Source organism: Manihot esculenta, chromosome 1 (assembly GCF_001659605.2).
Source record: "Manihot esculenta cultivar AM560-2 chromosome 1, M.esculenta_v8, whole genome shotgun sequence".
Taxonomy (NCBI): Eukaryota; Viridiplantae; Streptophyta; class Magnoliopsida; order Malpighiales; family Euphorbiaceae; genus Manihot; species Manihot esculenta.
The window spans coordinates 23,960,578-24,104,756 of NC_035161.2; the positions used below are offsets into that span (position 1 = coordinate 23,960,578).

General features: G+C 37.0%; 4 protein-coding genes across 5 annotated transcripts; 2 read left to right on the plus strand and 2 right to left on the minus strand.

Annotated features, from left to right (window-relative positions):
• Nucleotides 1-29,781: 29,781 nt before the first annotated feature.
• On the plus strand, nucleotides 29,782-32,083 carry LOC110617037 (probable xyloglucan galactosyltransferase GT14). Its single transcript, XM_021759658.2, has one exon. The coding sequence runs from the start codon at nucleotides 29,865-29,867 to the stop codon at nucleotides 31,704-31,706; it is 1,842 nt and encodes a 613-aa protein (XP_021615350.2). The 5' UTR covers nucleotides 29,782-29,864; the 3' UTR covers nucleotides 31,707-32,083.
• A 5,874-nt stretch (nucleotides 32,084-37,957) lies between these two features.
• LOC110627115 (probable acyl-activating enzyme 16, chloroplastic) lies at nucleotides 37,958-96,015 on the minus strand. 2 transcript variants are annotated; one of them, XM_021773358.2, is made up of 18 exons: nucleotides 95,484-96,014; nucleotides 95,220-95,417; nucleotides 91,715-91,829; nucleotides 86,482-86,569; nucleotides 84,100-84,317; nucleotides 80,639-80,757; nucleotides 65,531-65,680; nucleotides 65,341-65,408; nucleotides 64,647-64,752; nucleotides 62,765-62,923; nucleotides 62,364-62,417; nucleotides 62,191-62,271; nucleotides 50,082-50,219; nucleotides 42,836-42,995; nucleotides 42,167-42,246; nucleotides 41,901-42,046; nucleotides 38,428-38,485; nucleotides 37,958-38,344 (listed from the first exon to the last, which is right to left on the minus strand). In XM_021773358.2, the coding sequence occupies exons 1-18, from the start codon at nucleotides 95,655-95,657 to the stop codon at nucleotides 38,252-38,254; spliced, it is 2,205 nt and encodes a 734-aa protein (XP_021629050.1). In that variant the 5' UTR covers nucleotides 95,658-96,014; the 3' UTR covers nucleotides 37,958-38,251. The 2 variants fall into 2 exon arrangements, with proteins under 2 accessions (XP_021629050.1, XP_021629058.1); XM_021773366.2 differs by lacking the exon at nucleotides 50,082-50,219 and having other exon boundaries at nucleotides 95,484-96,015.
• A 14,159-nt stretch (nucleotides 96,016-110,174) lies between these two features.
• LOC110627147 (pre-mRNA-splicing factor ISY1 homolog) lies at nucleotides 110,175-111,335 on the plus strand. The gene has a single exon (XM_021773402.2). It carries the CDS (start codon nucleotides 110,302-110,304, stop codon nucleotides 111,208-111,210), a length of 909 nt encoding a protein of 302 aa, XP_021629094.1. The 5' UTR covers nucleotides 110,175-110,301; the 3' UTR covers nucleotides 111,211-111,335.
• Nucleotides 111,336-118,860: 7,525 nt separating this feature from the next.
• On the minus strand, nucleotides 118,861-120,718 carry LOC110627138 (probable glucan endo-1,3-beta-glucosidase A6). The gene is made up of 2 exons (XM_021773389.2): nucleotides 119,361-120,718; nucleotides 118,861-119,086 (listed from the first exon to the last, which is right to left on the minus strand). The coding sequence occupies exons 1-2, from the start codon at nucleotides 120,673-120,675 to the stop codon at nucleotides 119,049-119,051; spliced, it is 1,353 nt and encodes a 450-aa protein (XP_021629081.1). The 5' UTR covers nucleotides 120,676-120,718; the 3' UTR covers nucleotides 118,861-119,048.
• Between the last annotated feature and the right edge of the window lie 23,461 nt (nucleotides 120,719-144,179).

Genomic DNA, 144,179 nt, shown 5'->3' on the forward strand with positions numbered 1-144,179 from the left:
AAGCACAATTTCTAATCCTCAATATCATTACATGACTGAAAATGTACTTTTACATAACATTAATACATTTATCATGTCCACACTATCTATTACATATACCAGACTTCATTACTCTTGTAAACCTCCTGGTCTACCCTGTACCTGCAATCCTGGGGAAATTTGGGAGAGGGGTGAGCTACTAGAGCCCAGTGAGCAGAATAATAAAACATTTAAAACATAAGATAACATGAAATGCATCACATCACAGCTAATCACATCAAGGATGAACTTGTCACCAATAGCCCTCTACATGGTCCAACTGTGCCAGAACGTAGAATGGGTCCTGGTCTTTCCCTTACATATCATAACATAACAGTGTCCAACTGTGCCAGAACGTAGAATGGGTCCTAGTCTTTCCCTTACATAGTGCCAGCGAACGTAGAATGGGTCCCACTGGTCTTACATTCCGTACCGTACATATCACATCGTCATATCATAGATCGAGGGCTATGGATCATTCAACATTCATCCACATCAACATCAAAATGTGCAATGCAACATATTCGTGAATTCTAATGCAAGCAACCTAATTCATCACATGGCATTCATGATGCATGAACATGCTCAAAACTTTGAAATTTATTTACTTTAATCGTAAAAGTTTATTCCACTCACCTCTGGATAGCTCTGACCAGACACTGGGGCAACAGACTCACTGCTGGGGTCCTCGGTTCCTCGGGTCCGAACCTACACAGGTGGACTCAAATGAGGGACCAAACATTCGTGAACATAACTCTAAACTATTCCCCAAAAACCCCCTAAAACATCATAGAATAATCATAGAAAAACATGCAAGAAAGGGCTGGACAGGGCACTTTCGGCGGCAGGTTCGGCGGCCGAAAGTCCCTCCAGAGCCGAAAGTCAGGCAGGTTCGGCGGCCGAAACTCCCAGACAGAGGCGAAACTCATGCATGTTCGGCGGCCGAAAGTCCCAGACAGAGACGAAAGTCTCCTTTCGGGGGCAAGCTTCGGCAGCCGAAGGCTGCCTCCACAAGCATGTTCGGCGGCCGAAAGTTCCTTCGGCTGCCGAACCTGGTTTCTCCCAGAATGGCAGAAACTCAGCTCCCTTATGCATTTATGCCTCCACTCTCATCCAAAAATGCATATACCTATTCTACAACACTCATACACAAGCATACAAGTTCCTAGGGGCATCAACTAACTAAAACCCCATCTAAAACACATCAAACATACATTTGCAAGCCACATTGCTCAAAATCACATCAAAAACCCATAAGCTCAACATAAGCTACACATGCATTTTCTACCCCATGAACTTGGATAAAATTTGCTTAAAACATAAAGTAAGCTAGAGATCGACTCTTACCTCTTGAAGATCGAGGGTAGAGGCGATCTAACATGGAGTTGGAAGAGATTTGAGTTCTTGAACCTCAAAGCTCCAAAACTTGCTCAAAACTCGAAAATCTTCAAAACAAGATGAAAACTAGTGAAAAACTCGAAAGATCTGAAGGAAAAGACTCAAGATCGGTGAGGGGTGGCAGAGAACTCACCTTGGCCGGAAATGGGGAAAAAAGCTCGCCCGTTTTCGGCTAAGGAACCCTTTTATAGTGGCTGGCCAGGCCACGTTCGGGGGCCGAACGTGCCTCTGCATGCATGCCATGTTCGGCGGCCGAACTTGAGGTTCGGTGGCCGAACCTGGACTTTCCTCACTTATGCTTTCGGGGGCCTAAAGGCGCTCCCGAAGGCATGCATGTTCGGCGGCCGAACTTGAGGTTCGGCGGCCGAACCTGAGTTTTCCTTCAAGGTTGTTTTCATGCAAAAACTCATTTCCATTTTACTTAAAACCATGAAATACCTTAAAACATTTTATGAAAATATGATTCTACCCTACTAGAGGCTTCCGACATCCGAGATTCCACCGGACGGTAGGAATTCCGATACCGGAGTCTAGCCGGGTATTACATTCTCCCCCCCTTAAGAACATTCGTCCCCGAATGTTCCTCAACTAGCACATAGCATGGCATAAAACATAACATACATACATACATACATAGCACATAAACACATAGAGATCTAACCTTAAAAGAGATGAGGGTACTGCTGGAGCATAGACTCCCGTGTCTCCCAAGTGCATTCCTCCAAATTGTGGTGGTTCCACAGGACTTTCACCATCGGGATTTCCTTGTTCCTTAACTTTCTGATCTGGGTGTCTATGATCCGTACTGGCTGTTCAACATAGGTGAGATCCTCTTGGACCTCCACATCAGGCTCACTAAGAACCTTGCTCGGATCTGACACAAACTTCCTCAACATTGAAACGTGGAAAACCGGATGGACTCTTTCCATTGAAGCAGGTAAATCCAGCTTGTACGACACATTCCCAATCTTTTGCAAGCTTTCAAAGGGTCCGATGTATCGTGGGGCTAGTTTACCTTTCTTCCCGAAGCGAACCACTCTTTTCATAGGAGACACCTTGAGCAATACCAGATCCCCCTCCTGAAACTCTAACTGCCTTCTACGGATGTCTGCATAACTCTTCTGTCTGCTTGCAGCAGTCTTGATCCTTTCTCTGATTTTGGGTACTACTCTGCTGGTAATCTCTACTAGCTCAGGCCCTGCCAAGGCCTTTTCTCCAACCTCTTCCCAGCAAACAGGTGATCTGCACTTTCTTCCATATAAAGCTTCATATGGAGCCATCCCGATGCTAGCATGATGGCTGTTATTGTAGGCAAACTCCACCAAAGGTAGATGCTGCCTCCAAGAATCGCCAAAGTCCATCACACACATCCTGAGCATGTCCTCTATGGTCTGGATGGTCCTTTCTGATTGTCCGTCCGTCTGTGGGTGGAAGGCAGTACTGAAATCCAACTTGGTACCCATGGCACTCTGCAGACTCCGCCAAAATCTGGAGGTGAACTGGGGCCCTCTATCTGACACTATCGAAACAGGAACCCCATGCAGCCTGACGATCTCATCAACGTACACCTGCGCCAACTTGTCCACAGAATAGCCACTCCTGACAGGGATGAAGTGAGCAGATTTGGTGAGTCTGTCCACAATCACCCATATGGAGTCCAATCTGTTGGACGCCGCCGGTAGCCCCACTACGAAGTCCATAGCTATATTTTCCCATTTCCATTCTGGAATAGGTAGCGGGTTAAGCATTCCAGCCGGCTTCTGATGTTCCAGCTTCACCCTCTGACACACTTCGCAGGCTGACACAAACTGTGCCACTTCTTTCTTCATAGCTGGCCACCAATAAACCTTCTTCAAGTCTTGATACATTTTGGTGGTTCCGGGGTGAATGCTGTATCTTGCATTATGAGCCTCTCTCATAATGTCTCCTTTTAGCCCTATGTCATCTGGTACACATAGTCTGCTCCCATAGCGGAGGATCCCCTTGCTGTCGAATCTGAACTCACTATCATTGCCTGACTGAACAGTCCTGGCAATCTTCACTAACTCCGGGTCCTCATGCTGTTTCTGAGCCACCTGCTCCAGAAACACGGGTGCCACTCTCATCTGGACCACCAAGGCACCTATACCAGACAACTCCATCTGTAGACCTTCCTCAATGAGCTTGTAGAACTCCTTCACCACTGGCCTCCTCTCTGCCGATATGTGGGATAAACTGCCGAGTGATTTCCGGCTTAAGGCGTCTGCCACAACATTCGCCTTACCCGGATGGTACTGAATCTTGCAATCATAGTCACTCAGCAGCTCCACCCATCTCCTCTGTCTCAAATTCAAATCTCTTTGACTCAGGATGTACTGCAGGCTTTTATGATCTGTAAAGATCTCACATTTAACCCCATAGAGGTAGTGCCTCCACATCTTGAGTGCAAAGATTACTGCTGCCATCTCCAGGTCATGAGTGGGGTAATTCAACTCATGCTTCTTCAGCTGCCTAGAAGCATAAGCGATCACCCTCTCATTCTGCATTAGTACACAACCCAGTCCCACACGGGATGCATCACAAAAGACTGTAAAGTCCTCATCACTAGATGGCAGAGCTAAAACTGGCGCTGAAGTCAACCTCTTCTTAAGCTCTTCAAAACTCTCTTCGCACTGGTCGGTCCACACAAACTTCTGATTCTTCCTGGTTAGTCTGGTCAGAGGAGCTGCAATCTTTGAGAAGTCCTGAACGAACCTCCTGTAGTAACCTGCCAAACCCAAGAAACTTCTAATCTCTGTCACTGAAGTGGGTCTAGCCCAGTTAGCCACAGTTTTTGTCTTCTTGGGGTCTACCTCTATACCATTTTCCGACACCACATGCCCCAAGAACGAAATGCTCCTCAGCCAGAACTCACACTTAGAGAACTTGGCATACAAGCCATGTTCCCTCAAAGTCTGCAGAACCAACCGCAGATGATGGGCATGCTCCTCTGCATTCCTGGAATACACCAAGATATCATCTATGAAGACAATAACGAAGTGATCCAGGTACTGACTAAATACTCTGTTCATGAGGTCCATGAATGCTGCAGGGGCGTTAGTTAGCCCGAACGGCATCACAAGGAACTCAAAATGCCCATATCTGGTCCTGAAAGCTGTCTTTGGCACATCTTCATCCCTTATTCTTAGCTGATGGTACCCCGATCTTAGATCTATTTTGGAGAAACAACCCGCTCCTGCTAGCTGGTCGAATAGATCATCGATCCTTGGCAGAGGGTACCTATTTTTGGTAGTGACTTTGTTCAACTGCCTGTAGTCGATACAAAGTCTGAGTGTAACGACCCGGAAATCCGACCCGTTACCGGCGCTAGGATCCAGATCGGCTTAAGGCCGCCGGGACCCGTAGCAAGCCTACATACCTCCTGTAAACCTGTGGAATCCCATACATAACAACATATACATGATCTGTAAAAATTTTTCTTTTCTCTTATCCAAGCAAAACCTGTGCATGCACAAAATCATACATAAACCCCACACTGGAGTCCTCATCAAATACTCCAATGAGGTATCATCATCATACATATCAGCTTGGATAATCATGGTCATTAACATCATTACTCATTAAACACTCTGTACATAATGGGGATTCACACACCTCTAGGTCAAGCACTACTATAATCCTCAATACATCATCAAATCATTCGTTACATTACATAGTCATAAATACTCATTACATCATGTTCATGTCCACTACTATCTATTACAACATACATGACTTAACTTCACTCTAGCCGACTTCCCGATCTATCCTGTACCTGCAACTCTGGGGATAAAGGGAGTGGGGTGAGCTACTAGAGCCCAGTGAGCAGAATAATAAAACATCAATTTAAATCATGCTTTCATGTATGCGCCATAACACAAACATTTCACAACAAGGATGAACTTGTCACCATTTAGCCCCTATCTTTCTTACTTATACATGCCGGGGGCGTAGAGCCGTAGCAGGCACACCCGGACTTCCATAATCTATCATAGTGCCAGGGGCGTAGAGCCGTAGCAGGCACACCTGGACTCACATAGGCTATCATGACATACAAGGGCTAATGGATCATTCAACATTCATCCACATCAACAACAAAGTATGCAATGCAACATATTCGTGAATTCTAATGCAAACAACCTAATATATCTCATGGCATTCATGATGCGTGAATCATGCTAAAACATTTCATTAATTTGCTTTAAAACTTAAAGTTTATTCCACTCACTTCTGGCTAGCTCTGAAGAGACTCTGAAGCAGCTGGCTCACTGCTGGGGGTCTCGGTTCCTCGGGTCCGAACCTACACAGGTGGACTCAAATGAGGGACCAAACATACATGAACATGACTCTAAAATACTCCCCAAAAACCCCCTAAAACATCCTGGAAACATCACATGAAAACATGCATGAAATGGCTGAACAGGGCACTTTCGGCGGCAGGTTCGGCGGTCGAAAGTCCCTTCTGCAGCCGAAAGTCATGCAGGTTCGGCGGCACTTTCGGCGGCCGAACCTCCCAGACAGAGACGAAACTTGAGTTTCGGGGGCAGGCTTCGGCAGCCGAAACTGCCTCCACAAGGGGGTTCGGCGGCCGAAAGTCACTTCGGCGGCCGAACCTGAGTTTCTGCCGAAGGGCAGAAACTTGGCTCCCTTGTGTCCACAGCCTCCAAAACGCCTCAAAACATGCATAAACTTGTTTCTACACATGCATACACATCATACATCACACCTAGGGGTCTCAAACTACCATATACCCCAACTACAACACTTCCAACAACACATTTCCAACATACATTGTTCAAAACACAACATAAACCCATAAACCTAACAACAAGCCTAAACATGCATTCTACCCCATCAACTTGCATAAAACTTTCATAAAACATAAAAGAAGCATAGATCGAAGCTTACCTCTTGAAGATCGAGAGGAAGAACGACCCTAGCTCGGAAAATGGAGGGATTTAGCTCCAAGACTTCCAAGCTCCAAAACTTGTTTCAAAAGCTTAAATCTTCAAAACCAAGGGAAAACAAGTGAAAATCTTGAAAGATTTAGAGGAAGAACATCAAAAATGGGTGAGGGGCGGCGGAAAGCTCACCTTGGCCGAAAATGGGGAAAAACTCGCCCGTTTTCGGCTAAGGGACCCTTTTATAGTGGCTGGCCAGACCACGTTCGGGGGCCGAAAGTGCCTCCGCATGCATGCAAGGTTCGGCGGCCGAACATGAGGTTCGGCGGCCGAACCTGGACTTCCCTCACTCATGCTTTCGGGGGCCTAACGTGCCTCCAAAACACATGCATGTTCGGCGGCCGAACTTGACTTTCGGCGGCCGAACCTGGGTTTTCCTCCAAAGACTTTTCATGTAAAAACTCATTTAATTTCTTACTTAAAAACATGAAATACATGAAAACATTTCATAAATTCATAGTTTTACCCTTCTAGAGGTTTCCGACATCCGAGGTCCCACCGGACGGTAGGGATTCCGATACCGGAGTCTAGCCGGGTATTACATTCTCCCCCCCTTAAGAACATTCGTCCCCGAATGTTCCTCAACTAACATACAAAGCATGGCATCAATCATAACATAGAACATAGCATACAATATATCATACATGCAACACATAGAACAACTAACACTCACCTCAAAACAGATGGGGGTATTGCTGGAGCATGGACTCTCGTGTCTCCCAGGTGCATTCTTCAATATTGTGGTGGTTCCAAAGGACTTTCACCATCGGGATTTCCTTGTTCCTCAGCTTTCTGATCTGAGTGTCTAGGATCCGCACTGGCTGCTCTACATAGGTGAGATCCTCTTGGATCTCTACATCAGGCTCACTAAGAACCTTTCCAGGATCCGACACGTACTTCCGTAATAGAGAAACATGGAAAACCGGATGGATTCTCTCCATCGAAGTAGGCAAGTCTAGCTTGTACGACACATTACCGACCCTCTGAAGCACCTCGAAAGGACCGATGTACCGTGGAGCTAACTTACCCTTCTTCCCGAACCGAACCACTCCTTTCATAGGAGACACCTTGAGCAAAACCAAATCCCCCTCCTGAAACTCTAGCTGTCTTCTGCGGATATCTGCATAACTCTTCTGCCGACTAGCAGCAGTCTTGATCCTTTCTCTGATTATGGGTACCACCCTGCTGGTAAGCTCTACTAACTCCGGACCCGCAAGAGTCCTCTCTCCTACTTCCTCCCAGCAGATAGGTGATCTGCACTTCCTCCCATACAAAGCTTCATATGGAGCCATCCCTATGCTAGCATGATAGCTGTTATTGTAGGCAAACTCCACCAAAGGTAGATGCTGCCTCCAAGAACCGCCAAAATCTAGCACACACATTCTGAGCATATCCTCTATTGTCTGGATGGTCCTCTCTGACTGTCCGTCCGTCTGTGGGTGGAATGCAGTACTGAAGTCTAATCTGGTACCCATAGCGTTTTGCAGACTCCGCCAAAACCTGGAGGTGAACTGGGGCCCTCTATCTGACACTATAGATACCGGGACCCCATGCAGTCTGACAATCTCATCTACATACACCTGCGCCAACTTATCCACAGAGTAGCCACTCCTGACAGGGATGAAGTGAGCAGATTTGGTGAGTCTGTCCACAATCACCCATATGGAGTCTAATCTGTTGGACGTCGCCGGTAACCCCACTATGAAGTCCATAGCTATGTTCTCCCATTTCCATTCTGGAATCGGTAGTGGATTCAACATTCCAGCCGGCTTCTGATGCTCTAGTTTCACCCTCTGACACACATCGCAGGCTGACACGAACAGTGCCACGTCCTTCTTCATAGCTGGCCACCAATACACTCTCTTCAGATCCTGATACATCTTGGTGGCTCCAGGGTGAACACTATACCTGGTATTATGGGCTTCCCCCATAATATCTCCCTTCAGACCAATGTCATCTGGCACACATAATCTGTTCCCGTAGCGGAGGATCCCCTTATCATCAAACTTGAACTCATTACTCCGGCCTGACTGAACTGTTCTGGCTATCCTGACCAACTCTGGGTCCTCATGCTGTTTCTGAGCTACCTGCTCCAGAAACACGGGTGTCACTCTCATCTGAGCCACTAAGGCACCTGTGCCAGACAACTCCAACTGTAATCCCTCACTCATAAGTCTGTGGAACTCCTTCACCACCGGTCTCCTCTCTACTGAAATGTGGGATAGACTGCCGAGTGATTTCCGGCTTAGGGCGTCTGCCACAACATTCGCCTTACCCGGATGGTACTGAATCTTGCAATCATAGTCACTCAACAGCTCTACCCATCTCCTCTGCCTCAAATTCAAATCCCTCTGACTCAAGATGTACTGCAAGCTTTTATGATCTGTGAAGATCTCACATTTTACCCCATAGAGGTAGTGCCTCCACATCTTGAGTGCAAAGATTACTGCTGCCATCTCAAGGTCATGTGTGGGGTAATTTAACTCATGCTTCTTCAGCTGCCTAGAAGCATAAGCGATCACCTTCTCATTTTGCATTAGTACACAACCCAGTCCCACACGGGACGCATCACAATATACTGAGAAGTCATCATCACTTTTTGGCAGAGCTAACACCGGTGCTGAAGTCAACCTCCTCTTAAGCTCCTCAAAGCTTTCCTCACACTGATCGGTCCATATGAACTTCTGATTCTTCTTTGTCAATTTGGTCATAGGAGCAGCAATCTTTGAGAAGTCCTGAACGAACCTCCTGTAGTAACCTGCTAAACCCAGAAAACTCTTGATCTCGGTCACTGTGGTGGGTCTAGGCCAGTTAGCTACAGCCTCTACCTTCTTGGGGTCTACTTCAATACCCTGTTCTGACACAACGTGCCCCAAGAATGAAATGCTCCTAAGCCAAAACTCACACTTGGAGAACTTGGCATACAAGCCATGCTCTCTCAAGGTCTGCAAAACTGTCCTCAAGTGATGGGCATGCTCCTCTGCATTTCTGGAATACACCAAGATATCATCTATGAAGACAATAACGAAGTGATCCAGATACTGACTGAATACTCTGTTCATGAGGTCCATGAATGCTGCAGGGGCGTTGGTCAACCCAAACGGCATCACAAGGAACTCATAGTGCCCATACCTGGTCCTGAAAGCTGTCTTCGGTACATCTTCATTCCTTATCCTCAACTGATGGTACCCTGATCTCAGATCTATTTTGGAGAAACAACCTGCTCCTGCTAGCTGGTCGAATAGATCGTCGATCCTCGGCAAAGGGTACTTGTTCTTGGTAGTGACCTTGTTCAACTGTCTGTAGTCGATACAAAGTCTGAGGGATCCATCCTTCTTCCTCACAAACAAAACCGGAGCACCCCAAGGTGAAGTACTCGGTCGGATGAAACCCTTATCTACCAGCTCTTGCAACTGTTCCTTCAGTTCTTTCAATTCAGCTGGTGCCATCCTGTAGGGAGGGATAGAGATCGGTCTGGTACCAGGCATTAACTCAATCTCGAACTCTATCTCCCTAGCAGGTGGTAACCCTGGCAGCTCGTCTGGGAAAACATCTAAGAACTCACTCACCACAGGCACTGAGGCGGGCTCTCTGACATGACTATCTAACTCCCTCACATGAGCTAGAAACCCCTGACATCCCCTCCTAAGCAACCTACGAGCCTGAAGAGCTGAGATCAGACCTCTAGGTGTACCCCTCTTGTCTCCTCTGAAGACGACCTCTGACCCATCCTGATCTCTGAATCTGACTACCTTGTCTCTACAGTCCAAGGTAGCACCATGGGTCGATAACCAATCCATCCCTAGAATGACGTCAAAATCTGTCAAATCTAGAACCACGAGGTCGGCGGAAAGGCATCTTTCCTCTATGAAAATTGGACTACATTGGCAGACTGCCTCTGCCACTGACGGGTCACACTTGGGTCCACTGACCCATAGGGGACACTCTAACCCAGAGACCATCAATCCTACCCTCTCCATGACTCTCGGAGCAACAAAAGAATGAGATGCACCCGGGTCCATTAAGGCATACACATCAGAACAACCAATGATGAGATTACCTGCCACCACAGTGTTGGATGTGTTGGCCTCCTGCTGAGTCATAGTGAAGATCCGTGCCGGAGCTGATGGACCTTCACCTCTGTATCCTGCTGATGAAGAGGCTGACCCTCTCCCTCTGCCTCTGCCACTGGCCTGCGTTGCGGCTGGAGCTACTGGCTGCACCACACTGCCGGAGGCTGTCTGCTGAGACGGTGCTGCAAAGGCTGCTCTAGGACAATCTCGAGCCAAATGACCCGCCTGTCCGCACCTGAAACATGTGTTTGTCCCTGCCAGACATACTCCCTTGTGTGGTCTCCCACATCTCATACATGCTGTAACCTCTGTGCCAGAGCTTGAGCCACTGCCTAAACCCATACCTGACTTGATCTTGTTCCAGAACTTATTCTTCTTAGATTTTCTGTGGCCTCTGTCCCACTTCTTACTGCCTGCAACTGCTGCACTCAGAGAAGAAGAGTCTAACCTTTCCCCACCTGGGGTCTTGGAACCAGAAGACTGTGCCACTGACTGTTTTACCTTCCCCTCAACGATAGCACTAGCCTCCATTCTCCTAGCCATATCCACTATGGCATGGAAACTCTCCCTCTCTGCTGACTGTATCAAAGAGGAATACCTGGAGTGCAGCCTCATAATATATCTCCCTGACTTCTTTTGATCTGTGTCCAAATTCTGCCCAGCATATGGCAACAACTCCAGGAACCTGTCTGTGTACTCTTCCACACTCATCTGTTCAGTCTGCCTCAACTGTTCGAATTCTATCATCTTATGCTCTCTAGAGCTCTCAGGGAAAGCCCATCCTGCAAACTCATTTGCGAACTCCTCCCAGGACATACTGTCCGCTCTCGGGTTCACATAGTTCTTAAACCAACCACGTGCCTTCTTGCACTCCAGTGTGAACCCAGCCATCTGAATGGCTCTACTGTCATCAGCCCCTATCTCATCTGTAATAGTCTTGACCCTGTTCAGATACTCAAATGGGTCATCGCCTGCTCTGTACTGAGGAGCACCCAACTTCATGTAATCGGTCATCTTGACCTTGCTCCCTCCAGATGAGGTAGGTTTGGGTACTTGTGTTTCCGGGACAGTAGGTACTGGTGGTGGTGGAGGTGCAACATCCCCTGGGGTAGGGTTTGCTGTACTGGTATAGGGAGGTGGAGGTGGGTACATGGGGTACTGAGAGTATGGTGGGTAGTAAGGTGGGTATGGCATATGTGGAGGATAAGGGCTAAAACTGGGGTTATCCGATGTACCTCCCATCGAATACCCTGGATGGTGTGAATAGGGTGGGTAGTGATGTGGCTGGACATAACTCGAGGCCTGAGTGCCTCCTTCTGATTCTCCCATGCCCTCTTCCGGCATGTTCACACCGAGACTGCCATCCCTCCTCTGATCTACTTCCATATCCTCAGACATTCCTCCCTGCACTGTTCCCCTTACTGATCTGCTTCTACCCAGATCCAAAGACCTTCTAGGGTCTCTAGCTACTCTGTCTCTGTTGGACCTACTGGACATTGCCCTAGGCAAAGCTGAAGGACGGGCATCAGCGCCCTCGTCCTGAGGTGGCACTCCAGTCAATCGTGCAGATCGACGAGTTCCTCTCATCCTATCTTCTGAAAGACAGCACATAGCATAAACAATCATTAGCATCATATGGTTCATGTGGAAACACATGAACCCTCATCACATACATAGCATCACATCATAGCATTTATGCACATGCATATCATCATGGCATATCATATCATCATATAGACAGGACTCTACATCCTATCCTAGTGGACATGATTTTCCTAGTGTGCTTGACCTTCTATAACCTCTATGAGCCCGACACTCTAGGTCCGATCATATGAACCTAGGGCTCTGATACCACTCTGTAACGACCCGGAAATCCGACCCGTTACCGGCGCTAGGATCCAGATCGGCTTAAGGCCGCCGGGACCCGTAGCAAGCCTACATACCTCCTGTAAACCTGTGGAATCCCATACATAACAACATATACATGATCTGTAAAAATTTTTCTTTTCTCTTATCCAAGCAAAACCTGTGCATGCACAAAATCATACATAAACCCCACACTGGAGTCCTCATCAAATACTCCAATGAGGTATCATCATCATACATATCAGCTTGGATAATCATGGTCATTAACATCATTACTCATTAAACACTCTGTACATAATGGGGATTCACACACCTCTAGGTCAAGCACTACTATAATCCTCAATACATCATCAAATCATTCGTTACATTACATAGTCATAAATACTCATTACATCATGTTCATGTCCACTACTATCTATTACAACATACATGACTTAACTTCACTCTAGCCGACTTTCCGATCTATCCTGTACCTGCAACTCTGGGGATAAAGGGAGTGGGGTGAGCTACTAGAGCCCAGTGAGCAGAATAATAAAACATCAATTTAAATCATGCTTTCATGTATGCGCCATAACACAAACATTTCACAACAAGGATGAACTTGTCACCATTTAGCCCCTATCTTTCTTACTTATACATGCCGGGGGCGTAGAGCCGTAGCAGGCACACCCGGACTTCCATAATCTATCATAGTGCCAGGGGCGTAGAGCCGTAGCAGGCACACCTGGACTCACATAGGCTATCATGACATACAAGGGCTAATGGATCATTCAACATTCATCCACATCAACAACAAAGTATGCAATGCAACATATTCGTGAATTCTAATGCAAACAACCTAATATATCTCATGGCATTCATGATGCGTGAATCATGCTAAAACATTTCATTAATTTGCTTTAAAACTTAAAGTTTATTCCACTCACTTCTGGCTAGCTCTGAAGAGACTCTGAAGCAGCTGGCTCACTGCTGGGGGTCTCGGTTCCTCGGGTCCGAACCTACACAGGTGGACTCAAATGAGGGACCAAACATACATGAACATGACTCTAAAATACTCCCCAAAAACCCCCTAAAACATCCTGGAAACATCACATGAAAACATGCATGAAATGGCTGAACAGGGCACTTTCGGCGGCAGGTTCGGCGGCCGAAAGTCCCTTCTGCAGCCGAAAGTCATGCAGGTTCGGCGGCACTTTCGGCGGCCGAACCTCCCAGACAGAGATGAAACTTGAGTTTCGGGGGCAGGCTTCGGCAGCCGAAACTGCCTCCACAAGGGGGTTCGGCGGCCGAAAGTCACTTCGGCGGCCGAACCTGAGTTTCTGCCGAAGGGCAGAAACTTGGCTCCCTTGTGTCCACAGCCTCCAAAACGCCTCAAAACATGCATAAACTTGTTTCTACACATGCATACACATCATACATCACACCTAGGGGTCTCAAACTACCATATACCCCAACTACAACACTTCCAACAACACATTTCCAACATACATTGTTCAAAACACAACATAAACCCATAAACCTAACAACAAGCCTAAACATGCATTCTACCCCATCAACTTGCATAAAACTTTCATAAAACATAAAAGAAGCATAGATCGAAGCTTACCTCTTGAAGATCGAGAGGAAGAACGACCCTAGCTCGGAAAATGGAGGGATTTAGCTCCAAGACTTCCAAGCTCCAAAACTTGTTTCAAAAGCTTAAATCTTCAAAACCAAGGGAAAACAAGTGAAAATCTTGAAAGATTTAGAGGAAGAACATCAAAAATGGGTGAGGGGCGGCGGAAAGCTCACCTTGGCCGAAAATGGGGAAAAACTCGCCCGTTTTCGGCTAAGGGACCCTTTTATAGTGGCTGGCCAGACCACGTTCGGGGGCCGAAAGTGCCTCCGCATGCATGCAAGGTTCGGCGGCCGAACATGAGGTTCGGCGGCCGAACCTGGACTTCCCTCACTCATGCTTTCAGGGGCCTAACGTGCCTCCAAAACACATGCATGTTCGGCGGCCGAACTTGACTTTCGGCGGCCGAACCTGGGTTTTCCTCCAAAGACTTTTCATGTAAAAACTCATTTAATTTCTTACTTAAAAACATGAAATACATGAAAACATTTCATAAATTCATAGTTTTACCCTTCTAGAGGTTTCCGACATCCGAGGTCCCACCGGACGGTAGGGATTCCGATACCGGAGTCTAGCCGGGTATTACACTGAGGGACCCATCCTTCTTTCTCACAAACAAGACCGGAGCACCCCAAGGTGAGGTACTCTGTCGGATGAAGCCTTTTTCTACCAGCTCTTGCAACTGCTCTTTCAATTCCTTCAACTCGGCTGGGGCCATCCTGTAGGGAGGGATAGAGATCGGTCTAGTTCCAGGCACCAACTCTATCTCGAACTCTATCTCCCTAGCAGGTGGTAAACCTGGAAGCTTGTCTGGAAAGACATCCTGAAATTCTCTGACAACTGGCACCGAGGCTGGCTCCCTGACCTGACTACTAAGCTCTCTCACATGAGCCAAATACCCTGACATCCCTTCCTAAGCAACCTACGAGCCTGAAGAGCTGATATCAGACCTCTAGGTGTGCCCCTCTTGTCTCCCCTGAAGACGACCTCTGACCCGTTCTGATCTCTGAACCTGAATACCTTGTCCCTGCAGTCCAAGGTAGCACCATGGGTAGATAGCCAATCCATCCATAGAATGAGGTCAAAGTCTGTCAAATCTAGAATCACAAGGTCGGCGGAGAGGCATCTTCCCTCAACAAAAACTGGACTGTACTGGCAGACTGACTCTGCCACTGACGGGTCACACTTGTGTCCACTGACCCATAGGTGACACTCCAACCCAGAGACTATCAGACCCAATCTCTCAACGGCTCTCGGAGCAATAAATGAATGAGATGCACCCGGGTCCATTAATGCATACACATCAGAACACCCAATGACGAGATTACCTGACACCACGGTGTTGGATGTGTTAGCCTCCTGCTGAGTCATGGTGAAGATCCTGGCTGGAGCTGATGGACCTTCACCTCGGGAACCAGAAGAAGAGGCTGCCCCTCTCCCTCTACCTCTGCCACTGCCCTGAGTTGTGGCTGGAGCTGCTGGCTGTGCCACACTACCAGAAGCTGTCTGCTGGGGCTGGCCCATAAAAGGTGCTCTAGGACACTCCCGAGCCATGTGTCCCTCCTGTCCACATCTGAAACATGTATTAGTCCCAGCTCGACACACTCCCCTGTGCGGTCTTCCACATCTCTGGCATTCTGTACCATCTGAGCCTGAGCTCGAGCCACCGCCAAATCCCAGACCGGATTTCAACTTATTCCAAAACTTATTCTTCTTCGGCTTCTTGGTGGTGTTATCCCACCTCTTCTTACTTGAGCTCTGAGAAGAGAGACCTGGCCCTCCTCTGCCTGGGGTCTTAACCCCTAAAGACTGGGTCACTGACTGCTTCACTGACCCCTCAACTATAGCACTCGCCTCCATCCTTCGAGCCATATCCACCACAGTGTGGAAACTTTCCCTCTCAACTGACTGAATCAACAAGGAGTACCTGGAATGCAGCTTCATAACATATCTCTTGGCTTTCTTCGAATCGGTATCTAGAGCCTGCCCTGAAAAAGGCAATAGCTCTAAGAATTTATCCGTGAACTCCTCTACACTCATGTGCTCTGTCTGCCTCAATTGCTCAAACTCAATCATTTTCAGTTCTCTGGAACTGTCTGGAAAATCCCATCCAGCGAACTCATTCGCAAATTCCTCCCATGTCATGCTGTCTAGCCTCGGGTCCACATAACACTTGAACCATTCCCGTGCCTTCTTGCACTTTAAGGTGAACCCTGCCATCTGAATGGCCCTGCTATCATTCGCCCCTAGCTCATCAGTTATTGTCTTCACTACTCTCAGATACTCAAAGGGGTCATCCCCTGACTTGTATTTGGGAGCATCCAGCTTAAGGTAATCTGTCATCTTTACTTTGCTCCCACTGGCTGAGCTAGGTCTGGGAGGTTGAGTAACTGGGGCTGCTGGTTCTGTAGGTGGTGGAGGTGGGGGTGCAGCATTCCCCGAGGTGGGGTTTGCCGGGTTTGGATAGAAGGGTGAGGGTGGATAAGCTGGGTACTGTGTGTAAGGTGGATAGAAAGGTGGATAAGGCATGTAGGTAGGGTAGGGGTTAAAGCTGGAATAATCCGATGTGCCTCCCATCGGATACCCTGAACCCTGTGGGAAGGGTGGATAATGGGGTGGAAAACCATACCCCGAGGCCTGAACGCCTCCCTGAGACTCCCCTGTCCCTTCTTCCTCCATGCTCACATCCAGGTTCCCATCCCTCCTCTGATCCTCTTCCGTAACCTCCCTCACATCTGAAGAACTTCCTCCTCTATCTGTCCCCCTTCTGCTAGCATCAAAAGACCTTCTAGGGTCCCTTGACACTCTTTCTCTGTTGGCTCTACAAGACATTGCCCTAGGCAATGTAGGAGGACGGGCGCTCATGCCCTCATCCTCAGGTGGTACTCCAGTCAATCTTTCAAATCGACGGGTTCCTCTCATCCTATTTTCTGAAAAACAGTACACATCACAAAAGCATTAGCATCATATGGTTCATGTGGGCACACATGAACCCTCATCATATATACATCATTCACATCATAGCATCAATGCACATGTATATAATCATGGCATTTCACATCATTATACAAGACAAGACTCCACATCCTATCCTAGTGGACATGATCTTCCTATTGTGCTTGACCTTCTAGAACATCTATGAGCCCGACACTCTAGGTCCGATCCTATGAACCTAGGGCTCTGATACCATTCTGTAACGACCCGAAAGTCGGACCGCTACCGGTGCTAGGATCCGGGTCGGCTTAAGGCCGCCAAGACCCGTAGCAAGCCTGACATACATCCTGAAAACCTGTTTAATCCCATACATGATCAACAACATACATAAAAATTTAAAACTTTACTTTCATACACCCATAAGCCAAACTCAACCTGTGCATGCACTGAATATACTCATAATCATAATCATGACCCCTCTATGGGATCCCATCAATGCCCCAATGGGCAGTACATCATAAGATGAGTTGGCTTACATGAACATTATAAAACATCTTTGACCATGTATTAAAAGGGATACCTCATACATAAAGTCAAGCACAATTTCTAATCCTCAATATCATTACATGACTGAAACTGTACTTTTACATAACATTAATACATTTATCATGTCCACACTATCTATTACATATACCAGACTTCATTACTCTTGTAAACCTCCTGGTCTACCCTGTACCTGCAATCCTGGGGAAATTTGGGAGAGGGGTGAGCTACTAGAGCCCAGTGAGCAGAATAATAAAACATTTAAAACATAAGATAACATGAAATGCATCACATCACAGCTAATCACATCAAGGATGAACTTGTCACCAATAGCCCTCTACATGGTCCAACTGTGCCAGAACGTAGAATGGGTCCTGGTCTTTCCCTTACATATCATAACATAACAGTGTCCAACTGTGCCAGAACGTAGAATGGGTCCTGGTCTTTCCCTTACATAGTGCCAGCGAACGTAGAATGGGTCCCACTGGTCTTACATTCCGTACCGTACATATCACATCGTCATATCATAGATCGAGGGCTATGGATCATTCAACATTCATCCACATCAACATCAAAATGTGCAATGCAACATATTCGTGAATTCTAATGCAAGCAACCTAATTCATCACATGGCATTCATGATGCATGAACATGCTCAAAACTTTGAAATTTATTTACTTTAATCGTAAAGGTTTATTCCACTCACCTCTGGATAGCTCTGACCAGACACTGGGGCAACAGACTCACTGCTGGGGTCCTCGGTTCCTCGGGTCCGAACCTACACAGGTGGACTCAAATGAGGGACCAAACATTCGTGAACATAACTCTAAACTATTCCCCAAAAACCCCCTAAAACATCATAGAATAATCATAGAAAAACATGCAAGAAAGGGCTGGACAGGGCACTTTCGGCGGCAGGTTCGGCGGCCGAAAGTCCCTCCAGAGCCGAAAGTCAGGCAGGTTCGGCGGCCGAAACTCCCAGACAGAGGCGAAACTCATGCATGTTCGGCGGCACTTTCGGCGGCCGAAAGTCCCAGACAGAGACGAAAGTCTCCTTTCGGGGGCAAGCTTCGGCAGCCGAAGGCTGCCTCCACAAGCATGTTCGGCGGCCGAAAGTTCCTTCGGCTGCCGAACCTGGTTTCTCCCAGAATGGCAGAAACTCAGCTCCCTTATGCATTTATGCCTCCACTCTCATCCAAACATGCATAAACCTATTCTACAACACTCATACACAAGCATACAAGTTCCTAGGGGCATCAACTAACTAAAACCCCATCTAAAACACATCAAACATACATTTGCAAGCCACATTGCTCAAAATCACATCAAAAACCCATAAGCTCAACATAAGCTACACATGCATTTTCTACCCCATGAACTTGCATAAAATTTGCTTAAAACATAAAGTAAGCTAGAGATCGACTCTTACCTCTTGAAGATCGAGGGTAGAGGCGATCTAACTTGGAGTTGGAAGAGATTTGAGTTCTTGAACCTCAAAGCTCCAAAACTTGCTCAAAACTCGGAAATCTTCAAAACAAGATGAAAACTAGTGAAAAACTCGAAAGATCTGAAGGAAAAGACTCAAGATCGGTGAGGGGTGGCGGAGAACTCACCTTGGCCGGAAATGGGGAAAAAAGCTCGCCCATTTTCGGCTAAGGGACCCTTTTATAGTGGCTGGCCAGGCCACGTTCGGGGGCCGAACGTGCCTCCGCATGCATGCCATGTTCGGCGGCCGAACTTGAGGTTCGGCGGCCGAACTTGAGGTTCGGCGGCCGAACCTGGACTTTCCTCACTTATGCTTTCGGGGGCCTAAAGGCGCTCCCGAAGGCATGCATGTTCGGCGGCCGAACTTGAGGTTCGGCGGCCGAACTTGAGTTTTCCTTCAAGGTTGTTTTCATGCAAAAACTCAATTCCATTTTACTTAAAACCATGAAATACCTTAAAACATTTTATGAAAATATGATTCTACCCTACTAGAGGCTTCCGACATCCGAGATTCCACCGGACGGTAGGAATTCCGATACCGGAGTCTAGCCGGGTATTACATTCTCCCCCCCTTAAGAACATTCGTCCCCGAATGTTCCTCAACTAGCACATAGCATGGCATAAAACATAACATACATACATACATACATAGCACATAAACACATAGAGATCTAACCTTAAAAGAGATGAGCGTACTGCTGGAGCATAGACTCCCGTGTCTCCCAAGTGCATTCCTCCAAATTGTGGTGGTTCCACAGGACTTTCACCATCGGGATTTCCTTGTTCCTTAACTTTCTGATCTGGGTGTCTATGATCCGTACTGGCTGTTCAACATAGGTGAGATCCTCTTGGACCTCCACATCAGGCTCACTAAGAACCTTGCTCGGATCTGACACAAACTTCCTCAACATTGAAACGTGGAAAACCGGATGGACTCTTTCCATTGAAGCAGGTAAATCCAGCTTGTACGACACATTCCCAATCTTTTGCAATATTTCAAAGGGTTCGATGTATCGTGGGGCTAGTTTACCTTTCTTCCCGAAGCGAACCACTCTTTTCATAGGAGACACCTTGAGCAATACCAGATCCCCCTCCTGAAACTCTAACTGCCTTCTGTGGATGTCTGCATAACTCTTCTGTCTGCTTGCAGTAGTCTTGATCCTTTCTCTGATTTTGGGTACTACCCTGCTGGTAATCTCTACTAGCTCAGGCCCTGCCAAGGCCTTTTCTCCAACCTCTTCCCAGCAAACAGGTGATCTGCACTTCCTTCCATATAAAGCTTCATATGGAGCCATCCCGATGCTAGCATGATGGCTGTTATTGTAGGCAAACTCCACCAAAGGTAGATGCTGCCTCCAAGAACCGCCAAAGTCCATCACACACATCCTGAGCATGTCCTCTATGGTCTAGATGGTCCTTTCTGATTGTCCGTTCGTCTGTGGGTGAAAGGCAGTACTGAAATCCAACTTGGTACCCATGGCACTCTGCAGACTCCGCCAAAATCTGGAGGTGAACTGGGGCCCTCTATCTGACACTATCGAAACAGGAACCCCATGCAGCCTGACGATCTCATCAACGTACACCTGCGCCAACTTGTCCACAGAATAGCCACTCCTGACAGGGATGAAGTGAGCAGATTTGGTGAGTCTGTCCACAATCATCCATATGGAGTCCAATCTGTTGGACGCCGCCGGTAGCCCCACTACGAAGTCCATAGCTATATTTTCCTATTTCCATTCTGGAATAGGTAGCGGGTTAAGCATTCCAGCCGGCTTCTGATGTTCCAGCTTCACCCTCTGACACACTTCGCAGGCTGACACAAACTGTGCCACTTCTTTCTTCATAGCTGGCCACCAATAAACCTTCTTCAAGTTTTGATACATTTTGGTGGTTCCGGGGTGAATGCTGTATCTTGCATTATGAGCCTCTCTCATAATGTCTCCTTTTAGCCCTATGTCATCTGGTACACATAGTCTGCTCCCATAGCGGAGGATCCCCTTGCTGTCGAATCTGAACTCACTATCATTGCCTGACTGAACAGTCCTGGCAATCTTCACTAACTCCGGGTCCTCATGCTGTTTCTGAGCCACCTGCTCCAGAAACACGGGTGCCACTCTCATCTGGGCCACCAAGGCACCTATACCAGACAACTCCATCTGTAGACCTTCCTCAATGAGCTTGTAGAACTCCTTCACCACTGGCCTCCTCTCTGCCGATATGTGGGATAAACTGCCGAGTGATTTCCGGCTTAAGGCGTCTGCCACAACATTCGCCTTACCCGGATGGTACTGAATCTTGCAATCATAGTCACTCAGCAGCTCCACCCATCTCCTCTGTCTCAAATTCAAATCTCTTTGACTCAGGATGTACTGCAGGCTTTTATGATCTGTAAAGATCTCACATTTAACCCCATAGAGGTAGTGCCTCCACATCTTGAGTGCAAAGATTACTGCTGCCATCTCTAGGTCATGTGTGGGGTAATTCAACTCATGCTTCTTCAGCTGCCTAGAAGCATAAGCGATCACCCTCTCATTCTGCATTAGTACACAACCCAGTCCCACACGGGATGCATCACAAAAGACTGTAAAGTCCTCATCACTAGATGGCAGAGCTAAAACTAGTGCTGAAGTCAACCTCTTCTTAAGCTCTTCAAAACTCTCTTCGCACTGGTCGGTCCACACAAACTTCTGATTCTTCCTGGTTAGTCTGGTCAGAGGAGCTGCAATCTTTGAGAAGTCCTGAACGAACCTCCTGTAGTAACCTGCCAAACCCAAGAAACTTCTAATCTCTGTCACTGAAGTGGGTCTAGCCCAGTTAGCCACAGTTTTTGTCTTCTTGGGTCTACCTCTATACCATTTTCCGACACCACATGCCCCAAGAACGAAATGCTCCTCAGCCAGAACTCACACTTAGAGAACTTGGCATACAAGCCATGTTCCCTCAAAGTCTGCAGAACCAACCGCAGATGATGGGCATGCTCCTCTGCATTCCTGGAATACACCAAGATATCATCTATGAAGACAATAACGAAGTGATCCAGGTACTGACTAAATACTCTGTTCATGAGGTCCATGAATGCTGCAGGGGCGTTAGTTAGCCCGAACGGCATCACAAGGAACTCAAAATGCCCATATCTGGTCCTGAAAGCTGTCTTTGGCACATCTTCATCCCTTATTCTTAGCTGATGGTACCCCGATCTTAGATCTATTTTGGAGAAACAACCCGCTCCTGCTAGCTGGTCGAATAGATCATCGATCCTTGGCAGAGGGTACCTATTTTTGGTAGTGACTTTGTTCAACTGCCTGTAGTCGATACAAAGTCTGAGGGACCCATCCTTCTTTCTCACAAACAAGACCGGAGCACCCCAAGGTGAGGTACTCTGTCGGATGAAGCCCTTTTCTACCAGCTCTTGCAACTGCTCTTTCAATTCCTTCAACTCGGCTGGGGCCATCCTGTAGGGAGGGATAGAGATCGGTCTAGTTCCAGGCACCAACTCTATCTCGAACTCTATCTCCCTAGCAGGTGGTAAACCTGGAAGCTCGTCTGGAAAGACATCCTAAAATTCTCTGACAACTGGCACCGAGGCTGGCTCCCTGACCTGACTACTAAGCTCTCTCACATGAGCCAAATACCCTGACATCCCTTCCTAAGCAACCTACGAGCCTGAAGAGCTGATATCAGACCTCTAGGTGTGCCCCTCTTGTCTCCCCTGAAGACGACCTCTGACCCGTTCTGATCTCTGAACCTGAATACCTTGTCCCTGCAGTCCAAGGTAGCACCATAGGTAGATAGCCAATCCATCCATAGAATGACGTCAAAGTCTGTCAAATCTAGAATCACAAGGTCGGCGGAGAGGCATCTTCCCTCAACAAAAACTGGACTGTACTGGCAGACTGACTCTGCCACTGACGGGTCACACTTGGGTCCACTGACCCATAGGGGACACTCCAACCCAGAGACTATCAGACCCAACCTCTCAACGGCTCTCGGAGCAATAAATGAATGAGATGCACCCGGGTCCATTAATGCATACACATCAGAACACCCAATGACGAGATTACCTGACACCACGGTGTTGGATGTGTTAGCCTCCTGCTGAGTCATGGTGAAGATCCTGGCTGGAGCTGATGGACCTTCACCTCGGGAACCAGAAGAAGAGGCTGCCCCTCTCCCTCTACCTCTGCCACTGCCCTGAGTTGTGGCTGGAGCTGCTGGCTGTGCCACACTACCAGAAGCTGTCTGCTGGGGCTGGCCCATAAAAGGTGCTCTAGGACACTCCCGAGCCATGTGTCCCTCCTGTCCACATCTGAAACATGTATTAGTCCCAGCTCGACACACTCCCCTGTGCGGTCTTCCACATCTCTGGCATTCTGTACCATCTGAGCCTGAGCTCGAGCCACCGCCAAATCCCAGACCGGATTTCAACTTATTCCAAAACTTATTCTTCTTCGGCTTCTTGGTGGTGTTATCCCACCTCTTCTTACTTGAGCTCTGAGAAGAGAGACCTGGCCCTCCTCTGCCTGGGGTCTTAACCCCTAAAGACTGGGTCACTGACTGCTTCACTGACCCCTCAACTATAGCACTCGCCTCCATCCTTCGAGCCATATCCACCATAGTGTGGAAACTTTCCCTCTCAACTGACTGAATCAACAAGGAGTACCTGGAATGTAGCTTCATAACATATCTCTTGGCTTTCTTCGAATCGGTATCTAGAGCCTGCCCTGAAAAAGGCAATAGCTCTAAGAATTTATCCGTGAACTCCTCTACACTCATGTGCTCTGTCTGCCTCAATTGCTCAAACTCAATCATTTTCAGTTCTCTGGAACTGTCTGGAAAATCCCATCCAGCGAACTCATTCGCAAATTCCTCCCATGTCATGCCGTCTAGCCTCGGGTCCACATAACACTTGAACCATTCCCGTGCCTTCTTGCACTTTAAGGTGAACCCTGCCATCTGAATGGCCCTGCTATCATTCGCCCCTAGCTCATCAGTTATTGTCTTCACTACTCTCAGATACTCAAAGGGGTCATCCCCTGACTTGTATTTGGGAGCATCCAGCTTAAGGTAATCTGTCATCTTTACTTTGCTCCCACTAGCTGAGCTAGGTCTGGGAGGTTGAGTAACTGGGGCTGCTGGTTCTGTAGGTGGTGGAGGTGGGGGTGCAGCATTCCCCGAGGTGGGGTTTGCCGGGTTTGGATAGAAGGGTGAGGGTGGATAAGCTGGGTACTGTGTGTAAGGTGGATAGAAAGGTGGATAAGGCATGTAGGTAGGGTAGGGGTTAAAGCTGGAATAATCCGATGTGCCTCCCATCGGATACCCTGAACCCTGTGGGAAGGGTGGATAATGGGGTGGAAAACCATACCCCGAGGCCTGAACGCCTCCCTGAGACTCCCCTGTCCCTTCTTCCTCCATGCTCACATCCAGGTTCCCATCCCTCCTCTGATCCTCTTCCGTAACCTCCCTCACATCTGAAGAACTTCCTCCTCTATCTGTCCCCCTTCTGCTAGCATCAAAAGACCTTCTAGGGTCCCTTGACACTCTTTCTCTGTTGGCTCTACAAGACATTGCCCTAGGCAATGTAGGAGGACGGGCGCTCGTGCCCTCATCCTCAGGTGGTACTCCAGTCAATCTTTCAGATCGACGGGTTCCTCTCATCCTATTTTCTGAAAAACAGTACACATCACAAAAGCATTAGCATCATATGGTTCATGTGGGCACACATGAACCCTCATCATATATACATCATTCACATCATAGCATCAATGCACATGTATATAATCATGGCATTTCACATCATTATACAAGACAAGACTCCACATCCTATCCTAGTGGACATGATCTTCCTATTGTGCTTGACCTTCTAGAACATCTATGAGCCCGACACTCTAGGTCCGATCCTATGAACCTAGGGCTCTGATACCATTCTGTAACGACCCGAAAGTCGGACCGCTACCGGTGCTAGGATCCGGATCGGCTTAAGGCCGCCAAGACCCGTAGCAAGCCTGACATACATCCTGAAAACCTGTTTAATCCCATACATGATCAACAACATACATAAAAATTTAAAACTTTACTTTCATACACCCATAAGCCAAACTCAACCTGTGCATGCACTGAATATACTCATAATCATAATCATGACCCCTCTATGGGATCCCATCAATGCCCCAATGGGCAGTACATCATAAGATGAGTTGGCTTACATGAACATTATAAAACATCTTTGACCATGTATTAAAAGGGATACCTCATACATAAAGTCAAGCACAATTTCTAATCCTCAATATCATTACATGACTGAAACTGTACTTTTACATAACATTAATACATTTATCATGTCCACACTATCTATTACATATACCAGACTTCATTACTCTTGTAAACCTCCTGGTCTACCCTGTACCTGCAATCCTGGGGAAATTTGGGAGAGGGGTGAGCTACTAGAGCCCAGTGAGCAGAATAATAAAACATTTAAAACATAAGATAACATGAAATGCATCACATCACAGCTAATCACATCAAGGATGAACTTGTCACCAATAGCCCTCTACATGGTCCAACTGTGCCAAAACGTAGAATGGGTCCTGGTCTTTCCCTTACATATCATAACATAACAGTGTCCAACTGTGCCAGAACGTAGAATGGGTCCTGGTCTTTCCCTTACATAGTGCCAGCAAACGTAGAATGGGTCCCACTGGTCTTACATTCCGTACCGTACATATCACATCGTCATATCATAGATCGAGGGCTATGGATCATTCAACATTCATCCACATCAACATCAAAATGTGCAATGCAACATATTCGTGAATTCTAATGCAAGCAACCTAATTCATCACATGGCATTCATGATGCATGAACATGCTCAAAACTTTGAAATTTATTTACTTTAATCGTAAAGGTTTATTCCACTCACCTCTGGATAGCTCTGACCAGACACTGGGGCAACAGACTCACTGCTGGGGTCCTCGGTTCCTCGGGTCCGAACCTACACAGGTGGACTCAAATGAGGGACCAAACATTCGTGAACATAACTCTAAACTATTCCCCAAAAACCCCCTAAAACATCATAGAATAATCATAGAAAAACATGCAAGAAAGGGCTGGACAGGGCACTTTCGGCGGCAGGTTCGGCGGCCGAAAGTCCCTCCAGAGCCGAAAGTCAGGCAGGTTCGGCGGCCGAAACTCCCAGACAGAGGCGAAACTCATGCATGTTCGGCGGCACTTTCGGCGGCCGAAAGTCCCAGACAGAGACGAAAGTCTCCTTTCGGGGGCAAGCTTCGGCAGCCGAAGGCTGCCTCCACAAGCATGTTCGGCGGCCGAAAGTTCCTTCGGCTGCCGAACCTGGTTTCTCCCAGAATGGCAGAAACTCAGCTCCCTTATGCATTTATGCCTCCACTCTCATCCAAACATGCATAAACCTATTCTACAATACTCATACACAAGCATACAAGTTCCTAGGGGCATCAACTAACTAAAACCCCATCTAAAACACATCAAACATACATTTGCAAGCCACATTGCTCAAAATCACATCAAAAACCCATAAGCTCAACATAAGCTACACATGCATTTTCTACCCCATGAACTTGCATAAAATTTGCTTAAAACATAAAGTAAGCTAGAGATCGACTCTTACCTCTTGAAGATCGAGGGTAGAGGCGATCTAACTTGGAGTTGGAAGAGATTTGAGTTCTTGAACCTCAAAGCTCCAAAACTTGCTCAAAACTCGGAAATCTTCAAAACAAGATGAAAACTAGTGAAAAACTCGAAAGATCTGAAGGAAAAGACTCAAGATCGGTGAGGAGTGGCGGAGAACTCACCTTGGCCGGAAATGGGAAAAAAAGCTCGCCCGTTTTCGGCTAAGGGACCCTTTTATAGTGGCTGGCCAGGCCACGTTCGGGGGCCGAACGTGCCTCCGCATGCATGCCATGTTCGGCGGCCGAACTTGAGGTTCGGCGGCCGAACCTGGACTTTCCTCACTTATGCTTTCGGGGGCCTAAAGGCGCTCCCGAAAGCATGCATGTTCGGCGGCCGAACTTGAGGTTCGGCGGCCGAACCTGAGTTTTCCTTCAAGGTTGTTTTCATGCAAAAACTCATTTCCATTTTACTTAAAACCATGAAATACCTTAAAACATTTTATGAAAACATAATTCTACCCTACTAGAGGCTTCCGACATCCGAGATTCCACCGGACGGTAGGAATTCCGATACCGGAGTCTAGCCGGGTATTACATTCCTATTGTATTTAAGTAATGTCTCTAAATGTTCTTTATCGATATGTTTATCATGATTGGACAATGACTAGAGTTGTTGAGACTGTACATATTTTGTTTTTTCCTTTTAGAGGAAACAAATGATCTCATAGGTAGAGATATATGAGATATCTATAACTAATATGTAGGTGTTTATTTTATAAATAAGTGCACTAAACTGACCCGCTTGAGAAATCCATATGGAAAATAACATGTATCTATGGATTACTCAAGTGATGGTTATATAAGTGATCCTTTGACTTGAAATCAATAAATAATCTTATATATGAACTTTTATGTTTTGATTCATCTCACACATTGCTTGGTTCATGAGTAATAAAATGAGAATGAATTTGATATATTAAAAACTATATGAAGGTGTTTATGTGATTGAGATATGATTCATCACCTAGGTTAATTTAGGGAATATCCCGTTTGTTCTTTTCTAACATTATCATGAAATCCTTTCGGAAAGTGGAATGAAATTAGCAAATGAGATTTAGAATTTCATTCAATAGGTCAGTGGCTAATAAATGAGAACTAATATAATTTAATATTACAGACACGTTCCATGTATTAAATGTTAAATTGGGACATTTTTTATGAAGGGATATTAATTACACTGAGAAACCATGTACTGAAAGGTTAAGTCAAACTACTTTTGACATTCCGAATATTTGAATAGTTTTGATATATTGTTAGACAATGTTATTGATCTTCAAATTAATTTACTAGTTAATTATATTTGTCGCCAACATATTTGAAATTTAATGGATCACACACATAAAAAATTGCATCATAAAATAAAACGAAAAGTTAAATAAAAAAGTAGTTGATTGCATATAAATTGACATTAGAATAAAATTGTAATATGAAAGAATTACGATTTTGATCTAATTAATTAAGTAGGAACTTAATTAAAATTGTTTAAGATTTATATGGTTTATTTATTAAAATTGTGGACATAGTTGTAATTTATTTATTTAATAATTTAAATATATAAATAAATATTATTATATTGAAACTCTAGAATTTTAGTATAAAAGGCATCTAATTAGAGTCTCCAAAATATATAGAAAAGGCACTTAAAACCTCTTTACTCTTCAAACCCTTAGAACTATTTTGAGTGGACGATTTGTGATTTGTGCTAAAAAAAATAAAAAATATTTATTTTCTCTTTAATATTATTGTTTTTTTGTTTAAACATGATTCACGGTGAAAAATTACGCTGTGTTCAATACCATTGAAACCCAATACTATTTTAGTTTTCCATGAATTCTAATTAGTAAGAAATTCATAGTTTTCTCCTTTAGATTTCAAAGGATGAGATTAGGAATCCTACTGCCTACATTCTGTAGATTTTGCACTATCATATGAATCTTAGAATTTTTCAAAGAAAGAATAGTATCCTTGTTGAGTTGGTTAATTCAGCTATTCCTTATTTGAACGACTATGAAGGTTCTCGAGTGGTTCAAAATCCTACTATAGATGAGCAAGATAGAATATGGCAGTAGCTTAGGGATGGTCGGCTTAAATGCAATCTGTTATGAGCAATTTGGAGAAGACTGCTTTCGGTGCTGTGGTTAGAAATTCTGAAGGTACGTCTATAGCGAGTATGACAAGCTGTTTTGGTCATGGTTATAATCCTTGTGTGGTAGAAATCCTCCCCTTGAGGGAAATTTGAGCTGATCACATAGTCTGGTGTGGACAATTCTTTTGAGTTTGGGAAAGTTGTGTGTAATTATAGACATGTATTTTATAAAGGTGAATCGGAGTAAGTTAATTCGGTAGCGAGTTAACATGGTACTTAGGGGTGAGCATTCGATCGATTCAATTTAAAATCGAACCGAATCAAATAAACTGAAAATCAAAAATTTAATATTTATAAAAATCGAATCAATTTTGATCAGAAAACGAATCGAATAGAACCAGTTTAATTCGGTTTGATCCAGTTCAATTTGATCAATTTTAATTTTTAATAAATTTTTTATTTTTTACACTCTATTTTTAATATTTTAAAATTTAATTGGAATATTTTAATTTTAGTATAATTTAATCCCTATATTATTGAAAATAATATATTATTACCACTAATCGGTTTGGTTCGATTTTTTAAATTTTTTTCTTATCAAAATCGAACTGAAATAATTAAAATTTTTAAAATTAAGAATCAAATCGAATCGAAATAAATAAAAAATTAAACTAAAATTTTAAATTAATTCGATAAGGTGATTTTTTTAATTTAAATCGAATACGATCACCCACGAGTTACCCATAGTTTTATCCTATTTTTTTATGATTTTATTTTGATATTGTTATAAGTTTTTTCACTTTTAACATTGGAGGTCTTAGAAATGGTTGTTTTTGTGTGGCTTATTGGCTGGGATTTAGCTATGGATTGACATGTTAATTTTTTTTAAAAAAATTTTTTAATAAGATATAAATTCAAATAAAAAATAATTTCTGGTATTTTTAATTTCTAAATAAAAAATTGATTACAATTTATTTTTTTCCTTATAATTCAATTCTTTTTTTTTTAACTATTTTTAAATAAAGTTTGGCCAAGAGATTGCTGTTCCAGTTCCTTCTCTTATTAACAAAAACCTGAATTTTGCTATGGGAATTGTCAAGTTGTTTGTTTTCAATCGGCCAAAAAAAGAATGTGTCGGAACGTTTGCCCCTGTAATCATAGAAAGGCATGAATCCAAACAAAACCAGGTTTAGCTTTAATTCTTTTTCATCTTCTCTTCCCAATTACCACCCAAAATTGTGTATTTTGATCCAAGAAAACTATTTTTTCTGCTTTTTTTTTTGGGAAGATTATCAAGACAAGATGGAGAACCCAATCACCAGAAATTGCTGCAACCATCAACTATGGCTGGTCATTCTTATCTCCTTTGTTTTATGTTTTGTATTGTTTGGCTTTGATTATTCAGCCCTAATTGGAATCCAAGAAAGAGTCACTGTTCCATTCGCTAATTATGAAAATTCAATCTCTACCCACAAATCAAAATCCCCTCAGCTCCCTGAAATTCTCAACCAAACCTCCATTGCACCCATCAAAGCTGATGATCTTAGAGAGGACAATGTGCAACAAAAACTCAAAGCCGATGATCCTAGAGAGGACAATGTGCAACAAAAACTCAAAGCTGATGATCTTAGAGAGGAGAATGTGCAAAAAAAACCTGTTAAAGCTGATGATCTTAGAGAGGACAATGTTCAACAAAAACCTGTTAAAGATTTTTGTTTGGGTCGATATGTTTATATTCATCATATCCCTAGCCGATTCAACCAAGATTTGCTTGAAAATTGTGGGTCTATCACCGCAGGGACTGAGCATAACATGTGTCCTTATTTGGTTAACTCTGCTCTGGGTCATGAAGTAGAAAATTCTCAAGCAATTTTATCAAACAAGAGTTGGCATTCTACTAATCAATTCTTGTTGGAAGTCATTTTCCACTTCAGGATGAAGAAATACAAGTGCTTAACCAATGATTCTTCGCTTGCCTCAGCTATTTATGTGCCATTTTATGCTGGTATTGATATTAGCAGATATCTTTGGCATTTTAATATATCAGTGAGAGATCAATCTGCTTTTGAGCTTGTAAGGTGGCTTGTTGAAAAACCTGAGTGGAAGAAAATGTTCGGTAGAGACCATTTCTTTGTTGCAGGGAGAATTGCTTGGGATTTTAGAAGGCAAACTGATAATGAGTCTGATTGGGGTAGCAAGCTTATGTTTTTGCCAGAATCTAATAACATGTCAATGTTAGCAATTGAGTCAAGTTCATGGAAAAATGATTATGCTATACCATACCCAACTTGTTTTCATCCCTCAAAAGAAAGTGAAGTGTTTCAATGGCAAGATAAAATGAGAAGACAAACAAGGCCGTTCTTATTTTCTTTTGCTGGTGCTCCAAGGCCTGATCTTCAAGATTCTATCAGAAGCAAGATTATTGAAGAATGCCTAGCTTCAAAAGATTTGTGCAAGTTGTTAGTGTGTGATTATGGTGTTAATGGTGCTATTAATTGTGATAATCCAGTGAATGTGATGAAATTATTTCAGAATTCAGTATTTTGCTTGCAGCCTCCAGGGGATTCATACACAAGGAGATCCATATTTGATTCTATCCTGGCAGGGTGCATTCCTGTTTTCTTTAATCCAGGTACAGCCTATGCCCAATATAAGTGGCATTTACCAAAGAATTATAGTAAATATTCTGTGTATATACCTGTAGAAGATGTTGAAGATTGGAGAGCTGGCATAAACCAGACATTACTTAGAATACCAGAGAATAGAGTATTGGCTATGAGAGAGGAGGTTATAAAAATCATTCCAAGAATTATATATGCAGATCCCAGGTCTAGAATGGAAACCATTGAAGATGCATTTGATTTAGCAGTCAAGGGTATTCTTGAGAGAATAGAGAGAGTTAGGAAGGTGCTGAGGGAGGGAAAGGATCCTAGTATTGGTTTTGCAGAAGAAGATCATTACAGGTTTACTTATTCTGGGTATGTTGGAGAAACTTTGAACAGAATTTAATATTGCGTAGGATTTTATTAGAATATTATTCCAGAAGATTTTAGAAAACAACTGATAATCACATATGCATACAAGGAAAATATCTGTATCAGCTCTTTCCTCTTACCTGTAATTAATTTGTTGTGCTGCTGTTGCTTTTGCTTTTTTTCTTTTTTTCTTTTTTTGTAATTTATAGGAATTATTTTGGGGTAAAGATGTGAGATTTTGGTGTAAGTTTATTATACATAGGTATGATAAATATGCATAGAACATTAAGAATTAATGATAATAAAATATATTGGAAGTTGTAAAAGAAAACGCTGGCTATTCATTTTATGTAAATAGCTTTCTGAGTAACAAATTGCCCAAATAATTCTTCAAATTTGATATTGATTTAGGAAAAATTACTATTTAGTCCAATATTATGGAAAAATCTTTTGATTCGTCTTTCAATTTTAAAAAATACATTAAAACGTGTCTGATATTATAAAAAGTTTATTAATTAGTCTTTCTATTAGTTTTGGTAATTAAATATTTTATTATTTAGTTTTGCGGTATAGAAAAATTTATTAGTTAATTTATTAAATTTATAAAAAGTCTATTATTAAATTTTTATATGATGGGTTTTCAAATAAAAAAATTTTAATATATTTTTTAAAATCGAGAGATAAATTAATGAGTTGATATATAATATAAGAATCACATAGTAATTTTTTCTTTGATTTATTACATATATTTATTTTATTTATCTATTAAACACAAATTTGCTTGATTAATATGCACATAAAAATAAAAATAAAAATAAAAATAAAAAATTGAGATAGACTCTAACAATATTAATATAAATAAAAAATTATTATTCTGAGACGAATGGGAAAAAAACACAATAAAAAGTTAGAAATAAATTCAAATCCACCTTTATACATTTCAATGGCTCTAAATAAGTGCATTTTAATTTATTTTAACTAAATAGCCCCATAACTCCAAATACGTCCTAAAATATTTTTTTTTTTACTTTTATATTTTATTTTATTTTATTAAAAATAGTACATGAGCTTTAATATTCAACTATTAAATGCGTATAATCTATAGAAAGAGAAGGAATATTGGGATTTTCTAAAATATCTTTAGGATGTTTTGCTAATTATAAATTTATTGTTATTTAAAATTTTTTAATTTAATTATTTAATTATATTAATATTTTATTTAAATTCAAATTAAGCGATAAAATCTCTTAACATTTAAATTATAGTCATTTAAATTTTATCAAAAAATAATTCTTTTAATATTTAAATTACTTATATTCAAATTTTATCTTAAATTAAATTATAATTTTTTTTAAAAAAATCATTATAGTCTGTTATTATTCAAAAAAATTTAATTTAATTGTTTAATTATATTATGTTAAATTAAAAATGAAAAGTTCTATTTTTTTTAACTTCACAAATTAAAATATTTAAATTAATACAAACTTAATTCATTTTTTTTAAAATAATATTGAATGTTATTATAAGTCGAGTAATATTTATAATATTTAAAAATTAAAATTTTATATTTTACTTGATAAAGGGTTCAAATTGAGAAGGCTACTATGAAAAAAATTAAGTCTAAATTGGGCACCATTAATTCTGTCTGAAGATTCAAGCACACCTTCAATTTTTTATATTCTAATTGCATTGTTAGGTTTTTCAATTTCTAGATATATCATTTGTACCACTCTTTTAATCTCCAACAATTTGTGTATTCTTATTTAATTTAAATTTATATTGGGTTTGATTTTTATATATGTATTAGGTTTCTCTTATTTTAATTTAGTATTTTTGTAATATTTGAATTTGTTAAAGTTTAATCAATTTTCTCAATGATTTAAAAAAGGGTTACTGGTTAAAAAAATCAGTATTTATAATTTTATTGTAATTACATGGTATATATTTTTTTAATTAAAATTTAATCTTTAAAATTGTTCTAATCATACTCCACTTGCACCGTTAATGCTATATCAACAAATTTCATAGTAAAATTGATAATTATTTAAAAGTTTAGAATACAAAATTAAAAGTATAGAATTTTTTTATAATTATTTATTTTATTATTTTTTTTAAAATTTATTCTAAATATTAGTATAATTTAAAAAAAAGTGGTGGATTAATATTATACATAAGAGTTAAAAGGATTAATTAAAAAAATATCTTAAAAAGTTATTTTATTATTTTTAATATTTTTCAATTGAATCATGATAAATATTATTTTAAATTATTTTTTAATATTTTATAACGAATACATTTAATAAAGTTATTTTTTTAATGATATTTTTAAAAGTAATGCTAAATAGTAAACATATTATATAGATTCAAGAAAAATCAAGTGATAATGATTTTAGCCAATCAATTTAAAAAAAAATGATTTTAGTCAAAATAAAATTAAGATAAATTATTATTATTATTATGACATTATTGATAAAAATTAAAATAAAATTGAATAATAATAATAGTAATTTTTAAATACATTTAATAGTAAAAAAAGAAATTTGGTAATTTTATAAATCTCTAACTATATATTAGTGTATTTGGTCAGACATTAAAATAATATAATTTAATTAAAAAAAATAAAAATATATTATAAAATTATAATAAAAATAAAATAAATTTTTTTTTAACAGTTAATTCTAAACTTTGGGTGGCATAATAATATGACTGATATAGCAATTTTATTAATTTTTTAATGGTATAAATGAAAACATATTACAATTGAAATAACGGTAAAAAATTAAATTTTAATTAGCAAATAAAAATATAATTATAATAAAATTAAAATTACAAACTTTTTATCATTAACTCTTTAAAATAATTATATATTTCAAATTAAAAAATTAAGCAATTTTCTCTTTAATTTTATAATTTTTTTACTATTAAATTAATTTTATTTATATTTATATTTAATTTAATTTTTCAGATATTTTATACAATATTGATACAAAATACATATAATTTTTTAATTTAAAATATATATATATATATTTTCATATAAGCATCTCATTAAATAAAAAAGTAATCAAAGAAAAAAAAGACAGTTTTTTTCTTTAATTTTAAAAATGAAAACCTTTTAAATACTGAAAGTGAAAATTTTATTTTTTGACCATATATATTATTTAATATAATATTAGATAAATTATTTTAAATATTTATTTGAAATAATATTTTTATTTTAAATTTAAATTATTTTATTTAATAAAATATAATTAATAAAAAATGAAATAGAATGACTTTATAAAAGTGGAAGGACAAAGAACATTAAAATTTCTAATAATAAATGTAGTTAAATTTGATAATTGTAATTAGATCTTTAATTTAATTGGTTAAAGTATTTTCTTTTTAAATATAAATTTTATTTTATAAAATAGTATAATTTTAATTAATAATATATAATTTTATTATTAAAAAGAATATTTTTTAATTAAAATTTTAAATAAAATATTTTCTCAAAGAGCCTGAAAATTCAACTCCAAGTTTATGAATTTCTAAAATTTTTTGAGGTCAAAAAATTATAAAATTAATATACACACGAGGCCTCAACGAGAGGAGTTGGAGAAGTAGTTTTGGATCATCCGAGTGACGACCGGATTAGCCGAAAAGTGACAGTTTCTCCCTCACTTGTGCTGAAAACGTGGACCCAATTCAGCGAGATTAATTTCATCAGCTCTCTTCACTAAGAGCCCATATCTACTAGAATCACTGTGATTGGATGTTTGGATTACTAAGATAGGAGATTTTAAACTTTACTCATTCCGAAAACACGGTTGTCGTTTTTCATATCTCCGGTTGTTCTGGGTTGTTGGTGTTTTCCGGAGCTGCTCTTAGTCAAGGCAGTTGAGTCGCTGCTGGTAAAAAGGGTGGTGCCCGGTGGACATTCGAGAAAAACAAAGAGTGTGAAGTGAAGGGCCTGTACACATATTTAATTTTTTTTTTATTTTTACAAAATAAAAATTACATATTAAAAATAATTCAAATTAATACAAATTCATTTAAACAACCAAACTATTTGTGTCCCAAATATTTAGTTGACCCTCTTAATTTATTTATATATTTAATTATTAATTAATCATTTAAAATAAAAATATTAGTTATTTTATAGTTCAAATAATTTAATATTAAAATATATTCAATTAATGAATTTATTGATTCAATTTGTTATAATGATATATGTAAATAATTTTTTTAAAGACATCATAATTTAAGATTAAAAATTAAAAATATGAAAACACCTATGAAAAATAAAATTACACGATTAATGAAATTAATATTATTAATAAATCTATGACTGATTCTTTAAAATTCAAAATTTTCAAAAAACATAATATTAATAAAATAATATTTAAAATAAAATATTTTAATTATAATAAAATTTGAGGTTGATACTTTAACATTTTAAAAATTTATTTATGAAAAATTATTTTATTCTATCCTAAGATTTTTTTTTTTTTTTTTATTTTGTCTCTAAATCCATATTCTAATGAATATTTCATTGAAATTCTGACACCAAAATCTAAGTAGAACATTTGTCAAAACTGCGTGCGCACTCAAAAAGTGTTTTTTGAGCTATGATACCTCATCGATACCTAGGACTAAATTATTTTCTCATGCAAAGATTGAATAGATAGTTTAATATATATCCTACATCTCAGGATTGCACTAGTTTTTTAGACAATTATATAAATTGTGCTTACAATCAATACCTAACTCACATATTCAAATATTTTTTTCCTATTCAAAATTTCTGCTTGGAATTGTAGTAGAAATATTTTCTTTCAAAATCGATACCATATTTTTTCTTCACATAATATTACATTGTTAAAAATTATTTTTTATTTATTTATTTTAATTATTATAAAACTTTTTCATGATTGTACTTTTTGTTAATTAATAATCGCAAAAGCTATCGAATTAAGCTAAGCCCCGGTAATGTTATTTCTAATTTTATTTCATTACTTATGTTGAGTTAGAATTGAATCTAATAATTTTTCGTTTGACAATATAAATTTTGAAATATTTATTACGAAAAAATAAAAGGATATTTTTAAATAAAATTGAATATGATAAGAAATATATAAAGCATCATCCTAATAATTGTATAGAGTAAAATTATTATATTATTGTATCAAAACATATATAAAACTAATTTAAGTGCTTAAAGTTTGTCTAGTAGTTAAAAAAAACCCATATAATTTTTTGAGTCTGACCCTACAAGAAGCTAAAATAAATTATTCAAATTTTAAAAATAAATTAAATAAGATATTCCTAAATAAAATATCCTTCATTGTTAAGTAATCCCTTACTTTAATGATGCATATGAGCTTACATCGCATATATTACTCAAAAGGCCAAAACTTTTATTTTCTGCGTTTTACCTTTTTCTTCTACTCAAATAAGAAATTCAAAACTTAATTTCTGAATATCCAAGTTCATCATAAAATAAACTTACGAGAGATGAATCATAATTCAAAGGTTATATTTTTAAATATATAATTTGATAAGAAAAGAGTAAAATACAAAATAAAATAAAATAAAATAAAAGAAAATAAAAGAAAGAAGAAGTAAAGTTGAAGCCGCAAATGAGTAAGCAATTTAAACTTATATAGCCAAGGAAATTAGTTATATAAACAATATTGGGAAAAACTATAAGGTCCAAGATAAGCACTTTTGCTATAATAAATAATAAAAAAAACGAAAAATCAAGTTCAATTTAATCCAAAGAACAATCATCTAAAATTTTATCAACCACTACTAAAGTGGAGAGCTTGACATAGTTAAGGAAGATTCTGTCTTCTTTCTTCCAACCCAATTCTTTTGTTGCATGTGCTTCGCCTTTCATTAGCTCTATTTTCGTGCGTTCTAAAAGACTTTTGCTTGATTGTGTTTCTTTTTCTCTCTTACTCTTCAGTGCGTTTACATGTCCTTTAAAACTCGTGAAGCAAGAGAAAATCTTCTCGTTTACCTCTACCAGCATCGCCGGCTGGTTTCTCCGGAAACAAAGGAAGACGCCGATTAAGTTGTACAACCAGATTTAGAGTCTCTATGATTTTGTTTTCTTTGGGCTTTCTCTAGAGACTTTTTAGAAGATGTTGGACCTTTAGATGGGTTTACTTTCTTATTTAACTTCCAGAGACCTGGTTTATTTGTATGGATTACATAGGACCTAGACATGATGTTGTGTTTCACCTGCCTATCGATGAAATCAAATTAGAGCTTATAGTCTAATTCATCACAACGCCACATGTCAAAAAGTCACCTCTTATTAGGGCCAAAACCGAGCCACCTAGCAGGCCAAAATTATTCACTTGCATATAATGACACCACGAGCATAGAAGAGTATACTTGGAACTCTTGACATTAAAAACAAAATGCTACTTTAGCAGACAAACCGCAGCAATTGACGCGCAGGGATAATACATCAAAATGCAAGACTAATACGGGAACTTAATTGGGTTGAGACCATTTTCTTCTGGCAATATTTCAGGGCCCTTGATTTATTTCTTCTTAAAGTTTCCTGTATATATTTGCTTTCATGAACTATTTGTAGAGATTGGCTATCTGCTCCCTGTAGCGTTCCAAGACTCGGTCCCGTCGGATTTTCATGGTTGGGGTCATCAAGCCATCTTCAATCTGCAATAAGAGATCGTAATCGAGTCAAATGGTACTCATTGCTCAAATATAAATGTTAATGAGGTGAAAGGGAGGGCAATTACTGTAAAAGGCTCATCCACAAGAAGGATTGGTCCAATTTGAAATGAACAGCCTGATGTCCTGCTCATTGGAGTATTGAATTAGACAAATAATAATAATAATAGAAGACGGGAAATCTGCTATTATTGTTTATAAAAGTATTTCCTTTTCTTTTTCCAAGTGGTTGTTTGGGAAAGAGGTCAGAGAGAGGCAGCTAAGTAGCTTTCACCTAACTGCTCCAAAATACTTGTTTTAGTAAAAATATCAGACCACCATTATTCAGCTGATAGGTCCATTGAACTACTACAGTTCAAAAAGTTGGAAAATTAAAGTTGCTTATGATCAACTACTAATATTTCAAGATTTAAAAAAAAAAAAAAAAAACATTTATCCTTCTTTCAATCTTTATATATAATATAAGCCGATATTTTTTTTGCATTATTGGATTTTTATTTATCTATTGTAATTACATATTTATTATCTAAATAAATGATATGCTATAATAATTAATATTTATATATTTATTTCAATAATAAAATGTGCTATGATATACTAAATTAATAATTATATTCTTATTTTGATAGTAAAATAAATTATTTGATATATTTTATTAGTCATTTTATTTATTATACTGTATAACCAAAGACATAACATAAATAAGTTACCATCAGCTATCAGTTAATAGTAACAACCATTAGTTACTTGTTGCATCCGACTCTTATATTAAATAGTCCTAAAATTTTAATTATTTTTCCTGAAAAAAAGAATGCATTGTATCAATTCCTTTCTTGCAACTACGTCAAGCAAAAGCACACATGGATACTTGAGTACAAAGAAAGAAGCAATTCTCAGTCCCCAACGGCCAAGGCAAGCAAAATCAAAAAGAGAGAAAAAGAGTAAAGGGCGGCATTCCATCATGTTTCTTCTTTCAATGAAAGAGCACAATAATGCAAAAGGAAACTGAAAGAAAAAGATTTTCTCCATAGAATTATGAAAAGTTATGGTAGAGATGCAGAATCTTTTAGTTGTTTATATGGTCAAACAAAATGAACCACAAGTACTACACATCATATTCCTTCTATTTGGAATCAAGAATTTTGTAAAAATTCAATTCAATTGAATTTTTTTTATAAAATTCTTGTTTAAAATTGAAGAATTTAAAATTTTTTATGTATAGAAATAAAATTATGAATAATTTTATAAGAATTCATTTAAATTTTTTTCTTATAAAATCATTTATACAAAACGAGGATAATATATTTGCAATCATGAGATAGTTAAGTTTATTTCACATGCAAATCGTGAGACTACTAAAAAATGCAAGAGGATGGAACATAATAAATAATGTAAAAATCTAGCGTTAATGACTTGAAATATCCATATTAGTTCAATATTCAGTGATAACTAATGCTTTTATATATGGACTAACATTTATTATTGGTATCAATTATTGCTAAACTTGGACAAGTATGTGTAACATACATATAAATAAATAAAAAGAAAAAAGAAAAAAATCACAAATTTTAAACTTATTTACATCATTAATATAAATTAAAACATTAACCATAATAGAAAATCAGATCAAGGCGTCATAAGAATCAGTAATTTTTGGGTTTATTTTGTAGTATTTCCAATCCTTCTAACTTTTGCAAATTTTTCCTTATTTTTTAACTTGGTTGTAATTATATCCAATCAGTCAAAATAACCAAGTTTGGAAAAAGTAAAATTTTGTCAGCAATTAAAGAAAAATCAATTATAGCATGAGGAAAAACATGTAACTAAGTTTTCCTTTGTTTATTTTAAGTGGTAAAAATATTAATAGTGACCTCTTTGTTTTAATTTTGACCTGCTCGACAGACTTGCTGCTACCTTTACTAAAATTAAGAAGCTCTATAAAATTGCAAACTTACGACCAAAAATCTGAACATATAAATTTTGTTTATCCTAGAAATAACAGTCAAGGTCTTTTTACTTTCTTCTTTAAACAAATACTTTTACCACCTTCAGATTTATCAAACCTAGATTTTGTATTGCCATATGTGCAACCAACTTGTATTTATGCTGGTGAATGTTTGATGTCAAATAACCAAATGTTGCTCTTACATTGTATCACATTCATTTCACTTCTTCCTTTTCTTTCTAAGGCAAAAGCGTATTTTGACCCTTAAAATATTAGTCAATATTCATATGAGCTCTTAAAACTTTTTTTTTAGTCTAATTAAGCCCTTCAAGTAGTCAAATGAGTCTTTTAAATATTTAAAATAAACGAAATATGTTGACATATATGCCCTTCAAATTTAAAAATGGGATAAATGAATCTTTCAACTTTTAAAATAGATTAAAAAAAGAAAAAGAAAAAGAAAAAAAAGAAAAGAAAATAGGTTATAATTTATTTCAATTCAAATCCAACCAAAGCCATACATGAAAGCGTTCTAGTGCAAGAGGTTCTTTTAAGCTATATTATATATTCAATTTGTAACATTATGATGATCATTTAGTGTATTCTATAGCCAATTGATAAATTGTTTTTTATTAAATAGTTTAAAAATCTTTTATAAAAATTTATTGTCTTCTTCGTAATCACGATTATTATTTTAATTATGATCTAATAAAATCATCTTGTTGAAAGATGAATAGATAATATAAGCTCATAAATATCATTGATGAACATTAGTCATGGAGCAATGTGATAAAATATGAAAAATAAAATGAATTAAAAATAAAAGTTTATTTAATATATTTGAAAAATTTGAAAATTTGAGTTAATTTTTTTTTTTTAGAATTTGAAGGACTCATGTGTCCTTCAATGTTATATTCGATTTATTTTTAAAATTTACATATTTTATTTAATCTATTTCCATAGTTGAAAGGATTTTCTGGATCTTAAAAAAAATGTCTATTGTCCTATTTTAAAGAGCTTATATGTCCATTGTCCTATTTTAAAGGTCAAAATAGGCCTTGTGCTTTTATTATTATTATTTTAATTAGAGGTGCTTGCAATACTGAAAATGAGTAGAACCATACTGAGGATGGCTAACTCAAACTTGCTATTCGACAGAATAAGCTTTAGATTTAGGCTCACAGGATTGAGTCATTGACCGAGTCGAACATAGACCTAATTATACGGAACAGCTTTGTCCTTAGATAAGCTGAAGTAATAATTTACCCTCTTTTGAAGTTCCCATATGAGCCTTGCATGAAAATAAAATGGCCTAATTCATGGTAGTAAACTAGAATTAAACATTCAAAAAGGTAAATCTTTCATTCCCGTGCTCGACATCACCTATCTCGGAAAGAACTTCCACATCTTTCCTTGCACCCACCAAACTCTTCTAATCTACTTAAATTTACAAAAAGAACCATAACTAGACGTCTAAGAAGATCTTATTTATTTAGAAGTTCCTATTTACTAAAGAAACCCCTAGAATTAGAAAACAACACCATGCACAATTGTTAATTACTGCATTAAGAAATAATTCAAGTTCAAGACTGTTACCACTTCCTGAGTTCTTCATCTACCAGGCTGGTCATCTTTTCCTTACTCAGGTCAGAAGCATTGGCATCTATAATGGACAACTGTTTAGCAGCTAGTAAAACCTCTTCTTTATTTGGAACAACTATAGCTCCAAGACGACGTTGATCCTGAATACATATATGTTGATGAATTTAGAAAAAAAAAAAAAAACGTAACAATATAACGAGAATTGCTCAAACATGTGCAAAGGCTGCTAACTAGTTGGAAAATAGATCATTGGAAAATACCTGGCCAACAACAACAATCTGTTGAATAAGAGCACTTCTCAAAGCAGCTTCCTCAAGCTCCGAGGGCTCAACATTTTCACCTATTTTCCCAAAAGAAAGTTGGCTAGTTAAATGCAACTTGCTTTGATATGCATAGTCACATCAGAGAAAAAACACAATGAGAATAAGTTCGACCACAAATAGAGTTGAACCAAAGAATCCTATTCCAACATTAGAGTCTCCTTTCGCATTCGATGAAAACATAAGTTCTGAAAATAAATAAAGTAGCCAAAAACTTTGAACAATTTCGAATCGAAAGAGAATACCAAGAGCATAATTTATAATTATATATGGCATAATCATGCAGCTATTATAGATACTCTTTATATTACAAAAAATGTACCACCGAAGCAAAGTTACAAAATGAAGATTGACAAAATACACGTTGAGAAATTGATTATTAATGCTAACCACAAATTTCATTCTACGAAAAGTCCAACAATTATATGCATCAAGCAGTAGTACATAAATGGAGAAAGCGGCTGATGACTATGCATTAACCAAGGGTTCATAAAATGCTTTCCAACTGATTCTGAGTGCATATCGCTTAAAACGAGGTGGCATCTCTGGAGAGAGAAGATTCAAAAACTGCAATGTTGTACAAAGAAAACAAATATACTTCAAGCATACCTGTTGAAAGAACTATGGTATCCTTAGCTCGCCCTTCAAGGACAATAACACCTCCACAATGACGGCTTCTCCCTACTGAATGATGAGGAGCAATCCAACCTATATCACCAGTATTTAGCCAACCATCCTCATCTAACACTTGCTTTGTGGCCATTGGATTCTAATGGAACATTAATACAAACATGTTGCATAATTAACAATTTGGGGCAATTATTGTGACTAAAATTTGTTATGCTAATTAATAGAAAAAAAAACAAAAAAATAAAACAGTTGGAAGAAAAGAGAAAAAAAAAAAAGAACTCCTGAATAAATACTAGAAGAGTTCATGGACATGATTGTAAATTTTCAGTTGCTCAAATAAAAGTAAATATAAGTTATTTCACAAGTACCATTGTTGGCATGAGGTAATAAATGGGATACATATCGTAAAAATATGGAATAAGTACAACAGGATGAATCATTCCATTTCTTGTTTGGTTAGAAGACTAAAAGATTCATTCCATTTCTTTGTTCTGTTCCAACAATAAAAGATTAATGTAATTGGAAATATTCATACTTGATAAGGCTAATTGAAAAGGGAAACGCAATTTGAATTTTACTTGTAATACTATAGACTGCGATTTGCACTAAATTCACATATACGACTCAAAATATGTTGCATATCTTTAATAATAGAACAGAATACCATGGGTCGTAATTCTAACTTTTTATTGCAAAAAGTACAACAAATGTGACCAAGACCCATCAACTATTTCTAATCATGGTTTCCCAATATTTTATCGCATATCTTTGTAACAACAATATTGTCGCTTAACTAATAAATTTGTAATCACAAACTATTCTTTATTTGGATTTTTAGAAACTAATGCATTTTTTAGGGTAAATTACACTTTAATCCCTAAATTTTAGCATAATTAACGGATCGACCTGTATTTTTAAAACCGAACACTTAAATTCCTCTATAATCAGTCCGTCCAAATTAGAGGTCTCTCCCTCCATTTTTGCCGTTAAAAGTGTAGAAATGTCTTTATTATCCTTTTTAAATGGACAAACTATACTTGAGTCATTGAGTTTTAGCATAATTAATGGATCGGTCCCTTTTTTTTAAAAGTGTACAGGTAAAACCTTCTATAATCAGTCCATCCTCATTTATTATTGTTGAATCCCACATCGGTTGTAAAAAGAGGTAATGTGCCCCTTATATGAGCCATAGGCACTCCTCCCCCTTGAGCTAGCTTTTGGAGTGAGTTGGGTCTGATCCAAATTTAACATGGTATCAGAGCCTCCCCATCCGATGTTGGATCTCCCATATATATGTTACGCATCAATAAAATTCTGGGCGTGAGGGAGTGTACTTGAATCCCACATCGGTTGTGGAAAGGGGTAATATGCCCTTTATATGAGCCATAGACACTCCTCTCCCTTGAGCTAGCTTTTGGGGTGAGTTAGGTCTGACCTAAATTTAACAGTTATAATTCAAATATTTTGATCCTTTATTTTCTATTTGAAAGAAGACTTTGTCTGTAATATCTCATTTAACTAATTTTTTAACACTTTTTGTTCTTCAATTTCCATTTATTCTTCAATACTTATAACTTCAAAACTTTTAGAAAATATTTACGATTTCAGCTATTTTTAAGTAGTACTAAGTAACCTTTAAATAGATTGTAAATTTTTGTAAAGAGTATTTTAGGAAGAAATTATACTTTGAGAAGAAATTTAATCATTCGCTAGCAATGCACTAATGTCTATAATGGATGGAACAACTGTAATTTCAAATGGATTAGAGGGATTTAAGGATTTAGTTTTAAAAAATACAAGGACTGATCCATCAATTATGCTAAAACTTGAAAACAAAATGTAGTTTAGACAATATAAAATTATTCGCCTATATTTGAAAGGATTTAAGTGTTTATGAGGGTATTTTAGGTATTTAAAATGTTTATTCTCTTTTACTAGTTAACTAACGGAATTATGGATGGAAGGACTTCCAATTTGAATGGATTGGTTTTATAAAGATTTAAGTGTTTGATTTTAGAAATATAGGGACCGATCTGTTAATTACGTTAAAATTTAGGGACTAATGTGTAATTTACCTTTTTTTAAAAAGTTTTAGCAGTCCAATATATGTTAAACTTTGTATACCTTCTCAATTATACCCTACACTTCAAAATTTATCCATTTGATTCACAAGTTATTGATTTGTCTCATCTGCATTCAACCAAATAAGGTCGTGTGCACATGTTTACCAATATAAAAAGTTCCTAATTAGGAGAATTCATATTTTTGAGATCCTAATTATGCTTGATCATAGTTATCAAATTGAGATTCGAATCGAAAATCAAAATCTTCATTTTATGAATCAAGAATTAAATCGAATCGAATCGTAAGATTTGCTAAGACTTCCAAAAATTAATTAAAAATAATATATATTCTAAAAATAAGTAAAAAAATCTCATAATAACATATTTTGATAAATATAGAATTAATATTTATTTAATTAGAAATATTCTTCACAATAGAATAATATGTATAGATTATTTTATATAGTTTTTTGTTATCAATTATAAACTTTGGAATTAAAGATAATAGTTATCATCACACATATACCGGAATTTTCATTTAAATTTGATCAACTAATTAAATAGTAAAAAAGATGATATATTAGAATATTAAAAATAAAAATGGTCATAATTTAACAACTATAATTAGTTAAGTAAATTAGCCGAAAGGAAAAAAGAAAAAAAAAAAAAGAAACAGACAAGAAGAAAGAGAGGAAAAAGAATGGTTGGTGGAAGAGACATAGCTAAGGGAATATTTTATATACATTTTTTTATAGCAAAACTGAAAAAGATCTTTAAGGCTCTGTTTGTTTACAAAAAATAACTTGTATTTGGAAACTATTTTCCGTAAAAAATGTTTTATGTAAAAAATGTTTTTCGTGGAAAATATTTTCCAACAAGATAACTTATTTTCTATTACTTAATTTTAATTTAAAATATAAAATTTATTGACAAATTTATATATAGAGGTCTTAATAAAGATCTTAAAATGTGGAAAATGACTTACTTTTTTGTTTGACCAAAAAAATATTTTTCATTAACTAAGTTTTCTACGTGCCCAAACGCCAAAAACTATGAAAATTATTTTCCGTGAAACCAATGGAGCCTAAATGTTGAAAATATAAGAACTAACAAACTCTTTTAAATGATTAATTGCACGGATGAAAAATTCTTTAATTCACCTTGCTCATTATTAGTATTTTTATTTAATCATAATTCATGTACCCTATAGATTTGAATAGCTAGGATGTAGAATCGAATCGAGAATCGTAAGATTCAAGTACATTTAAGATTCACCCTATAAATTCGAATCGATTTATTGGAAAATAGATTTGAATCGTGAGATTCAAATTGAGAATCGTAAGCTTCTGACAATAGGGATTTTATTTTTCTACCTTTATTATAGATATTTCTAATTAGGTGTGTTGTAAATATTCCTAAATTAGGTTGATTCTTTGTATATAAATATTCAAATCTTGTAAAGATCAATTCAATTAAAATAGAATAAAAATTCCTTTCAAAACTCTCCATGGTATCAGAGCCCTAAACCTGATTGTAGGGTTTCAGTTTGAATCAATTTCAATTTTAGGGCTTTTGGAACCCTAACTCCTTGAATTGGTACTGCGACACCTAGGAGCCTCCCTTTGCCTCACCGCCACCACCAGCAAGATTGCTAGAGTGTCGCCGGCCTGTTCCTAGATTCCGCTGCCAGATCTCTGAGCGCGTGAGCGTCAGGAGCTGTTGTGCCGGTAAGTGAGCTTCTGGTTCTGTCAAATTTTTCTTACCAGGCTTTGTCGGTGATTTTTTCCAGGCTATTTCCGGCCACTTTCCACTGCTTCTTAGTCCTCTTGGTGTTGGTTAAGTCTTTTTAGTGTTCGCAACTTCTATTGGGTTATTTTTCCGGTTCTATTGGATTAGATCTGTTATTTCATTGTTGTTTCCTAACCTGAGCATAGCAGACATAAAAGCAACCGGTGAGGGTAATGTAAGTGCTTCTCATAATGCTTCGTCTCTTACTAATGCTCTATGGATTATTGATTTTGATGCAAATAGACACATGACAGGCTCCTCTAAATGCTTCCTTAATTATCTTTCATATCTACAAAAGGACACTATCAAAATAGCATATGGTTCTTTCACTCTTATCTCTAGAATTGGTTCTATTGTTTGTACTCCAAATATCAAGTTATCCTCTGTTCTTCATGTTATTTCTTTGTTAATCTTTTATCTGTTAATGCTCTCACCAAAGCACTTAACTGTAAAATTAAAATTTTTTTTCCTAACCATTATGTTATTCAGGACCTTCAAACTCAAAAGAAGATTGGCAATGATAGACTGCATAATAGCTTATATATGTTGGAAAGAAACCTGAGTTTGAATCTCTTTTTGGAAGAAATAAAAATGTCAACCAAGATATAGCGGCAATGCTGATCACGCTTTGTTTATTAAATATCACAAGGTAAGATCACCCTTCTTATTATGTATGTTGATGATATATTGGTGATAGGTGATGACAAAGAGGAAATGGCTCAACTAAAAAGGTTGTTGGCTCAAGAATTTGAATCAAATATCTAGAAAAACTGCAATATTTCCTAGGTATTGAAGTGACTAGATCAGAAAAAGAAATCCTCATCTCCCAAAAAAAGTACATTTTGGATATTTTGAAAGAAACTGGTATGTTGGGGTGTAAACCAGCAGAATCTCCCATTGAAAATAATCACAAGATGTAAGCAGGATTTGGTGAGTCCGTGGATATTGAAAGATACCAGAGATTGATAGGAAGGTTAATTTATCTCACACATTCGATCGGATATGACCTATGTTGTTAGCTTAGTCAGCCAATTCATGCATGACCCTCGCGAGACTCATATGCAGACTGTACTTCGCTTCTTGAAATACCTAAAGTCTGCGCCACAGAAAAGGCTTTTCTACTCCAAATATGGTCACATCCGAGTTGAAACTTTTATAGATGCATATTAGACAGGATTTCTTGATGATAGAAAATCCGCCGCTAGCTACTGCACAGTTGTGGGAAGAAACCTTATCACCTCGAAAAGCAAAAAACAAAATGTTGTTGCTCGGTCAAGTGTCGAAGCAAAATACATAGCAATGGCCCGAGGTGTGTGTGAACTTTTATAGTTGTAGAAGTTATTGGAGGAGCTGAGGTTGTCCGAGGGAGACAAAATAACTTTATATTGTGACAATAAAACTGCCATCAGTATAGCACAAAATCCAGTTCAACATGATCGAACAAAGCATTGAGATTGATCGACACTTCATTAAAGAAAAATTAACAAACGGTGTCTTGAGCTTAGTTCATGTGACTTCTACTGGACAACTGCGGATGTATTTACTAAAGGGCTCAACAATAAGATCTATCATAATCTGATTTGCAAGTTAGACATGTGCGACATCTATATACCAACTTGAAGGAGAGTATTGATTTATTTGCCGATTCTTGAGATATGATTTGATTTGATTAGGATCCTTAATTATCTTTGTAATTATTATTTGATTATTTGCTTCCTGTTTAGTTATAATTCTTTATGTATAAATAGTCATGTAAACCAATTCTAAAAATCAAGAATGAAATACAAGAATACTCTAAAATTCTACAAAATTCTTTTTTTAGAGTATAGCTCTAAAATACAAGAGTGCTCTTGTACTGTGACAACAAAACTGCCATCAATATAGCTCACAACCTAGTTCAACATGACCGAACAAAACACATAGAGATTGATCGTCACTTCACTAAAGAAAAGTTAATAAATGATGTCTTGAGATGAAATCATGTGACTTCCGATGAACAGCTAGCTGATGTGTTTACCAAAGAGCTCAGTAATAAGACTTGTCACATCTTGGTTTGCAAGTTGGGCATGTGTGCTATCTATGCACCAACTTGAGGAGAGTGTTACCAGCATAGAAAGTTCTTAATTAGTTTCTAATTAGGAGGATTCAGATTTTTGGGATCCTAATTATACTCGATCACAGGGATTTTATTTTTCCTACCTTTATTGTAATATTCCTAATTAGATGTGTTGTAAATATTTGTAAATTAGATTAATTGTTCGTGTATAAATACTCAAACCTTGTAAAGATCAATTTAATCGGAATAGAATAAAAAATTCCTCCCAAAATTCTTCAACATGCTAAAGTTTTGTTGAACATTAAGGCCCTCCTGATCCTTAAGAGTGATTAAACAATAGTGTTTTGCAAAATATGGATCACAAATGCGATTTAAGCAACAGTTTTGATAATTCCGGGTGCTAAGGCATGGGCGTATTTTTTGCTAATTAAAAAGCTCCATATTGGTACTAAGGTCGTTTCTAGAGTTAAGAGGTCTCAAGTTCGATCCTAGTAGGAGTCCATTTTACCAGAAAGAAAAAAGAAAAAAAAACGCTTCATATTTGAATTCATTCAGCAGAACTTTAACCTGTGTATACATCCTAGGCACATTGTATACAGCTAAAAAGGTATAGTTAAAGAAGTAAAAGCATAGAATACAATTGAAAAAGCATCCAGAACTGCAGATATATCAATCAGTTATAACTTTCAAAACTATGAACAAAAACATAGTGACAATCTTGGAGGAAACAAAGAGGTTGACCGGGGTTAATTTTGGTGATATGATGATAGTGGAGATATTCACAATGAGAATCATGGCTAGAATTGGAAAATGTTAACCACTATTTGAAAAACTGCAGCTTTTATTTTTTATTTTTTGCTTTACTCTTAGTTAAACAGAACAAATGAAAACAAATTGGATCACGATAAATCGACAAGCTAAAAAAAAAAACCTTCCTTTTTTCCCTCTTGAAAAGAATGGGCAAAAAAAAAAAAGGTTAAATTGTGGTAAATCTGACCTTGACAAGCACATATTACTTGCATTTAAGATATTCTTGTTTCTGTTATCTGTACACCCAGTTGCTACTAATTCCCACTATTATTCATATTAGTCGGAAACTCTCACTGCATTAACTAAAAACACGGCTTCAATCCCTCCTCCCTTTCCTCCAAAAATCAAGAATTTCAGCCAACACCCTAGCAAATATGCTACTACCTTGAGTCATCTTTAGTTTTAATGTTCACCAGAAAGGAAAAAATCGTCAATTCAAACTATTTGCATGACACAATATCATTTCTTGCAGATGAAAAAATATGAGAATCTTTCAGGAAGATATCACCTTGTAGTATCCTAGCATCACTTGTGACCCCTTAACTTTCACAATCCCTTTTGATCCATCTGGAAGAGTTTCACCGCTTTCAGCATCTATGACTTTAAATTCTGTATACTGAATTGGATGTCCAATTGAACCAAGAACCTTCAAAATTTAATTCTGTAACAGTGTTACATAGTATACCACCTCCATCTAAAGGCAGAAAATAGAAAAAAGAAAAAAAACAGTATAAATAGCTGGAACTGGACAAATGTGTGAAAATTTAAGAAAGATAATCACAAGGGTAGAAGGAAGGAAGAGAGAAGAGAAGGGCAGAAGACAAAAGACTGTATTTCTGTTAACTTATGTTATGTTTCATGGTACATAGATCTCCATATTTATAATGGAAGATGCATCATCCATATGGAATGCTATCAGTATCCCATGAGTTTGAGATTTTGCTAATCATGAGATTCTTCAATGAGAAATATCCCATTCATTAAGGAAAATCCCATTAATTCCAACAAAATGGAAAAAAGAATGCAAAAAAATTAATCATGGTTGGAAAATTTAACACGAGAGAAAAATCAGTGCACAATACAATAACAGGCTTCTTCATTTATTATATAACATCTTTACACTTGAGCTAATAGATAATTTTCCATGAGTCCTGCAGAATAGTTAGCTCAATAAGTACCTCCAACTGACATGGAATACAGAGCAAGAATGTCGTAGTGTTCTAAAGATGGTGGACTTGAGCTCCGTGGATTAGACAGACACGTGGGTGATGAGTGGATGACATGTGTAAAGGTTAAACTTGGATAACCATTGAAAATTTAAACCAATGCTATTCTTTAACTTCCAAAGCACAGTGAACAGTACCACGAACAATTCTATTATGTTTCATGTGTAATTTTTTTGACTATTTTACATGGTATGATTTCATAAGTGACAAGTGAAGGCCCACTCTTTTATCTTATACCTAACGACTCAATTTTGAATTGCAACCTAGATGCTCAGCAAATAAATAAATAAATAGAGGGCGGGGGGAGAAAATGTTAATGCAATTTGTTTTGAGGTTTTCGTTTATAGACATTGACATAGTGTAGACACATCCTGTAAATGATTAGCTTACCTTGTATAGATAGCACATTAATTAATAGATGATGTGTAGGTGATTGATTGGTTTCCATATCTAGATCTTGTAATCTATACACATACACCTTCATTCTGATAGTATAATATACAACATACTTTCAATCCCTAATCTAGTACACGGTATCAGAGCCTTTAGGCTTATTTAAGGTCTATTTTTTCTAAGTTTCTCTACTTACAAATTGTGCCTATTGGGTCACCAAGTTTGGTGTTATGGGCCCTTAAATAGGATCTTGTGACAGGTCGATTAACTGGAAAATCCTTCTCTCGTTAGACTAATTTTCCCTTGTTAATACTTTTACTTTTCTTTAAGGAACCTATTGTAAAATAAATTGAGAACTCGCTTGAGAGAATTCTCGAATCTCATAAACTAATGAATAATATTTTCAGAATGTCTTATTCAATGATCTCAAATGTCTTTTTACAGTGAACATCCAGATTGCATCAACATTTGAATTCGAAATATTTCCTATCTTCTATTTAAATTTAAAATTTAAAAATTAAATTAAAGATAACAACTAAAAAATCAAATTAGAGATAATAAATTAAGATACTGATCTTATTTGTTGCAACCACTTTTAGAAGGATAATGCATATCCATAACATTCTGATGACTATTTTGTCTCACTGCTGTCCTAGAGAGAGGCACAACAGTGTTTCTGGCCATTCCCCAGAGAACGGTGACAGGACCTGCCGCAAGTGTGGCTCGCACCCATCCATGTTTTGTCATTAGATTCACCCGCCGGCACGTGGGACATCTATTGAACCTCAGATTGCATCTCCGAAGGTTGCCTCGTTTTCGGCCATCTTCCAATGATTCTCCGACCATCAGGCCTTGTTGCAATGGGTTTCTCCCTTTATCTCTAGATTTTGGTACTCTTGCAGGTTTTGTTTCTCACCTCTAATTTTTATTTTCCTGTGGTCTAATTGAGTTTAGAACTCTTGGGTAAAGTGTTTCTTATGGGGTGATTGCATTGGCTTGTTGTTTGAACTACTAGTGTTCCTTAGGATATTAATGAGGCCAGCAATAGTAAATCTTATGTTGCTGAAATCATTCTCACACCCATCAAAATTATTGAGCATAAGTTCAGAGCATCTAATTATTTAGAATAGAGTAGAAAAATTACAAATTCAATTAATGGCAAGGTAATTGGTTTAGTTGATCACTGTCAACTTGTGAAAGAATTGATAGATCATCCGGAAATTTTGTATTCTGGCAAATGAAATGTTTTTCAGATCTTTGAATGTGTCAAGTTATTTACCGTGAAGATAAGGGAGCAAGTCACTTATAACTCAGTTTATGGAGTTCAAGAAACTGTACGATGCTAAATGTATTATTGCCATTGCTGAATCCCACATCGTTTTGAAACACGGTAAGGGTTTTAGGCACTTCTCCCTTTAGGTTTATTTAAGGTCTCTTATTTTATACCATGTTATCTTTCTCCTCCTTTTCTTTCCTTTTCTTCTCATCTTCCATAAATCCATTATTTTATTCTTTACCCACAACAGCTTTTTTTTTTCTTTTTTCTATAATTTTACATAATTACTTTATATATTTATATTATTTATTGCTTATAATTAAATACATTATTAATTTATTTCTCTTATATTGCAAATAATATATTTTCCTCCTTTCAATATGGGTGTTCATTGACGTATTTGTATGAATATATATGTATATTAAATTTTTTTTTTTGCTTTCATGCCTTTTTCAAAAAGGCATCCTCTCGCCTCTCGCCTTTAGTCTAAAACGATAGGGAACCTATCGCCTTAACAATATTGCAGTCCACTTCGGTCACTACTATTGTTGAGTCAAGTAAAACCCACCTTGTATTCTCCTCAAACAAATGGGTCATGATTTTGAAAGTTTTATTGCTGTAAAAGTCATGTTTACAAGCTATGTGCATTCTAATTTATACATGAAGAATCAAAGCTAATAAGAAAATTATAAGAAATAAAATCTCTACAGTTATGTCCTATAATTTAGCCTAAAATATAGTATGAGATCAGCCTTTAATCTTGCAATTATGTCCTAAAGATCTCTTCATTAGTCAACATCCTCTCTCAAGTTGGTACACATATATCACACATGCCAAACTTGACAACGAAGTTATAATAGGTCCTATTATTAAGTTTTTTAGTAAACATATCAGCTAGTTGCTTATCAAAAGTCACATGAACTAAGTTCAAGGTACCACCTATTATTTTCTTTTAATGAAATACCGATTAATCTCTATGTGTTTCGTTCGATTATATTGAACTAGGTTTAGGTTTTGGGCGATATTGATAGTAACTTTGTTGTCACAATGCATGAATAATTTGTCCTTTTCTAATAATTTCAATTCCTCCAAAAATCTTTGCAACCAGGAAAGCTCACATACTCCTTATACCATTGCTCTATGTAGAAAGGCATTTGTTATCTATTACAATAGATATTACAACATATTTATACATGAGAGACCGTATTTAGAAAGCAAAGGAAATCAAGCCTATGATCCTGCAATACTTAAAATTAAACAACTAACACATCTATCAATATTTACTTTCTATATTGACATATTTACTTCCTATCACCTATAACACTCCACCTCAAGTTGGAGCATAGTTATTAATCATGTCCAACTTGTTACATATTTATTTCCTATCATCTATAACACTCCACCTCAAGTTGGAGCATAGTTATTAATCATGCCCAACTTGTTACATATATAATAAATTTGAATCCCATTTAGTGCTTTAGTGAAGATATCTCCCCGTTATTCTCCAGTTCAGATATGTCCTGGGCTTCTCATAAACAAAATGATAATCAATCTTGATATGTTTTAGTCCTCTCATAAAATACTAGATTGAAGGCAATATGGATAGTTGCTTGATTATCACACTACAACTTAGCAGGCACCGAATTTGTGAATCCAATCTTTTCCAACAGTTGACGCACCCACGCACCCACAAAACTTTACATACGGCTTGTGCCATGGCTCGATATTCAGATTCAGCACTAGAATGAGAGACCACATTTTGCTTCTTACTTTTCCATGAAACCAGGTTACCTTCCACAAAAACACAATATCCAGTGATTGCCTCCTATAAATCTTCGAGCTTGCCCAATTAGCATCAGAAAAGTATTCAATATTTGAGTGACTATAGTTACCATAGAAGAGAGCTCGTTTTGGGACCCCTTTCAAGTAGCAAAGAATCTGTTCCAGAGCATCCTACTCAACAGTAGGAGAAGACATAAACTGACTTACCACACTCATTGAATACGCAATGTCAAGACGAGTCACCATCAAATAATTCAGTTTGCCAACTAATCTTCTATACATTTTAGGATCTGCAAATGGTTCACTATCTTCTTTGGTAAGATAAAGCTCAGGGGTCATTGGTGCACTACAAGGCTTAAAACCTAATTTTTCTGTTTCTGCCAACAAATTAAGAATATATTTTCTTTGAGATAATAACATGCCTTTCTTATACCGTATAACTTTGATGCATAAAAAATATTTCTAGGAGCTCAAATACTTTGTATGAAACTTTGCTTTGAGAAATTCTTTTAGGGATGTAATGCCAGCACCATCACTTCCTGTGATAACAATATCATCCACATATACTACAAGCATAATTACTCTATTATCATAATTTTTATAAAACACTGAGTGATCACACTTACTCATCTTCATTTCAAATTGTTGGACCACCTCACTAAACCCGCCAAATCATGTCTGAGGACTCTGTTTCAAGCCATAGAGGGATTTTTGAAACCTACAAACCTTGCCTAACTTTCCTTGAGCAATAAAACCAGATGGTTGCTCAATATGAACCTCCTCCTGAAGGTCACCATGGAGAAAAATATTTTTAATACCCGGTTGATGCAAAAGCCAATCATGTGTAGCCGCCAAAGAAATAAACAATCGAACAGATGCGAACTTGGTAACTGGAGAGAATGTATCAAAATAGTCAACTCCATAAGTTTGAGCATAACCTTTGGCCACTAAATGAGTTTTGAGGTGAGCAATAGATCCATCAGAGTTTACTTTCACTGCAAATACCCATTTACATCCAATAGCCCGCTAGCAAGGACATCAACTCTCAATTACCATTAGTGTCTAAGACCATCATTTCTTCTTCCATTGTAGCACGCCAACTAAGATGGAATAAAGTCTCAATAACAGGTTTGGGGACTGAAATAGAATCTAAAGCAGTGGCAAAACAACAAGAAGAAGAGGATAATTGACCATAAGAGACAAAAGACGAAATAGGATAATTCAAGTACGTTTACTTTTGTGAAGAGAAATGGACAAATGATTCCACCGGAGTCAGAAGTAGGAACTGCTTCCCCAGGACACTGAGATCCTCTACCACCATTAAAACCTTCCTTATGCCCACCTCTGTTATTCTGTCTACCACTGTCATTGCAACTAACAAGAGCACTAGTGGTGTGTGAAGGAATTGGAGACTCTGTACACAACACCCTAGTGAAAACATCATGTAACGATGATATATCAAAGTCAAAAAGAATCTAAGATTTAGCTGTCTCAAACTCTAGAGGGAGATCTGCAAGGAAGCTCATAACAACCATTTGCTCTCATTAAACTTGTTGAGTTTTCATATCTGTACTAAAAGGCATCAACACATTAAGTTCCTCATACACTCATTTAAAATCCATAAAATAGGAGGTCAAAGTTCTATAATTTTTCTTAGCTCGATAAAACGCCTTACACACATCATAAATACAAGAAATATTCCCTTTGCTAGAATATAAAAACTCCAAATAATCCATTAATTCTTTAACAAATTCATAATGATTAATAAAATTGATTACCTCACTATGAACAGAATTTTGAATCTGCAAAAATAATCGGCATCATCCCTCATCTAATCTCTCCTAGTTTCATTAATTGGAGGATCCTTGGTAAGATGATCATTCATTTCGATACTTCGTAAATAAATACGGATAGTCTTACTCCAATCCAGAAAATTAGATCCATTTAATTTATATTACGTGATTTTAGTAATCACAAGAATCACCTTAGCTACGGTGTTTTTAACTTCAGCCATGAGAACAACCGACCCAAAACAATAGCAACAAAAGAAACACAGAATCAAAAAATAGGACATGAATAGTACCCGAATGTGAACAGTACCAAAAATGCCTCCACCCAACACCCAAACGGCAAACGAACCACAGATCTGACGATGGGGCTGCGAGGCGATTCTGGCGAGGGTGACCGGAGCAATGACGGACAGGCGACGCGCCTCCACGCGCCGACGAGTGGGACAGTGTCAGAACCTTGTCGCAATGTGTGAAGCTCATTTGCCGATCGGACACCCATCGATTCTTCAGGGCAGCTTCGCCGGCATCCTTTCCAAGTGGGCGGTGAGAGACAAATGTTACCCTATATGGGTAACCCAAAAGAACAGGAGCCCTAAGTCTCCAAAAAAAAAATTTTAATGTCTACAAGAGAGGCTCTGATACCATGTAAAAAGGTAATATTTGTTATCTATTATAATAGAGATTACAACATATTTATAGATCGTATCTGTTAAATTTGGACCAGGCCTAACTCACCCCAAAAGCTAGCTCAAGGGGGAGGAGTGCCTATAGCCCATATAAGGGGCACATTAACCCTTTCCACAACCGATGTGGGATTCAACACACCCCCTCACGCCCAGAATTTTTTATTGGTGCGTGGCACATTTATGGAGCGCCCAACATCGGATGGGGAGGCTTTGATACCATGTTAAATTTGGACTAGGCCTAACTCACCCCAAAAGCTAGCTCAAAGGGGATGAGTGCCTATAGCTCATATAAGGGGCACATTACCCCTTTCCACAACCGATGTGGGATTCAACAGTATCTAGAAAGGAAAGGAAATCAAGCCTATAATCATGCAATCCCTAAGATTAAGCAACTAACACATCTATCAATATTTACTTCCTATATTAACTTATTTACTTCCTATAACCTATAACACTCTTATACTCGGCTTCAGCACTTAACCAAGCAGCAACACTTTGCTTCTCACTTCTCCAAGTAAAAGGTTTTCTCCCACCAGTATGCAGTAATTAGAGGTTGATCTCCTATCATTAAGTGATCCAGCTCAATCTGTATTTGTAAAGGCTTTTACTTGAAGGCAACCATGTTTGGAGAAAATGAAACCTTTTCCAAGAACGGATTTAAGATATCGTAAAGCTTACATATGTGAGTTGCGTGGATCATGCATAGACTAACTTACTAAGCTGACAGCATATGAAATATCTAGTCGAGTGTGTAAGAGATAGATCAATTTCTCAACCAATCTCTAGTACCTACCGATATCCACGGACTTCTCAATCTCTGCTTGTAGCTTGTAATTGCTCTTGATAGGAAACTCTACTAGTTTGCAGCCTAACATACCAATCTCTTCAAAAAGATCCGAAATATACTTACTCTAAGAAATAAAGATTCCCTTCTTTGATCTGGCAACCTCTAAATCAAGGAAATAATAAAGCTTTCCTCAACCTTTGATCTCAAATTTCTGAGCGAAAAGCTTCTTCAATCGAGTCATTTCTTCATTGTCATATCCTTCATAACTATGTCATCAACATAAACTATAAGAAGAGTGATTTTACCCACATGATGTCTGACAAAGAAGGTATTATCAGCATTGCTCTGTTGATGGCTAAAAAAAAATCATGACTCTGCAAAATCTGTCAAACTGCTCTAGGCGATTATTTTAGTTCATACAAGGCCTTCTTCAATCTATACATGTTGTCATTAGCAAATCCAGAAGAAATCTCCACATACACCTTATCTTCTAAATCTCCATGGAGAAATATAATTTTCATGTCAAATTGCTATAAGCCCCATTCAAAATCAGCAGTGCAATGTAGCAAAGGCTCTAGATTGAATCATTTTATCAATAGGAGCAAATGTTTCCTAGTAACGCTCCATGGAGCAAATCCCTTGGCAACTAGTCTGGCCTTGAACCTTTCAATTGAACCATCAGCTTTATTTTTCACAGTAAACACCCATTTGCAACTAACTGATTTTTTTTTTAGAGACAACAACTCCCATATCTCATTTTTAGTCAAAGCTTTCATTTCGTCAACCGCTGCTCCCTTCCACTTAGAATCTTTGAAAATTTCCTTCCAATCCTATGGGATGGATAGAGAGGAAATAGACAAGGCAAAAGATTTATAGGATGGAGATAAGGAACCATAAGAGAGAGTTAGAAATAGAGCGTTTAGTATACGACCTAACTCCTTTTTTTTTTAGCAACTAGTTTATTTAGATCATCAATGGGCTCAAGGGTTAGAGATAACTCACCAGATGGAGAAGAGGAAGATTCTTGACACTAAGTAGGCTGGACATTAGCTTTTTCTACTTCTGTTGTCTCTTCTTAAGTATCTCCTTAAATCTGGTTTATCTAGTCGTCCAATTATCTCTCCCTAATCAACAATAGTCTCCCCTTGTACAGTAGTGTCCTCCTAAGTAAAATGCTCTAGAGTTATAGGACTAGAAATCATCTCTTCTCTCATTACCCTCCCCTTAAAGAGGCAATGGATGGTACTGAAATAAGGTTCAGTCTCTCTAAACATTACATCCATGTTGACAAAGTATATTTTAGATAGAGAATGGTGACATTTGTAACCCTTATGCGTGGGAGAGTATCCAACAAACACACATTTAAGAGCTACTAGATCTAGTTTCCAAGCTGTTCTAGTATGAATAAAACATGTACACCCAAACACCTCTGGTGGAGCAGTATAAGCATTTTTCCTTTGTAGCACCCCTAAAGGACTTTTAAAGGGAAAGAGTTTTGAGACGAATTCTATTAATGAGATAAGTTGCGACTAAGACTGCATCTCCGCAATAGGTTTTTAGAAGATTAACGGTGAAAAGAAGAGATCTAGCTACTTTTAACAGGTGCCTATTTTTCCTTTCAGCAACACTATTTTGGGCTTATACTCTATTTTGGGCACTAGTATAAGGACAACTAGTTTGATATAGTATCCCATTAGACTCCAAACAGAAAAATGCTATCCATGTACTTCGTGCCATTATCAATTCTCAAAACTTTTAACTTAGCATCAAATTGAGTATAAATATAGATCATCTTATGAAAAAATTGAAAACAACAAAACACATGAATTTTTGTCTTTATCAAATAAACCCAAGTCATTCGAGTGTAGCAATCAATAAAAACAACAATCTAGCAACTCCTAGATGGAAACAGTCTATGTAGGTTTCCAAACATTAGAATGGATAGTTATAAAAGATATTGTACTCCTATTATTACTCATAAGATAAGAATTTCTTGCATGCTTAGTATACTTACAAGCATCACAAAATAAAAAACCAAACTGAGTCTTGGAGAATAGCCAAGATAAAGCTTTTCTAAAACATAAAAGGATGGATGTCCTAACCGTCTATGCCATTGTATCTTTTCTTAGTTGTCATCCTTATTTTCTCCAAAAAGAAACAAGCAAAGGAGTTAGATTAAAGAAGATATTTTATGGACTTAAACAGTCTCCTAAAGTTTGGTTTGAAAGGTTTAACAAAACCATGATTTCTTGTAGATACCAACAGAGCAATGCTAATGATACCCTATTTTTCAAACATCATGAAGGTAAAGTTGCTCTTCTTATAGTGTATGTCAATGATATAGTAATGACAAGAGATGACAAAGAAGAGATGGCTCAATTCAAAATCAAAGGTCTGGGAAAGCTTCAGTATTTCATAGGAATTGAAGTTACCAAATCAGAAAACAAAATTTTTATTTCTCAGATAAAGTACATTATGGATATGTTGGAAGAGACTAGTATGCTAGGTTGCATACCTGCAAAATCTCTTATTAGGAGCAATCACAAGATACAAGCAGAAATTGTTAAGTCAATGGATATTGGCAGATACCAAAGGTTGGTTAGAAGATTGATTTATCTCTCACACGCTCGACCAGATATAGCATATGCAGTTACCTTAGCATTTAGTTTATGCATGATTCCGTGAGGCTCACATGCAAATTGTCTTTTGCATCTTGTGATATTTGAAGTCTACACCACATAAAGATCTCATTTTCTTTAAACATGGTCACTTTCAAGTAGAAGTCTTTGTAGATATAGATAGGAGCTGGATCCCTAATGACTGGAAGTCAACCTTTAGATACTACAAAGTTGCGATAGGAAACCTTGTTATTTAGAGAAACAAGAAACAAATTTGTGTTGCTTGATCAAGTACTAAAGCTGAATAAAGAGTGATAGCTTCGAATATGAGTGAACTTTTATGGTTATAAGGGTTATTGAAGGAACTGAAATTGATCAAGATGGACAAGATACTTTGTATTGTGATAATAGAGCTACTATTAATATAGCACAAAAATCAATTCAACATGACCGAATGAAACACATTGAAATTGATAGGCACTTCATTAAAGAAAAACTGACAGATAGTGTCTTGAGTTTAGTCCATGTACCTGAGATGTAGATAGTCGATGTGTTTACTACCTATCACAACTTAATTTGCAAATTGGGTATGTGTGATATCTATGCAAACTTGAGAGGGAGTGTTGACTTATTTAGTTTGATTGACCGAATTATATGCTAATTCTGGCAAAAATCAAGGGTCCTTAATTGTGCGAGATTATTTGTAATTATTTGTTTTCTTTTTTGTTAGATTATTTGTAATTATTTGTTTTCTTTTTTCTTTAGAATTCTTTGTGTTTAAATTAGCATGTAAAATATTTGTAAAATCAACTGAGAAATACAAATACGTTTTCTCCCAAAATCTTCAGATCAACATTAAGGTAGTTAATAAAATCATAGATTATCTCTGCTCTAACGCAAGATCATGATTTCCATGTTATTTTCGAATAGCCTTCAAACATCATATCTTGGTTGGCTTATGAAATTTTCTTGATTTTTATTCATTTTATCCACCATGGTGAAGGAAAAATCAAATCAAATTTGAAGCATGAAAAGGCAACTATATCATCGATATAACGACTAGAAAGGGATGGCTACGGTCACCGTATTGGGAATATATGCCCCAAAGAGAAAAAGAATGGAAAATATGAAAAATTAATAGCAAAAACCAAAGAGACAAAATAAAATCATAAGCATGACATTGGACATCCAAAATTTTTTAGTCATCACATCCAAGGCCACAATAGCATTGAATGGTGAGAGCAATATAAGGCCCAAAAGCAAATCAATGGCATTACAGAAGGAACAAGAAAAAGAGGAATGAGCTGGAAGAAAGACAAAGGGAAGATTCGGAAGATATACAATTGGAGAAGGATAGCAAAGAAATTAATCTGTTAGAGAGATATGCGGGGGTCTTGCCATGTGGAGATACCAACAAAAAGGGATTCAAATCGATCAATATACAGGCTATTACCAGCAGCTGGGGTGAGGAGATTTTATTGTTGATTTTCTATTAACTAGGACTAGCACTCTGCTGGTACGAGAGATTCTTCTCTTGGTTATTTGTTTATATTTTCCTTTATGCTTTGAATCTGGTCTTTTCAAATTGGTAGAAGATTTTTTTTATGTATTTTGCAGAAGTGCTAGATCTTGCATTTCAAATTCCCTGTTTCTTATTTCTTATAATATCGATGAATCATGTTCTTAACTCAATCAAATGGTTTCAAAAATCATATAGCAGAAGCCCGAAAAGAAATATATAGAAAATATTCTGTTCGACTCATTGTAGGCCTACTTGTTTTCTTGTTGCCTAGTATTTAATTTCTATGATTCCATTATTCATGGGTGAGTTTCCCATAAGTGTTGTGTATTAACTACAAATCATGCAATTTTCAAATTTAATATAAGGTTATGCCATGTGCTAGTTCAAGTTTTTTACTTCAATGCACACAAACTAAGCTTTTAATTAATAAAATTAATTCCAAATTTGAAATTTTTCAATATTGCTGAAAATATAGTCAAGTTTCAACTTGAGAACAAGTAAGAACAACATCACAAATATAATGGATGCATTTCTTACATTACAGGTGGGTCGTCGAGCAGCAGTAACTGGAGATGACTCTGTCATACCATACCCATTCTGCACTTTCACGCCAATCGCCTACATGTATTATAGATATTACTATAAGATATCATACTTAAAAAAAAAAAAAAAATCTATTATTCAGCCAGCCAAGAATGAGAACCACTGACCTCAAAAAATTCATCAACATATGATGGTAAACTACCACCTCCACTTATGCCAGCCTGCATAGTACCATATGCATCAACAATAAATTACTAGAAGACAAATAAATTTATGCTAAAATAAAAAATGGAAAGTCAAAGAGAAAAAAGAGAACATTCTTAGAAATGCCAGAATTTTTCCCTTTTCCTCCGCAGATTCTCATTTTGGCTAAATGACTTTTCTTAAGAGCTGATGACAACAAAAAGCTTTGAAATGGAGGATAGAGGAAGACAACACATAAATTCTTGTAATTTCATTTCAATCCAAAAAGGATTGCCAACTTCAATTAGAATAAATAGTTGAGACAGTAAGGGGGGCACGGATAACAAAAAGTTCATTAGAAAAGCAACTAAACTACAAACAAGACCTTGCTCATTCCAATAGCAGAGCGAATTTTGCTGTAAACAAGCTTGTCAGCCAATATATGCATTGGCAGCAAGATTGCAGCTACAATTCTTGCCCATAGACAGTCCAACACCAAAACGAGATATGGTGGTTCCTTCCGACTCCTCGTCAAATAAGTTCCCTACAATGGAAGTGAAACAATTAAGTAGCAAATTGTGATCGAATGTAAGATCTCCGTTACGTTGTTAAAGTTGAGGAATCTCTTGAGCATGAGGTCATCTTCATGCAACAAAAGAAAATATTTAATTCCGAAGATATAAACATATCCAGTAGAATTGTCCACATCATTACAGTAGTATATTGGTGGGTCTCACTTTTATTTATTTATTTTTCACAAGAATGGTTGATTTCTGTTGGATTAATAAGGAAAGCAAAACAAATCTCCACCTCCCAAAATTTGAATACATATGATTATGTTCAAAATAAACATGAAATGTGAACAGCAGAAACCCAAACTCACAGGTGTGATGAGATTATACAATAATTTCAAGGAAACATTATAATACACCATGTATACTGTGCAACTAAAAAGCTATTATAAGGAGAAAAGTGTTGTATAAAACACCATGTGAATGGTGCATTAAGAAGCTATCATAAGGTTTGAATCTGACTTCATTTTGCCATGTCGTACCCATGTAAACATGAAAAACACGTAGATAAGGAGAAAAACAAATACAAGACGTCGTGTGCATGACGCACTGAGAAGCTATGATAAGCTCTAATACTTCCTCATTTTCCCATGTTGTACCCATGTCAACATGAAAAGCCACGACATTATTCATTCAGTCAGACACCCGAGTGACTGAGATATCCAAAGATTAAAAACACAATTTGTGGTGCACTATTTTCTCCCAAGACGAAGAGTATGGTTACTAGAGAAATGTTTTTTTTTTAGATAAAAAATAGTTATTAGTTGTATTTTGAATGATGCATTTGGTTATATTTGATGATCAACTTAGATTATAGCTATTATATAATTTATATTTTTTAATTTTATTTCAATAATGTAGCCAAGTATCCATGTCTAATTTCAAATACATCTCTCCATACTTTCTATGTAAAAGGTTGAACAGTCTGACACACGTGTGTGCCCAATTCCAATACCCATATCCAAGTCTAAGCAACATAGATGATAAGGAATGAAGCAGTTGCAATTCTACGCTCTAAGAATCATAACATTCATAAAAGCCAACACAACCAAAAAAACCAAATGTTTGCCCCAACTTGCAATTTCATTCCAACGTTTCAATTTTGAAAAAATTTTGGTGAAAATTGAAAAATTAATCAACTGACACAACGTACCTGAACCATGTGTTTATCAATACTTAATATCCTTATATCTTGTTACAAAAATACTCAGGAGCAAAATCAAATTCTCCACAAACAAAATTAATTTAGCTAGAAGTTCTCTAAAATTGAAAGGTTTGGTTGGTGGATCCAAAATTGAATCATTTTGAAGAATTTTGGGAATGTTTAAAATATTCTTGTATTTCACCCTTGATTTTTACAATTGGTTTATATTATTATTTATACACAAAGAATTATAACTAAACAGGAAGCAAATAATCAAATAATAATTACACAGATAATTAAGGATCCTAATCAAATCAAATCATATCCGTAGAATCAGCAAATAAGTCAACACATTTAAATGAAATTGCAAATTGGCACAAACATTTGTTTTTGGGTCCAGAAAGACCCATTGATAATACAAAAGAAGCGAACTGCAAAAGTGAGGACGTGAGTGGAAGATTGCTAAACGCATCATAAAAATAGAGCTTAACAATTTCTAATTTCAAATTGATAGAGATAACAAAGATAAGGTAAAACATTAAATTTCAAACCTCGTAAATTCTCTTCAACTTCGTGTATGCCAAGCTGACCTTTATGAACGCAAATGCAACAAGCTTACGAATAGTGGAGCTTGTAGATATCTGCTTGTGTACCCCACTATATAGACAATAAAAAGATAGTGCTTAATTCATGTAGAATCAAGTTAATAAATTCATAAATCCTTAACTCTTAAAAAAGTATGGAAAAAGATAAACAAAGAACTAGAATCATTAGAGCATGCTATTCAGCACAAACTAAACTTCAATACTAAATATAGGTAAAACGGTCTATTTTCTCAACAACATCAAATCAACTTAAACTTCAATACTAAATATAAGGCTTGGGCAATCCTCACTCCTTGATCTAGCTTTTAGAGAAGAGTTAGACCTGGTCCATTTTCTCAGCGCATTAAGTCAGCTTAAACTTAAAAACTAAGAATTTCCATTGAACAAATGTGTAGAATACTAATTCATATTACATCTAGGAATTTACACCACTGCCAACTAAAATTTCACATCCGATCTAGGCCAGTCTTTCAATATTGATAATCCCTCTTTCAATATTCAAAATCCCTTTGCTAATATTAAATTTCTAGCTTTTCTTTGTTTTTTTTTCTTGAAGTTAATAAATATGATAGAATCATCAAAATCATACAAACTTCTACTCATAGGCAATGCATATGGAGAGGATTAGAGAAGGACAGACCTGTACAGTGTCTCATATACCAAAGGAACAGAGATCATGTAATGCGGTTGATAATGCTTGAGATCTTCCTATCAACAAAAAATAATTGCAATTAAGCCATATTAAATAATGCCAATGCAGTAATGGAAAGCAGTAGTTAAGATGCTTATCAATTCACTAGGGATAATTTCAATTGACAATTAGATTGTACCCTTAAGTTTCTCACGGTTGTGTATACTTGCTCAACTCCACAGGTCATTATAAAATACTCACAAGCGCGCTCATATGCATGCCAAGGAGGTAACATGCTTAGAAATCTATCCCCAGGTAGAGCAGGAACAATTTCCCATAGATTATTTATCTGAAAAACAAATGCCAATGACATAGCTTTATAAATTAACCAAGTATTTTCAACTTTAATTATGATTTAAAAAAAAAGCATAAATATAGAGAACCCAAAAATTCGTATATAATCTGTTACATACTATAGGAAGAGATATACGAATAAGAATAAAGCTGCTGCTAGTAAATAATGTTAGTTCTAGAAGGAATGTTTTGGAGGGAAAGCCTCGGATGGTTAGAAAACAGTTACTTGGTTAAAGGAAGTTGTGGTAGCTGCTATGAAATGTAAAGAAGGCTATAGTCAGTTAGTCACTCATTCCAAGAACTCAAGAAATAATTTCTCTTCCCCCCTCCTAATTCTCTCTTTTCTCTCTCTCTATTCTCCTATCCCTATCTCTCTTTTCCTCCCTAATTCTTCCTATTCTTCTTCTACTCTCTTCTAAAACTGTGTTAGGGCATTAAAATCCTAACTTTTAGTATCATAGCTGGTTTCGTGTGGGATTAAGGTGAATTTCAAATCTTGGAGCTCAGAATTATGACTAGATCAGTAATTGCGAGTCAAAAAGTGGTTAGGTTGCACAGCTAGAAGAACAATTAAGGATTCTTCGAGAGGACTTTCAAAAAATGCTGCAGCAGTGAGGAGGAGTTAGCTCGGGGAAGTCGGCTGAGTTGCTAGTATAGTCTATTGCAATAGTATAGGTGTGGACATGTATTGTTTTATGGTTTTAATACTGTGCTTTGCCCTAGTGTTTGTCCTTGTAATCCCTGTTTTCATGATCCTTATGTAAAAGTTTTAAGTAAGAGTTTATGTTTGAACTGAGCTTGAGGCATGTTTTGTTGACTATACTGGAGCATTTGATAAGGATTCTAGTATGGGTTTTATGATTTCAGTTTTGATACATGCACAGGTCGAGTCTTGGTTCATGAAGTGTTTAGATTTTTGTTAAATCATGTGATCATGTATGGGATTTTATCAGGTGTAACAGGATGTATAGTAGGCTTGCTACAGGCTCCGGCGACTTTAAGACAATCTGAACCCTAGCGCCGGTAGCGGTCCAGTTCCCGGATTGTTACAGAGTGGTATCAGAGCCCTAGGTTCATATGGTCGGACCTAGAGTGTTGGGCTCATAGATGTTATAGAGGGCAAGCACATTAGGAAAAATCATGTCCACTAGGATAGGATGTAGAGTCCTGTCTTGATGAAAGTATGATGATGTGTAATGCCATGACTGTATGCATGTGCATTGTTGATATGTTATGTATGATGAGGGTTCATGTGGAGATGCTAATGTCTATGTGTTAAATGTTGCTTTTTCAGAAGACAGTATGCGAGGCTCACCGTCGATCTGCACGGTTGACCGGAGTTCCACCTAAAAATGAGGGTATGGATGCCCTTCCCCCTACTACTCCGTCAAGTGCAGTCGAGTAGGACTAACAGGGTTGAAACGTCAAGGGACCCTAGAAAGTCTTTTGATGTAAACAGAAGAACAGATTCGGGTATCATCAGTTGAGAGTCAGAGAAGAAAACGTGCCTAAGACAGCTTTCAGGACTAGATATGGGCATTATGAGTTTCTAGTGATGCCGTTCGGGCTAACCAATGCCCCTGCAGCATTCATGGATCTCATGAATAGAGCTTTCAGACAGTTTCTGGATCACTTTGTTATTGTTTTCATTGATGATATCTTGGTGTATTTCAGAAATGTAGAGGAGCATGCCCACCATCTGAGGAGAGTGTTGAACACCTTGAGAGAACACGGCTTATATGCCAAGTTCTCTAAATGTGAGTTCTGGTTGAGGAGTATCTCTTTCTTGGAGCATGTAGTGTCGGAAAAGGGAATCGAGGTGGACCCTAAGAAAGTAGAAGGTGTAGCTAACTGGTCCAAACCCACCACAATGACAAAAATAAAAGCTTTTTGGGTTTGGCGGGTTACTACAGGATATTCGTTCAGGATTTCTCCAAAATAGCTGCTCCTATGACCAGGTTGACCAAGAAGAATCAGAAGTTTGTTTGGTCAAATCAGTGAGGAAAGTTTCGAAGAGCTAAAGAGAAGACTGACGTCAGCACCAGTGTTAGCTCTATCTACAAGTAATGAGGATTTCAAGATTGTGTGTTGATGCAGAATGAGAGGATAATTGCTTATGCTTCTAGACAGTTGAAGAAGCACGAGTTAAATTATCCTACACACGATCTAGAGATGGCAGCCGTGATCTTTGCACTCAAGATGCGGAGGCATTACCTGTATGGGGTAAAATGTGAGATCTTTACAGATCATAGGAGTTTACAATACATCTCGAGTCAGAAAGAGTTAAACTTGAGGCAGAGGAGATGGATAGAACTGCTTAACGATTATGATTGCAAAATCCAGTATCATCCGAGTAAAGCAAATGTGGTGGCAAATGCTCTTAGCCGAAAGTCACTTGGCAGTTTATCCCACATCACAGTAGAGAGAAGACCAGTGGTGAAAGAATTTTACAGGCTTGTTAACGAAGGCTTACAACTAGAGTTGTCTGGTACAGGTGCATTAGTAGCTCAAATGAAGGTGTCGCCCGTCTTTCTGGATCAAGTAGCACAGAAACAGCACGAGGACTCCGAGTTAGTAAAAATAGCAAGAGCTATTCAGAAATGTAAGAATGGTGATTTTATGTTTGACAACAGAGGGATTCTCCGTTACGGGAACAGATTATGTGTACCAGATGACATAAGCTTGAAAGGAGACATTATTAGAGAGGCTCATAATGCCAGGTACAGTGTTCACCTTGGAGCCACCAAGATGTATCAGGATCTGAAGAAAGTGTATTGGTGGCTATCTATGAAGAGGGAAGTGGCTCAGTTTGTGTCCGCTTGTGAGGTATGTCAGGGGGTGAAGTTAGAACTTCAGAAGCCAGCTGGGATGCTCAACCCACTACTGATTCCAGAATGGAAATGGGAACACGTGGCGATGGATTTTGTGGTGGGGTTACCCGCAACGTCCAACAGACATGATTCTATATGGGTAGTAGTGGACAGATTGACCAAATCTGCTCACTTTATTATTGTCAGGAGCAGTTACTCAGTGGACAAGTTGGCGCAGATCTACGTGGAAGAAATCATCAGGCTGCATGGGACTCCAGTTTCTATAGTGTCAGATAGGGGACCCCAATTTACCTCCAAGTTTTGGCGGAGTCTGCAAAATGCTATGGGAACGAAGCTGGCCTTTAGCACTGCCTTCAATCCACAGACTGATGGACAGTCGGAGAGGACCATCCAAACTATAGAAGACATGCTAAGGATGTGTGTGCTAGACTTTGGTGGTTCTTGGAGACAACATTTACTATTGGTAGAGTTTGCCTACAATAACAGTTACCATGCTAGCATTGGGATGACCCCTTATGAAGTTTTATATGGAAGAAAGTGCAGGTCACCTGCTTACTGGGAAGAAGTAGGAGAAAGGGCTTTAGCAGGACTGGAATTAGTAGAGATCACCAGCCGGGTAGTGCCTATCATCAGAGAGAGAATCAGAACAGCTGTGAGTAGGCAGAAGAGCTATGCAAACATCCGCAGAAAGCAAGTGGTTTTCCAGGAGGGAGATATGGTATTGCTTAAAGTGTCTCTTATAAAGGGGGTGATTCGTTTTGGAAAGAAAGGTAAACTAGCTCTAAGGTACATCGGACCCTTCGAAATCCTACAAAAAGTTGGGAATATATCTTACAAGTTAGATTTATCTGCTTCTATGAAGAGAATCCATCCGGTTTTCTATGTTTCTATGTTATGGAAATTCGTGTCAAATCCGGACAAGGTTCTTAGTGAATATGATATGGAGATCCTAGGAGATCTCACCTATGTTGAGCAACCAATACGGATTGTAGACACGCAGATTAGGAAACTCAGGAACAAGGAAATCGCGAGGGTGAAAGTTCCATGGAATCACCACAATATAAAAGAGTGCACCTGGGAGACCCGAGAGTCGATGCTTAAGCAGTACCCCCATCTCTTTTAAAGTAAGTTGTCGAATGGTTTTATATGTCTTTTGATGTGTATGTTTTGCCTGCTCGTTTTGTTGAACATTCGAGGGCGAATGTTCTTAAGGGGGGAAGAATGTAATACCCGGCTAAACTCCGGCATCAGAATTTCCACTTTCCGATGGAATCTTGAAGCTGGAATCTTTAGAAGGGTAAAATAAGGTTTTCATAAAATGAATTTGAAATTTTTGAAATCGTATTAAAAGAAAGAAAGAGAAAAATTTTTTTTGAGGAATTCCAAGGTTCAGCCAACCCTTCAAGTTCGGCCGCCGAACGTGGTTTCTTCAGCCACCTATAAATAGCCATCAGTCCGAAAATATGATATTTCTTTCTCCATTTTCAGGCAGAGGTGAGTTCATACACCACCTTTGGCATTTTTGCTGAATTTCTCAAATCCCTCAAAGAATTCATGTTTTTTCTACTGTTGTTTTGAAGTTTAAGCTGCATTGCGGAACCCTAGCTCTTGGAACCCTCAAAACTCATCTCTCCATCTCCAAAACCCTCCCATAGCTTGCTGCCACCTTGCTGTTCGCCAAAAGGTAAGTTTGATCTTCACCTTTCTTTTGCTTTCTAAAGGGCTCAGCAAGTTTTTAAGTGTTTTAGAGGGTTTGTTGAGGCATGCATGTTAACTATTCCTAAGTTGAAGGGTTGTGTTAGTTTTATTGAAGGATGAGTTTCTCTTGGATTTTCTGTTTATGCATGATGAGGATTAGGCTAGATCTCGATGTCCTTTATGTGTTTTAAGTATGTATGGTAGTTGTTAGACTTTTGCATGTGCGTTTAAATGTGTTTTGGACGCTGCATGCTTAGGGCAAAATCGGGTTCTGCTGCCTTGCTGGATAACTCAGGTTCGGCCGCCGAAGCAAGGTTCGGCTGCCGAACCTGCTTGTGGAGGCAGCCATTTGGCCGCATAACCTACCCCCAAAGGTTTCAACTTTTGGATCTGTGATGGGCATTAGGCCGCCGAACTTGCCCCCGAAGGTTTTGACCTTCGGATCTGTGAAGAGCTTTAGGCCGCCGAACCTGTCCCCAAAAGTTTTGACTTTCAGATCTGTGAAGGACCTTCGGCCGCTGAACCTACCGCCAAAAGTCCCCCGCCTAGCTTTTTTCTGCTTGATTTCTATGTATGTTCTGGTATGTTTTTAAGGGTTTCTTGCAGAGTTGTTTAGAGTATTGTAAAAGTTATGTTTGGTCCCTCATTTGAGTCCATCTGTGTAGGATCGGACTGGGGAGACCGTAGAGGCCTAGAGTGAGATAATTGCTTCAGTTTTAGGCGAGCGCCAGCCAGAGGTGAGTAGAACTGAACTGATCTATTATTTTAAAGAAATCAAACTTTTTAAGTATGCTCATGCATCACGAATGCCATGTATATTTAATTAGGTTGTTTGCATTAGAATTCACGAATATGATGCATTGCATAATTTATTTGTTGTTGTGGATGGATGTTGGATGGCCCACTAGCCCTCAAGTATGATATGATATGCTATGACGGATATGGAAATACCAAGGCTGCTCATTCTACGTCTCTGGCACTATGTAAGGGAAAGACCAAGGCTGCCCATTTTACGCCCCTAGCACTATGTAAAGGAAAGACCAGGGCTGCCCATTCTACGCTCCTGACATTATGGATATGATATGACATGTTTAAGAGGAAGTCCTGAGGAGCACCCATCGTGAGCCGGGCACTATTGGAATTTATGGAGGGTTACTGGTGACAAATCCATCTTGATGTGAACTGTTTGTGTTGTGACGCATTCATACGATCATATGTTTATTGAACTGTTTTTTATGTTCTGCTCACTAGGCTCTTGTAGCTTATCCCTTTCCCCTAACCATAGGTTTGCAGGATCAGAGTTAGCTCGGGGAAGTCGACTGAGTTGCTGGTATAGTCTATTGCAATAGTATAGGTGTGGACATGTATTGTTTTATGGTTTTAGGAGTGTGTTTTGCCCTAGTGTTTGTCCTTGTAATCCCTGTTTTCATGATCCTTACGTAAAAGTTTTAAGTAAGAGTTTATGTTTGAACTGAGCTTGAGGCATGTTTTGTTGACCATACTGGAGCATTTGATGAGGGCTCTAGTATGGGTTTTATGATTTCAGTTTTGATACATGCATAGGTCAAGCCTTGGTTCATGAAATGTTTAGATTTTTGTTAAATCGTGTGATCATGTATGGGATTTTATCAGGTGTAACAGGATATATAGTAGGCTTGCTACGGGCTTCGGCAACCTTAAGTCGATCTGAACCCTAGCACCGGTAGCGGTCCGATTCCCAGGTCATTACAGATACAGTCCTAAGTAGTGATTCAAGTGATATTGTTTGCTACTACCATAAGGAACCTGGCGATGCAGAGAGAAATTATAAGAAGTTCCAAAACAAGAATCACAAGACTACTAATATTGCTGCAACCAACTCTTCTTCTGAGAATATTGCTCCCATCTTAGTTGAGGAATATTCTCAGTATCAGACTGTTGAAAGGGTCCACTTCAGTAACTGCTAGTACTAGTCGAGTAACACTTGCCTTGTCTCCTCATAAAAATGGATCATTGATTGTGATGCCATAGATCACATGATAGGCAGCCCTAATACTTTTGCTAGTTTTCAATCACAAAAAGCACCTTCTCCTATTACCATAGCTAATGAGGCAGCATATAATGTTGAGGGTTCAAGGACTGTTAAGCCAACTTCTTTAATTACCCTATCCTCTGTGTTAAGTTTACTCAATCTTGCCTTTAAGTTAATCTCTACGAGTAAACTTACCAAAAACCTAAATTATTGTGTCTCATTTTTTCCTGATCACTATCATTTTCAGGATCCTATGACGAAGCAGATTATTGGTAAAAGACATGTATCTAGTGGCCTCTACATTTTGAATGCATGAGTGCCTCGTTCAATTGCCTATTCCAATCTCATCTCTCCGCTAAAAGCACATTATCGATTGGAATATCTTTCTTTACCAATTTTGAAGAAGCTATGCCCTCAATTTCATGATGCATCTTCTGTAGAGTTCAGTAGAGTGTGAATCGTGTCATTTTGCCAAATATCATCAAGCTCTTTAAGTCCTAGAGTTAATAAACAAGCTAAGTCTGCTTTTGAATTAGTTCATTCAGATGTTTGGAGTACTTGTCTTGTTGGGTCTAAGACTGAGTCCAGATATTTTATCACCTTTGTAAATGATTTTTCTAGAATGACTTAGATCTATTTTATAAAGCATCATCCTGAAATTTTTTTTCATTTTTCTGCCTTTTGTGCTAAAATTAAAACTCAATTTAATATTCTTGTACACATTTTATAAAGTGAGAATGTTAGAGTATACAGACTTATATGACTCAACATGATATTCTTCTACTCCCTACTCAAAATGGGATTACTGAAAAAAAAGAATAGGCATCTTCTTGAGACTACTTGAGCCCTGTTATTCCAAATGCAAGTTCCTAAGTATTTCCGAACTAACGTTGTCTCTATCACATGCTTTCTCATTAATCGCATGCCTTCCTCGAATCTTGTTGACCAACGTAGAAGGTTCCTAATTAGGAGAATTTAAATCTTTGGGATCCTAATTAGGCTTGATTATAGGAATTATATTCTTATTGTAAATATTCCTATTTTAGGTTGATTCTTTGTGTATAAATACCCAAATCTTATAAAGATCAATTCAATTGGAATAGAATAAAAAATTTCTTCTAAAAATTCTTTATGGTATCAAAGCTTTTTCCTAATTTTAGGGTTTAAATTCAATTTTTGTTTTTTAGAGTTTCTAAAACCCCAAATCTACCTTTTTGGTACTACACTATTTAGAAGCCTTTTTCATCTCACTGTCGCCACCAGCAGGGTCGTCAGACTATCGCCGGCCAACCGTCCAGCTCCGACGCCAAAAAGCCATGCGCAAGATTCTGCGTCTTTCTCGCGCGCCGACGCGTGTGACGTTTTCCGGTGGTCTTTTCCAACGATGATCCTTTCAGGCCGACTCATTTTTAAGTCGCGCCTCTTAACTTGTGTGGATCTGTGACCTGGTTCACCTTTTTCCAGCGTGGGAGACGTATTCCGGTGGTTTTTTCTAGTAGTGATTCTTTCCAGCAGACTCGCCTTCAAGTCACACCTCTGATTTGTTAGACTCGTGCCTTTTCGTCGGTGAACAATAATTCTTTCTTCAGTAATAGTAATTTTCCATTGGTGTTGACAGAAGAAGGGTGGATTTTTTTCTTGAAATGGTAGTGACTTGTGTGGGTAATGTAAGGACTTCTAATAATGCTTTTGTTTCATCTTTTGGTTCTGTTCTATGGATTATTGATTCTGGTGCAAATAGACATATGACGGACTCCTCTAGAGACTTCCTTAATTATCTTCCATGTCTATAGAAAGACACTATCAGAATCGCAGATGATTCTTCCACTCCTTTCTCTTGAACCAGTTCTATTGTTTGTACTGCAAATATCACGCTATCCTCTGTTCTTCAGGTTCCTTGTTTCCCTGTTAATTTTTTATCTGTTAGTGCTCACACCAAAATATTTAACTGTGAAATTGAATTTTTTCCTAACCATTGTGTTATTCGGGACCTTCAAACTGGGAAGAGGATTGGCAATGGTACACTGCACGATGGTTTATATATGTTGGAAGAAAATCTGAGTTTGAATTCACCTCGAGCTCTTTTTGGAAAAAATCAAGATGTCAACCAGGAAATTATACAGTGGCATCGACGGTTAAGACACACATCCTTCTTTATTTTAAAGAAATTTTATCCTGATTTATTTTCCAAGGCTCAATGTGGTTCTTTAGTTTGTGATACTTGTGAGTATGCTAAACATACAAAAACCTCTTATTTCTCCAGTAACAATAGGAGTACGATCCCTTTTGTGGTCATCCATTATGACATTTGGAGACCTACTCAAATAATCTCACTATTTGGTAATCATTGGTCTGTTACTTTTATTGATTGTTGCACTTGTATGACTTGGGTTTAATTGATAAAGGCAAAGAGTGATGTTTTTCTTTGCTTTCAATCTTTTCACAAGATGGTTTGTACTTAATTTGATGCTAGGATAAAAGTTTTGAGAACTGATAATGGCACAGAATACATGGATGGACGTTTTTCTGCTTATTTGGAGTCTAACGGGATACTAAATCAAACTAGTTGTCCTTATACTAGTGCCTAAAATGGTGTTGCTGAAAGGAAAATAGGCACCTGTTAGAAGTAGCTAGATCTCTCCTTTTCACCATGGACCTTCCAAAAATCTATTGGGGAGATGCAGTCTTAATTGCAGCTAATCTCATTAATAGAATACCTCTCAAAACTCTTGCCTTTAAAAACCCTTTTGGAGGTGTTGCAAGAGAAAAATGTTTATACTGTTCCACCAAAGGTGTTTGGATGCACATGTTCTGTTCATATTAGGACAAGTGGGAAGCTTGATCCAAAGGCTCTTAAATGTGTGTTTGTTAGGTAATCTCCCATACAGAAGGGTTACAAATGTTATCACCCTCCATCTAGAAAATATTTTATCAGTATGGAGTTTAGAGAGACTAAACCTTACTTCAGTACTACCCCATCACCTCTTCAGGGGGAGTATAATGAGAGAGAAGAGATGATTCCTAGTCCTATAACTCTAGACCGTTTTACTCTAGATGAGACTACTATACTGGAAAGACTATTGGTGATCAGGAGACTACTATACTGGGAAGACTACTATACAGGAGAAACTATCGGTGACTAAATTGGGCGTTTGGATAAACTAGATTTAAGGATATACTCAAGAAAAGACAAACAGAAACAGAAAAAGCCATTGTGCAGCATACTCAGTGTCATGAATCTTCCTCTTCTCCATCTGGTGAGTCATTTCTAAACCTTGAGCCCATTGATTATCTAAATAAACCAATTGCTTAAAGAAAAAGAGTTAGGCTTTGCACAAACCTATAAAGCCTTTGCCTTACCTATTTTTTCTGTGTCTATCCCATAGGATTGGAAAGAAGCTTTCAAAGATTCTAATTGGAAGGGAGCAATGATTGAAGAAATGAAAGCATTGGCTAAAGATGAGACATGGGAGTTGATGTCTCTTCCACCTGAAAAAAAAAAAACAGTTGGTTGCAAATGGGTGTTCACTGTGAAACACAAAGCAGATGGATCAATTGAAAGATTCAAAGCCAGACTAATTGCTAAGGGATACACTCAAACCTATGAAATAGATTACCAGGAGACATTTGCCCCATGTTGCGAAAATGAACTCAATCAGAGTATTGCTATCTTGCACTGCCAATCTTGACAGGGACCTACAGCAATTTGATGTGAAAAATGCATTCTTTTATGGAGACTTGGAGGAGGAAGTGTATATAGAAATCCCTCATGGATTTGCTGATGAAATAACACAAGGAAAGGTGTGCAGGGTAAAAAAGGCTTTATATGGGTTGAAACACTCACTCAGAGCTTGGTTTGATCGATTCAGCAGAGCTATGATTTCCTTTGACTATCAACAGAGAAATGCTGACCATACTTTATTTAACAGACATCACAAAGGTAAAATTACTCTTCTCATAGTCTATGTTGATGACATAGTAATGATAGGGGATGACACTGATGAGACGACTCCGCTGAAAAAACTTTTGGCTCAGGAATTCGAAATTAAAGATTTAGAAAAACTACAGTATTTCCAGGGAATCAAGGTTGCCAGGTCAAAAATAGGCACTTGTTAGAAGTAGCCAGATCTCTCCTTTTCACTATGAATCTTCCAAAAACCTATTGGGGAGATGCAGTCTTAATCGCAGCTTATCCCATTAATAGAATGCCTCTCAAAACTCTTACCTTTAAAAACCCTTTAGAGGTGTTGCAAGAGAAAAATGTTTATACTGTTCCACCAAAGGTGTTTGGATGCACGTGTTTTGTTCATACTAGGATAGGTGGGAAGCTTGATCCAAAGGCTCTTAAATGTGTGTTTGTTAGGTAATCTCCCATACAGAAGGGTTACAAATTTTATCACCCTCCATCTAGAAAATATTTTATAAGTATGGATGTTACATTTAGAGAGACTAAACCTTACTTCAATACTACCCCATCACCTCTTCATGGGGAGGATAATGAGAGAGAAGAGATGATTCCTAGTCCTATAACTCTAGAACGTTTTGCTCTAGATGAGATTACTATATTGAGAAGACTATTGATGATCATGAAACTACTATACAGGAGAAACTATCGGTGACTAAATTGGGCGTTTGGATAAACCAGATTTAAGGAGATACTCAAGAAGAGACAAACCAGAAACAGAAAAAGCCATTGTGCAGCATACTCAATGTCATGAATCTTCCTCTTCTCCATCTGGTGAGTCATTTCTAAACCTTGAGCCCATTGATGATCTAAATAAACCAATTGCTTAAAGAAATAGAGTTAGGCCTTGCACAAACCTATAAAGCCTCTGCCTTATCTATTTTTTCTGTGTCTATCCCATAGGATTGGAAAGAAGCTCTCAAAGATTTTAATTGGAAGGGAGCAATTATTAAAGAAATGAAAGCATTGGCTAAAGATGAGACATGGGAGTTCATGTCTCTTCCACCTGAAAAAAAAAACAGTTGGTTTCAAATGGGTGTTCACTGTGAAACACAAAGCAGATGGAGCAATTGAAAGATTCAAAGCCAGACTATTTGCCAAGGGATACACTCAAACCTATGAAATGGATTATCAGGAGACATTTGCCCCTGTTATCAAAATGAACTCAATCAGAGTATTGTTATCTTGGACTGCCAATCTTGACTGGGACCTACAGCAATTTGATGTGAAAATGCATTCTTTTATGGAGACTTGGAGGAAGAAGTATATATGGAAATCCCTCCTGGATTTGCTGATGAAATAACACAAGTAAAGGTGTGCAGGCTAAAAAAGGCTTTATATGGGTTGAAACACTCACTCAGAGCTTGGTTTGATCGATTCAGCAGAGCTATGATTTCCTTTGACTATCAACAGATAAATGCTGACCATACTTTATTTATCAGACATCACAAAGGTAAAATTACTCTTCTCATAGTCTATGTTGATGACATAGTAATGACAGGGGATACACTAGAGAGACGACTCCGCTGAAAAAGCTTTTGGCTCAGGAATTCGAAATTAAAGATCTAGAAAAACTACAGTATTTCCAGGGAATCAAGGTTGCCAAGTCAAAGAAGGGAATCTTTATTTCTCAGAGAAAATATATTCTAGATCTTTTGGAAGAAACTAGTATGTTAGGTTATAAACCAGCAGATACTCCCATTGAAAGCAATTACAAGCTACAAGCAGGGATTGATGAATCAATGAACATTAGCAGATATCAGAGGTTGGTAGGCAGACTGATTTATCTTTTGCATACTCGAACAAACATAGCATATGCAGTCAGCTTAGTCAGTTAATTTATGCATGACCCTCGTGAGTCTCACATATTGAAGTCTGCTCTTAGAAAAGGTTTCTTATTCTCTAAACACGGTCATCTCCGCATACACACATTCACAGATTCAGATTGGGCTAGATCCCTTGATGATAGGAGTCGACTAGTGGTTATTGCACACTTATGCGAGGAAACCTTGTCACTTGGAGAAGCAAAAAAGCAAAGTGTTATTATTCGATCAAGTGCCGAGGCAGAATATAGAGCAAGGGCACAAGGTGTTTGTGAACTCCTGTGGTTGCAGAGATTGTTGGAGGAATTGAAACTATTGGTAAGGGACAAACTCCTCTTGTACTGTGACAACAAAGCTGCCATCAGTATAGCTCACAATCCGGTTCAACATGACCGAACAAAACACATAGAGATTGATCGACACTTCATTAAAGAGAAGTTAATAAATGGTGTCTTGAGATTAGATCATGTGACTTCCAATGAACAGCTAGCTGACATATTTATCAAAGGGCTCAACATCAAGACCTACCACACCTTGATTTGCAAGTTGGGCATGTGTGATATCTATGCACCAACTTGAGGGGGAGTGCTAACCAATATAGAAGGTTCCTAATTAGGAGAATTCAAATCTTTGGGATCCAAATTAGGCTTGATTATAGGGATTTTATTCTTATTGTAAATATTTCTATTTTAGGTTGATTCTTTATATAGAAATACTCAAATCTTGTAAAGATCAATTCAATTGGAATAGAATTAAAAATTTCTCCCAAAAATTCTTCAAATCTTAGTAGTGATACTCCATATAGTGTACTCTTTCTAAAAAAGTCATTGTTTCCATTAGAACCATGTATTTCTAGAAGTACTTGCTATGTTCAGAATGTTCGATCTCATGTGACTAAGCTTGACCCTAAAGCATTGAAGTGCATCTTCTTGGAATATTCGCGTCTTTAGAGAAGGTATCTGTATTATTCTCCAGACCTCGATAAATATTCGGTCTCAACTAATGTAGTCTTTTCCGAGACAATTCATATTCTCGTCTTTAGAGAAGGTATCTGTATTATTCTCCAGACCTCGATAAATACTCGGTCTCAACTGATGTAGTCTTTTCCGAGACAATTCCATTCTTTTCTGCAGCACCGCCATCTACCGATCAGGAGAAGGAAGATAAGTGGCTCATCTATAGGGTCATATCCGATAATGGGATCTCCACTAGTTTGTCTTCTTCTCCACAACCCACTGAAGAGGTTCCTTCCAGAACTCAACCTTCTGCCAAACCGCCTATGATTCAAGTTTACTCTAAAAGATCAATACCCAATGATACGTGTTCTGCACCAGAATCTTCTTTGCCATCGGATCCACCACCGAGTGACCTAAACCTCCAAATTAATCTTCGTAAAGGTAAACGACAATGTGAGTCCATCTATTCTATTACTTTCTATTTTATGATCACGAGTCTCCTTCTATCTCCTTCATTGCCTCTCTAGATTCCATTTTCTTACCTAAGACAGTTAAAGAGGCCCTAATCCATTCTGCATGGCATGATGCAACACTTGAGGAGATCAAGGCTCTAGATGATAATCATACTTGGGACCTCATGGATTTACCCTAAGGCAAGAAGGTCGTGGACTATAAATGCGTATTTGCCATCAAAGTCAATCTAGATGATTCCGTAGTGAGACTTAAGAGACGTCTTGTCACTAAAGGATATGCACAAACCTATGGTATTGACTATTCTGACACTTTCATGATTCCGTAGTGAGACTTAAGAGACGTCTTGTCACTAAAGGATATGCACAAACCTATGGTATTGACTATTCTGACACTTTCATGATTCCATAGTGAGACTTAAGAGACATCTTGTCACTAAAGGATATGCACAAACCTATGGTATTGACTATTCTGACACTTTCTCCCTTGTGGCCAAAATTACCTTAATTCGCTTGTTCATTTCTTTAACTGCTTCCCAGCATTGGCCTTTACACCAGCTTGATATCAAGAATGTCTTTCTACATGGCGACCTCAAATAGGGGGTGTATATGGAGCAACCATTATAGTTTGTTGCTCAGAAGGAGTATGGAAAAGTATGTCGTTTAAAGAAATCTTTGTATTGTTTGAAGCCAAGTCTCCGTACTTGGTTAGGCAAGTTCAGTAAAGTTATTCAAGTTTAGGTGTTTAAAAGTAATTTTTTTTAAAGTTTAGAGGTTTATTAGATAACGATTAAAGTTGATATATCTAATAGGCAAAATATTAAAGTATAAGCGTGCAAGTATGCATTTGGCTATTCTTAGATTCTTGTCTTTCAAAGAGATTAAGCACAATCAAGTTGCATAACTTAGCAAGGTCAATTCTATCATACTTAAGTTGTTCAGAATCTCGAGATCACAAACATAGATAGTCTAGAACCCAAACCATCAATTACGGAACAAGTAATTCTTTAGGCTTTAACTAATTGCAATGGCTACTCAATAAATACAGGTCATCAATGACAAAAAAATTGTTTTGCAATTTATGTTGCTTGATTCAATAATTTATGAATAGATTTAAGTGAACATGATAAAAGGAGACGCTAATAGTATAGTTTCATTGTTTGAACGAGTTAAAAGAAAAGAGAGCAACAATAAACAAACCTGATGCAACAAATTCTTGTGCGTAAGCATAACACCTTTAGGATTTCCAGTGGTTCCACTAGTATAAACAATTGTAGCAATATCATCTGAGTTGATTGTTTCATACATATAGTGTTGGCCTGCAATAACATTATTAGCTGAAAAGTTGCATTTCCTATTTTTTTTAATCATCAAAGAGAACCCATTTTCAATATTGATAATCAGATTGATACTATAAGAAAACACATTGATACTACAATAAAAAAACATTGATACTACATTAAAACAAAGCATTTTCCATCTATTCCTTCTATATTTAAGTTCAAAAATAATCAGTTCAGCTAGACACAAACAGCTGGTCTTTCCAAAGTACAAAGAACCCCAATTTTTTATTATTTACTTTCTCTAATAATCAAAATATGCACCAATAACAAATTCCATATGATTATTACCACATATAGACTGCTGCATGTCAAAATAGATCTTCTCATATTATCATTCAGACCAGAGTTCCAAATTTTTTATGGTAGATAACATCCTCAGTTCACAAAAAGTTCAAAATATACATGAGACAAGCAGATTAAAATATAAGCATGCTTAATTCTTTCATAACAATTTTGTGATTAGAACGAGTTCAAAGAAAATAATAACCATGTTAAATACTAAAAGTCTGATGATTGAAACATGTAAAGGAGCAAGACAAATATATCAAAGATCAAAATGATATGGTGTGTCTGAACTTAATTACAGTTCGAAACAGAGTGGAAACAGATAGGTAGATACAGTTCTCCTATCAGATATAATAAAGCAATACAAATTATCAAATAGACAATCCCCAAAAAAATCCTACACTTTTAAATTTGTTGCAAATTGCAATTACGCCATATATTATTTTTTTGCCTAACTAAACCCTAATTTTTAAAAGTTGTTCTAAATACATCCTAACATTACTTGTGCCATTAGAGAATTCTGACTTAACAGAATTGTTAAGTCACTCAACACGTCATCGCTATGTCATCATACCACGTCAGCAATTTTCAAGGTAGATGGATAATAATTTAAAAACTTAGAGTATAATTATTAATTTTTCTAAAAGAACATAGTTTAATTGGCAATAAAAAAAAAAAAAGAATAGAGTGAAATTATAACAAAACTAAAAAGACATTTTGTTTTAGCAATTATCTATCATATCAATCAAATCCTAACTTAATTTATCTCTTATTAATTTTTTTGAAATCCACACTAATTATTAGCATAATTTAGAAAAAATGTCTGCTATTGGCATTATAATTAAGAGTTAAAAAGAACAGCTTAGAAAACCATCCTGAAAAAAGTTTAGAAAAAAATTTTTGTTTTATTATTTTAACATTCTTAAAACTAAATCTTGTTAAATATTATTTTAAATTGATTTTAGTATTTCATAAATAATATATTTAATAAAGTTTTTTTTCTTAACAATAGTTTTAGAAGTAATATTAAATAGTAAGCATATCAGACGAATTCAAAAAATTTTGATTGAGAATGATTTTAGTCGAAATAACATTAAGACAAATTGTTATTCTAAAATTTGATAAAAATTTCAAGAAAATGAATAATATAAAAAATCATTTTAAATGCAATCAATAGTGAAAAGGGTGATCTCGCAATTTTATTCGTCTCCAATGATACAAGCGACGGTAGGGTGCATCTGATCAAATATCAAAAGGATTCGTTGGCAAAAAAAATATATGGGATTGAATTGCAATAAAAGTAAAGGGTAGGGTTTTTTTTTTTTTTGCGATTAACTTTAAACTTTACTGATATGGCAAGCTGATGTGGCGGGTGATATGTCGAGTAATATGACAATTCCGTTAATTTCTAACGGCATAAATAATAAATAATAGTAGAATGCATTTGAACCAACTTTAAAAAATTAAAATTTAATTGACAAAAAAAAAATACTTTTGAGTGTAATTGCAACAAACTTAAGAAGGTTTTTTTCTGGCGATTGTCTCATTATCAAATGTAATACACTATCCTTATTAGTTCTTACCTATTTGAATGGACAACGTATTATCGAATGGCTAATGCAACAAGATTCCTGAGGTCATGCTTATTCAGTTGTGGATATAACAACTAGCAAGGAGAATTCTGGAATCGAGATAATAACAAGATAGATATAACTATCATATCCTCCCTGACAGTCCTTTCTTAGATGACCACCAACCATCTCATAGAAGTTTTAAGTATCCTAAATCAACAAATACTTTTTGTTTCTGAACTATTGATATCTTGCATTTCCCAGTCAAATCTTAATATACTATCAATTTTAGTTATTTTGCTAGTTTCTTTAAAAAAGGCCAAAATGTATCATTTTTTCCTTGACCGAATTAAAAAAACAAATTTCTATTACATCTATGACCTTCAATTTCAAGCCATTACACCCTTACATTTTTATTTCATCTTTTGCATTCTTCAGGCTATACTTTTGCAACCAATACGCAGTGATTTTATTTGCTTATCAATAAATAATGGATAAATACAAGACTTTATATATCTTTGTCTCAACCTAAATGTGATCATTTATGCTTACTATTCATTAATGAGTTAGCATATCGTGCAATGATTATAAAACCTAAAAGTTAGATTGCAACAAGTCAAATTTATGTGCTAAGCATTTAATGAGATAAATAATACAACAGCTCAAGAACATTGCAGTTTGCGCACAATATGCCAACATTGCAGTACTGAAAGCACAATTTCAAACCTTGCCATGTACGCATATTTGAAAGCTATAATTACACTGAAAGAAGAGCATCGTGCTCTAATCTAATTTTTCCATTACATAAATATTCACAGTTTAACGCCTACAAAGAGAAGTTTATTGCTTTATCTACAAGTGTACTAGTAGTTGCTCCAAAGTAATTAGAATATAATTGACTACATAGAATAATCTACAAATAAATAAAGGTTTTTTTGTGTGTGAACTGTGAAGCCCATTCAAGACTTGAAGAAGACTATTTACCTAAATTGGGAAAACAAAAACTACAATTATTAGAAGTTCAAAAAAGCTAACAGGAAGCAAGCCACCAAACTCGAGTGATACAGCTAGTGAACAAACCTTATGAGGTACTTCTTTTCCAATTCCAGCCAATGACCCAAAAGCACCAATGCTTAGAACTATGACAAAATAACATTATCAATTGTTGTGCCTGTTATGTTTTAGCCACTGAGTTTTCTCAAATACTAATTATTTCCAAATTTAGTTACATCAATACTAATTATTTCCAAAACTATGCAACTAATAACATTATTAAAAGAACATTTTTCACAAAGCTTCATACAAGTAATTTATGATTTGATTTACATATTAACAAATTAAGACAAACTTTTTGTAGAGTGATTGGGTGTAAATGATAGATTTAACAAAAGGGAAGAAAAGGTGTCCTAGAGGGAGATTCAAAAAATATAAAATGAATATTTGACACATCAAACCAACTTACTAGCATTATCAGAGTCAAATAAAGATCTCCGGCTCTCGCGTCCCAAGTCTATAATTTCTTTGTAATTAAAAACAGATGTGCCATCCACTGCATTGATAGCTAGGTCTAGGCATGATTTGTCTCCCCAAAGTAGAATAATAAATCTGATAACTGCCTGGGAAGAAAATGTTTTTTCAATCCGATTGAACAATTCAGGATTGTCCACAACAATTGCAACACTGTAGGGACAAGAATGGAAAAAATCAGTAATGTTACGAATGCTATTACACATTGAAGGCAAAAGAACTCCAAGAAAGTCTATTACTACAGAAGCAATCCACAAACATCCCCTTCTATCTTATATCGGACATGTAAAGATTTAGTTAATGCTCTATCATAGGTCAATGAGAATATGAGATCAAACAAATAACCTATTATGATAATAAAATTATTGCACTCAGAGATAAGAGTATAGCCTAAATACAAAGACCTCCCCAACAACTAAAACATAATAAAAACTTTATAAATCAATTCTATATATTTTTAAATTTCATTTTCCTATTTTATAGTTTACTTGTCTAATTAAAATTGTCAAATTGTGACATTTTATATTAATATATTTTGACCTTTTAATTTAACTCGCTATCATTTTTTATTATTAATTATTTGATCAAATTTAAAAGGGAGTTTCATATCTAAGATCTACCCATTATCTCTAAATAAAAATAAATTGTTCTATTAAAAAGCATATCTCCAATTAGCTCAATGATAATTCTGTATCTTATCAAAATATTGCCCTTGTGATAATAAATATTTTTAGTTCATTATAAAAATTATAATTTTCTAGTTCAAGTAAATAATTGCTACTCTAAACTCAAATCTTAAAACAACAATCTGTTATGGTCCAGGTCACGGATTGCATCACGGGATGATTGATAGAAAAGAAGCTCATTAGAGAGAACTCTTAACACCTCAAACTCATTATTAAGAGAGTTCTAAATCTCAATTGTGTTTGTAATTTTTCTACTCATTTTATTAAATAAAAATAAATTTCTTATATGGTGGAGGGAGGTTCATACAATCACAGGACTTCTAATAAAAATAGAAGACTAATACAAATAATTATATAGATAATAAATTATTAAAATAAAATAATCAAAATCTAATAACAAACTAATAAAATAAGATAATAGAGATAAGAAAATAATAGATAAACATAAATCTATTTATTATGGATTTAGTCTATCCATTATCCATAACACATCTTTTTAGTATTGCAATAATACTTTGACTATTAAGCTTAATTATAAATTAAAAAAATTTTAAAACTAAAAAAATTATAATTTTCAAGTTCTAGTCAAAATTAGTATTCTAGACCCTTAGGACAATAATTTTCTTAGTGTTATAAAAACATTTAAAATTATTTATTAAGCTTAAATTATAAATTTAAAAAATTCAATAACCAAAAAACTATTGTCCACTTATTTGGTACAAACATAACATTTACACAAATGACTATAGCCACTAATTCATAAATAGACTAGCAATGACAAACCAAATAAAACACTAAAAGAAAAGCTTATTAGATACTAAGTGACACAATCAAGAAAAACAAAATGTATTATGATGATTTAATTTTTCATAATCAAATTAGGAATTTTAGGCAGTTTATATTTATTTAAGATTTCAATAATAATAATATATACATTTGTAAATATATCTCCTGCTAATTTTATGAAAAGAAATTTAAAATTTCATTGCAAATTATGTACTTATATAAATAATTTAATATGATAATTTAAAATATTAATTTAATATGAAAAATTAATTACCTAGAATACCCATATTTCAATTTAATTTTAACTAGGTAACCTCTATGTTGATTGGCTAAGAAACAATAATAACTTATTATTATTTAAAAATTTAAAATTTAATTGTTTAAAATTGGTTTTCTATTTAAATTCAAATTCTTTTTTCTCTATAATTTATATTTAATTATATAATTGTGGGATTTATATAAATTTAAATTCTTAGTTGTGCTTGTATTTGAATTCTACTTAAGAAAATTTTATTATAATATAATTTGAAATAGAACTTTATAAAACAATAACTAAATCATAAAATCTTTTTTTTTTAAAAAATCATTACTTCATGCTTCTTTAAAAAAGTTGATCAATTTTTTAATAAAATTAACTAAATAAAAAGAAGTCCCTTAGCTAACATAAGATTGGGATTACCATATACATAAAGCTAAAAATCAAAAGGCTTTCATCAGAAATATTGTCAACTACCAATAATTTATTTGAAATAGTAAAACAAACTCCTTAATTATCTATTTTAGATATCACAAATACGAGTAAATATGAAAAATGAATAAAACGAAAAGGAAACCACTATCCTAACCTTTCAGAGTGATTATATATTTGTAATAGCTCTTCTACTGAAGATCTTGATCCCCTTACTGTATTAATTGCTCCTATAGCCATCAGACCTAAGAGAAATAGGCATTTAATGCTTTCAAACTCCAACAACTTAAATACAAATATGATGAATAACAAATGAGAAGTATGACAAAATAACATATAAGGATATTATTTTTATTTGAAAGTATGAGGCAAAATAACAAAGAATGTTAGTTTAAATGTACATCATGGATATAGTAAAACTTAGCAAATTCAGCACATACTTAACTACTTGATATTTTGGTTTTGTTTTATGAAATGAAAATCATTAATTGCCACATGGAACATGGAAAGCTAGCCCATGGTTGTTGTTGACAAATGACAAGTCTAATTGGTGATTTACTAGTTCTAAAAGATACATACAAAGATTAAATATTTCCTAAATTCTTTGGGTTCAAGAAAATTGAAGTGAATCAACGCTCTCTTGGCAAAAAGTATGGCTAAAGTTTCACTTCCTGCTAAAGTTTTGCTTGCTCTTTTCATTGAAAAAAAAAAAAAGAAACAAAACAAAAAGAGTTACACTTATTAAAAGGCAGTACAAGAGCCTTTTCATCGTGAGCTTAACATAAAATTAGATAAGAATATAGATTATAAACTCATTAACCTTCTTACTTGACCTTCTAACAACTCAACGGAATTGATAGAAAATCATGAATCTAGGAGTATGGAGCATTAAAGAGGCAAACCTCCATGCTAAATTGGGCTTGAATGGGTTCCTCAACGCCAAAATAGCCTAAGACATTTTTGTTTGGTTTACCAACTCTTCTATGCCCTTTATAATTCTCATGGCCTGTTGATATGGGATTTTGTTCCCAAATAATCACCTCTAGTGCAACTAGGTTAGTCTCAAGCTTCACGAGTCCAATAGTCATTTGCCATTAGAGGGGCTGGCCCATCTGACTTGGATGTGGCTTATTTTGGTTCTACCCTCACGATTTAGCTTCTTGACTAGATGATCAATCCACCTGAGTCTAGCTAATAATGGCTTAGCTCGTAGGTCTAGCTTCTTAAGGCTTAACCTGTCATGCTTTCAAGTCTCGAATCTATGACTATTGGGCTTCACCACTATAATACCATGATGCGATCATAGGAATCACTGGCTTAAGAGTGTGAATTAATAAACAAGCGAACCTTCATGTTAAATTGAGCTTGAAACTGGGATCTCCATCACCAAAATGGCCTAAGCCTTCTAGGTTTGTTTTCTAAACACTCATATGCCCTTTATAATCCTCATGCATTGCCAATGTGGGATTTTCTTGATTCTTAACATCTTCAACGTTCCAAAAATTCTGGGGTAAAAAATACTAAACGTTTGGTCCCCGGTTTTTATTACTTATTACTATTTAGTTCCTGAATTTTGAAAATTGAACAATTCAATTCCTAAATTTTACTTGCATCAAAATTTATAAGTCCTCTTCCATCCAAAGAAATTCAAATTTTGCATTAGTCAAATAATTTACCGTTGGTTTAAAAAGAAAGAATATTTTTAATGACTAAAATATCTTCCCCCCATTGTCTCCCTCCCCCTCTGCATTTTTCTTTTCTTTTCTCCCTTGTTTCTTTTCCCTATATCTCCCTTTCCCTTTCACAAGATAACTTTTACAAAAATCAAATCAACAAATTAAATCTAAGGAGATAACAAATTTAAATCAACATCTTATAGGCCCAATCAACCATCCACACATGCCAGAAAACACCAAACACATTCAATGATTTCATCTAGGTTAATCCTTCTTCCTCCATCCTATTCTACCATAGAACAACCTTCCCTTCATGCTTCTAAACACATTCATATATCTATTTATTTTCTTGTATTTGAGTACATACTCGAGTGCCAAAGCAAAGAAGCTTGACTTACAAGATCATGCTTCATCCTCTCAAGTCCACAAAAACCTAAGATCCATATTTCCACACCATCCACACCTATGAGAAGGAAACCACCACCCAACATCAATGCTAGGAAAGGGAAGTTGACAACGGTTGGGTTTTTGCAAGTACCCGGTCCAACCGAACCCTATTGTCATAAGAAAGTAATTGTGCGTAGATATTATGAATATTAACTTGATCACAATGCATAAATGATCCCGAATCTCCAACTTACCGCAAAGGACAGTAAGCCAATTGTAGATCCTGAAATGTATAGGAGATCGGCTAGTAAGCTAAATTATTTGACAATGACTCATCCAAATATTACATATTCAATTAGTATAGTCAGTCAGTTTATGTCCTCTCTTATTGTTGCTCACTGGGAAGTTTTGGAACAGATGTTATGTTATTTGAAAGGAGCTCCAAGGTATGGCCTTTTCTATGATAATCATGAACATTCCAATATTGAATACTTTTCTAATGCAGATTGGCTAGAATCAAAAGCTGATGGGAGATCAACAATAAGATATTGTGCCTTTGTGAGAAGCAACTTGGTGTCATAGAGAAGTAATAAGCAAAATGTGGTCTCCCATTTTATGCTAAATGAAAACATTAAGCAATGGCACAAGTTGTATGTGAAGTAATGTGGGTACAACAACTATTGGAAGAGGTTGGTTTTAATATGTCATTGCCTGCTAAATTGTGGTGTCAAGCAGCTATCCATATTGCTTATAATCCGGTCTTTCATAAGAGGATGAAACATATAGAAATATCATTTTATTTGTAAAGAGGATCCAATAAAAAATAATCTCAATGGGACATGTTTTGGAGAACAATTAGGAGATATCTTTACTAAAACTTTAAACAAGACTCGGGTTGCTATATTTGAAACAAGTTGAGCATGATTAATATCTATGCTCCAACTTGATGAAAAGTGTCATAGAAAGTAAATGTGTGAAGATATGTATATCAGCTTGATCATAGTACTTGATTATTGGAATAAATTTTTCTTTTCTAATTAGAGCTCTTGTATATAAATATGTAATATTTTCTATAATAAAATACATAACTACAATATTCTACACCTATTATGACAAACTTGGGTATATAATCGGGTTTAAATAGGCTAAGATTTAGATAATAATACCCGTGTTGGGATTGGTTCAGGTTCAAGTTTTATGTGCTAATTATCCATTGCTTGAACCCGTTTGTATAAATAACTCAATAAATATAGTTATGTTTCTACAATATTATTATAGTTTCCAACACATATTATATATTAAATAAGTAGAATTTGAATATCTTATTTAATGATTAAATTTTTAAAAAAATTAATTTTTTAAAATACATTTTATATAAATAACTTAAGTTTTATAAAATTAAATATTTTTCGGATAAATAATAGAGTTTGGGATAGGTTCAAGTAATCTAAGGTAAATTTTTTAATTGGATTTGGGACAGGTTTAGGTATTCAATATATTAAACGGGCTAGGGTTAGGGTTTGGGTTAGGGTTTGGGTTCAAATAGGGTACTTTCATGGGTGCAGTATCTGCTACCATCCCAAATGTCAAAGCATGCTATTTGAGAGAGTCCAACACTGTTATGACACATAGCAGGAGAAGAGCCATACCATCATCAATGAAAAGGAGCCCAATGCTACCGCTGTTCACAATCTGAAAGAAGCCATATCCAGAGACTCTTTAATAGGCAATCTATAAGGGTCAACCATGAGTTACCTCCCTTCTACCCCAACAAGAGGATTGGGATGTTGCTTGAATTACTGAATATTGTTTTATTCTTGTTCATTTCTTTCATGATCCATGTCTGGATTTGTTGATTAGTTACTGAAATTGTAGATAAAGTGACAAAGAGGAAGAACAAGGAAAACATTGCTCCTTTTCTTAATTTTTTGCTATACTTGTTGAAAGAACTTGTTTCTATAATTAAAGAAAGAGAAATTTGTTGCTAGAGAATTATTCATTAATTTTTTACTATAATTGTTGATTTGTTAGGTAATTGCTAAAATTGTTGGAAACTTCTTATTATTTTATTGCAATCATATAATTTTTTGATTTTGTTCACATTAGAATTGTTCTTGAACTATTTTTCAGAATAGAAAGTGACTAAGAGAGAGGAGAGAGGGAGGAAGTAGTGAAGGAGAAGAGAAGACAAATTGGAGCTATAATCTCTAATTTGGATCAAATATTTTAATAGCTAATTTTAATTGAACAAAGGGTATATTGATCTTTTTGTCTAAACTAACAACAAAATATATAAAGGACTCTAATTTTGATGGAAGCAAATATCAAAGAATAAAATGTTCAATTTTCAAAATACATAAACCAAATAATAACAATTTACAAAACCTAGGAACAAAATGGTGAATTTCAACAAAAAAAAAAAAACCATGCCTTCAAAAATGCATTTTCGAATGTTAGATGCAATAACAGATGAAGTTATTGGATTCATGTTCCTTTTGTAAAGAGGTCAAGTGTAAACGTATACAAGAAATATAAAAAGAAGAGGCCATGATTAGTGTATTTTCTTTGCTCCAATATCATCAACACAGGAGACTATTGACCAAAAACAATTCCAATATGAGACCCTCCACCATCCATGAAACAATCCGGCCCAAACTGACCCAAATAACTTTTAAACCCACTTTTCACTTGGCCCAAAATGGTTAATCCAAGTTATTTAATAGTTTTGTGCTAGCTATTATATACAATTCTGATTTGCTGTAAACCGCCGATATTGGACACGGTACAAGCAAGCAGCTGAACCTTACACTCTCCCCTGCTAATTTTGCAATGTCCTCGTCGCAACTGAATCGGATACAATTGCTAAGTCAGGATCGGACCCTCGGGTATTGTGGTTTGCTAGTAACTCAGGCGGCTCCACCTCGTCTCACACGGGTAGCCCTTTCCTTGCAGATCCACTAGCTCTGCACAATTTGTCTGACCCAGAGCGGCTCTGACACTAATTGAAACAGCCTGGTCCAAGCTTACCCAAATAACTTTTGGACCTACTTTTCATTTGGCCCAAAATAGTTAACCCAAGTTATTTAATAGTTTCTGCTAGCTATTATATACAATTCCGATTTGCTGTAAACCGCCAATGTTGGACACGGTACAAGCAAGCAACTGAATCTTACAATCCATACTTAAGTAAGGAACTAACATAGGCTCAAATAATTTTGCTTACTAACTCAAACAAATGCACATACACAAGAGAGGAAGAATATTACAAGGCAAGAGAAAGGCTTAACAAGTATTTAAGAATCGATTATGATTGAAACTTCAGTGTACCTTGATCTGCTACAAGCCACCGACAAGAATTATCAGCAAAAAGAGCAAGTTTCTCATTGGGCTTTACTCCAATAACTCTTAAACCTTCAGAAAAATGTAAAATTTCTTGCTCCAACTGCAATTTTCAAGGGAAAAGATCTTATGAGTCAATAAAACTACAACATAACTTGCTTTCTTCAAAATGAAACACAAAAGCTTCGAAGGATGAAACCACACCCAATGAAAAAAAGGGTAGATTTCATTGGTGGTTCTTGAATTTAGAGTGCTGTAACAGTATTGTCCCTAAACTTTGATTTGTAACATAAAACTCTATGAACTTTAACTTAGTTAATATAAAACTCCTTGTAACTTGTAATAGCCAGTTTTCAAGTTATAATATGATAAAATTACTTAAATACCCTTTGCCTACTTTCTTCTTCACCTTCTCAAATACTCTCCCTCAATCTCCTTCTCCTCCATTATCAATCAATCTTGCAGAAGGCAAGTAGCTAAAAATAAAGACAATCAAAAGCTCATAAATTAAGAGTACATAAAGAATTTTGAGAGGAATTTTTAATTCTATTCCAATTGAATTGATCTTTACAAGGTTTGAGTATTTACACACAAAAAATCAACCTAAATTAAGAATATTTACAGTAAAAATAAAATTCCTATAATCAAACCTAATTAGGATCCCTATAATCAAACCTAATTGGGATTCCAAATATTTGAATCCTCCTAATTAAAAACTTTCTATGTTGGTCAACAGTACAAATAATAGGAAAAAAATATTCACTTTCTTTAGGATCTGGTTATCATTCATGCTCTTGAGTGACCCTCCATTCCCATCAAGTGATTACCCAACTATGAGAAGCAACCTGGGCATATCCATTCCAAAGCAAAATGATAAAAAGGGTAGATTATAAATTTTAGTAGATCAATCATGATCTCCAAATCTAATTCCTTGGATTATGTCTCCACTTAACAATAATTTTTTAAATGTATTTCTTTGCTTTGAAAAAATGGGTTACAACATAAGCAAATGAATCTTGGAAATTTTTACCCACTATCACCAATGCAAATGCATATGAAGAAGCCTATTCAAATTTCCTCTCACCATTGCATACATTACCTAAAGCAAATATAGGCTACTGGGTTGATTGGGTCCGAGTTGAGACAAGTGAGTCTCCTATCTATCATGGCTTAATATTGGGAGAATGTCTATAAGAGAAGTATTAGAAAGGAAACACCACCATTACCATATGTGTGGTGAGAATAGAGAATAGAGGTCTGTAATGGGAGATTAAGCTTAGTCGTGATGCTTGCAAAATGGCAATGGAGTTCTGACAACAAAGAGATGGGTGAGGCTCTGCTTCAACCATGGGGATAGGAAAGAGATAGATGAAGGGTATATAAGTCTTTATATTTTTTTTATTAATATAAAATATACTAAATTCAATTTTTAACTAATAAACTAGTTGTAACAGGTCACAAGGACTTTTACATTAGCTAAATTAAAGTTCAGAGAGTTTTATGTTACAAATTAAAGTTTAAGGACGATGTTGTTACAATAACACCCCAAATTCAGGGATAGTCAATGAAATTTACCCTGAAAAAAAAAGTCTAGCTAATAAAAATGAACCAAATGAATAGCCAAACACATTAAAATTACTTCAAAATTAGTTTGTTATTTATGCATTAGGAAAATAGACTAAACAACGTACTTTACAAAAGAATCAACTTATTATCAATCAAAACTAAAATTCAATGGAAAGAACATGCTATTTGTTTACCTCCTTTGTAAACATAGAAAAAGAATTGGCCACCTGGTGAAGATTGAACATAGAGAAAGATTTAGGGCGCTTACAACATTGATATTGTTTCTCGGTTTTTTGTCTTCTTTAAAGCATAAAACAGTCTAGTATTAGTTTTTAACTAAATGCGCTTTTTTTTTTTTTCTCCTTTATTTTTCCCCTTTCCTTCACCAATTCTTCTCGCATGTAATTAAACACCAACTATTTTTCTTATATTCACCAGCAAAATCAATCCAATATTGGGTATCTTTTTCTTTGTTGAAAATAGCTGATGAGTGAAAATGACTCTTGTCTATTAGGACGAGAGAGCGAGAGAGAGAGAGAGAGAGAGAGAGGATAACAACAGCAGGTGAGAGATATCAGTTGGAAGATGCCAACCATGCAGCTTACAAAGAGCAACAGATGCAACGGTAGGAATCTGGGAGGGAAAGTGAATGGTGTTTAGAAAGAAAAAAAATTAAGATAGTAAGAAATGCAAAGAAGGAAACCATTTTTTCAGGTTTCTTCTTTTCCTGTTTTTGTTTCTAAAAATTAAAATGCTTTTGAGAAAAGAGTAAAGGTTTTTTTCATATAGAAAAATAAATAAAAAAAATGAAAGGTTACAGAACGCGCACTTTAGTAACTCATTTTCATAACAGTATGATTGCTGAAAAGATCATATAAGGTCACTTATTTCTCGCCTCCAATCATTAAATTAAAATAATCCTGTTACTTCATTTTCATTTTCTAAGTCTTAATGGTAAAAAGTGAACACAAAGCAACTTCAATAGCCATATTAATGAGCATAGCTTCCTAGACTGTGAAGCATAAACTTTAGTTTAGTGTTAACTGATACTGTTCACAGTTCCTTAAATGCTGCCAACTGCACCTATAATATGTTTTCTTATGCTATTTTTCTGCCTAGTTATTCTTGGTTACAAAGTATGGTTATCTGGATTCATGCTCTCAAACAAACCCAAAACTTTTTTAACACTCAGCTCTGCAGGCTGTCCTACATCAAAGTGATAGCCAAATGCTTCTATTTTCTTCATTTCCACGTTCATTTGTATTTGTTTCGGATAACAAGTTGGCAACAAATAATTCATGTTCCAGATGTTGGTATTTTTTATTTTTCTTCTCTTCAGCTGCTTCTACAACGGGATTGGGAAAAAACACACTACTGCCATTAAATGGTAAATTTTGTTAATGACTCCCAGAAAGTTATTTTGTTTCTTACACACAATTTTTCAAAACAAAATCACAATTTTCACATGCCCAGATACATCATACAATACAATGACAGAAAAGCAGACAATTGGGCCACATTAATTATTGCCAAGTAAGAGATACTGTATCCATATCAAAGCGCCCATCCATAATTGTGCCTGCATAATCCCTTTTCTTTTCTTTCTTTTGTAGGGGACAAGTATTCATGCCCATTAAGCCATTAAAAAACTATGTAGCAATAGCATCTCCAAATGCATAAAAATGTTCCCAAAAAGAATCATATAATTACCTGGCAAATTCTATCACCAACTCATGTACAGTAAGAATTTAATCTACTTGAAGGCACAATCAATCCCTCATGTGAAAAAGGAAAAAGGAATAAAGTATTTCAGTCTGAAATAATCTACTTCCTACACATGTTCCTCAATCAAAATTTAAATATAAAAGAAAATCCAGCCAAAAAGCAAGTAAACAAGCAAGTCAGAAACATATAGAACAGAACTAACCTCTTTGTAAGTCATTTTTGTAGGCGGATCATGATAAGGATCCACCAGTGCAACCCGATCACCATATTTCTCGGCAGAAGTTCTCCAAATGTCAGGAACTGCCCTCCACTCATCAGAGGCCAAGGCAACATTGCTTTGGCTTGTAAGCAATGTCTTTTCTAAGCAAGGCGAACACCTTCTTACCTTATTTTCCTCTGTCTACCAAATCAATCCCAATTATTTCAATTCCCAACGAAAGAAAGCATTAAAAATTCTAATATTCACCTTAGATTCGCCACAAACTCGAAATCGACCAATCGAAGAGGGCCTGTCGCATTTTCTAAGCAAAAACCTATTGTAATTCTTGAAATTATACAAGACACATGGAACGTGAGCGTGTCGACGATCACAAGAGATGGAATAGATAAGATTGGCAGTTGCCGCCGAACCGATCGCCATTCTATTTGCGGAACAAGAAGAAGAAGGTGGAGAAATTGTAGTTAACGGATTAAGCAACGCACCAACTCACATACTTGAAACATGTGCACACAGTGATGCTTTTATGAGCAGAGAGCAGGAGAGAAAGCGAGAGGGACGACGTTAACAAGAAAGGAAGGACGATGACCTTTGGCTTTTTTTTTTCAAATTAAAAAGTCCGTGATTTCATTTGTATCACCGATGCTCCAGTCGGCAAATCAATCAATGATACGTTTGAAATTCCTGAAGAGAGAAAATAGCTGCCAACTGCCAAGTCCCCACTCATTACTTTATGAAAGATTCCCCGTTTGACAGGTACTGGCAGGGCAGGTGGGGGGCGAGCTGGCCTCTCAAAAGAGAGACATATTAATATTAATAATGGCTGAATTTAGCCGCTAAGAGTGAGGGCTAAATGTATTAATTTTTCATTTTCAATGTAAATTTATTTTTTAATCATTCGTCATTATTTATTATGATTTTAAAATGTAAAATATGTTGTGATTAGTTTTTTTTTATTTATATTTATTTAATCTTTTAATTATAATTTAAAAATAAATTTTAATATTTTTATTTTTAGTACATAAAAATGTGATGGAATGTCGGTTATTTCTCATTAAGAAATTTAATTAAAAATATTTTAATTTCAATTTTAAATGTATTAGTGAAATTCAAATTCACTGGGTAGTAGTTGACCCTGTTGACCTATGACCTTTATTTTCTCCTACGCCTCAACTTTAGCATGGGAAATCCAAATGGATAGAAGTCCAAATAGCTCTCAAAGTTTAGATAAACTCATTTTGACCTTTTCTATCAAATTAAATTTTCAACTTTCCATTAAATTCATAAGACGTAATTTAATAAATTATTATTTGAAATCACAAAATATTAATATTTAATACTTTAAAATTATTAGATTAAGACTTATTTGGATTTAAATGTAAAATTTAGGATTTTATTTGAAAAATAAATAAATTTAACTTATTAAAATTTTTCAAAAAAAATCCAAGAGTTGATTTAAACTTTTTGTTAAATTTAGGCTCTGAATTCATTTCTTTATTAAAGAAATTAGAAGGGTAAATTATATTTTAATTTTTAAATTTTAACATAATTAACAGATCGGTTCTTATATTTTAAAATTAAATACTTAAATATTTCTATTAACATTTCATCCGAATGCTCAGTCCTTCCATTCATTTTGCTGTTAGTTCAAAGAATTATGACTTGTCAAACTTGTCAAAATAAATTTTTCATCAAAAACAATACCCTTATTATTATTTATAATATATTTAAAGAAAATTTTACATCTCAAAACATAACTTCTCCTTCTTTCTTTCTTATTATCCTCTTAATCATTTCATTTTATTTTGATGAATATTTCAATTTTCCTATAATAATATAATCAGTCAAAAAAACTTTCTTTTATATCCTTCTTAGCAATAATACTATTAAAATAAAAAGCTAAAAATAAATAGATATCAACGAATTGAAATAGAAATCTACTACTATCCAATATACAAACTTTTTTTTGCTATGAGATTATGAAGAAAAAAAAATACTACAGGGAATGGATTTTATTGAACTTAATATAAGTATAGCAAAGTATGAGTATAGTTCAATTATGCAACAAAGAGGGAGAAATTATTTAGTTCACTTCATTGTAATAAAAGAGAAACACCTAATTCGTTACTACAAAGACCAAGCAAGTTAAATATTCTATTTTTCCATTCTCTTCCATAGCAAACCAAAATCACAAATAATCGGTAAGAAGAAAAAATAAAAATCCAAAATCTCACCGACTAGGCTCACTTAGAGACAAAATAAAATTCAATAAAATGAATTTACAATTCCAATCCCGGAACGTAACAAGCAAGAGCCCCTAGTCACTCACTATCGGTCCCTAAACAATCAAACAACATATAATTACCTCCTCTTCCTTCAATCCTCGGCGTACTATGACAATGGCACGACTTCTGCTGAGAGTGTAGAAAGTGGAGTCAGAAGCGATAAATTTCGACAAACCGAATATGATCCATTAAGCAAGAAGGAAGAGTTTTTCAGATGCAAAATTTTCTTTAAATATGTTATAGGGTATAATAAGGGTATTATGGGAAGAAAATTTTCTTTTGATAGGTTTGACCAACTACAATCCTTTGAACTAGAGAATAGATAGAAGGACGGAATACTTAGACGAAATAATAACAGAAGAGTTTAAGTATTCGATTTTAAAAATAGAGAGACAAATCCGTTAATTATGACTAAAATATAATTTACTCTAATTAAAATTATATTTAGATAATTTTTCAAGCATAAAGAAAATAAAGGATAAAAATTTAAAAAAAAATTGAATGAAAAATATTTTTCTCTTTATTTGGATGTTTGGAATGAAAACAAAAAATAAAAGTAGTTTTTTAATAGTAAAATATCTTTTTACTCTTTCTATTTGTTATTAAAATAAATTATTATAAGGATAAAAATCTAATTTCATTAAGTTACTACTGATCATGGTTCAACATAATATTTTTTTTAATTTATTTTTCTCTCTCCTTTATTTTATGTTTTTTTTTTGAAACAAGTGAATATTGAGAACCTTTATTTTCTACTCTTATTTTCTTTTCTCCCTTATTTTTCACTAATGCAAATAAGCCATAAGAGTTGTTACCATGGAATATATTATTGATGGTGACATTGTAACAGCCCGAAAATCGATACCCCTCTGTAACGGTCTGAACCGCTACCGGCGCTAGGATCCAGATCGGCTTAAGGCCGCCGGGACCCGTAGCAAGCCAAACATACCTTCTATCACCTGGTCAAATCCCATACATGATCAAAACTTTAACATAAAAACTGTAACATATGATGTATAAACCGAGCTTGACCTGTATGCGACATAACTGGGAACATAAAGAACCCCCTACTAGAGCCCTCATCAAAACTCTAGCTGGGTCAACATAACATACATCAAGCTGGGATTACATCCGAAGAACTAGAACCTAAGATGTGCATGCATCAAACCACAAACATAAGACCTCCACTAGAGTTCTCATCAAATACTCTAGCGTGGTAAACAACACATGCCACTAGTTTGGTTCAACTCAACTCAACATCAAACCATAACATACATCATGTACTAAACAGGGACTAACCAAGTCTTAGGGCCAAGCACAGTACTAATACATAAACATAACTTTACTTTACGTTACATTACATTACTTTATCTTACAATACATTATATTAATTTATAATACATGTCCACACTAAAAGTACTAATCTATTATATTAACAAGACTTTTACCCTTGACGTCTTCCTGGGCTATCCCTGACCTGCAAAACTGGGGTTAGGGGAGAGGGGTGAGCTAAAAAGCCCAGTGAGTAGAAACAAAGAAAACAGTTCATTAATTACATGCTCTTATGAAATGCGTCACAGCACAAACATTTCACATAACGGATGGACATGACCACCAAAACTTCCTCTGACTGTAACATAACATGGTGCCCGGCCCTTCGGGCTCCTCAGGACTTCATTATGCCCGGCCCTTCGGGCTCCTCAGGACTTCATTAACATAACATATCTAGGGCTATTGGGGTCGCCTTGGTCCATCCACATCAACAGTAAATAATGCAATGCGTCATATTCGTATAACTAATGCAATCAACCTATTACATATAAATATGATGCATGAACATGCTTTAGGCATTTGAATTTCGTAAAATAAAAGATTAAGTTTAGTTCTACTCACATCTGGCAGACGCTACACTGACTCGGCAACTGCTAACACTGATGGCCTCCTCGGTCCCTCGGGTCCGATCCTACACAGGTGGACTCGAATGAGGTGTCAAACACACTCTAAACAACTCATAAACAACTACCCAAAAACCCCTCTAAACATCCTCCAAAACATGCATAGAAAACAACCATGAAAGGGCTGGACAGGGCACTTTCGGCGGCACTTTCGGCGGCCGAAGGTCCCTTCCAGAGCTGAAAGCCATGCAGGTTCGGCGGCCGAAGCCTCTCTCCAGATCCGAAAGTCAGGCACCTTCGGCGGCCGAACATCACCTTCGGCGGCCGAAGTCTGCTCCAGATCCGAAACACAGCTTTCGGAGGCAAGGTTAGGCGGCCAAACCATGCATCCACAGGCAGGTTCGGCGGCCGAAACTACCTTCGGCGGCCGAATCTGAGTTCATCCAGAACTCAGCCTCTTATGCATACAAGCCTCCCAAGCCTTCCAAACACCCAAACAAGCACCCAACCTTTTAAAAACATGCATAAACCCTTAACCATACACAAAGGAGCTTAAACAAGCTTAAACTCCAACAAAGAACATCATAAAGCATACATAAATAGCTTATGACCCCCATAAGCCAAAACCATCAAAACTACTCAAAACCTCACTTGCTCTCTCCCAATCATGCATACACTCTCCCACATGCATAAAGGAGCATAAACTAACAAAAACTCCTCAACACAAACATCACATAACATACATTGGGCATAAAACCCACATCAACCCTAACATGCAAATCTACCCATACTCAACCATCAAAACATCTTTAAACTTACTTAAAACTTCATTAAAACACTAGGAAAGCATGGATCTACACTTACCTCTTGAAAATCGAGGGGTGGTGCGATCCCTAACTCGGAGGTGTGGAGGATCCAAGCTCCAAAAGCCTCCAAGCTCCCAAAACTCTTATTTAAGCTTCAAAACTTCAAAACAAGGGTAGAAATCATGAAAAACTTGAGGGATGGGTAGAGAAAGCATGAAAACGACTAAAGGAGTACAAAAACTCACCTGAGCTCGAGAATGGGGAGAAAACTCGCCCATTTCCGATCTGAGAGCTCTTTATAGGTGGCCTGGTCAAAGACCTTCGGCAGCCTAACGTGCCCCCTAAACTCATGCATATTCAGCGGCCGAACTTGAGGTTCGGCGGCCGAACCTTGGTTCCTTCAAACAAAGCTTTCGGAGGCCAAAAGCGCTCCAGAAACCTTCCCATGTTCGGCGGCCGAACTTCACTTTCGGCGGCCGAACCTGGCAAATGTCTCCTTGGTCTTTTCTTTTCAAAATTCATTTCTTTTCCATTTAAAACCATGAAATCAGTAAAAACATTTTAGAAACACATTTTACCCCTCGAGAAGACTCTGACATCTTCAAAATTTCAGATTCCAACGGAGATTCCGCCGGAAGGTAGGGATTCTGATGCCAGAATCTAGCCGGGTATTACAAACATTGTCACAATATTAATGAAAAATGTCATTATCTAATCTTGTAGACTAGATCAACACTAGGATTTGAACTAGCATAAGGGCTTCAAAGCTCATAGTAAATCTCAAATTACATCAAACTCAAAATTTAACCCAAAAAAAAAATCTAAAAATTAAGAAATTAAATAGATAAAGTTTCGATATAAACTGAACATACCAACAGGGAGAAAAATCACATGACCAACATGTGAATAGAACTCAACAACTTGGGGAGCTGAACTCAACTTCACAATCCACAGCATTCTCAAATAATCAAAACAATAATAGTAACAATATCGGGAGCTTAGCTCTGCAAAATAAGTTTAATATCACAAGAATATATTAGTTGAAATAAATATTCCTACAACCTAGATGATACTTTCAATAGTCACTGTAGAGTTCTAAAGTTAAAATTTTAAATATCAAAATATAAAAAAAATGTAAATAGTCTTGCGAAAAAGAATTTGTAGGTCGACTTTCAAAGAAATACATTTGTCATCTAAAAAAAATATATATTTGAACACGGGTGAGTGTTCTACTCAATGAGTATGGACATTAGTTATAATCATAAATTCTATAATTGTATAATACTAATGTAGTCCTATTGATAAAAATGCATCAATTATTTAATCATACAATCTTCGCATAAGAGAATAAATTGGAGTTACTCACGCACTCATCCAAAATAAATAACTATTGGGAGTCATATGGGTCTCCCAATTCAATAGGTTTACTTAAACTATTCTGCAAGAGTACGCACCTACCCCGCCTATCCGTATCCTCGGGAGTCAGCGGGATAATGGGCCGTATCTACTCCAGGAATCTGCATCAATCCATCTATGCATACATATGTAAAAGCTCCAAATTATCCCCAATGCAGCACAACAGAAAATAAATAATGTAAAGAGTAGATGATACTTCTAACATATTAACTAAGTACATATTATAAGTAATGTACGAGATTTATAAAGATAATTAATACCCAACTTGATTCAGATTACCTTTCCAAAAACAATCACTGGAAGCATTCAGAGCATCTAAAATTGGTGGAAACGACTGTAAACGCGATCATCTTTTAAAATGCTCCCCCGAATAATCGATTTTCCTAAAAATCTGATCTCAGGCATCGGTGAGCTATTGATACTCCGAATACACTTTTGAAAGTGCTCAAGATTCACCGAGCTTAAGACTCCCTTCTCATCTTCCAAAATCGGCCAAATTAATTTCATCCATCCATTTATCGCCTTCATCATACATTGTCTGATCGAGGGTAGAGTCAAATTGAAGCTTGTAGAACGTATATCACGATTACCAGACTTATCACTCGATTTTCTCTCTCCTCAATCTCACAGCAAACTTTATGAAATCCAGCAAGGCTGGTCCCAAATGAAAGCCCATACTACTAGGAGTCCAACGTCGTTGGAAAAGCCTTAATCCCACGTCAAAATCGCCGGAAATGACATTGGAAAGTTTTGATTGCTTATTTTCTCTCTCCTCACGCTGAAAACAAGAACTAAATTAAAGTTTAGAAATCTATTTTCTCTCTCTTCACGATTTTCTCTTTCTTACCGGAATCTGACGTTCATTTGGTCATGGGAGAGTCGCTGACTGCCGCTTGTCTTCCAATGAAGCTCGATATCATCGACGGTGGGGTGGTCCATAGCCACTGTAATCACTTCGATGGGATGTCTAGATTGCAAGATATAAGATTTTAAAGTTTAAAAATCTATTTTCTCTCTTTTCACGATTTTCTCTTTTTCGCCATAATTTGACGTCATTTGATCATGGGAGAGTCGCTGACTGCCACTTGTCTTCCGATGAAGCTCAATATCATCGACGGTGGGGTGGTGTCCAGTGAAAATGAGAGGAAGAAGGAGAGAAAGAAATAGAGGAAAAGAAAAAGAGAAAGGGAGAGAGAGAGAACTCGAGAGAGAGGGGAGCCGTATTGTGATGTTTTTTTTTGTTTTTTTTTTTCTTTTATTTTAAATAAAAACTATAAGTTAATTCTTAATTTTTTAAAATAACTCCAATATGTATAAATCTTTTTAAACAAGTCCATTTGAGTTTCCAAAAATTAAATTAACTCCTCTAATATATTTACATATCTATTTATAGAATAATTACTTAAAATAATATTTTATAATTTAAATAATTTAATACTGAATATAAAATTAAATTAACTCCTCTAATATATTTACATATCTATTTATAGAATAATTACTTAAAATAATATTTTATAATTTAAATAATTTAATACTGAATATATTCAATTGAATAGATTTAATAATTCGATTTATTAATTTCCTTAAAACACCATAATTCAATATATTAAATTAAAAATTAAAAACCACGAAAAAATCTATACATGATAAAATACTATGATAGAATAAAATAATAAATATATAAACCAATTAAATATTAATAAATTTTAAAATAATATTGTTATTATGTTTACATTATAATATTTACTAAAAAAATATTAAATAACAAAATAAATATTTTTTTATGTCATTCTCTTTTAAAATATTAGAAATTAATAAAATTAATAGTTTGAACATAAAAAAAATTATATGCATAAATAAATAATATAAAAAAATCATCAAATTTATAACTAATTTAATATTTTCAAAATTTAAAAATTCTCTGAATTATAATATTAATAAAATATATTATTTCAAAATTCAGGTTGTTACATTCTTTCTCCTATAAGAAAATTCATCCTAAAATTTTATTTTATTTAATTTATTAATTCATTATTATTATTATTATTATTATTATTTTAATATTTATATATTTTTTAAATAAAGTATAAAAAAATAAAATAAAATGAGTGTGAATATTATATTCTTTCGCAATGAAAACACATGTTAATTTATGTCGACACTTATTATAATATTTAATATTTATTGCTCTTTATTGTATACTCGAACATGATTTCTTATAATCCCAACTTTTATATTATTTATTTTCTACTACATACCAAAATACGCCTCTCATTAAATCCTTTTTCAAAAATCAACTCCAAATTGTAATTATAGTCTTTAGTCTCATCTTGTACCATCTACTAACTTATGACCACTATAAATACTTAACACTCTTTTATGTTATCCCAACCTAAATCTATAACCTCTATCATATTAAGCATTAAAATTTTATGTTATCCCAACCTAAATCTATAATACTCTTTTATGTTATCGATAAATTTTTTCTCAGATTACAAATATTCAGGAGTAGGGAATGACTCGACCGTCTAACTTGACAGTTTGTAAGACCCTAGACGAATAACCTTCGATACTCTAAATGGGCTTTTCCAGTTTCCCCATCTTTCCAAACTCAACATTACTTCCGATTACATTTTTTGTTTTAAAGACTGAGTCTCCCATATTAAAGAGATGTGACTTGTTCTCTACTGTTGAACATTCAGGATATCTTTTGCGACTCGTTTATTTCATCACTGGGTCCTTTTGTAATTACATGTATAATCCCTATAGGTTTCCAGTTAGGGATAATTTTAGGAGTTGTCACCTAGAGTTCATACCTACTCTCTTCTCTACTTTTTCAGGTAAACTTTCAAAGTGTGTTGTCCCATATTAACCTCTCAATCTCGTTTTTCAGCTGCCGGCACTCCTCCTTTGTATGTTTGTGATTTTTGTGAGAATGACAGTACTTGGTCCTATCTCGCCTTTTGGCTTTCTCAGAGTTGAGCTTGGGAGGCTATCTGACCTCCATGTCATTTTTTTTAATCCACATTTATGTGTTCGTGAGTCACTCAATAAAGTATAATTTTTATACTTACTTTGGCCATCCCTTCCTCAGGAGATTGGATAACTTTTGTGGTCTCCTTCATATTCTCGCCTATATGGCTTTTAATTTGTCATTTTGTTCTCCCTCAATTCTTGGACCTCGTCATCCGTCCTGATGTACTTCTGGACTTTATCCATTAGCTGTTGGTACGTAGTAGCTGGGTTCTTGATTAGGGAATCCATGAACTTGATGTTGCATATTCCTTTCTTCAATACTTTATATGCTATCTCATGATTTAATTCCTTCACCTGTATTGCCTCTGCATTAAACCGTGAGATAAAACTCCTTAAATACTAGTCCTCTCCTTGGCGGATCTTTCGCAGGTCAGAGAATAGCTTTTTAGGAGGTATACAAGTAATAAATCTTAATTTAAATAAAGTACCAAATTGTGTAAAGTTCTGAATTAAACTTGGGTTCAAATGTTGGTACCATTTCTGAGCCAAACCTGTAAGTATTGACGGAAACATTCGACACAATACAAAGTTATTGACATCCTAAAGCGGCATGATCATCCTAAAGATTGCCAGGTGGCTTATGGGGTCTTCTGTTTCTTCATACTTACCCAAGCTTCGCAGCTTGAACTTGGTTGGAAAAGTTTCTATCAAGATCTCTTCTAATAGGGGCGAGGCATCTTCTAAGTTATAGTCCTCCTCCTGCTCATTTTGGTACCTCTGAATAGCCTGTACTAGCTTCTAATCGACATCTTTTAGAGCATTGTTTGGTGACTCTTCTTCTTCGAACTTGGCCTTCCCTTTGGTTTGCGTCTGAACTGGCTTTGCCCGGATTTTTGGGGTATCTATGAAGGCTTCCTTCCTTTCTCTAGGAGCCATGAATGATGGCTTCTCCTGAGCTTTATATCGCTCGAGAGTAACCTGTAGCCTTTTGATGTATTGGACCATTTGCTCATTGTTCAGATTGTTGAGATCTGCCTCATTTACTATAAGGGGTGTGTTTTGTCCATTGTATGGAGTGGAAGAAATGATAGCGCTCTCATTGGTAGCAACCTTAGTAGCAGCTCGTGAATTGCCGGTCATTTAGAGAAAGAAAAGAGAGAGTTAGTTTTAGAAAAAAAGAGGATAAAAGACCGGTTTTAATCCAAATTAATAAAGAGAATTCAATGCATTCTCCCGGTAGCGAAACCAAATGATATAGCCAAAATAGAGCTGTCTATGATTAGTTAATCCTGCAAGAAAGAGAACGTGAGGTGGTTGGTGCCTACGGTAACCACTGGAACTCTCAAATTAGTAAACTGAAGAAGATGGAGAGTGTAAAGAATTGCTTAGAACTCAAGAGTAGTTGTGTAAGAATTGCGTATTTTTATCTCTATAGTCTTTAGCTTTTATACTATAAGAGAACGAAGTTAATTGTATCATTTTTTAGAAATCCGACGATGTTGTGTACAGCTAATTGATAGGGATCCCTCCAGCTAATCAGTTGGGATCCGGTGATTATAGGCGTAATAGTATCTACTGGATGGTACCTATTAACAATAACTTTATACAAAAACTCAACTTTTTTAAGAGATGACGAGTCTTAATGAAGAATCGGGTATTACAGTGCCTTCCTATGAATGAAACTGCATATTATCTTATTGAATTCTTACCACATGACCTTATCTTATCGTGACAGCTTATAACTCATTTTGAGTGATTGTTGTGTTATATCAAATAATAATAAAAATTTTTAAATTTTGAATCTATTATATAATATCTCAACATTATTCCAATAATCTAATTTTTTAATATCGAAATTAAAAATAATAAATTTATTGATAATAATTATTTTAATTATTTAATATTTAAAAATATTTGTTAATAATTTATTTCATATTTAATTATTACTATTACTATTAATAAAATTACTGGATATTTTATTATATATTTTAATAAATAAGATCATATTGTCAATTATTTTTGTTAAGTTCAATTAATAAATTTAAAATATTATTAAATTGGATAATTAATAAATTTAATTTATTATTATTTATTAGCAATAGTAATATTTTATGTGAAAAATAGAGAGATTAATTTTTAAACTATTAATACTTTTAATAATAAATATTAAATATAAAGTTAAGTGTAACGACCCGAAAACCAGACCTCTATCGGCGCTAGGATTCAAATCGACTTAAGGTCGCCGGAACCCGTAGCAAGTCTAACATACATCCTGTACATCTGATAAAATCTCATACATAATCATACATTTTCATAAAAACTTTAAACTTTTCATATACCAAGCTTGATTTGTGCATGTATCATAACTGTATATATAAAACTCCTTACTGGAACCCTCATCAAATGCTCCAGTTGGGTCAACATCTTATATGTCAAGCCTGGTTCAATATATCTCATCATTAAAACATTTACATAAAGATCATGCACAACAGGGATTTACAATAAACATTAGAGTCAAGCACAATACTAATCCTCTTTACATTACTTTACATTATATGTCCACTACAACTCTATCACATGACATAGCCATTGCCCTTGCTGACTTCCTGCTATCTCTGACCCTGCAAACCTGGGGATTAGGGGAAAGGGGTGAGCTACAAAAGCCCAGTGAGCAGAACAGTAAAAACGGTTCATTAAACATATGCTTTCATGAAATGCATCACATCACAAACAATTCACATCAAGGATGGACTTGTCACCAATGGCCCTCTACATAATCCAATGTGCCCGGCCCACAACGGGAGCTCCTCAAGACTTTCGCTTAACATATCATAACATAACATATCCATCTGTGCCAGGGGCGTAGAATGGGTCTCGACCTGGACTTTCTCTTACTCTGTGCCAGGGGCGTAGAATGGGCCTCGACCTAGACTTCCATACCATATCATATCATATCATATCATATCAAGGGCCAATGGGTCATCCAACATCTATCCACATCAACATCATATGAAGCATGTTCATGCATCATGAATGCTATGTATGTAATAGGTTGTATTGCATTAGAATTCATGAATATGACGCATTGCATAATATGATGTTGATGTGGATGGATGTTGGATGACCCATTGGCCTTTGATATGATATGATATGATATGGTATGGAAGTCCAAGTCGAGACCCATTCTACGCCCCTAGCACAGAGTAAGAGAAAGTCTAGGTCGAGGCCCATTCTACGCCCCTGGCACAGATGGATATGTTATGTTATGATATGTTAAGCGAAAGTCCTGAGGAGCTCCCGTTATGGGCCGGGCACATTGAATTATGTAGAGGGCTATTGGTGACAAGTCCATCCTTGATGTGAATTGTTTGGAGAAAGTCTAGGTCGAGGCCCATTCTACGCCCCTGGCACAGATGGATATGTTATGTTATGATATGTTAAGCGAAAGTCCTCAAGAGCTCCCGTTGTGGGCCGGACACATTGGATTATGTAGAGGGCCATTGGTGACAAGTCCATCCTTGATGTGAATTATTTGTGATGTGATGCATGTCATGAAAGCATATGTTTAATGAACCGTTTTTATAATTTTTATTTAAAATTTAATTTAAATAAAATAATATCTTATATGAAGAATGTAGAAAATTTCATAAATTAAGAGACAAAATGAATCACTTATCCTTCTAATACAATAAAGATTCTAAAATTAATAATTTAATATTTTTAATTTACATAAAAGTATTTATTTTTACTTTAATTATTTATAAATTGAAATTGTGAATAATTTTTTGGCATATAATAATTTTTATTATTATTCTCTTTATTTATAAGTATTTTCTTTGTTAAGATAATAAAAAATTGTTGTCCATAAAATTTTAATTTTATTAAAAAATTTTTAACGATTGTTTATTTTAATATTTTATTTGAATACTATTAGAATTTTAATTATTATAAATAAAAAATAATATGTTAAAATTAGTTGATATGAATTTAATTATTAAATAAAATATAAGTACTAAAAATTAACAGCTAATTTTGTTGCTAAAAGTTTTTTGAGTGATAAATAAAAGTTTATCAAATACATAATTAATGTTAGTTAGACGGAGGTGTCTCCTAGTAATTTATGGTTGTTAAATTTATCTATATATATATATATTTAATATTATTTTCCCTTCTCTATATATTTAAATTAAAATTTATTATTAATAATACTAATTGTCATATTTGCTCCAATATTAATTATTTTTAATAAAGTTTTTATAATTTTTTTTAAGATTTGCTTTAATGTTATTAATATATATTATCTATATTCCTATAATAAATAATGAAGTGAAAAAAAAAAGTAAAAGGAAAAAATATATAATATATAAAATTATTCTTTAATTATATTGTAATATACTTTAAATAATTCTTTCAAAATTTATCTATCTAAGAAATTTTTATTATTTTTATTATATCTTTTGTAAAATATCACTTAATTTTGTAATAAAATATTTAATTTTAAATTATTAAGAACACTGATAAATTTATATTTGAAGATATGTTACGAGTGAATAGAATTTCATTAGAACTTCAAACTAAAATTAGGTTAAGTAATAAATTCAACTCAAATTTTATATTGATAACATTATATCAGTAAAAATTTTTTAAAATAAATAAAACTTCTGAAAAAAAATCTTCATTATAATTTGAAAATAAAATTACATTTAGAAAAAGTTAAATTAAAATTTTATATTATCACTTAAGAAATTAAAAATTAATTTTAATAATTTAAAAGTTTTTACTAATTTTATTATTTATTTTCTTCTCTTACTTTTTTATATATATGTATTACAATAAAATATAATATCATGATTTATTGAAGTAATAACATATTATTAAAAGTTAAATTATGTGATTTGGTTTTAATTTTATAAATAATAAATAGAATAATATTATTTTACTTATTAATATATATCATCTATATTTTTATATTAAAATGATATTTAAAAAAATAGGCTTTGAAAAATGTCATATAATTTAAAATAAAAATTTTTTTAGTTGGATTAAATATTTTTTATTTTGAAATTAACGTGCAAATTAAAAAAAAGTAAAATTTTAATTTTTTCAATTTTTTCTATAATTATTCATTGTTCAATATTATATTCATTAAATTATAGAAAGATGATTTTTAATTAAAATTTTCAAAGTTTTTATTTTGAAATAATTTTTATAAAAAATTATTTAAAATCTTTAAAAATTAGAATCTAACATTTTAATTTAAACGGTTTTAATTTTTTTAATAAAATTTTGCTTTTTAAATATAATAACAATTTTTTTTAACTCATAATAAATAAAACTCAAAATTTTAAAATATACTAATAAATTATAATTTTTTAAATAAATAATTATCAGTAGAATAGAATTTAATTTAAATAAATAAATAATTTAACTAAATTATTCTTTTAATTTTTTATGAATAATAATTTTTAACCAATTAAAATAAAAAAAAATTATAATTAGAGAATTTAACTAATAGGTTTTTAAGCATTCTCATTATCCTCCACCCCCTCCCTATATATACATTGGGAGTGAATAATTCGCCTGGGAGCTCTGGCGCCAAGGGAACCTACTCTTTCTCGCTATTTGCTGCTGTACGTTTCTCATTTCTTTTCAACTCCTTGTCTAACCAGAAACCCCAGCAAAAGCAGACATGGCTCGCAACGAAGAGAAGGCTCAATCGATGCTCAATCGATTCATAGCCCTAAAAGAACAGGAAAAGAAAAAACCCAAAGAACGTCGCCCTTACCTCGCCTCCGAGTGCCGCGACCTCGCCGAGGCCGATAAATGGCGTCAGCAGATTATGAGAGAGATCGGTCGCAAAGTCGCTGAAATCCAGAACGAAGGCCTTGGTGAACACCGTCTTCGTGACTTAAACGATGAGATTAACAAGCTAATTCGAGAAAAATCTCATTGGGAACGCCGCATCGTTGAGCTCGGCGGCCCTAACTACGCGAAACACGCCCCTAAAATGACGGATTTAGAGGGCAACATAGTTGACGTACCTAACCCTAGCGGGCGTGGCCCTGGGTACCGGTACTTTGGTGCCGCTAAGAAGTTACCAGGAGTTCGAGAACTATTCGAAAAGCCACCGGAATTGAGGAAAAGGAGGACTAGATATGATATTTATAAAAGAATTGATGCGAGTTATTATGGGTATAGGGATGAAGAGGATGGGGTTTTGGAGAAAGTAGAAGTGCCTGCGGAAGAGAGGATGAGGGCCGCTGCCGTGGAGGAGTGGATGAGGATGGACGAAATAAGGAGGGAAGCCAGGAAAGGAGCAAAGGAGGTGGTGAGCGTTGGGGCTGTGGCAACAGAGGTGTTGTTTGAGGAGGAAGAGGATGTGGTGGAGGAGGAGAGGAAGAGGGAGAGGGAAAAGGAAGGAAGGGAAAAGGAAGAAAAGGAGAGAGAGTTTGTGGTCCATGTGCCATTGCCAGATGAGAAGGAGATTGAGAGGATGGTGCTGGAGAAGAAGAAGATGGAGTTGTTGAGTAAGTATACCAGTAATACTTTGCTGGAGGAGCAGAGTGAGGCCAAGGCCATGCTTAACATTCAGCGGTAGCTATAATGGTATGTGTAAACTGTGGAGGCTTGACTTTTGCTATTTGCACTTGTGAATCTGCTTTGGCAGTCGAATGTGACCATAATGCTATCAATGCAACCTAGACGGTGTGGTTTGATTTTCTAGTGTTAGCTTGATTTTTCATATTCGCTCAATATTACAATTACTTTTGTGTGTGTGCATTTCAGTAGTATGTGGATATCCATTTTACACTGTTGCTATTAGTTTGATCTGGATATTATTCTGTGTTTTCTGGGAAATTATTCTTTTGTTAATGATGTGTATTTTGCCTGTTTGCTACCTGATGCAAAAATATGATAGGATGCTGTCAACGTGAAAGTGCTTTTCACCCTGGTTTGAATATTTATTTTTGGATGTTTGATTGTCTTATATTCTTATCATGTTTATCAAGTGCAAGATACAAGGACAACAAAGTGCATTTTGAAGTTAAGAATAAGCTGAAAATTGCTCCATATCTTTTCAAACCTACATGTATCAGTTTTCTAGCTTTATCCTTCTCCAAATATGAAGTAGTTTGTGTCAGCTCTCTGGGATTGTGCTGTGTATAAATTGATCTAGCAGCCAGAGGGGTGTATCTAAATGTGGAAGAGAAAAATTAAGCATAATCTGTAATGGCTGTTGTGATGCTTCAGAAGCTATTCCCTGCAGTCAGTCAGAGGAGGATCCTATAAAGGTTGAAAATTTAAGTTCGCTGTAGAGGTTGGATATTGTGAGGATTGATGTCTTATGTGGGATTTCTAATAGGTTACAGTGCATTGACAAGTCAAGATCTGCTTCTATGATAATTTTTCTTAGCGCTCTTCTGAAAACCCTTATAAGGACCAATAGATTTCCTAATACTACACAGCATATTCATTGTTGAGAGTTGACCTTGTGAATCACTTGGCTGATTTGTCTAAGATAATTTATTTTTATGCATTCTGCATTATGTTAACTAAAGCTAGAATGCAGAGGATTTGCAGATGAATTTTCTCTTTGTTGGTTGGTAATAACCTTATTGTTAGGGTCCCGAACCTGAGATCGAGTTAGGGGTCTCTCGTAGATGGAAGTGGAAGGTGTTTGTAAGGGTGAGGACGTGGTGTTCTTTTTGCAATCTATCTTGAAGAATTAGAAGACTCAATTAGAGGGAATCTCAAACCTCTGAGTTAAAGTATTCAAAACTGTAATGATTTCCAAGCTGATTTCTTCATTGATAATTATTGAATATTTATACAGGATGTAAACCACCTTTTGCTACATCAATGGAATCATGACTTGATCATGGAGTCACAACCTCCTAAGATAATGGAAATAACTGAAAGTGGAGGTAACAAATGCTTAAAGAAAAATTCAACAACTAAAAATAGAAACTAAACTGGTCAACCTTCAATTCTTACTGCTTCCCCATCTTCAGTAGGTTGTACACGTGGCTGTTTCTTCTGACTGTCGGTGTAACGTGTGCATATCTTGAACCTTTTCCCAAGAGGCATCAGCTGGGGAAGATTGGCTCCAGTGCACCAAAACTTTCATTTTTCCTGTACGGAAACGATGACCCAAAATAACAAGAGGAGCCGGAGGTTCTGAACCAGCAACAGGTGGAAGCACCGTCTCAAAATCATCATTACCAGCATGATATGTTTTGAGTGTAGAGACATGAAAAACTGGGTGTAATTTTGACTCAACTGAAGCTTCAATTTATAGGCTATAGAATCGACCCGTTCCAAAACTTCAAAAGGGCCAAAATATTTTGCAGCAAGTTTCTAGTTTTTTCTTAAAGCTAAGGTAGATTGGTGGTACGGATGGAGACGGAGTAGAACCATGTCCCCAACTTTAAACTCCAATGGTCGGTGTGAGCGGTCATAATGAAGTTTCATTTTGTTCTGAGCCGCTTGAAGGTTGGTGTGGAGAAGTTGTAACATCGAGTCCCGTTGCTGAAGAATAACATCTACAGCCTCAACCGTAGAACTTCCAGGAAAATAAGAGAGAAGCCTGGGTGGTGGTCTCCCATATATAGCTTCAAATGGCGTAGACTTGAGGGAGGTATGATAGTTTGTGTTGTAACAAAATTCTGCCCAAGAAAGCCAATCACACCATTTGTTGGGTTGAGAGCTAGTGAAGCACCGTTACACGAAATGGAGAGTATCTCCACTTTCAGTTATTTCCATCCGATTGTGGGTGATAAGCCATTACAGCCCAAGAATTAGTCACTTCTGTTTGACCATCTGATTGTGGATGATAAGCCGAGCTAAAACATAATTTAGTACCACACAATCTAAATAATTCCTTCCAAAAGGAGTTTGTGAATGTGACATCTCTATTATTGACCGTGGTTTCTAGCAGTCCATGGAGTTTGAAAATTTTATCAAAGAAAATGCGAGCGATACTTACGGTGGTATATGGATGGGAGATTGCAACAAAGTGCCCATATTTAGAGAACCGGTCAATGACGACCAAAATAACATTCTTGCCTCTGGAATTGGGAAGCCCTTCAATAAAATCAAGAGACTTATCTGCCCAAATTTGTTGTGGAATGGGCAAGGGCTGTAATAACCCTGCAGGTTGCAAAGATTCTGTTTTGTGGCGTTGACACACATCACAAGCACGGATGAAATCTTGCACCATTTTTTTCATTGCCCGCCAAAAGAAATCACAAGTAATCTGATGTAGTGTCTTTTGGTAGCCTTCATGGCCTTGAGTGTGAATGGCAGTAATCACCAAAGGTATTGATGGAGACCCAGTGGGAATGTAAACCCGGTCTTTAAAGAAAAGAAGACCTTGTTTAAAACTCCAATTGATTGCAGCAGTGTCATTATTTACTGCCGAAATGAGCTGCTGAACTTCAAGAGATTGTTGTTGCTCCTGTTGAATTTCATCAAACAAATCCAGATGAAGCATGGAAAGGGCAAAGAGACGACGGTTCTAGTCTGCATTACGGCGTGAGAGAGCATTTGCCACTGTATTGGATATACCTGCCTTGTACTCCACAATGAGATCGAAGGGCATCAATTTACTCACCCAGTGTTGTTAAGGGGAGGAAAGTGAGCGTTGCTCTAGTAAAAATTTCAAAGTGTAGTGGTCAGTTCGCACCAGAAACTTTTTGCCCCAAAGATATGATTGCCAGTGTTTAATTGCTTTGACCAAGCCAATCAGCTCCCTTTCATATGCTGGAAGACTGACATGTTGGGCCGCCATTGCTCGGCTAAAGAAGGCCACTGGTTTATTTTCTCGTAGTAGCACAGCTCCAATACTTGTGTTAGATGCATCACACTCAAGAACAAACAGTAGCTCAAAAATTCGGAAGAACTAATATGGGTGTGGTAGTCAGGGCCGTCTTCAGAGTTTCAAATGCCAATTGCTTCTTCAGTCCATTGAAAAGAGTTTTTCCGCAACATGGCAGTGAGAGGAGCAGCTATAGTACCATAGTTGAATACAAACTTCCGATAATAGCCGGTAAGTCCAAGGAAACCCCGCAACCCCCGGAGAGTAACAGGTCTAGGCCATTCTGTGATAGCTGTGATTTTGGAATTGTCCACCTACACCCCTTTTGTGAGGTTACATGACCCAAAGTATGAAACCTGAGTTTGGGCAAAGGTGCACTTGGAGCGGAACAATTTATTTTTTGCCAAGATGTGGAATACTTGACGCAGGTGCAACATATGTTCTTCCTAAGATTTACTGAAAACAAGAATGTCGTAAAAAAACGAATACGAATTAACGTAGGTGTTCCTGGAATACCTCATTCATTAAAGCCTGAAAAGTGGATGGTGCATTGCTCAACGTTTTCATGGCGGGCCTGATTAACTTGCTGTTCAGAAAGGAAAAGGTTGAAAAGTTTTGTAAGTTGATCTTGAACGGATTCCCCCATAACACTTGGCTCTGATACCAAAATGTTAGGGTCCCGAACCTAAGATCGAGTTAGGGGTCTTTCGTAAATGGAAGTGAAAGGTGTTTGTGAGGGTGAGGATGTGGTATTCTTTTTGCGACCTATCTTGAAGAATTAGAAGACTCAATTAGAGGGAATCTCAAACCTTTGAGTTAAAGTACTCAAAACTGTAATGATTTCCAAGCTGATTTCTTCATTGATAATTATTAAATATTTATACAGGATGTAAACCACCCTTTGCTACATCAATGAAATCATGACTTGATCATGGAATCACAACCTCCTAAGATAATGGAAATAATTGAAAGTGGAGATACCCTCCTTACATTGCGAAAATACTAACAAATGCTTAAAGAAAAATTCAACAACTAAAAATAGAAACTAAATTGGTTAACCTTCGATCCTTACTGTTTCCCCATCTTCAGTAGGCTATACGCGTGGCTGTTTCTTCTGACTGTGGGTGTAATGTGTATACGCTTGTAATGGCTTTGTATCACTTATGTTTTGCTTTCTTGTTGAAATTGGGAAGAGGTGTTGTAGTTTGCATAAAATGATGCTCTCTAGATCTTTGTGGACACCATGGAGTGAAGCTTTAATTTGATATGTGGTTTTCATAAAATGGTTAATTCAACAACTAAAAATAGAAACTAAATTGGTTAACCTTCAATCCTTACTGTTTCCCATCTTCAGTAGGCTGTACGCGTGGCTGTTTCTTCTGACTGTGGGTGTAATGTGTATACACTTGTAATGGCTTTGTATCACTTATGTTTTGCTTTCTTGTTGAAATAGGGAAGAGGTGCTGTAGTTTGCATAAAAAGATGCTCTCTAGATCTTTGTGGACACCATGGAGTGAAACTTTAATTTGATATGTGTTTTTCATAAAATGGTTGTAGTATCATACTATTTTATAAATACAATTATACATGTAGAAGTTTGTTAAGGATTGAACCCGTAGCAATTTAGAAAGAAGAGGGGTTAGGGGAAAGAAAGAAGAATAGCTGAAAAAGAAATGGGAGAGTTTCAAATTATACAGAATTAGAGTGAGCGAGAGATGGGATAAAAGAAAGATTAGTATTGGTACTTATTGGAATGTAATTACAAGATAGACTCTTCTGGGATTTATATAGATATACTAAGAGGGTGGTTTCGCTTATGAACATTGACGTATAAGCACCAGATGCTTATAAGCTATTTGATTCTTATAACCCTTAAAATTTTAAGCAATTATGCATTTGGTTAAAATATTTATAAGTGGTTGATAAGCAGTTGACATTTGTGATAATAAGGAGCTTATAAGCATATTTATTATTAAAATTACTAAAAAGGATATCAACTAAGATACATGGAGAGATTTTAAAATAAAACTAGGGCAGTGTAATAACTTATTTGATCAAACCAGTTTATAAGTACCAAATAAACAGCTGGTCACCCTTAGCTTATTTTTTGTAGCTTATAAGCTGAACTTTTAAGCCCATAAAATATTATAAACAAACATGCTTATAAGCTAGTTTGACCACTTTATAATACAAATACGCCCAACTCATAGAACAACCATAGCAGGTACATTGAACCAGCTGCTCCTTTAACTAACTACATTTCCCAATATAACTCCATTGTTAACAACTATTAGACTCTTGTATGTAACTCTACCGCCTCTCTGTGTGCATTAAAGTTTGAAACTGAGCCTACAAAGGTTCTGTTGTCATCATATCTGATCTCCTTGCTGGCAAGAAATGTAATGTTACCTGAAAAGCCTGGCTGAAAGTGTCATATACCTTCCATTTCCAGCTGAAAATATGAATTCTTGTGACTAACTAACTGCTTTCGCAATACAACTTCTTTCTTAACTTACTAGACTCTTATCAAAGTTCTAAAAAGGAATCCCTCTTTGAGACCTCAAACATCTTGTGTTTATTTATGGAGTCTTGAAACTTCTTTGTGTGATTTAAACCCTCAGTCCTTTGATTAAATCACATTTAGGATGCATTTAATGTTTCCTTAAATGTGTTAATATTTGGGAGATACTGGCAAGTCGTCTGACTATGAGGGAGAAAATTAATTATTAATTATGGTTAATTGTCATAATACTGCTAAAGAAACGCAACTTGCCAAGTAATATAGAAATGAAACAGATGACCAAAAACAGTGTAATACAGAGTGACAGAAAAAATTTAGAAAATCTGCAGAGCAGGTGTTCTTGTTGCTTTGAAGTCCCTGTGCTCAGCCAAAATTGTCGGTTTAAGGTGCTTTGAAGTCCTGATAAAGTGTAAATTCACCAGCTTTAAAGTAAGGGACTTAAATTTAACTACAACAAGAAAATAGTTATTAAAGATTGAAGGTGCATTAAGGTGCCAAGGCATCCTTGAGCAAGGCACAGGGTGCAGGCGTGTGACTGTGATACAAAGCCATTACAAGTTTATACACATTACACCAACAGTCAGAAGAAACAACCACGTGTACAGCCTACTGAAGATGGGGAAGCAGTAAGGATTGAAGGTTGACCAGTTTAGTTTCTATTTTTAGTTGTTGAATTTTTTTTTAAACATTTGTTAGTATTTTCGCAATGTACGGAGGGTATCTCCACTTTCAGTTATTTCCATTATCTTAATAGGTTGTGACTCCATGATCAAGTCATGATTCTATTGACGTAGCAAAGGGTGGTTTACATCCTGTATAAATATTCAACAATTATCAATGAAGAAATCAGCTTGGAAATCATTACAGTTTTGAGTACTTTAACTCAGAGTTTTGAGATTCCCTCTAATTGAGCCTTCTAATTTTTCAAGGTAGGTCGCAAAAAGAATATCACGTCCTCACCCTCACAAACACACCTTCCACTTTCATCTACGAAAGACTCCTAACTCGATCTCAGATTCGGGACCCTAACAGACTGGTTGTGATGGCTAGTGACTTGTTGGACGCTAACTACTGGAATAGTCTTTTGCAGTTTTAGAACAAGCAGACATGTACCTATGTAGTTCTGTAAACTTGTTCCTTGTCTATGAGTGTATGGGAGTTTAGAAGATGATTCTCTGTATAAGATTGAGTTTCATGCTTTTAAATATATATTTGAATTTTTCCCCCTTTGTTTGGGAGTTGGAGAATCTAGAATGTGACCACAAAATGCATGTTGATGGTGCCCCATCTAACCTGCTAGCTTCGCTAGCTGTCTCTGTCCTAGAAAGTATATGTTTTTAGAGCATTTTCTCATCCTTTCCGGTAGTTCTTAAGTAGGGTGGTTGTGCAGGAAAGAGATTATGGAAAGTTGAAACTGAAGAATTATATCACTCTGATCGGTGAATCCTATTAACATGAAATCAGGTTTTTGATCTCATTGTCAGTGAAACTCTTTGAAATTAATTGATCTTCTTTGCCCTCTTCTTTCTTTCTTTCGGTGAATTTGTTCTCTTCTTCTTCCTCTTCTTCTTTTACTTTCCTTCGGTGGACGGTTGTATGATGTGGGAGTTTTCAGTTTAATCTCAGCAATGCTTAAAATCAATAAATTTAGGATTCCTTCTAGTTCTAATGAATGATTGGGATTTATGGACTAGTACAGGTTTCTGCATTGGGCGTTTGGGTTATTTGTCTATATATATTTTTCTGATTGGTTGAGGTATATTGGAATCATTTGATTTCAGGAGATTGAGCAAACTGCTGCTTATGGTAAATCATTAGTTATTGTTCTTGTTTCAGTTCAAATAGAGAATATGCATCTTCTAACATGATGGCATTTTTATGCTTGGGATGACAATCATGAGAAGAAAAATGGAAAATTAAGTAGTAATCATTATTTGTTATAATTGTTATTATGAACCATTATTTGTAATTAATTTGAGCAATAAAAACAATAATTATAGCTGAAAAAAAAAATAAAAGCGCAAAAAACAATAAAAAAGTATGATTTAGATGGACCGTCTCCTGTCGTTTATATCGTTTCCGGGAGCTTAAATCATCTTCAGATAGTCACACTAGGGAACGTGCATGATCCATGACCTGCCCAAAAAATCATCCAATTGAACAGATAATTTAGAAGGAAAACTTGCAGAATAACCATTAACACTTGGAAGAGATAAAGCGATGTGTTTTAGAGTTGGAACCTCAGATTAATAATTTTGGTTCTACCCAATTTTCAAATTTGGAATAATCTCTATATCAATTAGTGGAGCATCGATCATATTGGTTGATTTCTTCTGCCTCTACTAGCTAAAGTTGTTAGGTTCATCAACTCACTTAGAAAAAAACTTAAAAATAATTGCTTAAAACTCACTAGGATTGGTGGTGGTCTGCTCTGCAAGTCCATTGAAGTAGCAATCAGCACCTTGGCTCCTAAACTGTGCCCAATACGAGCTAAAGGCATAACTGGCGTGCCAAAGAACTGATACTGGCTCATAACATTCCTTCCCAATACCCAAAGCGTCACATGTCCCATTTCCTTGACTGCAAGCATACCTTAATGCCCTTGCCAAATCCATCAAATCAGCCCCTCTTGCTGCTACGCACCACAGCTTCCCCTTGTAAGGCTTGTTATTATTTGGATTTGGCAATGGCCCATACTCAGTTTCTAGGCGATTACCAGTCAAGTCAATATCATATATAGGTGCTCCATTTCCATTCAGTAACCCCCAATGCCTCTCTGTTCCAGGACCACCCTTCTGGTTCTCATCATATAATGAGAAGATAAATGTTGGTATTACCTCACCTGGTCTTGCTGGTGTCCCTATTGCTGGCTTAGCAGTCATCCTTTTTACGACATTTCTATTGTAAGTTGCTGCATTGTAAATGTTAGCTCCAGGTTGATCTATGTCCCCTGCATTAGGCCAACCAGTTTCTGATATCGACAACCTGACGTCAGGGAAACCCAGTTTGGTCATGGCAAATATGACAGAGTCAAGCATTTGGTCCAGTAGGTTGGTGTAGACAAATCCAGTATAAGGGTCAGTGTAGTTCTGGTTTGGTTTGAACAAAGCCATGTCAAGGCTTGTAATGCTAGGGTTAGCAGACCATGGGAAGTAAGGGTAAACATCAATAAAAAAGAAAGATTTTGTTCCATTCAAGAACTTGAGCAACGGTACAATCACGGTACTTGAAATATCACACCTGAAACTCCCTTTCGATGGCGGCAAGGTTATTTCAAGTATGTCCATGGCTAGTGGGGCACCAATTTTAATGTTCTGAATCTTCTTGGCTTTAAGAGAATTCTTAATTCTACGCATTGCAGGGACAAGATTATGCCAAATAATCTTTTCCTGCTCTGAAACATAACTCAGAACTTCATTGCCGACCAGAATGAATCGAATCTTAGTATCAGGGAGGTATTGTAGGACATTGTCTTGTACCCATTTGTTGGCTATGGATTGGTTAGAAGCAATGCTGATGATTGCATGATTTGGGACCATGATAGCTACATGGATTTTGGTTCCTGATAAGAGTTTCAAGATTTCTGGATTAGCATCATAGAGCTTTACACGACTTACGTTCATGGATTGGATAATCTGGATGGATTGAAATGCAGATGGCAAGTTGCTCCCTAGCCTGCCGTAGTTTATCCCAATCTCGCTTGAAATTATTAGTGCATCTGCCATTTCTGAGAGGTTAGTCAAGAAACAATCTGATAGAAAGATGGTTTAGCTATTAATATTGTTTTAGATTTTAATTATTTTTTAGAAAAACATTTCCATGATTTTCTCTCTATTAAGCAATAATACGTTGAAACAATGATCATATGCCAACATATGATATGGTATGTTAAGCTAATAAGTGCCATGTATATCTAAATATTATTATCTAGAAAAGAGAACTACTATAAGATTTATGGATTTTTTAAAAAATTATTTGTTCATTTCTATTTCAAAATAGTTCAATTAAAATTTCTTTATATTTTATAAAATTAAATTATTTAGTCTTCTTATTAAAAAAATCATTAATCAACTTGTTTCAATCTTAATTAAACAAATTAAATAGTATACATATTTAAAATTAGAGAAACTAAATAATATATATAAGGATTAGATACTATAAAATATTTAAGATAATTAATGGTACAAAGAATTTAATTTTATAAAATATATAAATATTTTAATAAAATAATTTTGATATAAAAATAAAAATGAATTTTTAAAAAATATAGAGATATGATAGTATTCTCAAAAAAAATAAAAAATATTAGTTACTAAATATTTTAGGGCCCACCATATAAACATGTCAATCTATTATTGGTTTTTTATTCCGTATAGACTGTGTTACATGGAATAACCCATGTATTATATTATTTTTCCATGTTAAGGCTGCAGAAAGCGTCATAAACATTTGGTTTCAAAGGAAAACAACTTACTTGAGAAAGCAAGATAAAAAGAGAAGAAGTAGAAAAGAAGAAGAACAGGACCACCACCGCCACCTGCCATGTTTCCTGAACCTGAAATATCTTTTCTGACAATGGAGTTCTTGCTCTAATGAAAGAGACCCTTGAGTGTTTTTAAAGGTTTTTTCAGGAGTAGGTAGGTAAGCTTGTTCCAAGAAAATATTTTTATATAGCCCAGCAATCTTTGTGAAGGTTGCAGGAGCAAATTGAGGTTCCATTGTTTAAAGCTATAATGGACTGACAGCTCTGTGATTTAAAAACAGAAAAAGGCAAAGGGTATGAAGTGAGAGAATGGAGGAGTTTAAATAAAGGATGGCAGGTTATAAAGGCCATTAGGTGAAGAAAATATAAAATTTTCCGTGTTAATTTTTAAAATATATATGATGAATCCTTGAGTGCATTTTTTTAAAGAACTTATTGAATTAATATAATTATGTTTTTTAAAAATTAATTAAATTAAAATCATGAAATTCATATATAACAAAAGATTGTGAAAATAACATCCCAATTTTCACAGACATACATGTACCTTAATATGTTTTTTTTTTTTTAAAAATGTTTTAGTCAAATTCACCTTTGGTGCATTGCGGATGCCATGTAAGCAATTCAATATCATTATTTATTGATAATCGTTTAAAAAATTTTATAATTTTAATTTGTTACAATTATATCTTATATTTTCTTTCTAATTAATTTTAACTTTTTAAAGTTACTTGGAATGTATTTTATCGTTCTGTTTTAATAGGAAACTTAACAGAATTGTCATGCTATTCGATACATCATTGCTATGCCATTGCTATGCCATCATGTTATGTCAGCAATTTTCACAATAAAATTAGCAATAATTTAAAGAGTAGCAAAAAAAACTATCCTTTATAAATGTTTGCAATGTAGCATGTACTAATTTAGTTATCAATTAAATCTTAAACTTTATATTTGTTCTACATGCACCCTATTATTACTTCTGTTGTTAGGGATTAATGGAATTGTCATGTCATGTGACATGTTATCACTATATTATTTTGCCATGTCAATAAAATTTAAGATACAATTAATTGGTGAATTTTTAAAGCTCAGGGTCTTTTTTAGTCATTTTGCTTAAAATTAAAATTTATAATATTAAAAATAATTTATATTATCATTATATTTTTTAGTTTTATTAATAATTTAGGTATATTAATTTATCTTAATTTAATTTTAAATTAATAAAAGGAGATAAGCAACCGTGGTTTGACAATCATAATAAATTTTTACCTCCTAGCCATTTTTTTAGAAGAAATAAAATAGTTTTTAGGAAGAATATATGTATTATTAAGCAAGCTAAATCACTGATATATGGAGAAGAAGTACTGAAATATATTAATGAATTGGGGTTTAAGAGGATTATAGATAATGATGCATTTGAAATAAATTCCCGCATATAAAAATAATGTGGTTGGTGAAAAAGAAGCAGTATCTTTTGGGATTTAACATATTAAAAGAGCAATTTGATTCGACACAATCTTGATGTAATGTACAAAGACAAAAATTTCTTTAGAAATATATTCAACACTATAATGAGTGTTGAGGGAAAGACAAACCTAAATGTGATATGTGTTTGGCTAGAGTTGCAAATAGATCAAGTTACTGAAAAATATCCCCAAACTTGTTATATTCTAGAAAAGTAAAGTAAGTGTTGTATGACTCGCTAAAAAATCTCAAATTCTCTAATAGAAATGTTTTGAATATGGAACGATATATTAATATAAACAAGCTTAAGATGTTTGGAATGAAGAGTTATAATTGTCATATTTTCATTCAGTGGATTATGCCTATCGCATTTTGTGAGTTGTTTCCTTCAAATGTTTGGCAGCCCTTAACAAAATTAAGCAATTTTTTTGAGTTAACATCTACTTCTATTTGTGAAAGTAATATGTTACAGTTGAATGGTGTAATTTCTTTGATCATATATAAGCTTGAACGTATTTTTTCTCCAAACTTCTTTGACTATATGGAATATTTCCTTGCGTACCTAGCATATAAAGCATGGATAGTAGGTCCAATGCAATATCAGTTGATGTATCTTTTTGAATAGTAGGTCCTCTTATACAAAATCATTTTATTTAATTTATTCAATGATGTTTACAAATCTATGTATTAAAGTTTATAGTTATCTTTGACGGCTTAAGAATAATGTCAAGATGCTAAGGATCAATATGTAATGCGTACCTAGTTGAAGAAGCAAATTCATTTTATATGCACTAACTTGAGCGTATGTCCAAACTAGACATCAAAAGGTGCCAAGAAATGTTCACATTTCAGAAAGTCCTGAAAATTATAAAGACAATCTATCTATTTTCATGCAGCCAAGTTGATCCATAAGAAAAAGGGACAACTAAGTATCTTATAGATGATGAGTAGAAAGTAGCACAAGTATTTATATTATTAAATTATCTAGAAGTGAAACTCCATTTTGAGTAAGTTATTGCAAATAATTATTTTAAAAATACATTTTTTAAGTTATTATGTATTGATTTTCTATTCAATTAATTTTTTCAATATTTACATTGGCCAATTGCACTCAGATGATCCGTTAATCAATGATTCTCATATTGACATCAAAGTTGTATTGATCAATTGCACTTAGATGATCTATTAATCAATGGTTCTCATATTGACATCAAATTAGAGAGTGAATTCTCTATATGGTTCAATAAATTTGCTCATAATTCATGCAACATATCCAACAACTTTATGATATTTCTTGCAAAGGGTCCACTACATAGTATGATGCCATATAATGGATATATGATAAATGGATATAAGTTCCAAACATAGTTATATAGTGCAAGTAGAACAACTATGAATAGTGGAGTGTGTATTAACAGATCAAATTATATAAATAGTTGTTTAAAGTTACACTTTGGAGTATCCAAGGCTACTAATTAAGCGAATTGTACTTTTCAAATACAATTAGTTCGACCCAACTCCAAATGTAGGTATAAAGATCTATACCAAATATAAATTCGTTGATGTGTTGACCCCATAAGTCTTGGTAGAGCTTGATTTTAATGATATCAAAACTTAATGACTATGTTTATCTAGCTATCTTTAGTAGTAAAAGTAGAGTATCTGAAAGGCAGTAAAGAAATAAGGAAATTATCTACATCAGAAAGAATGAAGACTCATATGGCAAAACAAGATAAATCAAAGAAAGAAGATGTAACGACCCGAAAATCGGACCGCTACCGGCGCTAGGATCCAGATCGACATAAGGTCGCTGGGACCCATAGCAAGCCTGCTATACACTCTGTGTACCTGTAACATCCCATACATGATCAAACATTTTCTGACAAAAACATAAAACTTTGCTCTGTACCATGGCTCAACCTGAGCATGCACTATCTCTGTACAACAGAACCCTTTACTAGAGCCCTCATCGCTGCTCTAGACGGGTTACGACTCATACAATGTTAAGCCTGGTGATCATACTCATAAAACATTTCAATAACATATTTACATAAACAGACCATGTATATAAAAGGGATTTACAACACAACTGGGTCAAGCACAATACTAATACATCTCTTCACAATAGTACATGTCCACATTAAGCTATTACACATCTCTTTACTCTTCCTGTACCCTGCTGACTCCCCTCTGAACTCTGATCCTGCAAGACTGGGGTTAAAGGAGAGGGATGAGCTACTATAGCCCAGTGAGTAGAACAGATAAAACATGTTAATAAAACATGCTCACATGGAATGCATCACATCACAAGTAAATCACCCATCTCAGACGGACTGATTCAAAATTCCCTCTATTCTGTACCCGGCCCGCGAAGGAGCTCCTCAGGACTTTATTACGCACCCTATGGTGCTCCGTGCCCAGCCCTCTCAGGGCTCCTCAGGACTTTACTACGAGGGCTAATGAATCCACTATGTCCGATCCGTACAAGCATAGAATAATGCAATGCGTCACATTAGTGTAGTCTAGTGCACTCAACCTATTACATATCATGATGCATGGAACATGCTACAAGCATTTTAGTTCTCAATTTAAAACATTAAGTTTAGTTCCACTCACCTCTGGCTGACTCTAAATACTCTGAAGCAGTGCTCACTGCTGCTCTCTTCGGTTCCTCTGGTCTGTTCCTACACAGGTGGACTCAAATGAGGGACCAAACTAGCTCAAGAACAACTCTATAAAACTCCCCAAAAACCCCCTAAAACATCCTAAAACAATCAAGTAAAACATGCAAAAGAAAGCTGGACAGGGCACTTTTGGCGGCAGGTTCGGCGGCCAAAGTCCCTTCCAGAGACGAAACTCAAGCACTTTCGGCGGTACTTCGGCTGCCGAAAGTCCTCTCCAGAGATGAAAGTCCCTAACCTTCGGCGGCCGAAACCCCCCTCCAGAGCCGAAAGTCCAAACTTTCGGGGGCAAGCTTAGGCAGCCGAAACCACCTCCTTAGCATGTTCGGCGGCCGAACCCTCCTTCGACGGCCGAAACTGGATTCTCCAGTAAGGCAGAAACTTGTTCTGCTTCATGCAAAACAGACCCAACTCCCTCAAATATGCAACCAACAACTCACAACCTGCATATACTCAAGTATAGGGATAACTCCAGTAAGGCAGAAACTTGTTCTGCTTCATGCAAAACAGACCCAACTCCCTCAAATATGCAACCAACAACTCACAACCTGCATATACTCAAGTATAGGCATAAAGGGGTCCAACACTAACTTAAAACCCCCACAAACAACACAACTCAACACATAAGCATGCTTTGACTACAAATCAACCAAAACCTCAACTTACCCTAAACATGCATCTCTACCCATAAACTCCATAAAACCTTCATCAATCATGAAAAGAAGTTCATGATCTTCACTTACCTCTTGAAAACGAGAGGATAAACGATCCCAACGTGGAGATATGGAGAAAAACTCTCTCAAAGTCTCCAAGCTTCAAAACTTTGATTTTTTGCTCAAAACCTTCAAAACAACATAAAACCTTGTCAAACCTTTGAAAGATTTGAAGAAAACATGAAGATCACCCAAGGAAGATCATGGTCTCACCTCTGCCTGTGGTTGGAAAGAAAATCTTATCCATTCACCGACCTAGAGCCTTTTATAGGTGGCTGGCCAGACCACCTTCGGCGGCCTAACGTGATTCCAAACTCATGCATGTTCGGCGGCCGAACTTCACCTTCGGCGGCCGAACCTGGCATTTCTTCCTTGGTTCTTTTCTTTCAAAAACTCATTTTCTTTATACTTAACACATTAAAACATACTAAAATAGTCTAGAAAAATATATCTCGTACCCTCTAGAGAGTGCCGACATCCGAGATTCCACCGGACTGTAGGATTCCGATGCCGGACTCTAGCCGGGTATTACAATCTCTCCCCCTTAAGAACATTCGTCCCCGAATGTTCCTCAAACAATCAAACACAGAAAAAGGAGGAAAAACTAACCTCAAAACAGATATGGATATTGCTGGAGCATAGACTCCCGTGTCTCCTAGGTGCACTCTTCTAGATTGTGGTGGTTCTAAAGGACTTTCACCATCGGAATTTCCTTGTTCCTTAGCTTTCTGATCTGCGTGTCTAGGATCCGCACTGGCTGCTCTACATAGGTGAGATCTCCAAGGATCTCCACTTCAGGCTCACTAAGAACCTTACTCGGATCTGACACGAACTTTCGTAGCATAGAAACATGGAACACCGGGTGAATTCTCTCCATAGAAGCAGGTAAATCCAGCTTATACGACACATTCCCGATCTTCTGCAAGATCTCAAAGGGTCCAATGTATCGTGGCGCTAGCTTACCTTTCTTTCCAAACCGAACCACTCCTTTCATTGGAGACACCTTCAGCAAAACCATATCACCCTCCTGAAATTCTATCTGCTTCCTGCGAACATCTGTATAGCTTTTCTGTCTGCTTTGAGCAGTTCTGATTCTCTCTCTGATCATGGGCACTACCCTGCTGGTGATTTCTACTATCTCTGGCCCTGCAAGAGCCGCCTCTCCTACTTCTTCCCAGAAAACAGGTGAACTGCACTTCCTCCCATACAAAGCTTCATAAGGAGCCATCCCTATGCTAGCATGATGGCTGTTATTGTAGGCAAACTCCACCAAAGGTAGATGTTGCCTCCAAGAACCGCCAAAGTCTAACACACACATTCTGAGCATATCCTCTATGGTCTGGATGGTCCTCTCTGATTGTCCGTCCGTCTGTGGATGGAAAGCAGTGCTAAAATTCAATCTTGTGCCCATAGCACTCTGCAGACTCCGCCAAAACCTGGAGGTGAACTGAGGTCCTCTGTCTGACATGATAGACACTGGAACTCCATGCAACCTTACGATCTCTTCCACATAAACCTGTGCTAACTTGTCCACAGAGTAATTACTCCTAACAGGGATGAAGTGAGCAGATTTAGTCAGTCTGTCCATGATCACCCATATGGAGTCTAACCTGTTGGACGCTGCTAGTAAGCCCACTACAAAATCCATAGCTATATTCTCCCATTTCCACTCTGGAATTGGCAGTGGGTTAAGCATTCCAGCCGGCTTCTGATGTTCCAGTTTCACCCTCTGACAAACCTCACAGGAGGACACAAACTGTGCCACTTCTTTCTTCATCGCTGGCCACCAATACACCCTTTTCAGATCCTGATACATCTTGGTGGCTCCAGGGTGAACACTGTATCTTGCATTATGAGCTTCCCTCATAATGTCTCCTTTCAGACTGATGTCAGCTGGTACACATAGTCGATTCCCATAGCGAAGGATCCCTTTGCTGTCAAATCTGAACTCTGCACTGCTACCTGACTGAACAGTCCTGGCAATTTTAACTAACTCAGGGTCCTCGTGCTGTTTCTATGCCACCTGCTCCAGAAACACTGGTGTCACTCTCATCTGTGCTATCAACGCACCTGTACCAGACAACTCTAGCTGTAGCCCTTCATCGATGAGCTTATAAAATTCCATCACCACTGGTCTTCTCTCTGCTGCTATATGGGACAAACTGCCAAGTGATTTCTGGCTTAGGGCGTCTGCTACAACATTCGCCTTACTCGGATGGTACTAAATTCTACAATCATAGTCACTGAGCAGTTCTACCCATCTTTTCTACCTCAAATTTAGCTCTTTCTGACTCAAGATGTACTGTAAACTCTTGTGATCTGTGAAGATCTCGCATTTAACCCCATAAAAGTAATGTCTCCACATATTGAGTGCAAAGATAACTGCCGCCATCTCTAGGTCATGGGTGGGGTAATTCAACTCGTGCTTCTTCAGCTGTCTAGAAGCATAAGCAATCTCCCTGTCATTCTGCATCAAAACACAACCCAATCCCACTCGGGACGCATCACAGAACACCGTGAAGTTTGCATTACTGACGGGCAGAGCTAACATCGTGCTGATATTAATCTTCTCTTTAACTCTTCAAAGCTCTCTTCACATTGGTCCGACCACATGAACCTCTGGTTTTTCTTTGTCAGTTTGGTCATAGGAGCAGTTATCTTTGAGAAGTTCTGAACGAACCTGCCGTAGTAACCTGCCAAACTCAAAAAGCTTTTAATCTTGGTCACTGAGGTGGGTCTGGGTCAGTTAGCTACAGCCTCTATCTTCTTGGGGTCTACCTCAATCCCTTCTGCTGACACCACATGCCCCAAGAATGAAATGCTCCTCAACCAAAACTCACTCTTAGAGAACTTGGCATACAAGCCATGCTCTCTCAGAGTCTGCAGAACTGTCCTCAGATGCTGGGCATGCTCCTCTGCATCTCTGGAATACACTAAGATATCATCGATGAAGACAATAACAAAGTGATCCAGATACTCTCAGAAAAATCTGTTCATGAGATCCATGAATGCTGCAGGGGCATTAGTCAACCCGAACGACATTACTAAGAACTCATAATGCCCATATCTGGTCCTGAAAGCTGTCTTTGGCACATCTGCTTCTCTAACTTTCAGCTGATGATACCCGGATCTCAGATCTATTTTTGAGAAACAACCTGCTCCAGCTAACTGGTCAAATAGATCGTCGATCCTAGGTAGGGGATACTTATTCTTGGTAGTGACCTTGTTCAACTGCCTGTAGTCGATACAAAGTCTGAGGGATCCATCCTTCTTTCTGACAAACAGCACTGGAGCACACCAAGGTGAGGTACTTGGGCGGATGAAACCTTTATCTACCAACTCTTGCAGCTGCTCTTTCAACTCTTTTAACTCTGCTGGCGCCATCCTGTAGGGAGGAATAGAGATAGGTCTGGTACCAGGCAGCAATTCTATTTCAAACTCTATCTTCCTATCAGGTGGTAGTCCTGGAAGCTCGTCTGGAAAGACGTCTAGAAATTCTCTGACTACTGGCACTGAAGCTGGTTCCCTAACCTGACTATCTAGCTCTCTCACATGAGCTAGAAACCCCTGACAACCCCTCCTAAGCAACCTACGAGCCTGAAGGGCTGAGATCAAACCTCTAGGTGTCCCCCTCCTGTCTCCTCTAAAGACACACTCTGACCCATCCTGGTCTCTGAGACTGACTACCTTGTCTCTACAGTCCAAGGTAGCTCCATAAATAGATAGCCAATCCATCCCTAGAATGACATCAAAATCTGTCAAATCTAGAACCACCAGGTCAGCTGGAAGGCATCTACCCTCTATGAACACTAGACTGAAACGACAGACTGACTCTGCCACTGATGGGTCACACTTGGGTCCACTGACCCAAAGAGGACACTCTAACCCGGAGACTATTAGACCCAATCTCTCCACGGCTCACGAAGCAATAAAAGAGTGAGAAGCACCGGGGTCCATCAAAGCATACACCTCGGAACACCCAATGATGAGGTTACCTGACACCACTGTGTTCGACATGTTTGCCTCCTCTTGTGTCACAGTGAAGATCCGTGCTGGGGCTACTGGACCTTCACCTCGGGAACCTGCTGCGGAAGAAGAGGCTGACCCTCTCCCTCTACCTCTGCCACTACTCTGAGGCATGGCTGGAGCTACTGGCTGTGCCACACTGCCTGAGCTCATCTGCTGGAATGGTGCCATAAAGGTCATCTGAGGACATTCCCGAGCAAAATGTCCCTCCTGCCCACACTTAAAGCAGGCTGTGGATCCCAATCGACAAACTCCTTTGTGCGGTCTCCCACATCTCATACACACTGTACTGCCTATGCTAGAGCTTAAGCCACTACCCATTCCCAGACTAGACTTGATCTTGTTCCATAACTTGCCTTTCTTGGCCTTAAACTTTTCTCCCTTCTTGCTGCCAGAAGCTGCTGCACTGGGGGTCTTGGAACCCGAATACTGTACCACTTGCTGTTTTACTATTCCCTGAATAATGGCACTCGCCTCCATCTTCTTGGCGGCATCCACTATAGAGTGGAAACTCTCTTTCTCTGCTGGAAGAATCAAGGAGGAATACCTGGGATGCAGTCTCATGGTATATCTCCTTGCCTTCTTCTGATCAGTGTCATAAGCCTGACCCACATACTGAAGTAAATCCAGGAACTTGTCAGTATATTCATCAACACTCATATCTTCAGTCTGCCTCAGCTGTTCAAATTCTATAACTTTCATCTCTCTGGAACTGTCAGGAAAAGCCCACCCAGCAAATTCATTGGCGAACTCTCCCCAAGACATGCTGTCCAACCTGGGGTCCACATAATTCTTGAACCACTCTCGTACTTTCTTGCATTTGAGTGTAAACCCCGCCATCTCAATGGCTCTGCTATCATCAACTCCTAACTCATCGGTTATCATCTTAACCGTTCTGAGGTACTCAAATGGATCGTCTCCCGTATTGAATTTGGGAGCATCCAACTTCAGATACTCTTTCATTTTCACTTTACTGCCTCCAACTGAGCTAGGTTGAGGTACTGGGACAACAGGGGCTACTGGTTCTGGTGGAGGTGCTGTATCTCTTGGTTCAGGGTATGCTGTACTTGGATGAAAAGGTGAGGGTGGATACATGGGATATGATGGGTAAAAAGGATGATAAGGCATATAGGGCATGTAGGTAGGATATGGGGGAAAACTAGAGTAATCCGATGTACTCCCCATCGGATACCCCGGGCCCTGTGGAAAGGGGGAATAATGGGGTGGATAACCAAACCCCGAGGCCTGAGCGCCTCCTTGAGACTCTCCCCTACCCTCTTCAGACCTGTCCATACCCATGCTTTCCTCTCTTGGCTGATACACATCCATCGCCTCCCTCACTTTATCTGACCTCCCTCCTCTATCTGTTCCTCTTCTGCTCTCGTCAAAAGACCTCCCTGCTTGATCTCTGAGACATTGCCCTTGGCAATGCAGGAGGACGAGCAGCAGAACCCTCATTCTCCGGTGGGACTCCAGTCAATCGTGCCGATCGACGAGTTCCTCGCATCTTAACTTTCTGGAAAACAACACAGAATAGCATACATCAAACATCACATATCAGCAATGCACATGCATACATCAGGGCATTTCACATCATCAATTAGACAGGACTCAACATCCTATCCTAGTGGACATGATTTCCTATTGTGCTTGACCTACTATCCTCTATGAGCCCGACACTCTCTCTATAGGTCCGACCATATGAACCTAGGGCTCTGATACCAATCTGTAACGACCCAAAAATCGGACCGCTACCGGCGCTAGGATCCAGATCGACATAAGGTCACCGGGACCAGTAGCAAGCCTGCTATACACTCTGTGTACCTGTAACATCCCATACATGATCAAACATTTTCTGACAAAAACATAAAACTTTGCTCTGTACCATGGCTCAACCTGAGCATGCACTATCTCTGTACAACAGAACCCCTTACTAGAGCCCTCATCGCTGCTCTAGACGGGTTACGACTCATACAATGTTAAGCCTGGTGATCATACTCATAAAACATTTCAATAACATATTTACATAAATAGACCATGTATATAAAAGGGATTTACAACACAACTGGGTCAAGCACAATACTAATACATCTCTTCACAATAGTACATGTCCACACTAAGCTATTACACATCTCTTTACTCTTCCTGTACCCTGCTGACTCTCCTCTGAACTCTGATCCTGCAAGACTGGGGTTAAAGGAGAGGGATGAGCTACTATAGCCCAGTGAGTAGAACAGATAAAACATGTTAATAAAACATGCTCACATGGAATGCATCACATCACAAGTAAATCACCCATCTCAGACGGACTGATTCAAAATTCCCTCTATTCTGTGCCCGGCCCGCGAAGGAGCTCCTCAGGACTTTATTACGCACCCTATGGTGCTCTGTGCCCGGCCCTCTCAGGGCTCCTCAGGACTTTACTACGAGGGCTAATGAATCCACTATGTCCAATCCGTACAAGCATAGAATAATGCAATGCGTCACATTAGTGTAGTCTAGTGCACTCAACCTATTACATATCATGATGCATGGAACATGCTACAAGCATTTCAGTTCTCAATTTAAAACATTAAGTTTAGTTCCACTCACCTCTGGCTGACTCTGAACTGACTCTGAATACTCTGAAGCAGTGCTCACTGCTGCTCTCTTCGGTTCCTCTGGTCCGTTCCTACACAGGTGGACTCAAATGAGGGACCAAACTAGCTCAAGAACAACTCTATAAAACTCCCCAAAAACCCCCTAAAACATCCTAAAACAATCAAGTAAAACATGCAAAAGAAAGCTGGACAGGGCACTTTCGGCGGCAGGTTCGGCGGCCGAAAGTCCCTTCCAGAGACGAAACTCAAGCACTTTCGGCGGTACTTCGGCTGCCGAAAGTCCTCTCCAAAGACGAAAGTCCCTAACCTTTGGCGGCCGAAACCCCCTGATAGAGCATATTTTAGTCCACATTATCATGATCTTATTGATGTTTATTTGCACCTATTCTACCTAATTTTATGGTTTTAATCATATTTTGAAGATATTAGGTGTGAAGAAACAATTTGGAGAAAATGCTCTTAAAAGTGCCAAAGAATGCCAAAAAACAGCCACTTTCGGAAGCACCTTCGGAAGCACCTTCGGAAGCACTTTCGGAAGCCGAAAGTCACCCACCTTCGGAAGCACTTTCGGAAGCAATTTTGGAAGCCGAAAGTCACCCACTTTCGGGGGCACTTTCGGCGGCCTAAAGTCAAGTCCAGAGGCAAAAGTCACCCACTTTCGGGGGCACCTTCAGCCGCCGAACCTTGGCTCCAGAGATGAAAGTCCTGCCCCCGAAACTTAACTTAGGCGGCCGAACCTGCCCCCGAACAGTCTCCTTCCTATTTAATGAGCCAAATCTTGGAGATCACATGTTTCCTACATAGTGCTATGCTCATTCAAAATTCAAATCAAGGCTCCACCTTCCTATTTAGTGCATGAATCTTCTTGGACACGCCTTGGACATTAATTAAAAGACCAAAAAGGGCTTGCAACTCCACAAATGCACAAAGAAGACTCAAGGACACTATGGGCAATCACTCTAAAAGATGCATGGACACTAAAAAGGAAATAGGCAGCCTCTCAAGATCTATTTAAAGGCCTCAAGAAGACCAAGAATCATCATCTTCCCTCAAGGATTGATCAAGAACAGCCTCTCTCCTCCACCACTTTGGTTCTTCATCTTTTCTTCTTCTTTTCTTTTATTTTCTATCTTGGTTCAACCATAAGTGGCTGAAACCCCTCTTTCTAGTTGAAGTTTGATTGAAACTAAGGTTGTTTAAAAGGTTGTGAGATCTGAACAGAAACTATTGTTTTTGATTTTATTCAATATTCTTGCAATTGTGCTTAATTCTAAAGATTGCTTTGTTGTTTTGATCAAATTGGCCACTTGATTCTTGATTGCAAAGTTAATTGATTGTTGATTAGGATATTTGTTAGTCCGTAATTGCTGGAAATATTCTGATCTAAGAACAATTGGTGTAAAAACTAAGGAATTGTATGATCTAGCAACATCTCATGCGTTTGAGTAGCTAGGGTTTGGATCTTTCTTGTTCTTCATGCAATTGGCAATTGTTTTGATGCCTTTGACCCAAGGACGTTCCTTGGCAATTTGTTGATTAGTAATTGGTTAGAGGACGTTCCCTAATCAATTTATTCATAAGGAAAGACATGGTGGTGAGAAGCGTCTTCCACCCCCATAACCAACCTATTGAATCAATCAAGATAACCATGTTTCAATGATCAACCCAAACAACCAAAGTGGATCCATATCTTCAACTAGACTTTTCTCATATTGATTTCCTCTTTTATTTTAATTACTTGCTGTTTTAATTGCTTTCAATAGTTGTTAATCAAATCATCTCAAAACCCCCCTTTTTACTTTTCTTGCACTTGTTTCTATTTCTCTTGATTACTTGCCTTCACTTGTGCTTTCAATTAGTTCTATTGGTCTTGATTGAGATAAATAAATAGGTAATCAATTCTCTGTGGATACGATCCTTCACCACTATCTGCAGTTGTAAATTGTAGGTAACCAAGAAGGTTATTTTTGACCGGCTTCGACAACCGCTCCTGTCAAAAATTGGCGCCGTTGCCGGGGAGTTGATTTCACTTGTTTGTTTATTTTTTCTTTCATGACTAGGTCTGAACATAGGGACACTCTGCCCTTCGATCCAGAAATTGAACGCACTCTCAGAAGGCTAGGAAAGCAAACCGTAGAGCATTCTGCTCAACATTCGGCCGCCGAACCTCATCAATCTTCGGCAGCCGAAAGTACTCCACTCCAGCTGCCAAACTTCATCAACATTCAGCCGCCCATCATCTCACCTAAGTAAGTCACCATCGCAGAATTAAATTATGGACGAGGTAAGTATACCTTTTCTCCTTGCGGAACTTTATGAACAAATCGCTGCTATGAGAAGTTCTGTTATAGACCGAGCTGAACAAGCTCTTGAAGTACAACAACTCCAACAAGTACATGCATGTGAAGGATTCTATGGACAGTCAAGATATGATCCCTACCATGACACTTACAATCCATGTTGGGGAGACCATCCGAATTATGGCTATGAAGGGGCTAACTACTACAAAGACTATCAAGCCCAAGCAATACCTCAAGATCCCAGAACTAATTTTCGTAAGATGTTGGAAACTTTGCACAATTTCCAACAGGAAGTGGATCGAGTAGCCTCCAAATGGAGAGAAGACATGGTAAGAAAAGAGGAAGAGCATCAAGCTGATGATGAAAGATGGCAAGTGCAAGAACGAGTTGCTGAAGAAACACAACCAGAATACTGTTTGCCCCAACAAACAGATCAAACAGAACTTGTTGATAACTCAAATATCATTGATTGTCTGAGCAAAGATAATTTTGATATAAAAGATGATATTCTAACCAATGATTCATGCAGGGAGGCTAGCCAAGAAGATAATAAAAGACAAGAAGAACCAAAACTGAAAGAAACCATCTGCAGCATCCAGCAGATTGAGGTTGTGCAGACAGAAGACATGCGGCCGCCGAACATGGACATCTTTCGGCCACCGAACCCAAGCAATCTTCAGACGCAGAATCCATCGCCGCAGTTCACTCCGAAAACTGAAGACCTTCGGCCACCGAACTCAGACATTTTTCGGCCGCCGAACCTTGTTCCACAGATTCCAACACAGATCAGTCTTCCACCTCAGTTAGGTCCTATGCAAAAGAAAGGTACTGAACCCAATTATACCATAGATCCAATGCAAACAGCCCATGTGCACAAGGAACAAGTGGAGGTCCAAGAGCCAAAACCAAAGGAGCATGCAGATCAATGCCTTCCCAAACCTCCGGATAAGGTAGAATTTGTTTTGCTTGAACTTGATGCCAAATTGCAGCCACCTATGGAGAAATACCAATTGAAGTTGGAAGTGCTAAAAAATGCAAACATAAGAGCCAGAGGCACACCTCATCTGAAAAAGGAAAAGCTAATAATGTTACTTCATGAGTACATGGAAAAAGTAGGATGGGTTATGACTAAATCAAAAGGAGTGCTACACTTTTTGCTCAATGCAGTTGGGACGCTTTTCCCTTCCCCAATTACTTGAGCCTTGATCAAGAGGATCACACCATGCACACCACACCTGTAATACCCGGCTAGATCAGGCATTAGAATTCCTACCGTCCGGTGGAATTCGAGGATGTCAGAGGGTTCTAGAAGGGTAAGAGAAAGGTTTTCCAAGAGGTTTTTAAGTATGTTAAAGGTTTAGAGTGAGATAGGATTGAGTTTGACGAGAAATAGAACCGTGAGGGAAGAAAGGGTTTCAATCCCTTGACCCAAAGCGGAAACCAAGGCTAACCTGTGATATGCTGACCCTAAGAGAGTGGGTTCTATGTTTTTCAGGCATAGGGCATAGAGGTTGAGCTTGGTAGTAGATCACTGGTGTGGGCTTTGAGGGCCGTGTCAGATTGATATATCTGAGTATTTTTAAGGTTAAGCCTGGATGTTTTACAGAAAAAGGTTTAAAAAGTTAGTGGTTTAGTTGGATCATGTATGGGTTTTATCAGATATACAGAGTTCAGTTTAGGCTTGCTACGGGTCCCGGCGGCCTTAAGCCGATCTGGATCCTAGCGCCGAGCAGTTTGGGCCGTTACAGAGGGGTACCGGTTTCCGGGCTGTTACAACACCCAGGGGAGTACTCAGTTTCCTTTGTTCTTTTATGTTTCTTATACATTGAGGACAATGCATGATTTAAGTGTGGGGGTGCATATATCTCAATTTTTACTTTTAAGTTTATTTTTGCTTTAGTCTTTAGTTTGCTTGCATTAGGTGAAAATTTTTCATTTTTTGTTTTTGCTTTCAATAATACACACACAACCACAACCTTCTTCTTCTTCTTTTTGTTTTGCTCTACTCAAACTGATGAACTATGTTGAATGAGTCTTTCTTTTCATGACCCCATTGATGTGATAACTCTTTAAACTTATGTTAAATCAATTGCAGTGAGTTGTATTCATGTTTGAGAATTGCCTTTTGAATTGAATCTTAGAGCTTGCCAATGGTGAAAAATATATTGATGACCCTCAATTGATTGAGAATAAATTAAAATTGTGTGAATGAACCTAATGTGACTTGATTTAGCAATTGGTGTTGATTTGCCCAATTCATTGAGAGAAAGAAAATTCAGCAAAGGCAAAGGCCTCAAAAGCACAAAATCAAAAACTGTTCCAATGGTCAAAAGACTATGAACAAGGCTAGTAGCCACTTGGATGGGTGACCAACTGAAAAATATAAACCATGACATCAAAAATAGGTTGGTGACCTTTTCAAGCAAAATCTAAAGTGCAAAAGCCTGAATAAAGTACTTCAAGGTAAGGGCAAGTCAATCCAAAAGCTAGAAAAAGTCTTAACAAATTAATGTCCATGTCTCTCTTGAGGAAAACAAATCCTAGCCATGGTAAGCAAAGGGAAACAAGGAAAGGGGGTAAGTAATCTTCATGCATATATTCTTCACTGCAATGCTTCAAAATAAGTGTCTAGAGTATGAGCTGAAGTGGCAATAAGGATCTAGAGGAAGAAAACTTATTTGACTATGTTTATTTGCTTGAGGACAAGCAAAAGCTTAAGTGTGGGGGTATTTGATAGAGAATATTTTAGTCCACATTATCATGATCTTATTGATGTTTATTTGCACCTATTCTACCTAATTTTGTGGTTTTAATCATATTTTGAAGATATTAGGTGTGAAGAAACAATTTGGAGAAAATGCTCGTAAAAGTGCCAAAGAATGCCAAAAAACAGCCACTTTCGGAAGCACCTTCGGAAGCACTTTCGGAAGCCGAAAGTCACCCACATTCGGAAGCACTTTCGGAAGCCGAAAGTCACCCACATTCGGAAGCACTTTCGGAAGCCGAAAGTCACCCATTTTCGGGGGCACTTTCGGCGGCCTAAAGTCAAGTCCAGAGGCGAAAGTCACCCACCTTTGGGGGCACCTTCGGCCGCCGAGCCTTGGCTCCAGAGACGAAAGTCCTGCCCCCGAAACTTAACTTAGGCGGCCGAACCTGCCCCCGAACAGTCTCCTTCCTATTTAATGAGCCAAATCTTGGAGATCACATGTTTCCTACATAGTGCTATGCTCATTCAAAATTCAAATCAAGGCTCCACCTTCCTCTTTAGTGCATGAATCTTCTTGGACACACCTTGGACATCAATTAAAAGACCAAAAAGGGCTTGCAACTCCACAAATGCACAAAGAAGACTCAAGGACACTATGGGCAATCACTCTAAAAGATGCATGGACACTAAAAAGGAAATAGGCAGCCTCTCAAGATCTATTTAAAGGCCTCAAGAAGACCAAGAATCATCATTTTCCCTCAAGGATTGATCAAGAACAGCCTCTCTCCTCCACCACTTTGGTTCTTCATCTTTTCTTCTTCTTTTCTTTTATTTTCTGTCTTGGTTCAGCCATGAGTGGCTGAAACCCTTCTTTCTAGTTGAAGTTTGGTTGAAACTAAGGTTGTTTAAAAGGTTGTGAGATCTGAACAGAAACTATTGTCTTTGATTTTATTCAATATTCATGCAATTGTGCTTAATTCTAAAGATTGCTTTATTATTTTGATCAAATTGGCCACTTGATTCTTGATTGCAAAGTTAATTGATTGTTGATTAGGATATTTGTTAGTCCGTAATTGCTGGAAATATTCTGATCTAAGAACACTTGGTGTAAAAACTAAGGAATTGTATGATCTAGCAACATCTCATGCGTTTGAGTAGCTAGAGTTTGTGTAACAGCCCAAAAATCGGACCGCTACCGGCGCTAGGATCCAGATCGACATAAGGTCGTCGGGACCCATAGCAAGCCTAACATACATCCTGTACATCTGGTATAATCCCATACATGATCAAATATAAACATAAAAACTTTAAAACATAAAACTGTAAACTTTTCCTTTCTTTCAAACACCAAGCTTAACCTGTGCATGCATAACGCATAACCATAAACTCCAACACTAGAGTTCTCATCGACCACTCACGTGAGGCAACATACACTAAGCTTGGCTATCATGCCTCATAATAAAACATACATAAGGACCATGTACAAAGGGATTAACCACACTTCTAGGGCAAAACAGAACTCTATCCATTACATTACATTATAACATTTTAGATTTCATTACATATCTTTACCTTACATCATGTCCACTACTAATCTATTACATAAACATGACCATAGACATAACCTGCTGATCTCCTGACTATCTCTGACCCTGCAAACCTGGGGTTAGGGGAGAGGAGTGAGCTATAAAGCCCAGTGAGCAGAACTATAGAGAAAACAGTTTATTATAATATATGCTTTCATGACATGCATCACATCACAAACAATACACATCAAGGATGAATTCGTCACCATTAGCCCTCTACATCTAGATCTCATCTCATAACAAGTCCAACAATGCTCTATGCCAGAGGCGATACGGCCACGCCTGGACTTCACATAACTCTATGCCAGGGGCGATACGGCCACACCTGGACTTCTTTCCATCTCTATGCCAGGGGCGATACGGCCACACCTGGTCTTTCCATCTCATATCATGCCATACATGTCCTATCATGTCATATCATGTTATATCATAACACATCATACTGAGGGCTAATGGATCATCCAATATTCATCCATATCATCATCACCGTATTATGCAATGCAGCATATTCGTGAACTCTAATCCAAACAACCTATTTCATAATCATGGTATCCGTGATGCATGAACATGCTTAGAACATTTAATTTCTTTAATATTAAAAAGAGTTATGTTCTACTCACCTTGACTAGCTCTGGACCGACTCTGAAGCAGCTAATACTGCTAAACACCTCGGTTCCTCGGGTCCGATCCTACACAGGTGGACTCCAGTGAGGTGCCAAACATACTCTAAACAACTTCACAAACAACTACCCAAAAACCCCCTAAAACATCCTTAAAACAATCATAGAAAACACCCATGAAAGGGCTGGACAGGGCACTTTCGGCGGCACTTTCGGCGGCCGAAGGTCCCTTCCAGAGACGAAAGTCATGCAGGTTCAGGGGCACTTTCGGCGGCCGAACCCTCTCTCCAGAGACGAAAGTCAGGCACTTTCGGCGGCCGAACATTACCTTCGGCGGCCGAAAGTCTGCTCCAGCTCCGAAACACAACTTTCGGGGGCAAGGTTTGGCGGCCAATCCATGCATCCATAGGCAGATTCGGCGGCCGAAACCACCTTCGGCGGCCGAACCTGAGTTCTTCCAGAACTCAGCCCTTGTGCATACAAGCCTCCCAACCCCCCAAAACAAGCATCCAACCTCATAAAACATGCATAAACTTCTCAAAACCAAGCATAAACCCTTAGTCATGCATAAAGGAGCTTAACAACTAGATTAAACTCCAAAAACACATCCAAAGCATACATAGATAGTTTATGACCCACATAGGCCAAAACTATCAAAACAACCCATAATCTCACTTGCTCTTTCCCAATCATGCATACACTCTCCCACATGCATAACCTAGCTTAAAACTTCAACATAACATCACATAAACACATATTGGGCACAAAACCCACATAAACCCTAACATGCATATCTACCCATACTCAAGCATTAAAACTCCTTAAAACTTCATTAAAACATAAAGGAAAGCATAGATCTACACTTACCTCTTGAAGATCGAGGGTTGGTGTGATCTCTAACTTGGAGATGTGAGGAAACAAACCCCGTGGTTCTCCAAGCTCCAAACTTGATCTTTGAACTCAAAACTCTTCAAAACAACCATGAAACTTATAAAAACGTGAAGGATTGAAGAAAAAGCATAAAAATGACTAGAGGAGGACATGAACACACCTAAGCTCGAGAATGGGGAGAAAACTCACCCATTTTCGGTCTGAGGGCCTTTTATAGGTGGCCTGGTCGACGACCTTCGGCAGCCTAATGTGCCTCCTAAACTCATGCATGTTCGGCGGCCGAACTTGAGGTTCGGCGGCCGAACCTGGTTTCTGCCCTCACACTTTCGGAAGCCTAAAGCACTCCCGAAACAGCCCTATGTTCGGCGGCCGAACTTGACTTTCGGCGGCCGAACCTGGCAAATGCCTCCTTAGCCTAAACTTTTAAAAAACTCAGTTTCCTTTCCATTTAAAACCACAAAATCAAGTGAAAACATTTTAGAAAACACATTTTAACCCCCTAGAAGACTCTGGCATCTCCAACATTCCAGGTTCCAACGGAGATTCCGCCGAAAAGTCGGGATTCTGATGCCGGGATCTAGCCGGGTATTACATTCTTCCCCCCTTTAAGAACATTCGTCCCCGAATGTTCAAACAAACAGGCACATGCATAAACATAACATAAGCACAATCATAGCAACACATAAGCTCTAATCTATAAAGAAACATGATATCACTGGAGTATGAACCCTCGGTCTCCCTGGCGCACTTTTCATCTTAAGGTGATTCTAAGGGACTTTTACCATCGGGATTTTCTTGTTTCCACCCGTTCTAACTTGTGTGTCTGCGGTCCGTACAAGCTGCTCCACATAGGTGAGATCCTCTACGATCTCCACCTCTGGTTCCTTCCAGAACCTCACTCAGACCCGACACGAATTCGTATACCGTGGAAACATGGAAAAACGGATGGATCTCTTCCATTGAAGTGGGCAAATCTAACTCGTGAGATACATTCCCCAAATCCTCTGCAGGATTTCAAAGGGTCCAATGTACTTGGGAGCTAATTTACCTTTCTGCCCATAACGAATCACCCTCTCTTTAGGAGACACCTCCAGCAAACCACAACTTTCTCGAGAACCTCATCATGCTCACTCAGCGCACTCTGATAAAACTCTTCTCTCTTCTGAAACTCTACATACCTCTTGCGGACCATTTTCATAACTCTCCTGCTGACTCACAGTAGTTCTGATTCCTCTTTTTCTAACCATGCAGTTCTTACCCATTTTCTCTGCCTCAGATTCTCCTCCCTTGACTCAAGATGTATCGCAAGCTCTTTCGATCTGTAAGGATCTGTCATCATACCTTATACAGGTATCGCCTCCACATCTTGAGTGCAGAGATTACCATCGCCATCTCTAGATCAAGTGTAAGATGATTCAACTCATGCTTCTTTAGCTACCTAGAAGCATAAGCAATCATCCTGCCACTTAACACTTACACACAATCTAGTTCCACCCGGAACGCATCACAGGACACTGTGAAATCTTCATTTTTAGCGGACAAAGCCACCACTGGTGCTGACATCAACATTTTCCTTAGCTTTCAAAACTTTCTTCACTCTAAATAGACCATACAACCTCTGGTCCTTCTTGGTCAGTCTGGTCACAAGAGCGGCAACTTCTAGAGATATCCAAGACGGATCTCCTGTAGTAACCCGCCAAACCCCAAAACCTTTAATCCTTGCATTGGTGGGTCTAAGCTAGGTAACTACAGTCTCTACCTTCTTGGGGCATACTTCAATTTCACTTCCTGATACAACGTTTCCCAAGAATGCAATGCTCCTCAACCAGAACTCACACTTGGAGAACTGGGTATCCAAGCCATGTTCTCTCAAGGTCTGCAATCCTAATTTCAGATAATGGGCATACTCTTCCGCATTTCTGGGACTCACCGAGATACCGTCAATGAAGACAATAACGGAGTGATCCAAAAACTGACTAAAACTCTGTTTATGAGATCCATGAATGCTGTAGGGGCGTTCCTTAACCCGAACGACATTCCTAGAAGCTCATAGTGCCCATATCTGGTTCTAAACACTGTTCTCTGTATATCTTCTTCCTTGATCTTAACTGATGGTACCTGGACTTCAGATCTATCTTGGAGGGGCAACCAGCTCCTGCTAGCTGGTTTAAAATAGATCGTCGAGCCAAGGTAACAAATACTTATTCTAGGTAGTGACTTTGTTCAACGACTTGTAGTCGATACAAAGTCCTAGGGATCCATCCTTCATCCTCATAACAACTCTGGAACACCCCAAGGCGAAGTGCTCAGTCGGATGAAAACCCTTAACTACCTACTCTTACAACATGCTCTTCCTACTACTTTAATTCTGCAAGTGCCATCCTGTAGGGAGGGGTAGAGACGAGCTGGTCCCTATCATCACTTTCATTTCAAATTCTATCTCCCTAACAGATGGTACACCTAGCAGCTCGTCTGGGAAAAACATATAAGAACTCACTACTGGTACCGAGGCAGCTCCCTAACATGACTACTGAACTCTCCTGCACGAGCTAGAAACTCCTGACAACCTCTCCTGGCCAACCTATGAGCCTGCAGGGCTGATATCGAACCTCTAGGTATCCCTACTTCGTCTCCCTCTGAGGACTACCTCTGATCCATCCTAACCTCGGAACCTGACTACCTTGTCTCTGCGGACTCAGGTAGCACCACTAGTAGAAGAACCAATCCAACCCTAGAATGACGTCAAACAGTCAAATCTAGAACCGCTAGGCCAGCTGGAAGGCATCTACTCTACCGGCAGACTGACTCTGCCATTGATGGATCACACTTGGGTCCACTGACCCAAAAGGAATACCCTAACCCATAAGCTATCAACCCGACCTATCTATGGCTCTCGAAGTCACAAGGAAAGAGAAACACATTAGGGTTCACAAAAGCATACACATCAAACATAAGAGAGTGAGATTACCTGTCACCATCATGTCCGGTGTGTTAGCTTCTTGCTGCGTCATGGAGAAGATCCGAGCTGGAACTGATGGACCTTCACCTAGGGAACCTGCTGAAGGAGGGGCCGCCCCCCTTTCTCTGCCTCGACCACTACCCTGAAACATGGCTGGAGCTGATGGCTGTGCCATACTGCCTGGAGTTGTCTGATG

What these genes read in the sequence shown, in the direction of transcription:
- LOC110617037 (XM_021759658.2), top strand. Translation starts at nt 29,865, where the DNA reads ATGAATCCAAACAAAACCAGGTTTAGCTTTAATTCTTTTTCATCTTCT.
- LOC110627115 (XM_021773358.2), bottom strand. Translation starts at nt 95,657, where the DNA reads ATGGCGATCGGTTCGGCGGCAACTGCCAATCTTATCTATTCCATCTCT. An exon ending in GTATATGAGACACTGTACAG is followed by an intron (nt 64,753 to 65,340) that starts GTCTGTCCTTCT and finishes TTGTCTATATAG; the next exon opens with TGGGGTACACAAGCAGATAT. An exon ending in AGATTGTTGTTGTTGGCCAG is followed by an intron (nt 42,047 to 42,166) that starts GTATTTTCCAAT and finishes ATATGTATTCAG; the next exon opens with GATCAACGTCGTCTTGGAGC.
- LOC110627147 (XM_021773402.2), top strand. Translation starts at nt 110,302, where the DNA reads ATGGCTCGCAACGAAGAGAAGGCTCAATCGATGCTCAATCGATTCATA.
- LOC110627138 (XM_021773389.2), bottom strand. Translation starts at nt 120,675, where the DNA reads ATGGCAGATGCACTAATAATTTCAAGCGAGATTGGGATAAACTACGGC. An exon ending in GCAGACCACCACCAATCCTA is followed by an intron (nt 119,087 to 119,360) that starts GTGAGTTTTAAG and finishes TTTTTTGGGCAG; the next exon opens with GTCATGGATCATGCACGTTC.